This window comes from Triturus cristatus, chromosome 7 (assembly GCF_964204655.1).
Source record: "Triturus cristatus chromosome 7, aTriCri1.1, whole genome shotgun sequence".
NCBI classification, from domain to species: domain Eukaryota; kingdom Metazoa; phylum Chordata; class Amphibia; order Caudata; family Salamandridae; genus Triturus; species Triturus cristatus.
In genome coordinates, this window is record NC_140590.1 from 1,535,394,832 (window position 1) to 1,535,539,010 (window position 144,179).

Genomic DNA, 144,179 nt, shown 5'->3' on the forward strand with positions numbered 1-144,179 from the left:
TATTTCTTGCACAGTATTGTGCAATGTCGTTAGCGTATCTATTTCCAACTGTCACAAAATCGTCTCCTACTCCATGGGCAGCACATTTCACAACTGCTAGTTCTTTAGGCAGCTGTATCGCCTCAAGCAATTTCCCAATCACTTCAGCATTCTTTATTGGAGTCCCACTCGACGTCAAGAAACCTCTTTGTAGCCAAAGTTGGCCAAAATCATGCACAACTCCAAATCCATACTGACTATCAGTCATCACAGTCGTTCTCAAATCTTTCCCAATTTCACAAGCTTTTGTCAATGCAATTATTTCAGCAACTTGCGCAGATTTCACTCCTTTCAATGATGATGCTTCCATTACTTCTGAAACCTTACACACTGCATATGCTGCACACAGCACACCCTCATCATTCCTCAGGCATGATCCATCCACAAACAACACATGATCACTCTCATGCAAGGGAAGATCCGTTATGTCTGGTCTCGGTTTTGTACAGTAATCAAGCACATCCAAACAATTGTGATCATCTTCTGTTTTCACACCCACATTTTCAATATCCGGCAACAATGTCGCTGGATTCACATTCACACATCTCTCAAGAGTCACATTTGATGCTCCCAGAATGACTTTTTCATATTTGGTCAACCGACTATGTGACATGTACTGAGTTCTGCTTCTTGTCAAAAGAATTGCCACATTATGAGGTACGAATACCCTTACAGGATATCCCATTATAATTCCCTCACTCTGTTCTAGGCTTCTGCATGTTGCAGCCACAGATTTCAGACAACCTGGTAAACCCACAGCTACAGGGTCAAGTGTCGATGAGAAGTACGCAATAGGCCTTCTCAGTAATCCATGTTTCTGAATTAACACTGAAAGTGCACATCCATTTCTCTCACTGCAGTACAATTCAAACTCCTTTTCATAATCAGGCATACCCAAAGCAGGGGCTTCACACATTCTGCTTTTCAACTCTTCGAATGCTGCCATTTGTTCTCCATCTAGTTCCAATGGGTCTGTCATCTCACTTTTAGTCAGCTTAATCAGTGGCTTTGCTATCAGCGAAAAATTAATTTTCCACTGACGACAATAAACCACCATTCCCAGGAACATTCTCACTTCCCTCTGGGTCTTTGGGGCTTTCATTTCCCTGATAATTTTGATCCTGTCATCAGTCACTTTTCTCAGACCTTTCTCAATATTGTGTCCAAGATAATGCACCTCTTTCTTGCAGAACTGCAATTTGGCTGGAGATACTTTTAACCCTCCATCTGCCAAATGATTCAGTAAAGCTATAGTATCTACTTCACAAGCTTCACGTGTCTTTGATGCCACAAGTAGGTCATCGATATACTGCACTAATACTGAGTTTTCAGGCATGATCAAACTCTCCAATGACTTTTTCAATAACTGATTGAATATTGAAGGACTCTCTGTATACCCCTGTGGGATACGACACCATGCTAAAATACGCTGGCCAAATCTAAATGCAAAAATCGGCTGGCTGTCATGATGCAATGGAATTGAAAAGAAAGCATGACACAAATCAATCACTGTATACCACTCAGCATCATGTGGAATCTGATACAAAATCACTGATGGATTTGGCACAATAGGACAACATGCCACCACAATTTGATTAACTTTTCTCAAATCCTGTACGATCCTGAATTTCCCATTAGGCTTCTTTAGCCCCATTATCGGTGAATTACACGGACTACTCAGTAGTTCTCTCAGAACTCCCTGCTGAATCATTTTCTCAATTATAGGAGTTATTCCCTCAATTATTTCTGGTGTCATTTTGTACTGAGGAATGTTAGGATAAGTAATTCCCTCTTTCACTGAATTTTTCACAGGATCTACATTATTCTTCAATCCCACATCCTCTCCAGTAAAATCCCAAACTGTCCTTTTCACTGTGTCTCTCAGCTCTTGAGGCAAATCCTCTGGATCAAACACAGCATATGCACCAATTAACTCACTTTCTCTATTTTCTAGAGTCACTCGGTACAAAACATCCTCATCTGGTGTTTCAAAAGCTATTCCATCTGGTGTACAAAAAATTGTACAGTTCATCTTACACAGTAGATCCCTACCTAACAGGTTCACTGGACTTGTGTCACAGACGATAAATCTGTGCATGTCTGAGAATTTCCCTATTTGTACTCTTACTGGTTCAGTAAGACGTGTTCTGATTTGTGTATTTGCTACACCAACTACTTGGATTGCTTCATCCGAGAGAGGAAGATTTCTAATATCTGTTGACCTGACAGTTGATCTTGTCGCACCTGTGTCTACTAAAAAAGTAACACCTTCTTCATTTATTTTCCCATCGACAAATGGTCCTGTCTGGTCTATTTCTAGAGTTGCACCAAGTATGCATTCTTCCTCCTCTCTTCGGCACCGTCAATAATCACCCTCAGTACTGTTGTACCTGGTTAGAACGCCTTGGTTTGTTTACCTGCTCATCATTGTAGAATCCCGAATCCGGATTATACTTTTGTGCTCCTCTATTCTGCGGCAAGGGCGGTTTTGGCTCTTGACTCTGCTGTCTCACAACTTTCTGCTGTTGCTGCTGTTGATTTTTCCCCTCGTTCTGCACCTGTTGATTCAAGGAGTTTCCCTCATTATTCACTAATGGTGGATTAGTACATTCTGATCTCCAATGTCCCAGTTGGCCACAGTTGTGACATGGGAACTTCTTTTTTGCTTCCTCAAGATTCCCCTTTCCTTTCCCTGCATACCTAGGTCTATTCCCTGCATTATTTCCTGGATTATTCGCCTGTTCCACCAACTGTGCTTCCTGTCTTTCCGCAACTTTCACCTGTGCCCACATTGCTTTCTCTTTCAGCTTTCTTTGTTTTGCTTCAATCTCATCACTGAAGTATTTTGCATGTCTCAGAATCTCATCTATTTTCTTACTCTGCCAATCCACAGTATGCTCACGAATTCTTTCACTAATCTCAGGTCTCAGGCCATATACAAATCTGTATACAAAATGACTAAAATCCTTGTCACCCAGGTGTTCATCTCCACTGAATTGTTTAAATGCCAGTATCAGCCTCTCGTAAAAAGCATGAACTGATTCTTTTGCTTCCTGATGTGTTCGATCTATTTTAACCCAGTCTGTTTCTTTTGGAGGTACTTTATTTTTCAGGTATACAATCACCTGTTCATACTTTCTCATTACTTCTGGATCTGGTGCTCCTGTTCTCTGATCTCTTGGATATTCCTCAGTAGGCCAACTCACAACTATTTTACACTCAGCCCACAAGTCTGCTGGAACAATTATATCAAACAGACTATTCAGGTCAATCCACAGCACTTTTGACAATTTCACAAACCTATCTACCTGCCTGTACCACTCGACGGGCTTTTCTCTCAATCGAGGGAAATCATTCGTAAATGACAAAATATCCTGTCTGGTCCATGGAACATGTACATATCCTCCTCCAGGTATTTCTCTCATAGGATAAGTATCCACTGGTTTTTCCTTTTCTCTCACAGGAAATGCTGAATAAGTTCTATCCCCTGATTCTTCTCTCTTTTTGTACCATCTATCCTTCCACTTTTCAACATCACCCCATTTTCGCAATAAAGCGATCATCTCTTTAATCTGTCCTGTTCTACCAGTGCCATTCAAATTTTCTATATCCTTGTCTGTGAAATCCATCCTATAAGACTTCTGCAAAACTTTCACTTTATCAATGTCAACTCCATAGTCATTTGCTATTGCTCTTAATCTGTCATGTGTATTTCTCGCTCTCCAGGTAATATTTTTACACATGAATAATAATTCACCATCATGATGATTTTTTAGAATTTCTGTTGGAACTGTCCCTGCAACAGGCTCTTCTAATTCTACACGTAATCTAGCAACATCAATTGCTTGTGAATCTTTATCCCTCTTTTGAAGAACTTTCATCCATTCATTCAAATCCTCAGCTGTTATTTCAGTAGATTTTCTCACTGGAACCACTTTCTTCTGCGGTTCTAAAATTGGCATCCCTGAACAACTAGCTTCACCAGCATCCAGTCCTGAATTTGACTCCTCTAATTCTTCATTACAGGTGTTATGTCTGAATTTTCCTGCCCTTTTTCCTGAATCTCCTGAAGGACCAGCCAAACTTGTCAATCTATTCCCAACATATGGAATGACCAGACCATTCTCACCCTTCCTCTGCTTATCAAAAACAGGCATAACCGGACCTATGGTTACTGGTACCGTAACAGCATCTAGATTTTTTGTCAGTTCCTTGATCTTTTCAGTCAACTCCGATGTAGTTCTGGCTAATTCTCTCGTATTTTCGCCACTTCTTCTATTTTCTCTCTCCCTGAAAGGATTACCACTTCTTAACTCAGGTGTCACATTTTCTGTCTCAATGATACGATGCGTATCTCTTATCGGAGAAACAATTGGTGTACTCTCTTCTGGTTCCGGTCTATATGGAGGTGGTCTTTTGTAAATCATATCATTTAAAACCTCATCCTCATATTCATTAACTCCATATCTTCTCACTTCTGCCTCAGGAACCCTTTCTGTTCCCTCTTCAACTGTTCTCACAGGATATAATCCCTCTGACATACTAGCATCTCGCCATCTTGTCATTCGATCATGATGAGTTTCACGACCATGTCTCCTCCCAAACATATACCTATAGTTGCCTCCAGACCTCTGTTTCTCTCGCTCATGTACTTCCTCTTCCCATTCCACTAAAGCCTCGAATTGTGTCGGCCTTGGTCTTGGGTCAAGACATAACATCTTTTCCCGTAAATTTTTCAACACGGCCAGATTAAATGAACCATGTTCTGGAAATGCTAAAACTCCATCTTCTTTGGTATACCTAACCCAATTCTCCAACCATATACAGGTATGATACCCATATCTCGCAGCCATGATGGATGCAGGCGTTTTCGATGGAGGTAACAATTCACCCTCTCTCGTTTTAACATCTTTATCCTTGTCGAACCAATTTTTAATCTTTCTGAACAAAGATTTTTTCTTTTTCTCCTCTTGGTAATACATTTTAACGCTTACCAAAACTTTCTAATCCCTTCTGTAATACAACTACACAATATAATTTTTCAACCAATAACAACGCGACTCACACTAACGCACCAATCTTGGAACGTTACGTCACTAAATAGCTCCACCAATCCTTGCGCAGCTCACACCAACGCACCAATCTCAGCGCGAGCACTATTCTGATCTAATATCCAATGAGAGCGCGGTCTGTTTGACGTCAGCAGTCGCTGCAGTTTCTCGCTCCTGTCTCCTGTCTGTCGTCTACCCCTCCTTTACAAAATTTCTCAGTAGACTTCGTGTCAAATTTCTACAAAATCTATTAGTTACAACATATAAACATCTCCATTGTCTGCTTCGCTAACCAAAGAATAATAAAGAAATCTATTTCACAAGAAACCTCTCGTTGACACAGTAGCACATCCCTCTACTCTGCCCTTCTAACATACATTCATTAACTGTTTCCTCTAGGACTTGTCCAAAGAGTCTTACAATCAATTAAATGTATAAACATTCACGCACATTCATACAAGAAAATATAGTACATTCACACAGAATCCTGCTTTTCCCGAGAACAGCGAACAATCTGCTCCACTACAGAATTATAACACACACTAAAGTTTCTCAAACAAGCTCAGAGAATACCTATTACTTCTCCCGCGATAAGCTTTAACGGCGAACCTTACGGATCCCTGGGACTTAAAACCAGAGTTTCATAGATAACCTTCACTACCATACGCACTCCTCATATACCAGAAATATCTCTAATAGTAACATATAACAATGTCACTGATTCCGAACCCAGACAATGTGAATTTTCCTGCATACATACAGGACCAACAATCCCGTCTTTCCCGAGAGCAGCATATACTTCCCTCTGCCCTACTACGGAACTGCTACTAGCTCCCAAGTTCCAGAAGCACTACATATAACTCAACATTACGACTCCAACATATAGTATTAGTACATATACCAACATCAATCAATAATCAATAATCAATAAGCTAATGTACAAGCAATCTAATCAGATCAAGACAATCATCAATAACCATCCTCTGCTACCAGGAACTTGATGCAGATTGGGGTGTATATAATCTCCCCACTTCCACAGATAGAGTAATTTCACAGTTATACGCACATACACTCACCATACACTAGGGCCCATTTCACTAACATACACTCAAATACTCTACTAACATTGAACCTGTGGAAAGAAAACTCCTAAACTTAAACCCCACACCTACACCGAGGTCAATAAGACCTAGCTATTGCAATTGTCATGATCTAAACAATCTATACATCAATAATCAAATAGAGTACTCAATAATTGACAAGAAATAATCACCAACACCGTATTAAAGTTATGATTCTTTATCTAAAGTTAGTCAAAAGAAATTAATCAGAATAAATCATTTTCTCATAATTACCTATTCTAGCTAAATGTCAGAATGGGTCATCAGGACAAGTCTCTCGGTAGAAATCTCCCAAGTCACCGTCCTTACAGCATCGATCCTCACCAACGCAGGTTTGGGAAGAAACTAAAACCGCAATGGAATGGAACCCTCTCTGGTCTAATATATTTATAATAATTCAAACAAAGGAAAGAAACATTTAATTTTCTCTTCATCCGCCGAACCGCTGAGCAGAGCGAGAAGGAAAGGATGTAGCATCGCTACATTTTGAAAAATCTCCGCTCAGAAAAAGTCACAAAAATAAAAAGACAGAACAGGAACTAAATCTACAAATGTTTCTTCTCAACTTCCACATATTTCCTCTGGTGAGCTTAGAGTTTAGAGTCTTTCTTTAAAGCTCCTTTGTTTTCCAAGGCTGCCAAGGCTGCTGTCCAGTGCATCTGGAAACATGCCCAGATCTGCTGCTGTCCTCACGGAAAGTTTTAACCAGGCAAGGACTGTGGACAGATGACTCGCGTCCATATTCAGCAAGGCCTTTTCCATCACAAATTCTCACTCGAAACCAGGCTTCAAAAGTCAGCCATCTTTTTAGTAGGCCACAATAGGCCACAATAGACCATCTTAATTAAAAGAGACAAAACAACGTTACCACAGCATAATGATTAAACAGTGTTAACCCCACTAATACCCTTATGTGTATGCAATTATCTAGCTTTAGCAACACAGAAAAGCATTAATTCAAAAGCGTTTCGTGCTTAAAAATAAACAGCACTCAGCAACGTTTATTTAATAAAACATGCACATTGTCAATAACAACATATAAGCGTTTCCCTCGTGTTGGTTTTTCTCTTGTTAATACATACGTATTGATTAATAAAAAAAAACATTTACACAAAACAAATAATTAATAATTAAAATTAGTACTTTTATTTTTACCACGTTTAGACAACTGAAGCTTCAAAACCCAATCAATTTTTCAACAGAAAACTCTGCTCCAGCATTCTTACCAATTGGTATAAATATTTTGCCCCTGACTTATGTTTTAAAGCGCTCCAATACCTTCGGGCCTGGGGGGCGTGGCTTGACGTCCAATGGAGTCGGCGGGCCGCGGGTGAGGCTCTCCGGCGGATTCCAGAGCTACCATGCTTCCTACCCGACTTGTGGCACATCAATGACGGACTTGTAACCGTGAACATCGGCGGATTGTGTTGTTATCTTCGCCGCATTTCAAACACTGCAGCAAGTACTTTTTTCTTTAATAACTTTGTTTCCTGTCGGTCGCGTTTCTCACGGCCGCCATTTTGGGATATTTACCGCGATCGCGTTTTACCTCAAAGGGCACATGCTTGATTCAATTTATGGCTCCTATTGTTCTCAGGACTATTTTTTTTCATTTTTTTTTCCTATTCTATGCCTAGTTCTTCTTTATTGAACTACGTTTTATGCTGCATAAGGATCTTACATATTTATTGCATGCCCTGAAGTGCTGAGGTTTGGCAGCCATTTTGAGTGGTTTACTCGAATTCCTTAGTAACCACATTGCCTTATTCGGTATAGGGTGGACTAAACCTTCGCTCCCTCTGCCAAGTGTTCCTTGTATTGGTCACTGCACAGAACTGCGGCATTGTTTGAAATTTTTGGCACTTCAGGATTATTCAACGTTGCTGTCACTGCTGCTGAGGATTATGTGACTCTTGTGTTTGAGCGGCCATTTTGAGGGCTCCACCACTTCTCCTCAGAGAATACTTCTTTACACCTTTTGGAAGTTCGTTGGAGGGACTTTTATTTTTGTGCTTCTTTTCTTTTAATGGGCAGAATAAAACCGACTCGTCCTTCATCTTCCAGGCAGCACGTTTTTATAAAAAACTCTAAAATTTTCACAGAATTTGCCAAGTTTGAAAACTCTTCACAATCTAAATTTCAGAGTCCTGAGGCAATTATGGATCTTCCTTCCGGTGCCCCTGGGAAATCTATTTCTAAACGCCTCAAAAAAGACCCTCCCTCACCGCCTAAATCAACATCACCTGTTTCTATGGAGCTTTTACTTGAAGAGATTAGGGCCCTCCGACCCTTCATGGAAGAAACTAACCACAAGTTGCAAACTCTCACAGATAATTGGTCTCAAATGGACCTGAGGGTTTCCGCAGTTGAAAACACTGTTGCATCCTTAAAAGAATCTTGCACTACAGTCTCTCAACTTAACTCCCAGGTATGCGCGCTCCAGAAGCAGGTTGAGGATCTTGAATATCGTAATAGACGGAACAACCTGCGTATATACGGCTTGGGAGAGGGTCTTGAAGGATTGGACCCGATCGCCTTCTTCATATCCTTTCTTCCCAAGCTCCTTCATTTGCCTGATGGAACTGCTCTCAACATCCAAAGAGCTCACAGGTTGGGTCGTCCGCCATCCAATTTGTCTTCTTCACAAAGACAACGAGGAGTCATTCTATATTTTTTGGAGTACACTGATTTGCTGAAAGTTCTTTCTGCAGCTAAAGCTTCCCCAAGACTTATGTGGTCAGGCTCAGCTATATTCTTTGCGCAGGACTATGCTAAAGCAACTGCAAATAGGCGCAAAGCCTTCCTGGGCATGAGAGCTGATCTGCGTTCAATGGGGGCTCATTATGGCCTCTTTCACCCTTGCCTTTTTAAGGTCACCTATAACAATAGAACTACGACATATGAAGATCCGGCAAGGCTACAGAGCTTCATTAAATCTTGCAGAAGGACTGATATGAACCTTTCCGGTCCCTCGACTTCTTCTATCACATGATAACAATTTTATTTTCACAGGTCCATCAGTCTTCGTTGTTCTTCTCCTGATATTTTGATCTTTGCGATTAGATTCTTTATAGATATTTCATACGTTACACTTGTTGCTTTGTTGGAATTGTGTTATTCGCTTAACTTTGTTTATCCTCCCCGATGCTGTCTTTGTTAAATATTTGATTGATTGTTTGTTCAAGTCCTCTCCTTTCTCGTTTAACTTACATTCTTTTATTTGTCGCCTTCACAGATGTTGCATTCCCTTATAGTGGTGTCTCCGTGATCCTCCGTTTGGCTGTTCCCGGACTCGTGTCCTCTCCAAGTGGTTTCATCCCCCCTCTCGTGTATTTTTGAGTCTTCCCCTTGTAGGTATGTTACCTTTTTGTCGTATTGTTGACTTGTTGGTTGCAGCCTTATATGTTTTTTGTTTTCCTATATTGCTTTGCATTTCTGCCTTTGTTGGTGTCTTTGGTGTCTCCTCTCTTTTTTATTTTATAACTCCTGTTGATATTATGGTCGTCACAATTGTTATTCTTCTTAATTCTTTGATCTTTTCTTGCTTATCTACTTGTTTTTTTCCTTCCTATCTATGCTTCTTCCTCTCCTATTCTTTTTATGACGCTCTTGACATCATTACCTTATTTCACTCCTTTGCGCATCTATTTTTCTCACTTTCCTATCTTTTTCTCACATTTGTTATAACCATCTACATGAATTGGATTTGCATCTGACAATTTTAGTGCATTTTCTATATTGTTAATGTCATTAAAGTTGATTTCATGGAACGTTAAGGGTTTAAATTCTCCCATCAAGAGCCAGAGAGTTTTGACTCACTTGACTAAATTAAACACTGATATTGTTTTTTTGCAGGAAACTCATCTAACAGCCCCAGAGTCATTAAAGTTAAAAAGAGGATGGGTAGGGGAGACTTTCTTTTCCCCAGGGGATGGGAGACGGAATGGATTAGCAATATTGTGCCATAAATCGCTTTCATGTTCATTTATATCCCAAGAGTCTGATACAGATGGTAGATGGGTGAATGTTAAATTATCCTTGAAGGGGGTTCCTGTCTCTCTTTTAAATGTTTATGCCCCTACAGGCGGCGTTCCCTCTTTTTGGCCCATTTTTGCTAAACAGATTACGCAATGCATGCAAGATAATTTTATTTTAGCTGGTGACTGCAATCAAATTTTTGATCCGTTTCTTGATAGGAACCAGAGAATCTCATTTGTACCTAACAAATCTCACAAGTCTTTTGTGCAGGCTATTTCTCAACATAAACTTCTAGATGCCTGGCGTCTGTGTAATCCGACTTCCAGAGAGTACACTTTTTATTCCCCTTCCCATCACACTCAGTCAAGAATTGATTATATATTTGTCTCACACAATATCTCGCAAACTCTTACACATGCTGAAATTGGCCCTATTCTACTATCAGACCACGCCCCAGTTTCAATTGGCCTAGATATTCTTCCACCGGTTACTGGCCCCAGAAGGTGGCGTTTTAACAATGCCCTCCTTCTAGATCCGAAATTTACTACCTCCTTTACTGCATTTTCTAATGAGTTTTTTTAATTAAATCAAACTCCTTCTATGCCACAAGCCACGATATGGGATGCTTTTAAGGCTTCAGCAAGGGATTTCATAATAAGATTTGTTGCCTCCAAACGGAGAATCTCTCGTAATATCACAACAGATCTCCTCCAGGATATCAAGCATTTGGAACATACTTACTACACTTCAACTTCGAAAGATTGCCTTACAGCCCTCATTCAGACCAAATTACAATTTAATAAAAAGTCAACGGAGGATGCTTCTTTATATTTGTTAAAATCTAGTGCGAAATATTATGCGGGTAAGAATAAAGCTGGGAAAATACTAGCCAATTATTTAAAAATTAAACACAATAAGTTAAATATAGAATCTATTTATGATGATTAGTCAGTTCTAAAATTCAAGGATGCAGAGATTTGGAATGAGTTCTCCCTGTTTTACAAATCATTATATTCCTCTGAGGCACAACCCCCTTTGGCTTCCCTTTCTAACTTTTTCTCCGACATACAGAAACCCTCGCATAGTATAGCTGATCTATCTTCCTTAGAGCTTGATTTAACCTTTCAAGAATTACTAACAGCATTGCAACATCTTAAAAAGGATAAAGCCCCTGGACCAAATGGTTTCACCGTAGAATTTTATCAACATTTCTCTAAACTTTTAATGCCTACACTATATTCCCTTTTCACTTCCTTCGCCACGTTGGGTAGTTCCTCTGGCTCCTTTTCTGAAGCACATATATGCCTTATCCCTAAACCAGGTAGAGATTCTAAATATTGTAAGAACTACAGGCCCATATCCTTGGTCAATATCGATTATAAAATCCTCGCTAAAGCGTTGGCCATCCGATTAGACTCCTACTTACCTGATTTACTAGGAAAAGAGCAATCTGGATTTGTTAAGGGTAGATTCATTTCTGATAATATAAGACTCCTTTTTAATGTTCTTTCTAAATCCCATCGTTTAAATTAATCCCTGGCGGCGATAGCATTAGACGCCGAAAAGGCGTTTGATAGAGTTGAGTGGACTTACTTGTTCCACACGCTTCATTGGTTTTGGCTTTGGTCCTAAATTTGTATCCCTAATCTCGCTCCTCTATTCTAATCCTCGGGCGGCGGTTTACGCCAATGGTTTGGTCTCTACATTTTTCGACTTGCAGAGAGGTGTCCGCCAGGGATGCCCTCTTTCCCCTTTTCTTTTCAACCTGGCATTGGAACCTTTCCTTTCTAAATTGCGCCAAAACCCAAATATACACGGCTTTGTAACTCCCAATTCTCATGTTAAACTTGCGGCTTATGCCGATGACATTTTGCTTTTCCTATCAAAACCAAATGACTCAATTCCTGCCTTTCTGGCGGAGGTACACGCTTATTCTCTTATTTCTGGATACAAATTGAACGAAGACAAATGTGAAATCTTACCCTTAAATAAATTCACGTTTAAGTCGGATTTTAGTGCTTCCAACTTCACTTGGAGCCCTAATAATATTAAATACTTAGGTCTACACGTCACCGCTTCAATTTCTGATAAAATAGCTTTGTGTATGAATAAATGCATACAAAAACTTTCGGATCTCACTACTAAATGGCATCCTCTCTATCTGTCGTGGTGGGGCCGTCTAGACCCATTATACTTTATACTATTTCTAATATTCCAGTATCTATCCCCATTAAATTTTTAAAGAAAATTAACTCAACCCTCTCTTCGTTCTTATGGAATAAAAAGAAATCTCGAATGTCACTACTCAAATTAGTATGACCTAAAGCAGAAGGGGGGGTCAATTTTCCTGATTTCCAGTCGTATCATAAAGCATTTCTTTTACGTCAAGCTTCACTTTGGTTGTTAAGTCCCACAGATGATTGTCCTCTATGGACTACAATAGAGCGTCTTTTTTTATCCCCCTTTTCCTTTTCCGAATACCTTTCTTTCTCACGCAAGCCACAGGCTTTAACTACTCCCATAATTAAATCAAACTCCTTCTATGCCACAAGCCACGATATGGGATGCTTTTAAGGCTTCAGCAAGGGATTTCATAATAAGATTTGTTGCCTCCAAACGGAGAATCTCTCGTAATATCACAACAGATCTCCTCCAGGATATCAAGCATTTGGAACATACTTACTACACTTCAACTTCGAAAGATTGCCTTACAGCCCTCATTTAGACCAAATTACAATTTAATAAAAAGTCAACGGAGGATGCTTCTTTATATTTGTTAAAATCTAGTGCGAAATATTATGCGGGTAAGAATAAAGCTGGGAAAATACTAGCCAATTATTTAAAAATTAAACACAATAAGTTAAATATAGAATCTATTTATGATGATTAGTCAGTTCTAAAATTCAAGGATGCAGAGATTTGGAATGAGTTCTCCCTGTTTTACAAATCATTATATTCCTCTGAGGCACAACCCCCTTTGGCTTCCCTTTCTAACTTTTTCTCCGACATACAGAAACCCTCGCATAGTATAGCTGATCTATCTTCCTTAGAGCTTGATTTAACCTTTCAAGAATTACTAACAGCATTGCAACATCTTAAAAAGGATAAAGCCCCTGGACCAAATGGTTTCACCGTAGAATTTTATCAACATTTCTCTAAACTTTTAATGCCTACACTATATTCCCTTTTCACTTCCTTCGCCACGTTGGGTAGTTCCTCTGGCTCCTTTTCTGAAGCACATATATGCCTTATCCCTAAACCAGGTAGAGATTCTAAATATTGTAAGAACTACAGGCCCATATCCTTGGTCAATATTGATTATAAAATCCTCGCTAAAGCGTTGGCCATCCGACTCCTACTTACCTGATTTACTAGGAAAAGAGCAATCTGGATTTGTTAAGGGTAGATTCATTTCTGATAATATAAGACTCCTTTTTAATGTTCTTTCTAAATCCCATCGTTTAAATTAATCCCTGGCGGCGATAGCATTAGACGCCGAAAAGGCGTTTGATAGAGTTGAGTGGACTTACTTGTTCCACACGCTTCATTGGTTTGGCTTTGGTCCTAAATTTGTATCCCTAATCTCGCTCCTCTATTCTAATCCTCGGGCGGCGGTTTACGCCAATGGTTTGGTCTCTACATTTTTCGACTTGCAGAGAGGTGTCCGCCAGGGATGCCCTCTTTCCCCTTTTCTTTTCAACCTGGCATTGGAACCTTTCCTTTCTAAATTGCGCCAAAACCCAAATATACACGGCTTTGTAACTCCCAATTCTCATGTTAAACTTGCGGCTTATGCCGATGACATTTTGCTTTTCCTATCAAAACCAAATGACTCAATTCCTGCCTTTCTGGCGGAGGTACACGCTTATTCTCTTATTTCTGGATACAAATTGAACGAAGACAAATGTGAAATCTTACCCTTAAATAAATTCACGTTTAAGTCGGATTTTAGTGCTTCCAACTTCACTTGGAGCCCTAATAATATTAAATACTTAGGTCTACACGTCACCGCTTCAATTTCTGATAAAATAGCTTTGTGTATGAATAAATGCATACAAAAACTTTCGGATCTCACTACTAAATGGCATCCTCTCTATCTGTCGTGGTGGGGCCGTCTAGACCCATTATACTTTATACTATTTCTAATATTCCAGTATCTATCCCCATTAAATTTTTAAAGAAAATTAACTCAACCCTCTCTTCGTTCTTATGGAATAAAAAGAAATCTCGAATGTCACTACTCAAATTAGTATGACCTAAAGCAGAAGGGGGGGTCAATTTTCCTGATTTCCAGTCGTATCATAAAGCATTTCTTTTACGTCAAGCTTCACTTTGGTTGTTAAGTCCCACAGATGATTGTCCTCTATGGACTACAATAGAGCGTCTTTTTTTATCCCCCTTTTCCTTTTCCGAATACCTTTCTTTCTCACGCAAGCCACAGGCTTTAACTACTCCCATAATTAAATCAAACTCCTTCTATGCCACAAGCCACGATATGGGATGCTTTTAAGGCTTCAGCAAGGGATTTCATAATAAGATTTGTTGCCTCCAAACGGAGAATCTCTCCTAATATCACAACAGATCTCCTCCAGGATATCAAGCATTTGGAACATACTTACTACACTTCAACTTCGAAAGATTGCCTTACAGCCCTCATTTAGACCAAATTACAATTTAATAAAAAGTCAACGGAGGATGCTTCTTTATATTTGTTAAAATCTAGTGCGAAATATTATGCGGGTAAGAATAAAGCTGGGAAAATACTAGCCAATTATTTAAAAATTAAACACAATAAATTAAATATAGAATCTATTTATGATGATTAGTCAGTTCTAAAATTCAAGGATGCAGAGATTTGGAATGAGTTCTCCCTGTTTTACAAATCATTATATTCCTCTGAGGCACAACCCCCTTTGGCTTCCCTTTCTAACTTTTTCTCCGACATACAGAAACCCTCGCATAGTATAGCTGATCTATCTTCCTTAGAGCTTGATTTAACCTTTCAAGAATTACTAACAGCATTGCAACATCTTAAAAAGGATAAAGCCCCTGGACCAAATGGTTTCACCGTAGAATTTTATCAACATTTCTCTAAACTTTTAATGCCTACACTATATTCCCTTTTCACTTCCTTCGCCACGTTGGGTAGTTCCTCTGGCTCCTTTTCTGAAGCACATATATGCCTTATCCCTAAACCAGGTAGAGATTCTAAATATTGTAAGAACTACAGGCCCATATCCTTGGTCAATATTGATTATAAAATCCTCGCTAAAGCGTTGGCCATCCGACTCCTACTTACCTGATTTACTAGGAAAAGAGCAATCTGGATTTGTTAAGGGTAGATTCATTTCTGATAATATAAGACTCCTTTTTAATGTTCTTTCTAAATCCCATCGTTTAAATTAATCCCTGGCGGCGATAGCATTAGACGCCGAAAAGGCGTTTGATAGAGTTGAGTGGACTTACTTGTTCCACACGCTTCATTGGTTTGGCTTTGGTCCTAAATTTGTATCCCTAATCTCGCTCCTCTATTCTAATCCTCGGGCGGCGGTTTACGCCAATGGTTTGGTCTCTACATTTTTCGACTTGCAGAGAGGTGTCCGCCAGGGATGCCCTCTTTCCCCTTTTCTTTTCAACCTGGCATTGGAACCTTTCCTTTCTAAATTGCGCCAAAACCCAAATATACACGGCTTTGTAACTCCCAATTCTCATGTTAAACTTGCGGCTTATGCCGATGACATTTTGCTTTTCCTATCAAAACCAAATGACTCAATTCCTGCCTTTCTGGCGGAGGTACACGCTTATTCTCTTATTTCTGGATACAAATTGAACGAAGACAAATGTGAAATCTTACCCTTAAATAAATTCACGTTTAAGTCGGATTTTAGTGCTTCCAACTTCACTTGGAGCCCTAATAATATTAAATACTTAGGTCTACACGTCACCGCTTCAATTTCTGATAAAGTAGCTTTGTGTATGAATAAATGCATACAAAAACTTTCGGATCTCACTACTAAATGGCATCCTCTCTATCTGTCGTGGTGGGGCCGTCTAGACCCATTATACTTTATACTATTTCTAATATTCCAGTATCTATCCCCATTAAATTTTTAAAGAAAATTAACTCAACCCTCTCTTCGTTCTTATGGGATAAAAAGAAATCTCGAATGTCACTACTCAAATTAGTATGACCTAAAGCAGAAGGGGGGGTCAATTTTCCTGATTTCCAGTCGTATCATAAAGCATTTCTTTTACGTCAAGCTTCACTTTGGTTGTTAAGTCCCACAGATGATTGTCCTCTATGGACTACAATAGAGCGTCTTTTTTTATCCCCCTTCTCCTTTTCCGAATACCTTTCTTTCTCACGCAAGCCACAGGCTTTAACTACTCCCATAATTAAATTGACCTCCAAATTTCTGGACACTGCACTTGCTTCCGCACCTAATACTATTCACTCCTTTCTCAATTCAACAATTTGTCAGAACAAATTTCTGACTATTCAGAATAGGCCATTCTACTGGAAAAGTTGGCGACAGAGGGGTTTGATTTGGATTCATCAGTTATTTTATGACTCGGATTTCCTGTCATTTCCTTCACTTAGACAGTTGTTTAGCTTGCCGCACACATTCATTCATAAATACAATTTACTTAAGAAAGCAGTGATGGATAAATACACCCAGATTTCTGCTAATCCTATTGTTTCCATCACATCTGAGCCCTCCTTACATCTTCACACTATGCTAAAAACCATTCCTAAGGCCTCCGTTATATACAGTTACTTACAAAATATAGGTAACCCTAGGCAGAAATCCAAAATAGAAGAAGCTTGGGAAAAAGACCTAGGACAGTCTTGGTCAGTATCTTTATGGAACAAAATATGGGTTAAGATATGTAAATCCTCTAGAGCAGCTAACATAGTTCAAACGTTATTTTTTGTTTATAATAGACTGTTATTCACACCAAGTGTTTTAGGCAAACGATTTACGAATGTACCAGATGCTTGTTGGACATGTTCTTCTCCAAGCGCAGATTTATTACATATGTTATTCCTCTGCCCGGCTGTACATGATTTTTGGATGCAAGTGTGGTCCCAAATTAATTTAATTTTTGGAACTGATATTTCTTTCTCCAACTTCCATGTTTTCTTAGGCAGTCTTTCCTTCTGTTGGGAGAAAGTTTCATTTAATGTTAAAATTATTGATTTATTGCTTGCGGTGGCTTTCCAGCAAATTACGGTTAACTGGAAAGACTTCACAAAAATTTCTTGCAAAGCATGGTGGTATGCTGTTTGTCATAATCACAGATTAGATACCTCTTTTGTCTATCCTTTAAATCTGGCACCGAAGCGTCTGGAATTGTGGTCTCCTGTTACATTGTACTTAGATAAATGTGCCAGACGTCATTCCCACCTGAAACCATCCCAGCAAGAAGTTCCTAAACCCCCCTGATTCCCTTTTACGTTCCTTGTTTATTTGCTATCACGTATCTATTTTTTCTTGTTTTTCTTCTTCTCTATTCTTTCCCAGTCTGATGCTTCATGTATTTTGCTATGCTTTACATGATTGTAATTGTCAATCCAATTCATATGTTCTTTTCTATTGTAATATGTTATATTGAGTTGATTTAACCTAATAACTGAGAATTATATATTGACACCTTTGGCTTTTACCAATAAAGTTTCCTTTTGAACTGTAATACCTTCGGGTCTGGCTAGCGCTATATAAAACTCCTAAATAAATCAATCAAATATTTTAATGTCATAAGCACTGCTTTTGGAGTGCAAGTTATGTTTTGGATGGGTGTTGCATGAGTTATGGACTGAAAAACTAACCATAACGTGAATTTTTTTCTCTATTAGAGACCACAAAGTTCTATGGGAGTTCAACTTCAATATATTGATCCTCTCCCTTGGCCCTCGATGAACGCACACAAAACTTGACATGCCAAACCCAAATCAGATTACCTTTCTTTTGGAAAGTTTCATACAGATTTGGTAAAGATTGCTAAAGTGACTATTAAAACAAAATATGTCTTTTTAAGGGAAACTCTGACATAATCATAAATACAGAGGCACTACTGTTGCCTCTGTAATACATATAGTTTACTTGAATTCAGAGAGATTCACATAGATAATTTTTATGAAGAATTATTATTTAAAAAATCCGAAATGTGTGTGCATAATATATAGTGTTGGAGGCAACAGGTACTTGGACATTGTTCAAACACTATACCTGTTTGTTTCCCTTTCCAGTGAGTGGTGCTGTTTGGAATTGCAGCATGGATAAGGGCGGAGTTCATGAGAGGTGATTACAGTATTAATTTGAACTTAACAGAAAAGAACAGACTTCTAACTCACTGAAACTGCCAGGCCCTGCTGTACCTGCTCTCTCAACTTTACATGTCGTGTTCTGCCTTTTTCATTGTGACTTCCTGGCCAGACCAAAGACATTGCCTGAGTCTCATAAGTTGGGTTCTGCAAGAAATTCCATTCTTGTGAAATATAGTATTGTATTTCGTAAAGGCAGGCAAGATGTGAATTTGTGGTTAAGGGTGTGGTTCAGGACACATTGCATGTTGTTAAATTAATTAGTCAGTCAGCTTTTTATATATTACAATAAAATAATCCCTGTTTACATATACATATAAATGTATTTTACAGATAAGCAGAAAGAAATATATAATGCACACTTGCAGCATGTTAAACACGGGCAGTTACATAGAAACAAGTTGCAGGAGGGACCAACGTTGTCCTTAAATACTGAGGTGTGATAAGGTGAGGAGCTCTGCAGGTCACTGCTGCTCCTGGGTTGATTGTAACCAATGAATACTTATTGCCCACTTGACCAGGTATTAACAGAGAGTGTAAACCATTATTAACTGTTGTTAATTGACCTCCACTCAATTATGGTCTTGGGCCAAAGAGGAGGGCGCATGTAGAGGGAAAGGGCTACTAACAGCTGTTATTGACTAAAAGCATGTAGGGAATGAATTTATTAGCACACAATATTTTAATTCACATTTTCACATCACATTTGCCGTGTGACGTTCATGCCAAATATTTGTATGGTGCAGCTAATGCTTTGGCTTAAGGAGAAGGACAGACTCCAGGCTCGGGTCTGGCTTGGCTCTCCTATTAATCTCCAGACTTGCCCACCTATACTACGGTTATACCACTCCTCGCCTTGTGAATTTTGAACTGTTGTTCTATCGATGTCCAGATACACTCACGGTACCTCCACATAAACACAAAGGTGAAACTATAGTCCACACATGAAGTACCTACTTACTCAACAAACGAGAATGTGGTTTAGGACTCAAAAGGTATATGGCAAGTACTACATAAGTAACAGTACAATACACACAGCCTACAGATTGGCTATTTGAAGAAGTTGGTCTGTCTCATCTTTTTGTATCTGATACCAGGATAGATCTGTTGCATCTGTATTCTCGCCCTCTCCTTGTGTAATCACTCTTTCATGCACTATGTTGCTATTGTAACACATGCTAATGTACTAAAAGCAAATTAGTATTAAAGGCTGAGATTTATTGCCTATTAAAAAAATTGCATTTAGTATTGCCTTTTTCGATCCTGCTTTTCAGAAGCGCTCTTCTTTGGGCCCTATTCTACAGGTCATTTCACCGCCACCTAAGGCCTCATTTTCTGACTTAACCCCTGACTCGGGATCCCCGGCGCCACAATGTGACCCTATAGATATAGTGCCTATTTCATTTGAGTCTGAAACCCACTCTCCCAATCCCTACCGCTCGGCAGACACCTCCCTTGCGGATCCATCACACAATTCCATTGCAAAGACTACTAAGCAAAAACAGGCAAACAATAGGCCTAGCGGCTTGAAGGTAACATCAAAACCTACTCGGACAGTATCAATCAAAAAAAGGAGAAAGGATGGCCACTCGGACGCGGTCAAAACCAAGCCCCAACCCATACGGTCGCCTATACGCATTAGGCCTCCAACTTCTTCAACGCAGCCACCTATTTCTCCCTATTCCAACCTACTTTCCGACATAGAGCATTTGGTAAGATCTTTACTCTTACCTTTAACAGAGAGAGTCAAGAATATTGAATCACAGCTAGCATCCTTAGAAGTAACGCATGCTTCTCTCTTAGACTCAAACATTGCATTGAACTCTCACTTAAGTAAAAACCCCTTGGCCACACATTCTCCCCCCCTCACCCAAATGACATCCCAGCCCAACGCACCAACTTACATACAGAATCCCCAAGCTCCCCTTCCTATCCCAGTGACTCAATCCACTCTCAAAGGAGCATCCAGAGAAGACCACAATCAGATTTCCGTAGCACCCCAGTGCATTACCCTCAATAGGCCGTCGTCCCCAGTCCACAAGTTAGATAAAAGCTCATATATCGACTTGCCCCCAGAAGCGGCACCCTATGTAGTCTCTCTTATTGGTGTCCCAGCTCTCGCGCAGGGCAAAACGGAGAGCCACCAGGAACTCAAGAATAAAGTAGTATACTGGTTGACACAGAACAGACCGCTCCCCCCTGAAATCAACGGCGAAATCCTACATGTTAGGAGATTGAAATGGCTGGGCCCCAGACCTAAGGACAAACAGGGAGATGTTATTATTATTAACTTTCGTGACCGTAGAGCGTAGAGCGGCACCTTATATAGTGGACTGGTATTCCCCAGGTAGGGGCTCTGGAATTCTAACGGTCGATCTAAGCTACTTTTACCCTCGTTCCCTTCTGTTAAATCCCATATCTGCTTTTTCTCTACTAAGGGCTATTCCTGCGACATCCCACCGCACTATTTCCACCTTTAACAGATACGCTCCCCTCTCGGGACTGAACGATCAGGATTGACTTCCCCACCCTGGTCCCATGTATGACAATAGATCCGTCACGAGCAATCTGTCATCCCCCTTAGTATTAGATAATCTCAACACCACGACTTATTCTCCCTCTGGCATTTCTCCGGGGCGGAATTCATTTTCTGCCACTGTTCCTTACTTACCACTTTTAGAGTCCCCGTCGACAGTCCCCATCACTAATCCCCCTCCTTCCTATTTGACTCATAGCGACTTTTCTCTTCCGACTAATTCCCTGCATTCCCCAGAAACTGCTACGGTCGCAACAGATTTGTTATCCGGTATCCCCTGCACGATCGAGCCCACTCAGGGGGATGGCCTGCTGTCTTGGAACGTGGCAGGTCTCCTCGACAAGCTGTCCAACCCTGCCTGGACTCAAATCGTATCCCGATACAGCATTATCTGCCTCCAGGAAACCTGGACCCCTACTGAGCTTCACCTCCTAGGTTATCAGACCTTTCACACCCCAGCTTCTCCCAGCCCTCATGGCAGATATAAGGGAGGGCTTACGACCTATATTTCTGTTGAAACCAGATTAACACCAACCTTTACCACAGGGTCCCCCTATTATCAGTTAATCAGTCTGACCGGCGGTTCTATTCATAACGCCGTCCTGGTCAATTTCTATAATAATATTCCTAATGCCCACCTGGCCACGGTGCTTAACGGTTTAAAATGCGACCTATTAAATAAAGAGTCCCAAATTAATTCCGATACTTTAATCATCTTGGTAGGTGATTTCAATTGTTCGCTTTGTCTTCAGAATCTCAGTGGTGCCTGTGGCCGGATGACCGAAATGGATGATTCCCCCAATCACTTTTGCCACACTAAATTGGGGGATCTGCTAAATGGATTATTATGTCATTTTAATTTATCCTTTGTTAATGACTTATGTTCCCCCCCCAAATCCTTCAAACCTACTTACATTGGGAGAGGTTGTCACACCACGATTGACTACACATTTATTTCTTCAAGGTACTCTGGCCTGGTTACTAATTGGGAGACCCTTGATATTCCTATCAGTGATCACTATCCTATCGAGGTCACTTTAAAGTTAACCTTGAATACCAATGGCACAGCCAGGCAGAACACTAGTTACTCTCCTCCCTTGCAGTTGGGCACCACCACGGGTCTCTCCCTTAAATGGGACAAAGTAGTCCCCCCTATTTTTCTTAAAAGGCTGGTCACCAACACCTATGACCATTTTCAAATTTGTCTGACACCGGCGGAAAACCCACAGTTAATATCTAGTTCCTTTTCCGCAATTCTGATAGAAATTAAATCTCTCCTGGCGCGTTCCCCGAAGAAACCTGTTCCCTCCCCCCACGGCTGGTTTGATAGGGACTGCTCCAAAGCTCTACGTCTGTTGAAAGCAGCTCTGAAATCCAACCCTAGAAACCGCCAAGAGATCCAGCATGCCAGACACATTTACCGTACTAAGCGCCAGGCAAGGAAAAAGCAGCTGAAGCTGATGGCTTGGGCAGCCTTGGTGGAGGCCTCCGAAAAGAGAGACAATACTGCCTTCTGGAGGGCAGTCAATGCCCCCTTCTTTGGATCCTCTCAGCCCTCGACCTTGGATTTAGCCATCACTCCTGAAACCTGGGTCACTCACTTTAGTTCCTTATATAATCCCACCAATCTGGAATACTTACCTTTTGAGACTGATTCTGTTTCCAATTCCTCCCCTGACTCTACTTTTCCCACTTCGTTCCCTTTAAATATTATTTTTGACCACGCTGAGATTCTTACGGCGTTGAAAGATAGCCCCTCTGGGAAAGCCCCAGGCCCAGACTGTGTCCCTATAGACGTTTTCAAGTCACACCTTGATTTATGGGCCCCTCTGCTCACTAACGCACTGAATTCTATGAACATCACTGGTTTTATTTCCACCTGGCCAGAGGCTATTGTCGTCCCGATTTTTAAAAAAGGCGGGAGGGATAACCCCGCCAATTATCGCCCCATTTCACTCCTAGACTCCCTCATGAAGGTAGCCGGGCGAATTATTTTAAACAGATTACACGACTGGCTTAGTACCCAAGATATTATTTCGGACACACAATACGGTTTTAGACATGGCAAAGGAACCATCGAACAGAGCTTAAACTTATCCCTCATAATAGCCAAATATACCCAGGCGAAAAAAAGAAATCTTTTTATAACTTTTGTTGACCTCAGTTCAGCATTCGATTGTGTTGACCATGGACAGTTATGGGATTCCCTTACTGAGATTGGCTTAGATCCAACTATAATTTTATTCATCAAAGAGTTGTATAGGGACGCCTCGGCTCGCGTGAGGTATGGAATCAATGGAGAATGCTCAGATAGATTTGTCATTAGACGAGGTGTTAGACAGGGTTGCATCTTAGCTCCTTTACTTTTTACGCTTTATATCAACTCTGTCAGTCACCACCTCTCTAGAATTTTCCATGATTACCCCACAATTAATGGTAAACCGATCCCTATCTTGCTTTACGCCGACGATGCGGCAATTATGTCCCAGACCCCCATGGGGCTTCAGAGGGCTGTCACTGAATTCACTGAATTCATGTCGACGAGAGGCTTAAAAGTCAACACCTCCAAAACCTACACTATGTCCTGCGGTCAAGGGATTGGAAAAAAGCCATGCACCATTTTCTTGAATGGTAATAAACTAACCAACGTCGACAGTTTTGCTTACCTGGGCATCACATTCAATAAGAGGGGCTCCTGGAGAGCCGCGGCTCAAGCCAGAGGCTTAGCAATGTCCAAAGCAATAGGCGCACTTACAAATTTTTCAAAAAAACTAGGCGGTCGCCCAATACATCCCTTACTCCAGATCTATCGCGCGAAGTGTGTCTCAACCGCCACTTATGGCTCTGGGATCTGGGGGATCGAACCGGCCGAACAAATTCAGCGCCTTGAGAACGCTTTTCTACGCTACCTCTTGGCTGTCCCGCCTGGTACCTCTACTCATATGGTGCACAGTGAACTGGGCCTTACTCATATTGTAGATACCATTCACTCCTCTCCCCTAATCCTATGGCACAAAGTCTGGATTAATGAGGAAACCCCTTTCAATAGGGAAATCATTATGGACTGCCTAAAACTGACAGAGGTCAGAAACATCAAATGGTTAAATTATGTTAAAAGGCTGTCCAACGACATCGGGCATCCGGAATTCTTTGAGGAACCATCTACCCTAACTCATATATCCAGAGCTGAGCTAAAGCGACTCGTTTTAAATCATTTGTATCATAAACGCTGGCTCCTGGATATACAGAAGTCTACTATTGTTGAATATCAAAATTCGATCACCGTCACTGGCATTCAGCAATATCTATTATTAGAACCATCTCCATTCACCCGTATGCTTCTGACCCGTTTTCGTACCAACACGTTTTTTAGACTCCTAACTTTCCCTAACCCAAACTGTTGGCTCACTGACCTTCAAAAATGCCCTTGTGATGGCCTTTCGCCCCAATCCAATATCCATTGTATTCTTTTTAGCAGATTTTATCAACTGCCAAGGTCCACTTTTTTAAAACCATTGCTGAAATCCTGGGGTATACGTTCATATAAATTGGCATACCTTAAATTGAAAACCTTAGATACCCCCCTAGCCCTGGCAGCCATGTCATCATACTTGAAATTGACGTTGAGGCTGAGATTATCAATGCAATTTTAACCAGCCTCTCACTTTGTTGCCTGACTGTATCTATTTTATTTTTTTAATCCCCGTGATTTTAATCATGTTATTAACTATGTGCTATTCTTGTTGTATTACCGATTTTACATGTATGTACTTTTTTGATATTGTTGTTACATATCGAATAAAGTTCAGTATCTATCTATCTATCTATTGCCTTTTTCTCCATTCCCTTTTTTTCAACCAATCAGACCTCCTGTGAAAGCAGTTTTAGCTGGTCTGGGTGGCATTTTTTCCAATTTACTTTGCAGTTTAACAGTGTGCAATAGTGCATTTATACATGTATTTAACAGTGTCTGCCCCTGATACTTTTACGTGCATATTTCTCTAGAGGTTGTGAAACAGAATAATGTATAATAAGAATATAAGATAGAATAGTGAGCGAATATCGAAAACGTTACAATGTATAAAAGAGCGAATGAGTAAAAAAGCATGGGTTCGAGCATTACTGATAAGTCAGAAAGATAGCAAGAGAGGTTTAAAATGAGTGCACAGTGTGAGCCCACAGATGGCCCTCAATAGGACATACACCTATAAATTTGAACGTGTGCGACACCAAGGTAACACGGGTGGTGGGTGGATTCTGTGCCATATGTGTGATCCGAAACACAGTTGTGTCATGTCTAACCCTTCATATTCAGTGTTTCTTGGCGGATAGCACTGCTCTCCAAAGTCTGAGCCTCTTAGTTTGTGAATTTAATTTAATTTTATTGCATAAGTTAATAAAAACCATTGCATAACAATAAAACACACAATGAAAACAGCCGTGATAATGAGTTACAAATGTGCGTTAGCTAAAATCTGCAAATAAATTAAAACAACTTCAATTGCTTTCATGTCCAATTAAAAAGTTTTTACCTAAAGCATTGCAGCCGGCCCTGGCATCAAAGTTCGAGAAAGGCAACATGACTTCAGGTTATGTGCAAAAAGGTGTGCACTGTTCATCGGACCGAGCCATGGAAACAGTATGGTCCTCACCCTTTAACAGCACATGTTTTGCCCATGGTCCCAATTCTCTAGTAAAGTGCAAGTGCTCTGTGTGATTAAGTGGCCTAAAAATTTAGAATTCATGTTAGCAACACCCCCTTACTCGATGAGTCGGTCCCCTGTTTTCTATCCCATTAGTTCTCCGGCTCTGAGGCCCTCACCCTCACCCTTTAGCAGCACCAAGTTTGCCCATAGATCCAGTTCTCTAGTAAAGTGCATTTGCACTGTGCAGTTAAGTGGCCTAAAAACTTAAAGTTCATGTTAGCAGCATCCCCTTGCTCGATGGATCGGCCCCCAAAAACAGTCAGTTTTCCAGTTCTTCCTCCATTACCCTTTGGCAGTGCCTATTTTGTCCTTAGTCCAAATTCATTGAAAAAAGTGCTTGTGCCTTGTACCATCATGGAGCCTAAAGCAGACTTTTAATGAGTGAGGTAGTTGGTAGTGTCTAATCGCTGATGTTCCTGATCAGAAGGTAAGTACATCCTGTCAGAATGCTATAGGCTCTATCCACGGCATGTCTTTGCTTAAATAAAGACATGACCATGTGATTTCGTTTTGGTTAGGCAAAATGACCAACCCCTGGTAACAGTTTCAAGTAATCCAGTATCAGCTTTTGCACTTTATGTGGGTGTTGAAGGGTGCCAGGACTGGGCTGGAGAGCATCCCTGAGAGTTTATGTAAATCTCCCACAGGAAACCAAGATGGAGGGGTCCTTTTGTGTGGAAACATATCTCCAAGGCCTCTAGGCAGGTGCTTGCTCCTTCCCTCAGATATGGTTCCCTAAGTAGGATTCACAAGAGATGTAGCCATGATTCCTGTTTGTAGTTACAGAGCCTACAGGCTCCTCCGGATTTTTGGTTAGCCAAAGCCCGGTTGAAATCCGAAATCGGTAGGGCCAACAGTCGCATGTACATAATCTCTCTTCTGGTTTTAGAGTTGAGAGAAGCTGAGAGATAAGGTTGAGGTTTGGTTACCAAATATGAGGCATTTAAAGGGGCCAGGAATGGAGAAGATTTTAATGAGGCCTAGTCTTGCTGAAAAGAGGCTAATTGCACTTGTCTGTTGCTGGTCTTTTTCCAGGTTACATAGGGGATACAAGAACGGACAAGTGGGTGTTGTATTGCCTTTGAGTAGGAAAGGTGGGTATTTCTGTGGCCGAGTGAGTTCTAGCTCTATGCCCCATTCGTCAAAAATTGAAGCCTCATTCAAGATGGCTTCTCTGGTTGCTGTTGAGTCCTAGCTAGTGATTGTGGATTCTGATGTCTTTGTCTCTGGGATATAGGCACATTTTACCGAGGTAAGATCAGTTGTGGTAAGGTGTTTCAAGGCTGGTATATGTTGGAATAATTGTAGAAGATTCCCTCTGTTTAAGTTATCCAGAGGACCATTTGAGACGTAATGGGGAATAAATGCTAATCACGCTCTTAGGTGGTCTGCCCCCTTCCGTCCCGCTCCATTTAAGCAGTATTGTGTTAATTCTCCTGGTTGCTGGGAAGGGGGTCCAAGGCATTCTCTTGCTGGTGAACCTCTTTGTTTGATGGTTACGGGGGCCGTGGCCCTATGCACTTGCTTGTAGTTATTCCTCACCTGGTTGTATTGTGGGGATCTGCAACTATTCCCCCTTATCTCCATGTCCTCCATAGCCGAATTGTACTGAAGGGTAAGGGTAATCACTCGTTTGTCCTCAGGGGTTGGACCCTGTGGAATGGTTCTGGTGGGTACCCTGGTATTCGTGATCCTGCTAATCTGGTTTTCCTGCATCCGACCGTTATTCCTCCCAAGGTCGACAGTGCTGTCCTTCAGATTTACGTGTATCAGATCGCTGTACATCAGAAAAAGGATACAATTAGTCACTAAGCAAGTAAACATCCTAAACGTTTGTTGTGAACCAACCCCATTACAATAAGAGAGAAACCAAACATGAGGAACATGTAGAGAGAACATAAGTGTTAAAAGGCTGTTTGAGTGAGTGTTGTGGATCTTGTAGAGGAGGAGAACTGGGGAGTGCTGGTGGTGAGGATTCTATAAGATACAACCAGGCAGTTTGAATTAGAGACAGGGCCTGTGATGATTGTTGGTGCTGAGTACTGGCACAAACTGGAGCCTTCTTGTTCCACCTGTTTAATTTTTGAATCCCCTGAGCAAGACTCATGCTCGATTACCTGTTCTGCACTGGGCCATATAGTGTCCTGTATGCAAGGGGGGCCAGCAACAGGGCATGTGAGTTACCATGTACTTGATTAATTATGGTTTGCATAGTTAGTTAGCGCCTTTTTTTTCTCTTAGCTCAGAAGACTGTTGCGTTGTCAAGTTGCAGGCCCCTGTGTGTTCTTATGCTAAGTTATTTCCCTTGCAGTTACTACTTTCTTTGAGACTCTAGTTGAAACTTGGCAAAAATGTAATTGTCTTTCTTTGTTGTTTAAGAGGGTCTGCTGTGAGGTTTAATCCTGTTAGCACCGGGTGCCTCTTTTGTAGGCGCATTTAAAAAAAAAGAATTACTATTCTAACTCCAGTGAGTGCAACAGTAGGGAAAGTGTTGGTTAGCGGAGGCATACAAATTACTATTCCTACTCCAGTGATAGCAGAGGGGTAAAAATTAATATTCCCACTGAAGTTAATACAAAATTAAAAACAAACAAAATATCAACTACAATGCAAAAAGTGTTAAAAACAAAAAAAGAAAATATATATAAAATTAATAAAAATTACAAAAGATAAAAACATATTATAACGGTAAACAAATCTAAAAAATTAACTGCTAACATTATTTTATAAAAATGTAAAAAATAATTTTCAAAAACATAACAACATTTAATAGAAATTAATTATAATCAAAAACATTAAGGTGCCAATTCCGATCCAGCAAAATAAATTTGCGTACGACTCGTATCCGTATATTTTCACGTACGAATCGTACAAGTACCGTACAAACTGTGAAGTACGATTCGTACGTGAAAAATACATACGAATTGCATCTGGAAAATGGTCCGAGAGGGAGCCGTAAATTTTTACGTCCGAATAGCGTCGGGAAAAGTGTCCGATAGGGAGCTGGACATTTTTACGAGCAAATTGTAAAACAGAAGTCAGAGCGTGCAAGTACGATCCATACCGCCCATCCGAATACACAACCGCATGTAAAAGGCCCCGTACGGAGCGAACGCTGTAGCACACATGTACACAGGTAAACTTGTGTCCGGATACGAGTCGTACAGCCCCCCTCCCCCCGCATATGTCAGCACCGTACCCCCCCTCCGCACCATACCCCAAGACCGTACCCCAGCCCCCGCACCTGTACGTGCCTGTTAGAAAGGATAGACGGACCGGGAGGGTCGGCCGGGGTCAGGAGGAGAGGTCTCCGGGGAGAGCCGTCTCCAGCGATCGTACAGACAAGTAACTTCCCCCCCACAGACAGATACCACACACGGATAAGGTTCAGTGTTCTTTATAAGCACTTCTTAAGGTACGGTTGAATGGTACAAGGAGGTCTGGACTCAGGGGTCCCCTCGATTCAAGTCTCTCAAAGCAGGGTAAGGGGTAGCGGGACAGTCTGTCTACCAGTCAGGTAGGTTGGATGAGATGATGATTAGCTCACAATCCTCGAGCTTAGTTGGTACGGGCCGCGGCAGCGCCAGCAGGTCCCGGAAAGATGGTCGATGTACGGTCCGCGGCAGCGCCAGCAGGTCCCGGTGAGGATGGTCGTTACAACGGGCCGCGGCAGCGCCAGCAGGTCCCGGAGAGATGGTCGATGTACGGTCCGCGGCAGCGCCAGCAGGTCCCGGTGAGGATGGTCGTTACAACGGGCCGCGGCAGCGCCAGCAGGTCCCGACGAGGATGGATGTTGTAGAAGGCCGCGGCAGCGCCAGCAGGCAGGACGATGGTTCACAAGAGCGGGCTACGGCAGCGCCAGTAGTCCGTCAAGGCTGAGTTCTCTCGGTGTCTCTCGACTCCAGGATACAACTGCCTTCCTGCTCCGGAGTTGCCCCAGTTATAGGGCAGGCGCCCTTTGATGTCCGGACCCTCGCACTTGGAGGTCGGAGGGCCCGGGATGAAGGTGTCCAGACACCCAGCAGGGGGTGGAGCCAGCGCCTGGGGGGGCTGGAGGCGATCGGCACCTGGCGGGGGAAGAGCTCTTGACACTTCGTCCTCCTATTGACCTGCCAAGTGGTCCGCTCACCTCCCGGGTGGATGGTGGTGCCGGGATGTCGGGGCCGGCCAGGCCCGGGGTTAGGGTCGGGGCGAGGCCATGTGGCCTCGTGGTGCAGGGCCCAAGATGGCGGCTTGAACCGGCCGGGGGAGCCGGTGGGGCTGGGCCCCGTGATGAGTAGAGGTCCGAGGGCAGAAGATCCGTCGGGAGACGGGGTACAGGTGCTTTTCGTGGATTATGCCTGGTGGGCCGGAGCTCGGGCCCTGTCATGCGGGGAGGGAGCAAGCCCTTCGTGTGGCCTGTCCAACATGCGTCCCCCCCAGCTGAAGGCGGGGAGAGTCACCCATCTCCTTGGGGACTCTCTTCGTCGAGGCGGAAAAAGCGGGACAGGCCATCCGCGTTGGCGTGGTCTTGACCTGGTCGGTGCTCTACAGTGAAGTCCATTCCCTGCAGGGAAATGGACCAGCGCAAGAGTTTTGGGTTCTCCCCCCGCATCTGCATCAGCCACTGCAGGGGTCGATGGTCGGTCTGTACCCGGAAGTGGGTACCGAAGAGATAGGGCCGGAGCTTTTTGAGGGCCCACACCACTGCGAAGGCCTCCCTCTCGATGGTGCTCCAGCGCTGTTCTCGGGCCAGGAGACGTCGACTGATGAAGGCCACCGGCTGGTCATGACCTTCGGGGTTTAACTGAGAAAGGACGGCTCCGATGCCGTGGTCGGAGGCATCGGTCTGTACCACGAATTCCCGACCGTAATCGGGGGCCTGGAGCACAGGGGCGGTGCACAGGGCGGCCTTCAGCTTCTCGAAGGCCGCTTGACAATCGGGGGTCCAGTTAATCCGCTTCGGTTGGTTCTTGGACGTGAGACCCGTGAGGGGCCCCACGATGCTGCCGTAGTCCTTCACGAACCGCCGGTAGTAGCCGGTGAGCCCCAAGAAGGCTCGGACCTCGGTCTGGGTGACGGGGGGCTGCCAGGACTGGATGGCAGCAATCTTAAGTTGTAGCGGGGCCACCAGCCCGCTTCCCACTTGGTGCCCAAGGTAGGTCACAGACCCTTGGCCAATTTGGCACTTGCCGGCCTTAATTGTGAGGCCGGCCCGCTGGAGGGCCTGCAGGACCTCTTGGAGGTGACGGAGGTGGTCGGGCCAGTGGCGGCTGTATACAGCGATATCGTCCAGGTAGGCAGCGCTGAACTCTTCGAGCCCCGCCAAGACCTGGTTCACGAGGCGTTGAAACGTGGCGGGGGCATTCTTCATGCCGAAGGGCATGACCTTGAATTGGTAGTGGCCATCGGGGGTAGAGAAGGCTGACCGTTCCTGAGCCCTGGGGGTGAGGCCGATCTGCCAGTAGCCCGCTGTTAGGTCGAAGATACTGAGGTAGCGGGCGGCCCCCAGCCGGTCGATCAGCTCGTCTGCTCGGGGGATCGGATGAGCGTCGGTCCGGGTGACAGCGTTCAAGCCCCGGTAGTCGACGCAGAATCTCAGTTCAGGTGCGGTGCCGGGTGCAGCGGCTTTGGGGACCAATACAACCGGACTGGCCCAGGGACTGTCCGAGGGCTCGATGACCCCGATTGTGAGCATCTTGGCCACCTCCTCCTGTATGCAGGCCCGTACCCGATCTGGTACGCGGTAGGCCCGGTGTCGGACAGGGGGACTGTCCCCGGTGTCCACGTCGTGCAAACACCAAGGGGTGACCCCGGGGGTGAGGGAGAACAGGGTAGCGAACTGCAGCAGGAGGTTCCGGCAGCCCTGGCGTTGCTCCGAAGTGAGGGCGTCAGAGAGCCGGACCCCGTCCACGGAGCCGTCATTCTCCCGAGTCTTCAGAAGATCCGGGAGGGGTTCGGAGTCTTCCTCTGCCCCACTGTCCGTAGCCATCAGGAGGCTGAGTTCTGAGCGCACAAAGTGTGGTTTGAGTCGGTTGGTGTGGAGGACCCGAAGGGGGTTCCGGGAGGTCCCCAGGTCGATGAGGTAAGTGACGGGGCTTTTGCGCTCGACCACTTTGAAGGGCCCCGTCCACTTATCTTGCAAGGCACATGGTTCGGTGGGGGACATCACCCATACTTGTTGTCCAGGCTCGAACTCAACGGAGGAGGCATTGTGATCATACCACTTCTTCATGTCCTCCTGGCTGGCCTCGAGGTTCGCCTTGGCCATCTCTCTGAAGCGCCGGGTCTGATTGCGTAGGGCCAGGAGGTATTTGAAGACGTCTGGAGGGGTCTTTAGGGGGGCCATCTCCCAACCTTCTTTTACTAGGCTGAGGGGCCCTCGCAGAGGGGGCCCGTACAGGAGTTCGAAAGGGCTAAAACTGAGGGACTTCTGGGGAACTTTGCGGTAGGCGAAGAGGAGGCACGGGTGTAGTACATCCCACTGGCGACGGAGGGGCTCTTCCAATCCCCCAATCATCCCCTTGAGGGTGCGGTTAAAACGCTCCACTAGTCCGTTCCCTTGGGGGTGATAGGGGGTCGTGAATCTGTAGGTGACCCCGCATTGTTGCCAGAGGGACTTCATGTATTTGGATATAAAGTTCGTGCCTCGGTCGCTGACGACTTCTCGGGGGAAGCCTACCCGGGAGAAGATCCCCATTAGGGCCCGGCCAACCACCGGAGCTGTCACGGTCCGTAGGGGCACCGCCTCGGGGTAGCGGGTGGCATGGTCCACCAGTACTAAGATGAACCTGTGTCCTTGTGCCGTGCGGGGGTCCAGAGGCCCCACGATGTCTATCCCCACCCTCTCGAACGGGGTGGTGACCACCGGGAAGGGTTGCAGAGGGGCTTTCAGCTTCCGACCACTCTTCCCGCTGGCTTGGCATGTGGGGCAAGATCGGCAGTGGTTCAGGACGTCGTTCCTCATCTTCGGCCAGAAAAAGTGGGTCACTAGGCGGCTGTACGTTTTATCTTGGCCCAGGTGTCCAGCCAGGGGGACATCGTGGGCCAGGTTGAGCAGAAAGTCTCTGAAGCGGAGAGGTACCACCAGTACTCGACCGGCCCCCAGCTCGGCGATTCTTTGCTCGCTGTATAGCAGGTCGTTATCCCAGTAGACCCAGTGAGTTCCGGTGGAGTCCCCTGCGTTCTGGGCGCTGGCTTGTTGGCGGAGTCCCTCGAGGGAGGGACAGGTCTTTTGTTCCTGGCGGAACTGTGCTTGGGTTGGCCCCCCCTCTTGACGCCACTGAGCCAGGTCAGGAAGGTCCTGGGGTTGCGCGTCCCCTTCGGCCGTCGGGTCTGGGAGGCTGGCCTCGTCGTTGTCTTCTACTGGGGCGACTGGGGGCGGAGGTGCTGGCCACTCTGGTTCTTCTGATCGAGGGACGGCATGGGCGGCCATGGACCGGGTGGTTATGCAGGCCCAGTCCGGGAGGCCCAGCATCCCCAGGTGCTCTCTTCTCTCAACGGTGGCCCACGGGGAACTCTCGAGGTCATTCCCCAGGAGGCAGTCCACGGGGGCATCGTCCCGGACCGTCACCTTCAACAGGCCGGAGACCCCTCCCCATTCGAATGGAACGCAGGCCATTTGACACATACTTTCAGAGTTGTCTGCCGAGCGGACGGGGCAGAGAATGTTCGGCAGGATCTGCTCGGGCTTCACCAGGTGACAGCGGACGGCCGTCACACTGGCGCCTGTGTCACGCAAGGCCTCGGCTCGCTGTCCATTAATGGTCACCCACTGACCGTATTTCCTGGTGTTAGCGGGTAGGGGAGCCCGCGGGACCATGTCTCTTCCCCCTAAGCACGCCAGGACCATGGCGGCCGGTTCCCACTCTTGCTGGGCCGGCTCATACTCCTCTGGTTCCTCCAATGATCGCTCTTCCCCCAGGGCGGCGGCAGCTACCTGGCGGGGCTTGGGTGTTTGGTTCTGCGGGCAGCTCGGGTCATTGGCGTAGTGGCCGACTCGTTGGCATCGGTGGCACGTGACGTTGGCTCGGACCCCAGGACGCCACGGGGGGTTGCCCCGACCGGCCGGAGCCGGGGTGCTGGCCACGGGTGTTGCGGGCAAGGCGTCTCTCCCTCGCCCCTGGCCCCCTCCTCCTCCCCGAGGACGGTGCTGGCCTTGGTTGTTTCTGTTCTGTTCGTGTGGCCCCCTCCGGCCCACTCGGGTGCTTTCCCATCGGTCAGCTTCGGCGGCGAGCTGCCGGGGGTCAGTCAGCTTACTGTCGAGGAGGTGCTGCCTGAGCTCGACGAAGCAGTTGTTCGACAGGTGCTCCCATACCATCAGGTTAAAGAGTTGTTCGTAGGTGGTGACCTGGCTCCCCTTTATCCACCCCTCGAAGGCACGGCTGAAATAGTTCACGTATTCTACCCAAGTTGTACCTGGGATCCGGGTGCAATCTCTGAACCTCTGGCGGTACATCTCGGGTGTGAGGCCGTAGCGGGTGAGGAGGGCAGCCTTCATGTGGTCGTAGGACGACATTTGGTGATCTGGGAGCTGCAGTAGGGCATCGCGCCCCTCGTTGATAAACCTCCCCCAGAGTCCGGCTCCCCAATCACTCCGGTCGATCCGGTGGGAGGTCATGGCGATCTCGTAGGCTTTAAACCACTGTTGTATGTCGTCTTCTCGGACATACTCGCGGACAACATCCTTGGGGATGTGGACTTTTTTCTCGATTGGCCCCGGGGTGTGTGGTCGCTCAGGCACCCCCAGTTCTTTATTCTGTTTCCGAAGTTCTATTTCCGCCAGTTTGCGCTCGTGCTCGAGCGTTATTTTTTTTTCCTCCAGCTCTCTCTGTCTCTGCTTCTCTTCTCGTTCATCTCGGAGCCGCATGTGCTCGAGGTTGAGTTTCTGTTCAGCTAACTTGAGTTCCCCATCCATCTTGAGTCGTGCCATTTCCAACTCGTGCAATCTGGTTCTTTCTCTTTCTCGGATCTCCTCCTGCGAGAGGCCCGTTCCCCACTCCTCGGGAGCCGTGGCGTTCCCCTCTGGTGTGATGCTGCTTTGGTCGGAGGGTCCGGCGACCCCAGTTTCTGTCCACGACTCTAGGGCGTGCTTTAGATCATCTTTGGTACTCAGGCCGGTGGTAGCAATGCCAAGTTCTATGCAGAATTGTCTCAGTTCGCGGTGGTTGTATTCTTCTAATTTATCCATTTGGAATTTCTCGGTGGAGTTGCTATCTTTGGCTGACATCGTGTTGTTGTCGTGGGGTGAGCTACTCTCTGTACGATTACGCGTTGATTCGGATCGCGCCGCTGGCCACCAATGTTAGAAAGGATAGACGAACCGGGAGGGTCGGCCGGGGTCAGGAGGAGAGGTCTCCGGGGAGAGCCGTCTCCAGCGATCGTACAGACAAGTAACTTCCCCCCCACAGACAGATACCACACACGGATAAGGTTCAGTGTTCTTTATAAGCACTTCTTAAGGTACGGTTGAATGGTACAAGGAGGTCTGGACTCAGGGGTCCCCTCGATTCAAGTCTCTCAAAGCAGGGTAAGGGGTAGCGGGACAGTCTGTCTACCAGTCAGGTAGGTTGGATGAGATGATGATTAGCTCACAATCCTCGAGCTTAGTTGGTACGGGCCGCGGCAGCGCCAGCAGGTCCCGGAAAGATGGTCGATGTACGGTCCGCGGCAGCGCCAGCAGGTCCCGGTGAGGATGGTCGTTACAACGGGCCGCGGCAGCGCCAGCAGGTCCCGGAGAGATGGTCGATGTACGGTCCGCGGCAGCGCCAGCAGGTCCCGGTGAGGATGGTCGTTACAACGGGCCGCGGCAGCGCCAGCAGGTCCCGACGAGGATGGATGTTGTAGAAGGCCGCGGCAGCGCCAGCAGGCAGGACGATGGTTCACAAGAGCGGGCTACGGCAGCGCCAGTAGTCCGTCAAGGCTGAGTTCTCTCGGTGTCTCTCGACTCCAGGATACAACTGCCTTCCTGCTCCGGAGTTGCCCCAGTTATAGGGCAGGCGCCCTTTGATGTCCGGACCCTCGCACTTGGAGGTCGGAGGGCCCGGGATGAAGGTGTCCAGACACCCAGCAGGGGGTGGAGCCAGCGCCTGGGGGGGCTGGAGGCGATCGGCACCTGGCGGGGGAAGAGCTCTTGACACTTCGTCCTCCTATTGACCTGCCAAGTGGTCCGCTCACCTCCCGGGTGGATGGTGGTGCCGGGATGTCGGGGCCGGCCAGGCCCGGGGTTAGGGTCGGGGCGAGGCCATGCGGCCTCGTGGTGCAGGGCCCAAGATGGCGGCTTGAACCGGCCGGGGGAGCCGGTGGGGCTGGGCCCCGTGATGAGTAGAGGTCCGAGGGCAGAAGATCCGTCGGGAGACGGGGTACAGGTGCTTTTCGTGGATTATGCCTGGTGGGCCGGAGCTCGGGCCCTGTCGTGCGGGGAGGGAGCAAGCCCTTCGTGTGGCCTGTCCAACAGTGCCGCACGCCAGGCCCGTCTCCCAGCCCCGTACCTGTACGCACCGTATCCCAACACCGTACCCCAGCCCCTAACCTGTACGCACCGTACCCCAACACCGTAGCCCAGCCCGCACCTGTACGCACCGTACCCCAACTCCATAGCACAGCCCCGCACCTGTATGCACCGTACCCCAGGCCCGTACCCCAGCCCCCCCACCTGTACGCGCCGCACCCTAGGCACGTACCCCAGCCCCGCACCTGTACGCACCGTACCCCAGGACCGTACCCCAGCCCCCCACCTGTACGCGCCGCACCCCAGGCCCGTCTCCCAGCCCCGCACCTGTACGCACCGTACCCCAGGCCCGTACCCCAGCCCCCCACCTGTACACGCCGCACCTCAGGCCCGTACCCCAGCCCCGCACCTGTACGCACCGTACCCCAACACCATACCCCAGTCCCCCACCTGTACGCGCCGCACCCCAGGCCCGTCTCCCAGCCCCGCAACTGTACGCACCGTACCCCAGGCCCGTACCCCAGCCCCGCACCTGTACGCACCGTACACCAACACCATACTCCAGCCCCCCACATGTACGCGCCGCACCCCAGGCCCGTACACCAGCCCCGCACCTGTACGCACCGTACCCCAACACCGTACCCCAGCCCCCCACCTGTACGCGCTGCACCCCAGGCCTGTCTCCCAGCTCCGCACCTGTACGCACCATACCCCAGGCCCGTACCCCAGCCCCCACCTGTACGCGCTGCACCCGAGGCACATACCCCAGCCCCGCACCTGTACGCACCGTACCCCAGGACCGTACCCCAGCCCTGCACCTGTACGCACCATACACCAACACTGTACTCTAGCCCCCCACATGTACGCGCCGCACCCCAGGCCCGTACCCCAGCCCCGCACCTGTACGCACCATACCCCAACACCGTACCCCAGCCCCCCACCTGTACGCACCGTACCCCAGGACCGTACCCCAGCCCTGCACCTGTACGCACCATACACCAACACCGTACTCCAGCCCCCTACATGCACGCGCCGCACCCCAGGCTCGTACCCCAGCCCCGTACCTGTACGCACCGTACCCCAACACCGTAGCCCAGCCCCGCACCTGTACGCGCCGTACCCCAACACCGTACCCCAGCCCCCCACCTGTACGTGCCGCACCCCAGGCCCGTACCCCAGCCCCGAACCTGTACGCACCGTACCCCAACAACGTACCTGTTGGACTTGGCCCTTCTGGCAGGTTCACCCCTGAACTTTTTGCTTTTATTGGTGACCTGGTGGTAGTGATTTTTGGTTTCTGCGCACTTTCCCTGTGTCCCAGAGTAAAGTGCGTACGCCCTCTGAGTGCATGTGGTGGGATAGGCATGCCCTCCCGTAGGAATGCATGGGGAATGTATGGGTCCCTGGTAGTTCCTGATGCGTGGGGTGTGCAGGCTCGAGTTTGGTATGTGCGGACTCGTGTGATCGAATGCTTCCCAATGATATATAATGCGTGATTATGTCATGTGCGGAAGTGCCACTTCTAGGAGTTGGCATATTAGTGTAAAGTGTGTCTGGCGTGTGATTGGCTGGAGCTGGCTGGTGAGCCTGGCTCCAGCAGTCTGGTTGGGTCTGCCCCAGTGGTGAGTGTGAGATTAGCATGCTGATGGCTGGGGAGGAGTGCACCTTGGACCTGAATAGGGCAGGGCTTTCCCCACACAATGCTGGCTCTGCCCCCTGTGGTGCGACTGACGACCCTAGCCCTGCCAGTGAATAGAGTGAGGGGCTGAGCACATCAAGGGTGCTCCCCAACCAGCTGCGACTGGTTTTTCCCCTCACCCTGAACCCAGAACAAAGGGAAAAGGTGTATAAAAATAGGGCTGCGTCCCCACAGAGTTGTTCTCTGCCAGGATCCTGCCTGAGGGGGCTGCTGCTGTTGCTGGGCCAGAGGACCGCCACTTGGACTACCTCCCTGCCTGGAGGCCCAGTGAGCTGGCTCTGGGCCCAGCCTTGCCCCCTGCCTACCTTCCTAAAAACTTTGCCAGGACTTTGTGGCTGGACTTGCTCCAAGCGCCTGGAAGCGCTTTTATTTCACTTATAGCGCTAGGAGCGCTCTATTTGTGGCCCCAGCAGCGCTGAGCTGCAATATTTAGCGAGGGAACCCCGGCGTGGGATTCCCCGCTTTTCTGCCGTGTTCTAAAGTGGGTGTTCCCGCATTGTGGCGCTTGGTGGCGGGTGCCTACCCCGCGTTTATGTGCTTTTGAGCGGGAGCCCACCCCGCCTTTTGGTGCGCTTGCGGGTGCCTACCCCGCTTATTTAATTATTTTCCTACGGCGGGTGCCCACCCCGCCGTATATTGCTTATGACGAGGGAGCCTACCCCTCTGACTGCCGAAGTTTAGAGTCACCGCCGCGGCCGGGTAGAGCCGGAAGCCAGGCGGCTGCGGGGGAGACGTGGGCGGGGCTTGGCCCAGCCCAGGAAGTCCCGGCTCCGAGAAAGACCGCAAGGTCATAGGAGGTCCCTGTGCCCGGATCCCCGGCGACGAAGGAAGTCCCGCAGCCCCAGAGAAGCCAGGTGGGAGCCTACCCCGCCCTGGCAGACGCCCCACACGCCGCCAGCAAAGGGAGCGAGGCAGCGCGACGTGGCTGCCCGACCTCGGTGACAGCCGGCGCCAGAGACCAGGACCGAGCGGAAGACAGCGCGGGAGTCCCAGGTGAGTGGGACTCCTCGTGGTGGCTGACTCTGCCCCTGTTCTCCGGTGGGGGCAGTGGTAGTTGTAGAGCGCTACCGCGCTCTAACGTACGAGGGCATTAGCCCGGCCCAGAGCCCTGTAAGGCTCCCCTGTTCGGCACCCCCATTTGTTCTAGAGCCCGAGTGAGGCTCCACCTGCGGGGGCATTTCTGTTGTGCCGGAGCAAGGCACCAGGGTATTCCAAGTGTCGGGCGGCCCCGGAGGGCAGCGGGCCGCCCCAACGTTGATGGGACCAATAATTCTTCTAGAGCTGGTACGCTCCAACTACGGGTGCATTACTCTCTTGAGTCCCTGCGCAGGACTCTAACGTTTTGGGTGACATCCTTGTTCTCGAGCCCACGAGGCTCCACGGGGGCATACTAGTTCAGAGCCCAGCGAGGCTCCAACGTAGGCCATAATTGTTCTAAGGGCCCAGAGGTGCCCAGGCCTCGGTCCCTACAGCTGCCCAGCACTTAGTGGGCAGCTGCCACGTTTAGGTTGTGCCCCTGTGCGCATTGGCCTGCGCAGTTTGCGCAGTCTTGCCCTGACTTTGCTGGACACAGGACGTCCTAGCCCCGACAAGGCCAGTTGGCCTAGGGACTGCCACAGATAGTGGTTAATGTGAGTTTTGCGCTATTGTTCCTAACCTGCACCTCTGAATGTGTTTTTATGCGTCATGTGCCTTGTTCTTACACCGCTGAATGTCTTCTATGCATCATGTGTTTTCCTTCCCTACACCTCTGAATGTGTTGTGATGCATCATGTGTAATGTGCGTTTACCCCTACAGGTATTGTGATACTTAGGTGGTTGTTTTCTCCTAGTACAGGTGGTGCTAGTGAGGGCCTGGTTCCCTGCGCGATATTTTCCTAAGGTGTTTAGGGTTGCGTAGGTGGTACTTACCTGTTACCAGTAGTTACTGGTTGTGTGCTACATTTGCTATTTTGTACTACAGTATTATTCCTACGTTCTAAGTGCTATTTCTACAAAGTGCTAATTTCTGACAGTGGTCCATGTAGCCCTGTCCCCTGTACATATAATCCCTTGTAAACTCTGCCCGTGCCTGTTGGCACATTGTAAAGTGTGTGTTTTTATCTAATGTGTTTTGGTAATACAAAGGCTATTTTTATATAATACCTTGTGTGGAGTTTCTTTTGTGGTGGGCCTTGGGTGTTGTTGCTGGGTGCGCGCGCAAACGCTTTACACATTGCCTCCGGGATAAGCCTGACTGCTCGTGCCAAGCTACCAAGGGGTGAGCAGGGGTTATCTTTGGCGTGCAACTCCCCAGCCCTGACTAGAGTGGTGGTTTCTGCCTGGCTTTGGCGCAAGCCCTAGCCAACCAGAAATCGCCATTTCTAACAGTACCCCAGCACCCTCACCAAGCATCGCGTATGTACGGACCTTACCTACGCGAAAAAGACTCGTACAGAACCAGGACACTGTAAAACAGCACAAGGAGGGTCAATTCGACTCGCACAACACCACAAAACACGTCTACATGACAAAATACATCTCAATGACTGACCTGGCACATCCAAACAGGCAAACAGAAGCCCTAAATCACAACCACCTCTTATAACACACCCACCAAAATTTCAAACACAGCCACACCCACAAATGGACCAATAAAAAGGGCCCACACACACAACCCATGAGCCTTTGCAACAGACCCAATGCTGACAGACCCCACAGACAAACAACTGCACCTTACTTACACCTTAACTACACCTTAACTTACACACCTTCACACAACCTCCTTCACAAACACCCCCTCTTCACATTCACACACACACCGTCACATTCACACCCACACACCCACAACCATCCACACCCTCACCCCACACCATGCCCACAGACAAGAATACAAAGTTCACAAGGGCGGAGCTGGACCTCCTTGTCAACGAAGTCATCAGAGTCGAGCCACAGCTGTTTGGAACATTGGTCAGACAGACCAGCATAGCCCAAAAAACTAGCCTGTGGCAGAGGATCGTAGATAAGGTGAATGCTGTTGTGCCCATCCGAAAGACCAGGCATGAATGCCAAGCCAGGTGGTACGATCTGCGCAGGGCAGTCAAGAGGAAAATGAACGAGGAATACTCCCAGAGTAACATCACTGGAGGTGGGCTGCCCCGCAGACCCGTACATTACCATCCCTGGGAGGAGAAGGTGATGGCCATGCTTCCGCCAGTGGGAGTACACGGAGTCGAAGGAGTCGCAGAGCCTGGTGAGTACACAAACAACTCACGTAACATGGAGGAATGGCATCCACACCACAAATACACCAAATGCACGCAACTTCCCCCAAGCCCTCACCGCACACAACCACACTCAAAAACCACGCTCATGCCACTAACGTCTCCATGCCCCATTCACAAATAAAGGCAATGCCATGTCCCAGGCCACACCAACCACAAACCCAAGACTGGATGTCCGGGATGCTGGGAGGGTGGGGCTCACACAACACATTGTGCAACTCAGAAGCAGACACCAATGCCCTCAGCCCATATGGCCTAGGTACATACCCATGCACCATGCCCAATGCACAGGGACTGGCAAAGTACTGACAAGGTAGCTGACACTTGGCCCTGCTGTAGGCAGCACAAGGCCCTCCTGTGACCACTGTACACTTAAACACCAACTCCACAAGCTCAGATATCTAGCACAGGAACTCACACTCACTGTCATGCCAGCATGCACCATGAGGGGACAGACACATCACCTGGGAGACCCAATGACAAATCACACTACACCCAACAGCAGGCCCGGTCACACACACACCCTCACACAAGCACACACCCCCGGGGCAGGCAACAGATTTACCCACACTCACAATGGACATGTGACACAACAAGACCAATCCATAGCCAAATAAGCATCCTAGCCAAAATTCTACTGGTCAAACAATCAGGAGAACATATCAATCTGTCCCCCGCAACATACCCATCCCCAAGTGTACATAGAGAGGAATGCCAGGCACATCCAACTACCTGGAGGAACTATGACAACAAGAATATGTATGAAACATGGATGTGGCATGAAACAGCATTAACATTGTCTCTCTCTCACACACAGGGCAACGTCATCGACCTCCCCACAACAATGGGGGGGAACAATCACAGTCCCAGGCTCAGCATGAAGATGATCCCACCGGCAGCGACGACTCTCACCACTCCATGGATGACCCCGACCAACCTGGCCCCACTGGTGCCCAAGCCCCTGCAGCACCTGCGTCTGGTACATCTGTGCCAACCCCCACCCCCATTCCTGCCACATCCCAGGAGACACCCAGGAGCCCTGCTCTCACCGAACAACAGAGCCAGTCTGACCAGGAGGGACAAGGTTCTCCGGGCACCCAGGAGGAGGCAGACAACCCCGCAAATGCCATCCCTCAGGGGTCCCGTAGACCCAATGTGCCCACAACGGCAGGCCAGGCTTGTGTGGGCAGGGGTGGTGGGAGTGGAGGCAGGCGGAGGCAAGAACCTGACCAGCTACCTGAGGGAACCGGTATGTCACACATACGCCACATCCTGGACACATACCGGCGTGACACCAGGGGCATCAGCCAGGTAGTGTCGAGCCTCACAGAGATGAAGGGGACCCTCGACGAGATGAAGAACCTGCAGGCCGAGCAACATGCCTGTCAACAACAACACCAAGGACTGATGGAGGCAAGACTGGCTGAGCTCCTGGCGGTGCAAACGGACATGAGCCGTTCACTCCGTCGGATCGCCAACAACATGGGCAACCCTCCCTGTGCCACCAGGCGAAGACCACCACCAGCCACAGGGAGGGAGGAGGAGGAGGATTCGTCCGACGGAGCATCACAGACATCATCAAGGCCTGCATCTGAGGGTCCCCCCAGGAAGGTGGGTCGTCCACAGAAAAGACCGTGAGAGTCACATCTCCCAGGTCACCTGGCCTGGCACCTGGTCCTCTGGCGTAACAGCAGCACCTCATCCAATGACATTCTCTGCCACATGGACTTGCTGGTCACAGTCTGACCAATGATGACCAACACTGTGGTCTGGACTCTGATGACTTCCAAAGCAAAGGATACCATCTCCCCCTGTGAACTTTGGATTCTATGCACCCGGTAGAGCACCTTAGTTTATCTACCAAAAGACTTACCCCACCATAAATAAAAACTTTATTTTGTCATGAGATTTTGCTGTCATTTTACATCAGTCCACAACATATGTGTGTGTAAATGTCAAACTATGCCTGAGTGTTGAACTAACTCCACCCATCCATACCCTGGGATCTGAGTCTGGTACAGGACACACATGGGTCACAATGTATCATTCAATGCAGACATGGAGCACAATACTCACCTGTGATGGCCTCAAGCTGCTGAGGGGGGGCTTGCAATACTGTGCGGACAGACCTATTTGTAAGAGTATCGTTAAGGCGTAGAGGTCTTGCCTCATTCGGAGGTTCCCGGGGAGGGAGTCCCAGGTATGTGTACCCAGGTGCGAGAACTATGTCCTGCATGCTGGAGTACGGTGGATCTGAAGAATGGTGGCCAGGTCAAGGTTGGATGCACGGAGATGGCACTACGGGGTCTCGGATGACAGTGGTACAAGGTTGGTTTTGGGTCGGGGTAGTGGCCTGCCTCCTGAGTGTGGGTGGGGAGTCTGAAGGTCATCCTGCAGCACACAGTGATCCATTGCAGCTATCTCTGCTGGACGGTGATGTGGCTGGGGCGCGGGATGTTGCAGCTGAGGTGTGCAGATGCAGCCTGGATGTGGACAAGTTTCCCGGGAATTAGGATGTGGCTGCTCCGTAGAGGGCAGGGCAGTATTTGACACGGATGTTGTGGTGGACCTGGGGGATGGTCCGTCTTTCCTTGGAGGGGATCTATCTGGGGATCATGTGCATAATTTAGAGGGTGTTGCAGTCTGAGGCACAGATGCTGGTGATTACCATGGCAATTGTGAGCAAGCCATCCATGATGCACACCATCTTGTGTGCGTGGACACTGGGTGCTTGTGCAGGGCTTTTGCGGGTGGGACACAAGCAGTTGACCCAGCTGTAAGGGGACAATCCGCAGATATTGACCTCAGTCCTGTACAAGTCCTGCCTCAGGTGGCTGATGTTCTGCCATTCATCAATGGATCTCATGCAATCTTGAATATTGGAACTGGCAATGTCTGCGTCCTTGGTGAGGGTGAGGAGCACCTGGCTGTCAATGGTATACGAGTTGATGATGAGGTCGTGTGCGCATGTGATGGTGGAGAGGGGGGTCCTGGACACATTGTAGATTGACACGCTGAGAGATGATACCTGTGCCTTGTGCCTGACGACGACACCATACTCATGCAGAAGCCTTGAGTCCCACTCCCATGGCCTTGCTGGGGTACAGAGCCAGTGGGGAGTAGGAGGGACATGACCTGGTTTGCGTGACAGGGCCTGGAAGGCGTGGCAGCGCTGTGTAGGCAGTCGGAGTTGCACACTCATCATGCAAAGGTGTTGTGTGTGCGCTTAGTGTATGCCTGAGAGCAGGCGGGAGATTTGTGGATGGACATTGCTTGGAGGGTGTCTGCAACATCAGACTGTAGTGTGATGTGGGTCATGCAAGGACCTGAGGGTCGTGCAATGTGCACGTTGCATGTGCAGATGGTCCAGCCTTTGGCACCGCGTGGCTGCAACTGTGGCACAGACAAGCTGATAACAGACAAAAGAATGGGTTGAGGGAGGAAGGGAGGAGCATCTTTGATGTGTGTGTGTTGTCAAATCCGGAAACTTCGTGTGCCCTTGCTGCAGGGTCAGCAACAGCAGGCGGCATGTCCTGGAAACTATGCCACAAGTTCCACCCAAAGACTAGGATGTCAGAAAGGACCACTGCAACAGGTGTATGTAAAGGAAGGAGTGTCCGGTTTTCCATGGCACACCCAGAGACAAAGGATGCACAATCACCAAAGATGACTGACACCGGATCATGAAACTGAAGGGCGAGCTGCGCACAGGAAACACACCCTCAGCAGGTGTTGACGGCCCGTTGTGTGGACCAACATGCCAAAACACATACACAGCCATGGACTCCATGCACAATAGAGAATCAAATACATGAAGAACAGCATGCAGGTTGCTAATCTACACATAGACTCATATGCACAATCTTTGACAACTATGCCAGAGATGCCGCATGCACAGTGGCAAGAGACCTGCATTGACAGAGATGAGGCACCTTGGAGGGTGAGGAACACCTTTATTACTCAGCCTCACACCTATGGAAATGCATCAATATGAACAGACAGACAGGTCTTTTGGATGAACATGTGGGACCTACACTGGACACCCCCTTCGCACCACAGATGCTATAAATCCATTGGACTGGCACACAAGTGAAGGGGGTGAGCCAAACATCCCCTGCTGCACACGGAGAGGCTGCAATTCCCCATTGAGCCTCTTATGGGGATGTCCTACACTATGTCCACCCGTAGCATCCCGTATGTTTCATAGGGAAGTTTTACACACATTGATGCCTTCATCACAATCCACAATCCCATTACAGATGACTGTCACGAAGTGTGACTATCAATTCATGTAAGTCATGCTACATGTCATGTGCCCCATGGTGAGTCAACATGTATGCATAGTGACAAAACCTGCACAGGAGCAGTGCCCACACATTCAAAACAACTACCACACCCAAAATGACTTGCTGCAATCCTTACCCAAAGGAGACATCTCACCATGTCCGTGCATGTAACGCTGATTCAGCACAGGTTGCAATACTCATGAGGAATAGCAGGATCACAACGATGCCACGAGCAGACAGCATGCGCATCTACCTGGGGATGACAGACACACAATAAGCCAGGAAAAAGATATTCATCCGCATGCATGGTCATGTACTCTACATGAATAAGGTTGACACCATGCTAGTTGAAAACTGAGTGTGTCAGCTAAAATGTGTGGAATGACATCATCACTCGAGTGACACATCAGAACACACCTCTAAGTCACTTAGCATACAGTCAGCTGGACACACACATTGCAACACATGCCACACAAGGCTCCAAGCGTGCACACTCAGACCCAGGGACTCACCATTATGAGAAGAAGTTGCGTATGAGCTGACTCCGGATGTCCTCCTCCTCCTCATCCTCCTCAATTGCCTTGTGACCAAGGCCTTCTTCCTCCACGGGTGGATGTTCCTGCTCATCGGGATCCAGGATGAGTGGCACAGCTTTCTCCACTGCCATGTTGTGCAGCATGCAGCACACGAGGAAGATTTTGCAGACCTTCACCGGTGCATATGGGAGGGACCCGCCTGTCTTGTGGAGGCACCAGAATCGGCTCTTCAGGAGGCCAAACGTCCTCTCAATCACTCGCCTGGTCTGCCCATGGGCGTTGTTGTAACGGTGATCTGCAGCTGTTCTGGGGTTGCGGAGAGGCGTCACCAGCCATGGCATGTTGGGATAGCCAGAGTCCCCTACATGGAAACATCATGTAAAGAAGTGGGTCAGGAGAGGCCGTAACATACAAAGATACCGCTAAATACAGGACAAACAGAGTATACCCACCAACAAGACATGCTCGTTCGTTGTGCAGCTGCAGCATAATTTCTGGCACCCTTCTACGCCTCATGATGTAGGCATCGTGTGCTGACCCTGGAAAACGTGCACAGACATGGGAAATCAGCATGTTAGCAAGACACACCACAAGGGCATTGATGGAGTGATAATGTTTTCGGTTTCGATAGGCTACCTCCTGTGCCTGTGGTGGTACCAAAGCCACATGTGTCCCATCAATGGACCCAATTACATGGGGCATCCCTCCCAGGGCATAGAACTCACCCTTGATATCTGTCAACTGCTCAGGATTTGGAAAATGGATGAAATCATCCAGGTGCTCCAACATAGCTTCTAAAACATCATGCAGGACACGGCTGAACATGGTCTGGGACATGCCACCCACATCAGCTATGGTGAAATGAAAGGTACCGGTGGCAAAAAAATGTAGGGCTGCCATCACCTTCATCTTGGGTGTCAGCGCAGTAGGATACCTGTGTCGCGGTTGGAGGTGTTGTTCAAGCTTTGCAGTCAAGTCCTCAATCAACTGTTGCGAAAAGCGGTAACGTCTTAGGCAGTCACGTTCCCTCATGGCAGCCAAGTCTGGCATTGGTCGGGGGAGAGGCGGTGCCCTGCAGAGAATTGGAAGGAAGAACGAAGAGTGAGTACCTAACGACATCAATGTTAATGAACTGAGCACATGCTCAACTGCTAATACACATCAGCGAAATACAGAGTCAGGTCTGTGCTACACATCCAGGACGCGTATGGCAGCCAGGTGATACTCCTACGAAAAGCCAGCTACACCCGTTGATAGTCACGTTCTACATGACATGGCCCGGAACTAGCTGTGGGCCAGTGTAAGTGAACAGCCAGAGACATCACAGGAGTGACATACATCCACAAATCGGCATTGGAAGGATGTCATCTCATACAGACTGCTGGCGGCAAGCTAGACGCACAGGTCACAAGTCATTGGAAATGTACAGATCACACACATGGCAATGAAGGGGTACACGTGAAACACGAAAACACAGACATGGATACGGCGCAGATATGTCCTCATGTCATAAAATCATCTTTGAAGCATCCAGACACACGTAACGTGTGAATCCACATGTGGCATGGTGTGCGTATATGTGTGCCATGCCCATCTACACAGACTCATGTTGGATGCAGCAACAGCAGATGCATTTGACGGAACAACACCAGCAAGCTCATGGGAACACATGACACACACAGGACATAGTCACATCGGGGCACGCTGTTATTTAGATGTCAGGTGTTAGTGTCCCTGTCCCTGGCATCAGGGGACATTTGCGGGTGTTGGTGACTGTGCCATACCAGTGATGCAGTGCCTGACACGTTTGTACTACATGCACACATGTGCATTGTGGGAAGGGGAAGTGTGCCACATACTGCCCCATCACACATGACATGTGTACACAGGTCATCACACATCTATTGTGCTAAAACATGAGGAGACATGTGCCACATCACTGCCTGACACACCTAGGCCCTGCACATGTAGGACTGGAATGAATATGACTTGATGTACAGCCGTGCACGAGTCTGACACCTCCATTCCATTTGTGTGTGCCTCCTATCACCTGTGTAAGCTGTGAAGGGCACCGTACACAGGCTCTGAGGGGGTGTGAACGGTCCGTATCATCACACTGTTGTTCCCGCCTGTTAGAAAGGGTAGACGGACCGGGAGGGTCGGCCGGGGTCAGGAGGAGAGGTCTCCAGGGAGAGCCGTCTCCAGCGATCGTACAGACAAGTAACTTCCCCCCCACAGACAGATACCACACACGGATAAGGTTCAGGGTTCTTTATAAGCACTTCTTAGGGTACGGTTGAATGGTACAAGGAGGTCTGGACTCAGGGGTCCCCTCGATTCAAGTCTCTCAAAGCAGGGTAAGGGGTAGCGGGACAGTCTGTCTACCAGTCAGGTAGTTTGGATGAGATGATGATTAGCTCACAATCCTCGAGCTTAGTTGGTACGGGCCGCGGCAGCGCCAGCAGGTCCGGTGGAGATGGTCGGTACACGGTCCGCGGCAGCGCCAGCAGGTCCCAGTGGAGATGGTCGAGGTACGGTCCGCGGCAGCGCCAGCAGGTCCCAGTGGAGATGGTCGAGGTACGGTCCGCGGCAGCGCCAGCAGGTCCCGGTGAGGATGGTCGTTACAACGGGCCGCGGCAGCGCCAGCAGGTCCCGACGAGAATGGATGTTGTAGAAGGCCGCGGCAGCGCCAGCAGGCAGGACGATGGTTCACAAGAGCGGGCTACGGCAGCGCCAGTAGTCCGTCAAGGCTGAGTTCTCTCGGTGTCTCTCGACTCCAGGATACAACTGCCTTCCTGCTCCGGAGTTGCCCCAGTTATAGGGCAGCCGCCCTTTGATGTCCGGACCCTCGCACTTGGAGGTCGGAGGGCCCGGGATGAAGGTGTCCAGACACTCAGCAGGGGGTGGAGCCAGCGCCTGGGGGAGCTGGAGGCGATCGGCACCTGGCGGGGGAAGAGCTCTTGACACTTCGTCCTCCCATTGACCTGCCAAGTGGTCCGCTCACCTCCCGGGTGGATGGTGGTGCCGGGATGTCGGGGCCGGCCAGGCCCGGGGTTAGGGTCGGGGCTAGGCCACGCGGCCTCGTGGTGCAGGGCCCAAGATGGCGGCTTGAACCGGCCGGGGGAGCCGGTGGGGCTGGGCCCCATGATGAGTAGAGGTCCGAGGGCAGAAGATCCGTCGTGAGACGGGGTACAGGTGCTTTTCGTGGGTTATGCCTGGTGGGCCGGAGCTCGGCCCCTGTCGTGCGGGGAGGGAGCAAGCCCTTCGTGTGGCCTGTCCAACATGCGTCCCCCCCAGCTGAAGGCGGGGAGAGTCACCCATCTCCTTGGGGACTCTCTTCGTCGAGGCGGAAAAAGCGGGACAGGCCATCCGCGTTGGCGTGGTCTTGGCCTGGTCGGTGCTCCACAGTGAAGTCCATTCCCTGCAGGGAAATGGACCAGCGCAAGAGTTTTGGGTTCTCCCCCCGCATCTGCATCAGCCACTGCAGGGGTCAATGGTCGGTTTGTACCCGGAAATGGGTACCGAAGAGATAGGGCCGGAGCTTTTTGAGGGCCCACACCACTGCGAAGGCCTCCCTCTCGATGGTGCTCCAGCGCTGTTCTCGGGCCAGGAGACGTCGACTGATGAAGGCCACCGGCTGGTCATGACCTTCGGGGTTTAACTGAGAAAGGACGGCTCCGATGCCGTGGTCGGAGGCGTCGGTCTGTACCACGAATTCCCGACTGTAATCGGGGGCCTGGAGCACAGGGGCGGTGCACAGGGCGGCCTTCAGCTTCTCGAAGGCAGCTTGACAATCGGGGGTCCAGTTAATCCGCTTTGGTTGGTTCTTGGACGTGAGACCCGTGAGGGGCCCCACGATGCTGCCGTAGTCCTTTACGAACCTCCGGTAGTAGCCGGTGAGCCCCAAGAAGGCTCGGACCTCGGTCTGGGTGACGGGGGGCTGCCAGGACTGGATGGCAGCAATCTTAAGTTGTAGCGGGGCCACCAGCCCGCTTCCCACTTGGTGCCCAAGGTAGGTCACAGACCCTTGGCCAATTTGGCACTTGCCGGCCTTAATTGTGAGGCCGGCCCGCTGGAGGGCCTGTAGGACCTCTTGGAGGTGACGGAGGTGGTCGGGCCAGTGGCGGCTGTATACAGCGATATCGTCCAGGTAGGCAGCGCTGAACTCTTCGAGCCCCGCCAAGACCTGGTTCACGAGGCGTTGAAACGTGGCGGGGGCATTCTTCATGCCGAAGGGCATGACCTTGAATTGGTAGTGGCCATCGGGGGTAGAGAAGGCTGACCGTTCCTGAGCCCTGGGTGTGAGGCCGATCTGCCAGTAGCCCGCTGTTAGGTCGAAGATACTGAGGTAGCGGGCGGCCCCCAGCCGGTCGATCAGCTCGTCTGCTCGGGGGATCGGATGAGCGTCGGTCCGGGTGACAGCGTTCAAGCCCCGGTAGTCGACGCAGAATCTCAGTTCAGGTGCGGTGCCGGGGGCAGCGGCTTTGGGGACCAATACAACCGGACTGGCCCAGGGACTGTCCGAGGGCTCGATGACCCCGATTGTGAGCATCTTGGCCACCTCCTCCTGTATGCAGGCCCGTACCCGATCTGGTACGCGGTAGGCCCGGTGTCGGACAGGGGGACTGTCCCCGGTGTCCACGTCGTGCAAACACCAAGGGGTGACCCCGGGGGTGAGGGAGAACAGGGTAGCAAACTGCAGCAGGAGGTTCCGGCAGCCCTGGCGTTGCTCCGAAGTGAGGGTGTCAGAGAGCCGGACCCCGTCCACTGAGCCGTCATTCTCCTGAGTCTTCAGAAGATCCGGGAGGGGTTCGGAGTCCTCCTCTGCCCCACTGTCCGTAGCCATCAGGAGGCTGAGTTCTGAGCGCACAAAGTGTGGTTTGAGTCGGTTGGTGTGGAGGACCCGAAGGGGGTTCCGGGAGGTCCCCAGGTCGATGAGGTAAGTGACGGGGCTTTTGCGCTCGACCACTTTGAAGGGCCCCGTCCACTTATCTTGCAAGGCACATGGTTCGGTGGGGGACATCACCCATACTTGTTGTCCAGGCTCGAACTCAACGGAGGAGGCATTGTGATCATACCACTTCTTCATGTCCTCCTGGCTGGCCTCGAGGTTCGCCTTGGCCATCTCTCTGAAGCGCCGGGTCTGGTTGCGTAGGGCCAGGAGGTATTTGAAGACGTCTGGAGGGGTCTTTAGGGGGGCCATCTCCCAACCTTCTTTTACTAGGCTGAGGGGCCCTCGCACAGGGTGCCCGTACAGGAGTTCGAAAGGGCTAAAACCGAGGGACTTCTGGGGAACTTCTCGGTAAGCGAAGAGGAGGCACGGGAGTAGTACATCCCACTGGCGACGGAGGGGCTCTTCCAATCCCCCAATCATCCCCTTGAGGGTGCGGTTAAAACGCTCCACTAGTCCGTTCCCTTGGGGGTGATAGGGGGTCGTGAATCTGTAGAGGTGACCCCGCATTGTTGCCAGAGGGACTTCATGTATTTGGATATAAAGTTCGTGCCTCGGTCGCTGACGACTTCTCGGGGGAAGCCTACCCGGGAGAAGATCCCCATTAGGGCCCGGCCAACCACCGGAGCTGTCACGGTCCGTAGGGGCACCGCCTCGGGGTAGCGGGTGGCATGGTCCACCAGTACTAAGATGAACCTGTGTCCTTGTGCCGTGCGGGGGTCCAGAGGCCCCACGATGTCTATCCCCACCCTTTCGAACGGGGTGGTGACCACAGGGAAGGGTTGCAGAGGGGCTTTCAGCTTCCGACCACTCTTCCCGCTGGCTTGGCATGTGGGGCAAGATCGGCAGTGGTTCAGGACGTCGTTCCTCATTTTCGGCCAGAAAAAGTGGGTCACTAGGCGGCTGTACGTTTTATCCTGGCCCAGGTGTCCAGCCAGGGGGACATCGTGGGCCAGGTTGAGCAGAAAGTCTCTGAAGCGGAGAGGTACCACCAGTACTCGACCGGCCCCCAGCTCGGCGATTCTTTGCTCGCTGTATAGCAGGTCGTTATCCCAGTAGACCCAGTGAGTTCCGGTGGGGTCCCCTGTGTTCTGGGCGCTGGCTTGTTGGCGGAGTCCCTCGAGGGAGGGACAGGTCTTTTGTTCCTGGCGGAACTGTTCTTGGGTGGGCCCCCCTTCTTGACGCCACTGAGCCAGGTCAGGAAGGTCCTGGGGTTGCGCGTCCCCTTCGGTCGTCGAGTCTGGGAGGCTGGCCTCGTCGTTGTCTTCTACTGGGGCGACTGGGGGCGGGGGTGCTGGCCATTCTGGTTCTTCTGATCGAGGGACGGCACGGGCGGCCATGGACTGGGTGGTTATGCAGGCCCAGTCCGGGAGGCCCAGCATCCCCAGGTGCTCTCTTCTCTCAACGGTGGCCCACGGGGAACTCTCGAGGTCATTCCCCAGGAGGCAGTCCACGGGGGCATCGTCCCGGACCGTCACCTTCAACAGGCCGGAGACCCCTCCCCATTCGAATGGGACGCAGGCCATTTGACACATACTTTCAGAGTTGTCTGCCGAGCGGATGGGGCAGAGAATGTTCGGCAGGATCTGCTCGGGCTTCACCAGGTGACAGCGGACGGCCGTCACACTGGCGCCTGTGTCACGCAAGGCCTCGGCTCGTTGTCCATTAATGGTCACCCACTGACCGTATTTCCTGGTGTTAGCGGGTAGGGGAGCCCGCGGGACCATGTCTCTTCCCCCTAAGCACGCCAGGACCATGGCGGCCGGTTCCCACTCTTGCTGGGCCGGCTCATACTCCTCTGGTTCCTCCAATGATCGCTCTTCCCCCAGGGCGGCGGCAGCTACCTGGCGGGGCTTGGGTGTTTGGTTCTGCGGGCAGCTCGGGTCATTGGCGTAGTGGCTGACTCGCTGGCATCGGTGGCACGTGACGTTGGCTCGGACCCCAGGACGCCACGAGGGGTTGCCCCGACCGGCCGGAGCCGGGGTGCTGGCCACGGGTGTTGTGGGCAAGGCGTCTCTCCCTCGCCCCTGGCCCCCTCCTCCTCCCCGAGGACGGTGCTGGCCTTGGTTGTTTCTGTTCTGTTCGTGTGGCCCCCTCCGGCCCACTCGGGTGCTTTCCCATCGGTCAGCTTCGGCGGCGAGCTGCCGGGGGTCAGTCAGCTTACTGTCGAGGAGGTGCTGCCTGAGCTCGACGAAGCAGTTGTTTGACAGGTGCTCCCATACCATCAGGTTAAAGAGTTGTTCGTAGGTGGTGACCTGGCTCCCCTTTATCCAACCCTCGAAGGCACGGCTGAAATAGTTCACGTATTCTACCCAAGTTGTACCTGGGATCCGGGTGCAATCTCTGAACCTCTGGCGGTACATCTCGGGTGTGAGGCCGTAGCGGGTGAGGAGGGCAGCCTTCATGTGGTCGTAGGACGACATTTGGTGATCTGGGAGCTGCAGTAGGGCATCGCGACCCTCGTTGATAAACCTCCCCCAAAGTCCGGCTCCCCAATCACTCCGGTCGATCCGGTGGGAGGTCATGGCGATCTCGTAGGCTTTAAACCACTGTTGTATGTCGTCTTCTCGGACATACTCGCGGACAACATCCTTGGGGATGTGGACTTTTTTCTCGATTGGCCCCGGGGTGTGTGGTCGCTCAGGCACCCCCAGTTCCTTATTCTGTTTCCGAAGTTCTATTTCCGCCAGTTTGCGCTCGTGCTCGAGCGTTATTTTTTTCTCCTCCAGCTCTCTCTGTCTCTGCTTCTCTTCTCGTTCATCTCGGAGCCGCATGTGCTCGAGGTTGAGTTTCTGTTCAGCTAACTGGAGTTCCCCATCCATCTTGAGTCGTGCCATTTCCAACTCGTGCAATCTGGTTCTTTCTCTTTCTCGGATCTCCTCCTGCGAGAGGCCCGTTCCCCGCTCCTCGGGAGCCGTGGCGTTCCCCTCTGGTGTGATGCTGCTTTGGTCGGAGGGTCCGGCGACCCCAGTTTCTGTCCACGACTCTAGGGTGTGTTTTAGATCATCTTTGGTACTCAGGCCGGTGGTAGCAATGCCAAGTTCTATGCAGAATTGTCTCAGTTCGCGGTGGTTGTATTCTTCTATTTTATCCATTTGGAATTTCTCGGTGGAGTTGCTATCTTTGGCTGACATTGTTTTTTTGTCGTGGGGTGAGCTACTCTCTGTACGATTACGCGTTGATTCGGATCGCGCCGCTGGCCACCAATGTTAGAAAGGGTAGACGGACCGGGAGGGTCGGCCGGGGTCAGGAGGAGAGGTCTCCAGGGAGAGCCGTCTCCAGCGATCGTACAGACAAGTAACTTCCCCCCCACAGACAGATACCACACACGGATAAGGTTCAGGGTTCTTTATAAGCACTTCTTAGGGTACGGTTGAATGGTACAAGGAGGTCTGGACTCAGGGGTCCCCTCGATTCAAGTCTCTCAAAGCAGGGTAAGGGGTAGCGGGACAGTCTGTCTACCAGTCAGGTAGTTTGGATGAGATGATGATTAGCTCACAATCCTCGAGCTTAGTTGGTACGGGCCGCGGCAGCGCCAGCAGGTCCGGTGGAGATGGTCGGTACACGGTCCGCGGCAGCGCCAGCAGGTCCCAGTGGAGATGGTCGAGGTACGGTCCGCGGCAGCGCCAGCAGGTCCCAGTGGAGATGGTCGAGGTACGGTCCGCGGCAGCGCCAGCAGGTCCCGGTGAGGATGGTCGTTACAACGGGCCGCGGCAGCGCCAGCAGGTCCCGACGAGGATGGATGTTGTAGAAGGCCGCGGCAGCGCCAGCAGGCAGGACGATGGTTCACAAGAGCGGGCTACGGCAGCGCCAGTAGTCCGTCAAGGCTGAGTTCTCTCGGTGTCTCTCGACTCCAGGATACAACTGCCTTCCTGCTCCGGAGTTGCCCCAGTTATAGGGCAGCCGCCCTTTGATGTCCGGACCCTCGCACTTGGAGGTCGGAGGGCCCGGGATGAAGGTGTCCAGACACTCAGCAGGGGGTGGAGCCAGCGCCTGGGGGAGCTGGAGGCGATCGGCACCTGGCGGGGGAAGAGCTCTTGACACTTCGTCCTCCCATTGACCTGCCAAGTGGTCCGCTCACCTCCCGGGTGGATGGTGGTGCCGGGATGTCGGGGCCGGCCAGGCCCGGGGTTAGGGTTGGGGCTAGGCCACGCGGCCTCGTGGTGCAGGGCCCAAGATGGCGGCTTGAACCGGCCGGGGGAGCCGGGCCCCGTGATGAGTAGAGGTCCGAGGGCAGAAGATCCGTCGTGAGACGGGGTACAGGTGCTTTTCGTGGGTTATGCCTGGTGGGCCGGAGCTCGGCCCCTGTCGTGCGGGGAGGGAGCAAGCCCTTCGTGTGGCCTGTCCAACACCGCCGGAGTACGGGTGTGTGTACGGACCGTACACACGTACGTGTACGACCACTGTGCACACGTACGTTTACGCCCTGGTAGTCCACGTACGTGTACACACTGGTCGTACACGTACGTTTATGCCCTGGTAGTACACGTACGTGTACACACTGGTCGTACACGTACGTGTACACACTGGTCGTCCAAGTACCTGGACTACCAGGGCGTCCACGTACGTGTACACCCTGGTAGTCCACGTACGTGTTCACACTGGTAGTACACGTACGTGTACACACTGGTCGTACACGTACGTGGACTACCAGGGCGTCCACGTACGTGGATGCCCTGGTAGTCCACGTAAGTGTACACACTGGTAGTACACGTATGTGTACACACTGGTCGTACACGTACGTGGACTACCAGGGCGTCCACGTACGTGCATGCCCTGGTAGTCCACGTACGTTTACACACCGGTCGTACACGTACGTGGACTACCAGGGCGTCCACGTACATGAACGCCCTGGTAGTCCACGTACGTGCACACACTGGTAGTACACGTACGTGTACACACTGGTCGTACACGTACGTGAACTACGCTATGTGCAACTGGTGCAGTAGGAGTACGTGTGAAATGCACCGTACCTGTGTGTGGATAGCTAAATTACGTAGAGACACATGAGGGACAAGTATTGGGGCCTAAATGCATGCTGGTTGTCATGGATACCGATTTTCAAGTTCAAATTTTCGATCATGTGGCCTGGAAAAGGCAGTTGGCAACTAAATACAATGTTGCAAAGTGGTTGTTGACTGTACATCATGCTCAAATTTTGAACCATGCAAAGGCCCTCACTGGGGTATGTTTAAAGGGATTGGAGGAAACGTAGGATGCAAATGAGACTGACCATTCACTCTGTACTCCTGTAAATGAAACAGCCCAGCAAGGCAGATATAAGTTAGCCAGAATCCATGAGAGGGCACTTGCCTGCACTACTTTACACTCGACACCACTGCTGCTGCTTGTGATTCCTCTGGGACCATGTCAGGGACTGTGGAGAAGGCCCAGCCTTTCAGCCATGAGGAGAATGAGGCATTGCTGGATGTCATCCTCCCACAGTACACCAGCCTGTATGGGAGACCAGGTGAGCAGGTGAGTGCTGACTCCACTAGCTTTGACAGTGCCCCGTTTTTGTGACTGTCACTTCTGGCATTGTGTCCAGGTGTGACAGACATGCAATGGATTTTGGCATGGGTCCCGGGGGGGGGGGGTGGCTTATGTCTCCCATGCAGAGCATGATGTAGTTCCTGTGTGCACTCCTCACTTGCATTGTGCTTACTGTGACATTCACTGCATAGTGCATGGCACATTCAGCCTACCCAATCATGATGCTGAATTTTGTCCAATTGTCCTGAGCTGATTCCCTGGCCCCCCCGGTGTGACAGATGACTGTACCCACAGATGTGTGTGAGTTGAGTGGAGCTGTGCTGAGTGTCCATATGATGTGTACGCCCCCTGGACATTGATGTGTGTGAATGTTCCTTGTCATGTGGGTGAGTGTCTATGTGGAGTGTTGCACCCCAGCTGCATGGAGGAGGCAACAGCTCCACCCATCTGAGGGGTTTAAGTATGTCGTGCAGAGTGTCTGACTTGCTGAGCTAGCACCACACCTGTGACACCCCACAGGCAAGTGGCACATGTGCAGAGTGAGGTTTGTATCCGCTGTTGCCAATGGCAGGTGATTGATCTGTGCCAGTGTGTGTCTGTGTACTCTGCTGAGGTTGCGTCTGTGGCCTGCGGCATGTGACTGCTTGGAGGTGCTGTCCATTAGCCTGGCGTTGCATGTGATGCACAGCATGTGCCATGATCATGGAGTGTGTTGCACCCCTCATGCCACCTGTGTACTTTCAATGCCATGTCCTGCTTTGGGGCTTCCACATAGGCTAATGTCCCTATGAGAAAGGTGCAATTGGTTGGCAGCATAATATGCCCTGTTCTAAAGATCAAAGATGTTCAAATGTGTGTCTCTGTGACATGGAGCAGGTGTAGTGATGTTGTCTCACTTTGTCATCCTCACAGGTAACTGCCTACGCCAAGGGGGAGATATGGAAGCAGGCCGTCAGGGCCGTGAGATCTGTGGAGGGTCGCAGTCGGCGCCTCACCCAGGTGCGGAAACGCTGGCAGGACATCCGATGCTGGACCCGGAGGATCGCCCGCTGGCAGCTCAAGGACTCACCTCCACACAAGCACGGCGGGGGCCGACGACTGACCCAACAGATGAAGCGTGTCCTGGCGGTGGTCTTCCCTGACTTGGATAGGCGGTTACAGGAGTTGCAGCAGCAGGAAGGGGTTAGGTACATGTGTGTTTGTTGTGTGTCACCAGCTTTTGGAAGTGCTCAGTTGCCTGGATACCCAGCGAGCGTTAATTTGTGCAGTGCATATCCTGTTCCCCATAGTCAAACGGTGCTGTTCCTCCTCCCTTCCCCTATATGACATGTGTTCCCTGGTCTGTGTGTAATCACTATTGCACATGGTCATCTAGGCTGCCAGTTAATCCAAGTGCACATTGCTTTCTGCATCATGTGGGGGGTGGTCTGAGACATGTGTTGTTACCTTGCCTGTGCCCTGTCCTGTACAGTCATTTGGGTGTCCATGTTAGGTGGCACTGATGCTGAGTCTCAACATAGGAGTGTGAGTTTTCAAATGAACAGACTTGCAGCATGCATTAACAATGTTGTGGCCTCAGATATGATGTGCATGAGTGGGAGATATGCATAGTGCAGGGACGGTAGCTCAGGTTACAGTCAGATAATTCCAGGACAATGGAGCTCTGTTCCCACTACAGTCCCCTAAGACACCCTTGCCTCTGAATCATGTGTGTCATCCAACACTGTGCCCATTCTCTGTGTGTTCAGCATAGTTTGGCCTCTGTGGCATAGTTCCCTGCCCTCATTTGTATTTCTCTGAAGTGTGCTACATGTGCCCATTGTACATGCTGACCCCATTTAGCTTGCGCATCCTCACACTGGGCAGTGCCTGTGTGTCTATGTACAACTATCTGTTGATGGTTGTTGGTCACAAATATGTGTTGGCAGCCTCACGAGGTGATGTGGAGTACATTTAGGAATTTGTGATGCACATTGGAGTAAACACAGATTAAGAGGTGTCACTTCTTGATCTGTCTCAATCACATTGTCTCAGGTATGGGGGGTTTGTGCGGGCAAGGCGTACATGTCCAAACCTTATGTCTCCTTGCCGTGTCTGACCTGTGTGTGATAGTTGTCTGGACAGACACTCAACATGCAGTGACCCAGTCAGGTTTTGCTGGGTTTAATGTTTGTGATTTGCAGCATGTGTCAAAAATGGAAATACATGGCTCATGCTCATCCATTTTTGCCACCAGTGTGTGGTCGAGATGCAATGTAGTTTGGTTTGTGTGTGCTGACATCTGTGTGGGCATTCTTGCTTGCCATGAGGGTGTCTCCTCAGTGCAGGTGCTCCTTATCCAGACACATTGCAGGCCCATTAGCTAATGCATTGTCCTGTGTTTGGACATGTGTGCCACTCCACATGACAGGCAGCGGGTCAGATGTGTTGCCAACTGTGTCATCATGGTACGGATGGCCATGTGACAGGTGGCATGATTCAAGTGTTCAGTCAAGAAGTATAGTACCTTGGCCCTGACTACACTTGTCAGCATGTATGCTTTTTTCCTATGCTTCTTTTTGCTAGTTGGTTGTGAGGGACAATATTGTGCCTGCATGACAGATGTCTCCCAGGGAAGTGCAAAAGAAAGTACTTTTACACTTTCCGTGGACACGCAGGCACATTTCACTGGAAGGCACAGTTTGATTACCAGTTGTCTTCGGAATATACATATCCATGTTCGCACAGTGTGTTTGCATGTGTGTAAGTCCTTGGTTGTTGCTGATATGAACTTACGAGTGTCAAGCCATCCAGACCACCGTGGGGCCATGGATATGTACTTACTTCTACACCATTTATTATTTACTGTGGCTTTTTAGAAATCGGCAGCCAGCTCATACAATGACTGTGTAAAAGTATTTTTGTGTGCACATCATTGTGTGACTTCAGTCATGCAGGCAGATGTGTCTTCTGTTCACAAAGTGGCACATTCACACATTCTAAACATGTACATTGTGTAAAGTGTTGTGAGTCCCATGGGTTTGCAATGTTTTTGGCTATGGTTTCCTAAGTACTCGCAGGTCTCAGAGTGTGGGGACACCTTCAGTATTGAGGTGTGTTATTTGGCCTTGGGTGCACCAATACTGTTTCGGTCACAGTGAACAAGAGGTAGCATGGATTAATATTCTTGCTGTGCTCAACTGTCCCCAGACACTAGCTTCTCAGTATAATTCAATATCAAGTTATTTGCTGTTGTGTCATGATCTCCATTGTTTCCAAGTGTCATGGTGGGTCAACCAACTGGGGAATGCAGGGTTACATATGTGCGGACTATTCTAGTTGTTACTCATGATGCATTTCCTGATATGCACTGTGACATTTTAATTGTGACTCATGTGTCTGTTGTATACAGGTGACTGATTATGTTCTGTCTCTTCACCTTGCCCACAGCATCATCGGAGGACACCGAGGGAGACACCTGCACGGATGTGGAGGAGGGATCCAGCACCGCTGCCACCACTGCTGCGGAGTCTGCGGGAGCAAGTGGCACGGAGGGCGAGGGGAGTCAGGCGGAGGACCTGTCTAGTGACTACACTGACTACGACGCAGACGGGTCCGATGCTGAACTCCTCGAGGGGGCGGAGGCTGCTACAACACCTGGCAGCAGCACTGCATCTGTCACCGCCCCCTCCATTCCCATCACTGCACTCCCAGTTGCTCCGGTCCCTTCTGTCTGTGCTAGGCAACACCGTGTCTCCTTCGTGCCAGGCACCGCACCCCCTGCCCCTGTCCCCCCTGCTGCCCTCACTGCAGAGACTGTGGACATTCTGCGACAGTTGCAGGTTGGACAGACATCGCTGCTGAATGTCCTCCATAGCCAGAGCCGAATGATGACGCAGATGGTGTCGTACATGGAGGGCATGTCATCAGCGATGTCTGACCAACGGATGTTGCTGAGGTCCATGGACTCTTCACTGACGGCAGCAGTGAGTCTCCTGCAGCGCTTCGTCCCCCCCTACCCCTGCACCATCCACACTTCCCACTTCCATACCTGTCCCAAGCACACACAGACATTCACAAGCACGCACCCCACCAGACACAGCCAGCACACCACCACGTAAGGGCAAGCGCACTCCTCCTGGCACACACACTCAGGGGGATGAGGGCACACCCACTGGGTCTGGGGCACACAGGCATACACGCAGCCACAGTCCGAGGCCGCATGTCGCACTAACCAGTCCCTCCAAAGGCACTCCCCTCCGCTCCCCTACCACACCTCCAGAGAAAGAGGCCTACTTGGCTGTGCTGGGCCTCAGCCCCTCTGTCTCTCCAGCCCGCAAACGGGAACGGCACTCCACGGGTAGGGGAGTTGAGCCCCCCACCCTGTCCCCCCCCTCCCCCAGTAGCGCTGCACCCCATCACTCTGACCCCCCCCCCTCCTTTGAGGCTGTGTTGTTTTCGGGTGAAGGGGAGACGCTTGACGAACTGGCAGCAGTGTGCAGCGCCGAGCTGACCTCCACCTTTGGAGCTGCCCCACGCCCTGTGGTGGAGGCGTCCGTCCCTGCACCCACCACACCTACCCTTCCACCTCCTGTCCCTGCGGTGCCTGGTCCTTCCCCACATGATGCCCCCCCCCCCCAGTCGAGGAACCTGCGGGTTCTAATGTGCAGGCAAGGTAGGGGAGACGCGTGGCCATGTGTCCCCCCCCCCCAAGGACTTCATATCTGGACTGGCTATGTGCCTTTGTTAATAGTGTCGCTAACTACTTTTTATTTCATTGCTGAATAAAGCATTTTATTTTCCGTTTGAACACATTTGCCTTTCAGGTATTGATGTGGGTGCTGATGGTCCCAGAGTTGGGGTGGTGGTAATGTGTTATGTGTCAGGATAAAGTTGTCGTCTGATGCTAATGGGGTGGGCCAAGGTATCTGCCTGCCATCACAATGTCTCTGCAAGGTATATTTGGTCGTGTGTGCTATTTGTGTTTGGAGACATTGTCCCAAGGACTGTTCCTTCCTCTGTGGCACCTGACATCTACCCTGCAGGAAGTAGCACTTTTGTAGTGCTGACCTGTGTCTAAATTTCCTTTGTTGGTGACGGATCCCTTCAACTATGGCCATGCCTGCTCAGCAATGTCTCCGGCTGCATCCTCTGTGCCATCCTTGCTAGTCACTGTACTTGTGTATTGAGTATGTTGTCATGCCTTAATGGCGACAATCAGCATTTTCAATACTATGCATGTGTGTTATCCCAGCCTAGCACACATTCGGTACTTGTTCTGCAGGGTATTTGAGCACCTGCCTGACAATTGTGAGCATTGTATCTGTGGAAAGTCCACCCTATTCCTTCCATGAGACGCAACATCTTGGTGGCTGTCCCGGCACCTGTACATTCCTATCAGTCCTGGGATGTGCGTGACAGTGTGTGTTCCCTTTGGCTCTCTTAGTGTAGTGGGCATTGACATGAGTATACAGTCTTGTGGCATGATCTCTGTGTGTGTATTGTGCTGCATCCGCCAGGGGTGGGTATGCATGTGTCATTTGTCCTCACACCCACATGTGTGGTGTCATGCAGTGGGGGATGGACATCCATCCTCATGGTAGTAGGACACTGCTGTCATAGATGTGTTGTTATGAAACTATCAACATAGTTGAACATTAGGGATGCGTACATACACCCATGGAGTTGTGCTCATCTGATCATGATGTACACACACCCATGACTCTGTCCACTGCAGGGAGTGATATGCACCCACCCTTCATATGTCTGTCCACTGCTGGGAGTCCTCTGCACCCACCCCTCATATATCTGGGCACTGTTGGGAGTCCCCTGCACCCACCCCTCATATATCTGGGCACTGCTGGGAGTCCTCTGCACCCACCCCTCATATGTCTCTGTCCACAGCTGGGAGTCCTCTGCACCCACCCCTCATATATCTGGGCACTGCTGGGAGTCCCCTGCACCCACCCCTCATATGTCTGTCCACTGCTGGGAGTCCTCTGCACCCCCCCCTCATGTCTCTGTCCACTGCTGGGAGTCCCCTGCACCCACCCCTCATATGTCTCTGTCCACTGCTGGGAGTGATATGCACCCACCCCTCATATGTCTGTCCACTGCTGGGAGTCCCCTGCACCCACCCCTCATATATCTGGGCACTGCTGGGAGTCCTCTGCACCCACCCCTCATATGTGTCTGTCCACTGCTGGGAGTCCTCTGCACCAACCCCTCATATATCTGGGCACTGCTGGGAGTCCCCTGCACCCATCCCTCATATGTCTGTCCACTGCTGGGAGTCCCCTGCACCCACCCCTCATATGTCTGTCCACTGCTGGGAGTCCTCTGCACCCACCCCTCATATATCTGGGCACTGCTGGGAGTCCTCTGCACCCACCCCTCATGTCTCTGTCCACTGCTGGGAGTCCTCTGCACCCACCCCTCACATGTCTCTGTCCACTGCTGGGAGTGATATGCACCCACCCCTCATATGTCTGTCCACTGCTGGGAGTCCCCTGCACCCACCCCTCATATATCTGGGCACTGCTGGCAGTCCCCTGCACCCATCCCTCATATATCTGGGCACTGCTGGAGTTCTCTGCACCCACCCCTCATATGTCTGTCCACTGCTGGGAGTCCTCTGCACCCACCCCTCATATGTCTGTCCACTGCTGGGAGTCATCTGCACCCACCCCTCACATGTCTCTGTCCAATGCTGGGAGTGATATGCACCCAACCCTCACATGTCTATGTCCACTGCTGGGACTCCTTGGCAGACACCCACCCACCCACCCTTGGTGCTGTACACTGCTGTCCTGGCCATGTACACACCCCAATATGCAGGTTATATGCTGCACCAGGCCGTAAGCCAACATTCATGGCGTGTGTATGCCTTGTATCACTAATGTACTGGTGCCCTAGAGGTACGGGTGATGCGGTCCGTACCCAAGAGGGCGTGGGTACGGCGCGTACCACGCATACCCCTACATCACCACTCCAATGGTGGTACGGGCCGTACCCACGCTCTGAGGGCGCGGGTACGGCCCGTACCACGCGTACCCCTACATCACCACTCCAATGGTGGTACGGGCCGTACCCACGCTCTGAGGGCGTGGGTACGACGCGTACCACGCGTACCCCTACATCACCACTCCAATGGTGGTACGGGCCGTACCCACGCTCTGAGGGCGTGGTTACGGGCCGTACCACCATTGTAGTGGTGACGGGTACGCGTACGCGGGGATTGGTGGACATGCCCCCCGAAGTGACCAGACCCTGGAGGTAATGTTAGGACAGTATATGAAGAGGGTTGTGAAAGAGAAGAGGAGCAAGAACCGTGAGCTGGCTCAGAGGACTGGCGGAGGCCCTCCCATCCCACCAAAAACATTCACTGCATGGGAGGAGAAGGTGCTTGCCATACTGCATTCAGAGAGTCTCACAGGAATACCTGGGGAGTGCAGGTTGGTAAGTACAAACAAATGACTACCACCACACTGCTATGTACTGGCTTGCACAACTACAAAGCTACACCTCCTAGGCCCAATTCCATTCATGTGCACCACACACTCCCCAACACATGTCTCACAGATCCAACATTCACTCCCTCACATTCACCCCAAACGTAGCTAGCAACATCACCATGGGGGCATGTGTACAGGCAGCCAGCACTACAACTCCCACCAGGCCCCCTTGTCCCACAGCTCAGCAACATGGAGCACTCCCACCACCCCACCCAGAGGCATGTGTCAGCCAATACATTGCCCTCATCAAACTATCAGGCAGGTAGCCATCCTCCCAGGGAGGGCTGTTTGTGGGTGGGAGGCTTGTACTACTACTCCCACCATGCACCCTCGTCCCCCAGCCCATCAAGATGGAGAACTCCCTCCCAACCAGATGCATGTGTCAGTCATTGCACTGTCCACTTCAAACTAACAGGTAGGTAGACATATTATGCTTTCTTGGCCCACCCCTGAGCAGGATGTAAGCCTCCACCACACACACACACACACAGATGTGTCAAAAGAACAAAGCCAAATGTGAAAACATAACAAGTAAGTAGCCAGTACGTGCACCCAGCCAGTCTTCTCAAAAAGCATGGTGCCATATGACAACCCCAGCCCTCTCATTGCACAAATATACACACCGATCCCATTGCCACTCACAGTGTGCACACAGCTAAGCAAATGAAACTGTCACAGCAACCAAAGTGTGACACACCAATTCACATGTAGAAGAAAGTCTGGGCACAATCATGCACAGCACTGAATGCCATGTGTAAGTGCCATGGGGCCAGAGCAGCAAGGACAATATGAAAACAAAGAAAGCATGGTCGATGGTACAAATTAAGATATGCACATGACAAGACAAAGGTATGCAGGAGATGACAATGGCCAGTTCATGCTCAGATGTAACGTCTGCCAGGGCAGAGTAATCAACAAAGAGGCTTCACAGAAATTCTTTGTGGCGCTAGTCCCTAGATGGCAACATGTCCCTGTAATCACAAAATATGCACGTGGTGCATGGTAGGTTCTGACACCTCACACCATGGACAAGTAATGCATGTACCTCAGCATCATGTCAGGAGGCACATACAAACAATGTGATGATTAGTCAACTGTGTGGTGTACAAACAGTGAATGATACACAGCTAACACAAAGCTTGCGGGGTGCACTACAATGACCATTTCCCATCTGACCCACAGGTGATCAGGAACTGACTGCAGAGGGCATCACCAGCAACCTGCAGAGCCAGTCTTCCCCCCCGGAACATGGACTCTTGGATGTTGACTCCCAAGATTCAGAGGACGAGGAGCTCTGAGCCGGCCCATCTGGTGTGCCAGGGCACAACCAGTCCCAGGACCCCATCGTCCCCCCACCACAGCTGTAGCAACACCAACCTCTCTGCAGACCCCTGCTGTTACGGTCTGTGCGTCCTCCACCACCACCAACATCACCACCACCAGTGCTGCCTGCAACACTCCACTGTCCCAGAGGATGACCACACCACCCCACCGACTGAGAAGGGCAGGGAGAGGATGCTGGTGCCACAGTGGTAAGGCAACAGGTCTGTGGCAGCAGGGCAGATGGGAGGGGAAGGGTCACCCTCAGACAAGCAGAGCCTGGGAACGAATCCCTGGACCACATAAACAGAGTCCTTGGGGCATATGAATGGGCCCAGGGACAAACGGGCCCGTCAGAACAAATTGTGGACCTCTTGGGCCAGCTAGTAGCAGTACTGAGGGACAGGCCTGCGCTACAAACAAAACCTCCACCTCCCCCTGCAGGGTCGCAGGATGACAGTTCACCATCCTCCCCTGTGGCCAAAGAGAGGGGTGAGTCCTCAGACCCCACTGGCCCTAAAGCAGAGGCCCCCCCTGCCAAGCGACGAAGGGGCCGTCCCAAGAAATCCCTGGGAGTAACCCATGGCAAAGCACCTGCCAAACGTCAGACACGGAGCCAGCCCTGATGGCAACCCTCTTCACCACTGCATTGACTTTTTGGACTGTCTTTCCCCACACTGCCTTGTGAATGGCATCTATCTGTTGGACTGGGTCACCACATCAATGTGGTGACTACTCGATTCTCTCATTTACCATAACTGTCAACTCACTGCTCCACTAATTACCTCAATGTAAATGTTCACCCCCTCACACGTCACCATTGTAAATAAATACTCCTTACACACATGTTGTTATTTCTGCTCCATCTTTATTCCAGGATGTGCAGTCTTCACCATGATTACAATGTACCAGGAGTATGGAATCTATGTAGGGAAGGAGAGGTTGAAGGGACCAAAGAAAACACAACAGAACAACATTCACTAGTCTGGATGTGGCATCACAGACATCACACAACACTTACCATCATAATCCAAAATGCACACATCACAATGGGCAACAAGTGCCAACATACACATCCTATATATGTACCAAAATAACCTGTCCCAGAAACATTGTCAGCCACCACTGAGTCAACAACCGGCTGCATTCACAAATCTCACATACACCTTCACAACAACAGCAACATCATCAGACAATGGGTCCGTTGTACATTGTCACTCACCTTCAAGTGAAGTAGCAGTTGATGAGTCATTGATGCAGGTCAACACCTTCCTCCTCTCCACTGTCCTCGTCACTGGACACGGGTTGGTTTGCAGGCTTACGGATGCGCATACGGATACGCATACGGAATGACGTCGGCCCAGTGACACCCCCCTGCCCATCCGGGATGCGGACACGATCCCGGTAAGCTCCCCTTCAGTTGCCATAAAAGAACCCGGGGACATGACTTTACCATCGACGGGGTCCGGTTACAGAGGGATTGTACAGGTACCGAGCGGGTGCCTAGCTTTGCTGGCATGAGTAGAGTCTGGCGACTACACGACAATACAGATAAGTTATTTGTTTAAACAGTGGGATCACTAATGTGACTTCCCACGTTTCTTTTCTCTCTCCGTTTTCTCCCCACAGGGTGTGCCTACTAGCCACCACCCCCCTCCCGAGATCCATGGAGTGATTAATGAACACTCCACATGTAAGAGAGCTTACTTACCCGTTCAGGTATATCTATGTGCTTTCAACCACCTGCCACACTACACAAGGCGAGTTCTTGAAAGTCACGTCAGCGTGTGTGATATTGATGCACCCATACCACTCAACGCCCGAGGAGGCGTGCAGGTTTAATAGCGCTATACAAATTCGGTACCATCACATTAAATGTGGAATCTGTCACCACCACGATCTTTAATGTGAATACTATGTGCACAACCATATCTCACTATACCACACCATAGCTACGTGAGATTTAGCTACTGTGCACATTGAGAAGAGCATGAGTGCACGAGAAAGTTTGAAACAGCATACGCCTTGTGACTGCATGACTTTTAATATTTGTGTATGTCTTTGTGTGTCTGTTTTTACCTTTCAGATAACTGCAGGGTTCCTACAAAGATCAGGTTCCCTCAGGAACAGCAGGTTTTCAATCTTTTTTCGTGTTTTTTTTCACATTTATGATCCCCAGGTCAGGGTGAGCCTTTGCGCGCTCATACCGCCGGGGTCTATGCACTGGACCTGAAGAATGCCTAGCAAGTCGCAACATACAGGCAGAAACATGTTGACCAACCACAGTGAGACATAGATCACCCACAGTGAGACTTAGCTGAGACATCTATCCAGCATCAAAATCGCTCACTTCATTTTTTAACCGTGCCTGGTTGGCCAACGAATAAAATTATTTTTGGACACAACCCAGACACTTTTTTACTCACTTCACCTTCACTAGCACATAGAAAAACCCACAACAACGAACGAGCTCCGCAGTAATTCTGGCGTCGAAGCACACCGGGGAGGTACTCGACCTTCCTGGTGGGGTCCGATGATGAAGCATGTCACCAACTAGGTTGGTGAGTGAGGGCTTTCTAAAGAATCACATTTGATTCTTCTTGCTTGCTCTTCTCTTAAAAAAGCACACTCTGTTGTTGTTTTGACTATTTAATCTGGGGGACCAAGAGTGCTCCTTATATACAAAGAATCCCTCTCTCTCTCTCGTCGTTTGATGACATGTCAATGCAATACATCATGAGATGGGCACAGCATCTCCCGTTTTGACTGACACAACGCCAACAATGACTGTTATCACGATTGAGTTACAGAGTAGCTTACATGTGGGGACACCTTCAGCTACACTAATCATACACTTGTCAACTTACACACAGCAAGTACCTCCAAAAAAACCTCGGACTATGAGAATGCACATAGGGATATGGCCACATGTAGCATGGGCTCGCCTGGGAGTATATCATCCAGCATGTGTGTAAAAATGCAACACTACTGTCTCATACCTAGCTGCTGTACCTGACACACCTTCAGGCATCAGTTGAACATGGCACACATCAACACACAATACCCACAGGCTGAGCGTAAATGATGAGTGTGTTCATGATCAAACATAAGAGGACAGGCAAATCTGCACATTCTTCATGAAGACAAACATTACTGTGATTTTCACTGCACTTTAAACATTGACATGTGTATACATTGGAGAGTCCATAACAACACTGTCCTGTGTACAGGCCCATCAATATCACAAGTGACATGTGAGGGAGTACATGACAATGTACAAAACCACATACACAAACATGGCATGTGGGGTAAATGCAACATTGGCATTGTGTGCACAATGATGTGCCATCAACCATGTGGCCACTGTGCACTGTTCATGACTGCCAGAGGGCCATTGACACAGCATGATGTGTCCATTGGAGCTGTCCAAGTAATCTGCCACCCAAATCCTAGTCACCCATGTCACTGTATGGCACCCAAATTGCAGTAGCTACCGCCTGGCACCAGCGGTGTGTCACCGCCATGGGCCATGACACAATCGCGGTAGTGATAGGTACATATGTATTGCAAAATGGCAGCTGGCATGCTCCGCCACCCAAATCCCGGTCACCCATGTCACTGTATGGCACCCAAATCGCGGTAGCTACCGCCTGGCACCAGTGGTGTGTCACCGCCATGGACCATGACTCAATTGCGATAGTGATTGGTACATATGTATCGCAAAATGGCAGCTGGCATGCTCCGCCACCCAAATCCCGGACACCCGTGTCAATGTATGGCACCCAAATCATGGTAGCTACCGCCTGGTGTGTCACCGCCATGGACCATGCCCTTACAGCCAATGGGAACCGCAATTGTGGTAGCATGATGCAATTTTGAAAATCGCGGTAGGCGTGCTCCGCCACCGCGGAGCCGGTCATTGGATGCAATTGAAAGATGCACCACTGCGGTAGCGCCCGCCTGGCCCCTGCGGTGTGTCACCGCCATGGACCATGCCCTTACAGCCAATGGGAACCGCAATTGCGGTAGCATGGTGCAATTTTGAAAATCGCAGTTGGCGTGCTCCGCCACCATGGAGCCGGTCATTGGATGCAATTGAAAGATGCAACACTGCGGTTGCGCCCGCCTGGCCCCAGCGGTGAGTCAGCACCATGGACCATGCCCTTACAGCCAATGGGAACCGCAATTGCAGTAGCATGATGTAATTTTGAATCGCGGTAGGAGTGCTCCGCCACCGTGTAGTCAGTCATTGGATGCATTTGAAAAAGGCAGACCTGGAACACCAATTGCAGCACTGAAACGACCCCAGGGGGCTATATTTGGGTGGGAGAGAGCCCCACATTTTCACTGCTCCCAGAGCCTGCTGCCTGAGACCCCTCACCTGCTGCTGCCTCCAGGGACTGCTGCCTGAGACCCCTCACCTGCTGCAGCCTCCAGGGGACTGCTGCCTGAGACCCCTCGTCTGATGCTGCCACTGCGGCTGTCTCATGTCCACAGTGATGGCGAGGACTGAGAAGATCCGGGGCCAGTCCCTTCACCAGCGAGGAGCTGGAGGTCCTGGTGGACGAGGTGCTCACACAGTATCCAAGGCTCTATGGTGCCCCAAATGTCATGGTAAGTCTTCAACAGTGTGAGTGAGAGTGCAGGGTGGGCACACATGTAGTTGATCTGATGCAGTATGTGCCTGAGAGTGTGGGGTTGTGTCATGCACTGCCTAACATGCTGTCTCTAGGGGTAAGGTGGGTGTACCCTATTCCACACGTTTCCCTGCCTGCACATCAAGATTGGGGGGACATGTATTGTCTTGTCATCCATACAGTGACGCAGCAAGTTGGTAATGCAGGAGTCAGGACAGTGATTGCTTATGTGAATGGCTCTGTGGGTCCCTGTTGTCCATCTCAGTGTGAGCCCACCTGGCCTGCACAGTCACCGCCCAAAATGACAAGGACACATCACTGAATGTACAGGGTGTTACATGTGTCTTTTCCCATTACACTCCATCAATGACCCATCTCAGCCCTGTAGATTGCACATGACAGTCCTTGTGAGAAGGGTGTGGGCTTGTGAGACCATGCCCCTCAATGTGACATCCATGACACAGTGAGCTATTCACATGGCAAGGACATTGAGGGCTGCTCAGTGTTGGACACAGTGAGTCTACCCCCAAACACATGTTGATATATGATGTATGTCTTGCTCTACCTAGTAATGGACAGTAGATGTGGGCAGACTGCACATGGCTTTCTGTGCTGGCATCCTGCATGTGTGTGAGATGGGCAGGTAATGTGTCTCCCTCACACCTGCATGCATTTATGTGTCGTTCTCCCTTGAAGATGTACCATATGAGATGCATTTTTGTCTCTGAAAGACATATCTGTGGATTTGCGATGAGTCAGTATCATGCTACTGTACTGAGAGATTTTGGTACATAACACTGTGTCACTGATGTTTTCCACCTCTTGTCTCCCATGCCTGCAGCTCAAAGTACATCAGCATAAAGCCGTGTGGAGGGCCATCACAAGCAAGGTGCGGGCTCTGGGTGTCTCCAACAGATGGAGCACCCACTGTCACAAGAGGTGGGATGACATCTGCCGGCTGGCAAAGAACGTGGCGGAGATGACACTGGGGCTGCTCCTTCGGACTGGCAGGTTGGCAAGGCGCAGCATGACACCACTAATGGGCCGCATCTTGGCCGTGACACAGCCTAAGCTGGATGCACGTTTGAAGGAGCATCAGCAGAAAACTAAGGGTGAGTATTCTGGGAAGGGTGACTTTGGCTGTGAGTGGCTGCATGTGTACCCAGCCTGTGCCAGCGCTGGGCTATGTGATGTTGGTAGTGTGATGCAGTGGCTTGTAGTGGCCTCTGTGCTGGATGCAGCTGTCATGCATTTGCCCTACCTGTACTTCCTAATGTAATTTGAGTACTGTACATTTCTATAGCATTCTGATTTGTGGGCTTCAGGTATCGTCTGCATTGGGGTAGTCTGGGAAATCCCATGGAAGGGAACGGCAGTGTGCCCAATCTGAGTTTGCTTTCATCAATGCGTGCATTGCCTGACCCCAGATTTGTGAGGCTTAGACATCTGACACCAATGTACAACAGTAGTTGTGCCCCAAAGTACAACATGGTGGATGGCATGGGCTCATGGCCTTTGTGGAATGTCATGTTGTAGTCTGTATCTGTGTTGTCCCTTCCTGCTCCATCCAGATCTGACAGGGGCAACATTTTGTAGGGTTCATCCTTGCCCCCATCAGGGCCCTAGGTGTGCTCAGAGCTATTTGTGTGTCTGGTTGAACGGAGACACCAGCAGGATGTTGTGCTGTGTGATCATCACATGGCTCACTTATGCCTGGATTTCTTGTTTACACGCACTGTTCGAGTCAAAAAGTTGAGTTTGCACAATGTTGTTGCACAGGGTGGTGTGCAACATTTAGATTTAGTCATCTTCAGTGATGCTTTGCTTGCATATGTTTGTTCTGTTGCTGCCACTGACCTGACCCTACATCTCTCTCTCTCATGCAGCATCTCCCGTGGTCACGGAGGGACAGGGGACGGACACCAGTGGTGAGGCATCAAGCACAACAGCTGCACAGGAGCACATTGACACAGATGTGACCAGCGCCTCGGAGGGGGACAGGAGTCTGCTGGAGTAATCACAGCCAGAGGCGCAAAGCTCAACGTCATCTGATACCAGCGGTAAACCATCCATGCTTGCGGGCACAGGGAACGGGGACTCTGCCTCCTCTTCCACCACACAGCGAACAGTGCCCACCCTCCCAGGCAATTCCTCTAGTGATGCCCGTGTTTGCCCCAGTAAGAAGGGAAGAGCGTCCTTCACCCCAGGCACCCCTGCCCCTGTCCCCCCTGCTGCCATCAGTGCTGAATCTGTGGACCTTTTGCGCCAGCTGTGTGTGGGCCAGACAGCACTCCTCAATGCCTTCATAGACCACGACAGAACATTGGCACAGGTGGTTGCTTTCTTGGAGGGCATACATTCAGACGTGGGTGGGCTGCACCGGTCTGTCCAGTCTTTGTCCTCCGCAGTGACGGCAGCCCTTCAACTGGCACAATCTCGGAGTCCAGCTCCAGTCCCTTTGTCCACCCCCTTGCCAGTGGCCATGTCTGACGATAGTGACCACGCTCCACAGACATCAAGGTCACGATACAGCACACGCAGCACACAGCAGCAGCCCAAGCGGTCAAGGGTGCAGACACCATCCCCACAGAATACTAAAGCCACCCCAGAGCGCAAAGACAAAAGCCCGTCAGGCGACACCAAGGGCCAAAAAGCCAAGAAGCAGACCTCAGGGTCACATACCTCTGAGGCATCCCCAGCCAAGGACTCTCCTGTCCGAAAAGCATCTCGAAAAGACAAGCAGACAGTTTCCGTGCCCACTGAGACGGTGGTGCCTGCCAAGAGTACACATAAGAAGGGCTCAAGGGCAGATTCACCCACTACCTTGACTCCCATTCCAAGCCCAGTGAATCAGGGAAAGGAGGGCACTGTAGGGGGAACACCTGGTAAACAGGGGGTGGAGGGGCAAAGGCAAGGCCAGGCGAAGCGTACCGCTGGATCCAGCACTTCCCCAGAGGGAGGGCCAGTGTCTGCACCTGATGAAGCTTTGGTGGTGTGTGTGCCTGTTGTGTCCACACTACTTCCCATTACACCTAAGACAGGGAAGCCATTTAGAGTCCCCAAGAAGTGGAAAGGCACCCCTCCATAATCTCCCACCCACACTGTGTCTCACGGCAGCATGACTCCACCTCCACATGCCACTACACCACCTGGTCCAAGCAGCCCTCCGGCTTCCAAAGCACTGATTCCTCTGGCTCAGCTGGGCCTCTCTCTCCCTGGTCAGGTCTTCCAACTGTCCCCGACACACAGCCAGCTCCCAGTCCGACTGCTAGCCAATTCTGAGTGGTAGTCACCCTCACACACCTGTCACTCCCACAGCGGTGCCTACACTGCCCATTGTTACCACCCTGACTGTGTTGCTGACCATGGCAGGGTACAGTCGCACACATTCCCTGTGCAGCTTCTCATGGACTCACTCTGCACTTTGTGCTGGCCACTGGCCTTGTCGTTCACTGCTGTGTGCCCCTTGCCTGTGCAGCTTCTCATGGACTCACTCTGTACTTTGTGCTGGCCGCTGGCCTTGTCGTTCACTGCTGTGTGCCCCTTGCCTGAGCAGCTTCTCATGGACTCACTCTGAACTTTGTCCTGCCCACTGGCCTTGTCGTTCACAGCTGTGTGCCCCTTGCCTGTGCAGCTTCTCATGCACTCACTCTGAACTTTGTGCTGGCCACTGGCCTTGTCGTTCACTGCTGTGTGCCCCTTGCCTGTGCAGCTTCTCATGGAAATACTCTGCACTTTGTTTTGGCCACTGGCCTTGTTGCTCCTTGCTGTGTTTAACTATTCCCTGTGCAGCTTCTCATGGACATACTCTGCACCTTGGACTTGCCACTGGCCTTGCTGTTTTCCCCTTGCCTGTGCAGCTTCTCATGGACATACTCTGCACCTTGGACTGGCCACTGGCCTTGCTGTTTTCCCCTTGCCTGTGCAGCTTCTCATGGAGATACTCTGCACCTTGGACTGGCCACTGGCCTTGTTGTTTTCCCCTTGCCTGTGCAGCTTCTCATGGACATACTCGGCATTTTGTGCTTGTCACTGGCCTTGCTCTTGTCTAATATTGGTGCCTATCTGTGCAATATGTGAATCAAGACAGTTGCTCTTGTTGTCTGTTTTGTCAGTGTCCTTACTGAATAAAGTTGTTTCTGTGTGTATATGATTTACTGTGCCACATGCTCTGTGTGCCACTTCAACATTGCCAATGGCTTGTCTCACTTTTTCTAGTTTTTAAATGGGTGACAGGGACTTCAGTTCTTCCTGACTCTGATACTTGTGGGTGCGATGATGTTGGTTTTAGATGAAATACCGTTATCATTTACATTCTCTGTTTCTGTTAGTTCTATTGTACACATGTCAGGTTTGGGGGCACTGCCAGCACATAGTGGGATTCTACCCACAGGATTTCAGACAGGCTGTCCAGGGTCATCATGTAAGTGTGTTCTTACTTTATGTGTGCCCAGCAGTGTAGGTGTATAGTCATCTTCTGATGGTCAGTCATCCGAGTCACTTGGCTTGCTTTCAATGTGTGCACTTGTGTGGTCAAGAAGTGTGCAGTGTGAAGGGGGTGAATTTGTTGTGAGTGTTGATGTGTGTGTGCCCCTGCAATGTCAACTACACACATGTCACCCAGGAGTCGAGTGCCTGTTTGTGTGATTGTTCAGCCCTGTGATTGTGTGCACATGTGTGTTGTATGTTGTGCACTGTGCAGTGTGTTTGCAGTTCTGGCTGACTTCTACGTGTTATTGTTGTCAATTGTGAGTATGCAGAGTATGTGACTGATAAGTCAGTTTTGTGTTTTGTTGCTCAGCCATGTGTGTTGATGCTGTTTGTGATCACTGTGCATACCTGCTCAGTCACACTGACATTTTGGGTGTGTTTTCTCATGCATTGCTGTCACTTGGGGCTTTTTTGGCTCCATTGTGGCATGTGGTGTGTGGTGTCATACCATCCCCTATCTCTGCTTCAGATGCCTAGCCATTATGAGTCTGTACTCCCTCTATTTGTGTATGGTACACTCCTGCCATATCCACTACTGACGTGCACACCACTTCACTTTCATGTCAGCTGTCCCCTTGGGTTATCTGTGTGTGTGCCTCCCCATCACTTCATTTGTAACACTGTGCTTTGTGGTGCAGATCTTTGCCCAGGAGCAATGTGCCACTCAGGACATTTTCCCAATTGGTAATATGTGATTTTCTTGTACTGTTTAGCAGTCATGGTTGCTCATATGCAGTTCAACTGTTTGTGCTGCCCAGTCCTCTGTTCATGTTTTCCACTTTGGTGTACCAGACTTGTGCATCTGTGGGTGTTGGGTTAGGTGTATGTGTGTATGCTAAGGTACTGCTTGACTTCCAGAGTGTGATTTTGTCAGTGTGCTGTTTCGATTGTTGTTGTGGGTGTTCATGGTGTGTCACTCATAGCTGTGTGGGACTGGTATGTTTTGTGTGCACACACTGCTTGTTGTGCATGCAGTGCTGTGAGGGTATGTTGCCTTGTACTTGCCTGGTGTGCATCCCCTGATGTCCTGCTGTGTTTGCTATGTGATTTATTGGCATGTGCATCTGTTGTGTGTTTGATGTGGCTGTGTTGTTTTGTGATGGTGCACTTCTTGTCTGTGTTGTGGCATGTTGTCTGTGCATTTCTCCTGACTGATGAGGTTGTGCACTCCTTTTCTGTCTGTGCTCCCATTGCCTATCCGCAGTTTGGCTACACAGGTCATGTCTGGTCTTGTTGTGGTTCTGTGTGTGTTTTTGTGAGTTATGTGTTTGGCAGTTGTTTTGTGCAGACATTGGTTCTGGCATCCATGAGTGTTTGTGTGATGTTTGTGGATACCCCCAGGGAGTGTGATTGTTTGTCTGTGTATTGACTGGACATTGTTGGCACCCTTCTGTGTGTCTGACACTAGTGTTGTGTGCTGCAGGTGTGAGGGGGGTATGTGTGAAGAATCTTACTTGTGTTTGGCAGTCATGGAGTGTGTTAATGTGCCCTGTGTGTTGTGCTGCTGACATACTCCTGTCAAGTAGTTGTATACATATGTGTGGCTGTTCAGTTTGACTTCAGGGCCTTCCTTTCATCCCTGTGTCTATACATGGGTTGCCTTGCTGTCTCTCTGAGTTGTTTCACTGAGGTGACTGTGGTTTGACTTCACTCACTGTGCCAGCCATGTGTGATTTGATGGGGTGAGGGTGTTGTTCTCTGTTCCTTGTCTTGCATGTGATGTACACATGCTTGGTGGTTATCTCCTTGGCCTTCCATTTGTGTGCACATCACTTTAGCTTTCCTATATGCTGTGCTCCATCATTGCTGCTGGCATGTGGTCTGTGTATGTGGCTTTGTGTCAGTGTGTGGTATGTCTGTGTGACTTGGCAGACTGTGTGTCCAGTGAAGTGATTGTTCATTATCTCTGTGTGTTCATTTTGTGCTTGGACTCAGTTTTCTTGCCATGTGTGTGGTGTTGTGGTGGTGTGTGGGTTGCCCAGGGCCTGTGCTTCTGTGCTGTGTGTTCCTCTGCAGCCACTCCTGCTGTGGCTGTCTCCCTAGTTGTTTGGTGTGTGGTGCAGCCTAGCTTGTTGTTGTGCATGGGAGAGCACAGTAGGGGCACATGGCATGTCCCTTCATATTAGGGTGGGGGGCTAGTGTGTGGAGTGCGGATGTGTGGCCCTGTGTTCTTTGTGCACTGCTAATGCATGTCGCTGCCCTGCCTTCTGCATTGTGCGCATCTTTTCCCTTGTCTTCACCGCTGCTGTGACGTGACTAGGACATTACTTCAAGATCGTGGAAATGGGTGACCTGGATGCGGAGAGGTGAGCTGGTGCCAGGTAGGACATGTGTGGGTTCACTTGTGGATGTGTTCCTGTCCCCACGAGGGTGTCTGGTGTGGACAGGGACCCTGTATCAGCCCATGAGTTGTGTGTTGTGGTTGTGTGCGGGATTGTGTTCTTGTGTACCTGCGGCGTCGTCCGCGACGGTCCATGAGTTGCTGGTGATGTATCAGGTACAGCACCGGGACGACGTGTAGAGCTGGATCCATTGCGGTCGGGACCGGGACTCTGGTTTCGTGCTCCGCAGTCATGCTTCCGCCATCTCGGGTTGCCACCGCCTGCCATACTAATAGGCCCCTATATTTTTGCAAACGATATTACTGACTTCGATATTTTCAAAAACAATATTTCTTACCTTAAAGTCGATATTCTTAACCACGATATTCTTGCTGTTGTTGTCGATATTTGTGTATGTCGATATTTAAAACTCGATATTCCATCTGTGCACCGTAGCAATCGACTGAATTAAGATGATCTGGAGCTCCATTTTTTGTGATTTCCAGAGAAAAGCTTTGGCTATTGTGTCCTGCTTAAACGCTGAATATTCCCAATTTGAAGTTACTGAGCTTGCCAAGCTGGCTATCCCACTGCCACCTTCGTGGGAGTAGTGCGGAGAATTGAGAATACTTGCTGCACTCTTAATTAGTGGGGTTTGGGCCAAAGAGGCTTCCATTTGTTCGTCTACCTGAGTTTCTAGCGATGCTAAAAACTTGTCTGATAGGGTTCCCTGCTCAAGGTCTAGTGTGCTATGCTGCCTTCGCGCCTTAAGTGGAGATTGTATCTCCAGGGATGTTGGAGCATTTGACTGAATCTCGGTTCCCTGAGGAGGGTAAATTGTATTGATTTGCATTATTGTTGTGAAACAATTATTTTGAGAGATCCTCCCACTTGGATCGCGGTCTTGACAGAGTGTGAGGTGGGAGTTTACATGCCTGAGTTTACCCCCGTAGGCTCGGCGGGCTCTGGGCTCGTAAAAGGCGACCTGTTTAAGGAAAGTAAACGCCTTGTAATTCCATTTAGGCTTTTCACGAGGTGGGGCGGTGGCTCACGGTTTGTGTGATTTTTTTAAAAGTAGCTTTGAATTCGATGGATAGGGGTGAGACAGCATGATATTAGATCCTTTCCTTTGTAGGGCTGCACCTCAAATGAGTTCCGGGTTCCATCGCTGGGTTATTGTGTGGTTGCGGTTGGGTAGCACCCGCAGACTCAGGTCCATGCTATCCCGCCTCCCTTTACATTTTCCTTCAAATTCTGGGCTCAGCTGCTGACTCTCTCAGTACGGGCTGGGGCTCTTATTGAAGTGGTCTATCTCTCTCTTTCTGGCTGGGTTTCTGGTCAGATTTCTCTTTTTGACCATGCTATAAACTGTGCTGCTGTGCCAAGAACGAAGTGTCGCTCATGATGAAGCAACATGTAATGCGCCCAGCTACTCCGAGGAGGGTCTGGGTGCCAAGCACAGGTCAAAGTAAATCTGGTTGTAATATTCCTGGACAAAAGCCCAGGTTTTTAGCTGACAATTCAGACGTGATAATTCCTGAATCGGACTACAAAAATTGGAACTTCAAGGTAGCCAAAAATCATTGTATTAAACCCAACTTGTTACCCAAGTTGAATTTAATGTGACTTTTAGGTAAAAGGTAACTTTAAAAAGCTACCAATCTGTTGGCCACAGTTTTCCAGTGGCCATCTACAGATGTCATGAGACAGCCTTACACCCTCCTGAGGACACATGTAAACAACTCCCAGGAAAGTAGACGATAGAGGCCTGCCGTTAGAAGAGGGGTTACCTCTCCCTGGCAGGAAGTAACAGAGGGTGTGACCGCAATAGGCGACCTTCAAAGGGGAAGCCACATTTGTAAGGCAAATGGTGGACAAACATGAGAAGGGCTGCTCTTTGGTAAGTGTAAAGCGGTACAAAAGGGGGTGGTGATGGACGGAGCATCAGAACCAATCAAACACTCACACCCAGTCAACAGATCTGGGTTTGATCCATCACCCTTCTTTAGCCCACTCTGACACCCCAGTTCAGACATGGCCATATGCAAATCAGTCTGACCCTGTGCCTCATGGGAACAGTCCAGCCCGAACTGCCAAGCCATGCCTTCCCTGGACCGGAAACAAGCTTCCTAGGACCGGTTTCTGGCATTTCAGCCGTCTTCAGCCAGGCTTGCTTGAATCCAGTGGCAAAGTGAGCAAGGGACTCACGTCTGAGCATACCCTGCCAACTTATGGCGAACAAAGCGGTACAAAAGGGGGTGGTGATGGAGGGAGCATCAGAACCAATCAAACACTCACACCCAGTCAACAGATCTGGGTTTGATCCATCACCGTTCTTTAGCCCACTCTGCCATCCCAGTTCAGACATGGCCATATGCAAATCAGTCTGACCCTGTGCCTCATGGGAACAGTCCAGCCCGAACTGCCAAGCCATGCCTTCCCTGGACCGGAAACAAGCTTCCTTGGACCGGTTTCTGGCATTTCAGCCGTCTTCAGCCAGGCTTGCTTGAATCCAGTGGCAAAGTGAGCAAGGGACTCACGTCTGAGCATACCCTGCCAACTTATGGCGAACAAAGCGGTACAAAAGGGGGTGGTGATGGACGGAGCGTCAGAACCAATCAAACACTCACACCCAGTCAACAGATCTGGGTTTGATCCATCACCGTTCTTTAGCCCACTCTGCCACCCCAGTTCAGACAACCCAGATCTGTGGACTGGGTGTGAGTGTTTGATTGGTTCTGATGCTCCGTCCATCACCACCCCCTTTTGTACCGCTTTGGTAAGTGTAGACAGGTTGGTGTCAGAGACAGAGAGGGAGATCCGGTTGCCAAATCGTTTTTCCTGTGGGCATGTAACCCTCGGGTAGCCACACTTCTAAGATGGGGTTTCAAGCTCCACATACCAGAGGGGTTCTGCCATCTCGGGAGTGTGCAGAATGTTGCACTCTGGTATAGCCAGATGCCACACATTGCAGGAAGTTGTCATCAGGTTGTCATCAGGTGGGAGGGGCCCTGGTAGTCAATAGCTAGTAGTCACCCCATACCCCAAAGGCAAATTATGGGCAGTAAAGTGACACCCTGGCACTCAGACCTCAGAGCATATCGGTACTGGAGAGAAGACCAAAGAAGGACTGTCCTGCTTTTCCCTGGACCTGGCAAAAAGAGGATACACCAAAGACTGGACCACACTTGCTGCCCCTGGGCTAGCAAAAAGAGGAATGTGCGTGCGGTGTCCTGCTCAAGGAAAAGAAATTCCATGAGCACCTAATAGAAGAGGTGAACTAGAAGAGTCAGTTGGCTAACTTCCTGTTTCAACTCCAGGGCCACAAAAGCTGAGAGAACTGCCTTGACAAAGGTGGTAGCCACAACTGCTTGTTCACCATAGACTGCGGAAGCACAGCCTGGGAGACAGAACCTTGATACTCAAAGGTTGCACTTGAGTCTGCTGGACCTGAGAGAGTCATCAAAGTGTAGTTTGGTTTCCCAAGACAGACAATAGCAGCTGTTAAAGGAAACTGCTGTTTTGCTGTGAATGGAAACCAGTGGTCAATTAGCAACAGTTTTTGGGCTGGACTTCATGGACATCGACCACTGTGGTCAAAGTTGTTCCATCTTGTTCCTGGACCAAGGGGTGACCCGAGGAAGACTCACATCAACCGGATCAGCATCCTGTAACCCTTACATAAGGACCACTTCTTTGATGCCTGTTGTGATTCTCCCATAGCGCCTGGAACTGGACTGGATACTGCAAAATCACTGTCCTGTTAAGCCTTATTGGCTCCTGTGACTTGCTCCCTGCTAGATTTGGTCGCCCCAAGCTAGCCGGAGTACCCAAACACAACTTTATAAAAAGTTTTCAAAGTAACAGCTAACTGCGGTAGTTGCCAATGCTTGTCTGCATTTTGAGTAAAAAGCAGTGATTTACTATTTACTTAAAAATTCATACCCCATATCCATATGATGGATTTTGTTCATTTTGGTGTCTAAAAATCACAAACGTAAGACCTATTTTTATCAACTGTTGTTGGATTTCCTCTGTATCGTGTTACTTTCTTATTCAATCGTTATGGAGGGTCCACAAGAACGTTTCTCACGTAAATATGGCACTGAGAAAAGTGTGATGGGAAATGGGTGCTGAAGGACCATATCGAAGAGAGGTAAGGGAAGCAGAATGTAGGGGGTGTTAAGCAGTAGTGTAGTAAGGGTCCCTCATACAAAGAAAAGAATCAGCCCCTATCCCCTGGTTTAGTATTATGAAACAACTACTAACTGGGGTAAAGTAAGTGAGTTCCTCACTTTTGAGACTGGTGTCACTGCACCTGCTGCACTGTTGATAACTACCCCTCTGGCCCCGTTGCTATTGTGATTACTTTTGCAAACGTTTTGGAGCCATGTTGGTTTTGTACATTCCCTGGTGTTTCTTTCAGACAGGGGGCGCTATGAACGATTTCAGCTAGGCCATTCCAGCGGACAACGATGCACGAGGCTGCAGGTTTGACCACAGGGGTAATGACTCATCAGTCGGAAGGAAATTAAGGCTTCATTTCCATTGGGGAAAATGATGCAAAATGAATCTGTAAGAGATGCGGAGTACCACTGATAGCAGAGTCGAAGAATGCAGTCACTCGTTTCAGAACATAAGCTTCAAAAACCAACTGAGCAACAGTGGTGTAAGAGTCTCATGTGCCCCAGTGTAAGCAAAAAAGACAGGCTCGTTTACCTTCCAAGTTGGTATTAAAAGATGTCCAGAGCTCGCATTCAGGGGGCCGTGCTAGCAGCTGAAAACCGGTGCAACTATAGTACGCGCACAACGTAACACTCCCTCCTCCCCACTTCTGATCCCTTTCCTGCCCCCACCGGGCCCAATAACTTTAGGAATCAGGTTATAGTGTCCAAGGCGTAGACTTTTATTCATATCAAATCAGGTGACTCACCACAAACCATTACAAGAGTAACGTATTCTATTTAGATAAATATCATTAATTCACAGCATCAAACTCTAGCGACATTAACATGTCAAAGGCAGAAAGTCAATTAGGCATGACATTACATTTGAACTTCCGCTTGGCCTTACACTAGAATTAAAACTTGGCCAACTCGGCCAACCCACTCAGCTGCGCACATTGTGCCAGCAGGCCCCAGCGTGCTACGGCAAACAGTTGTATCTTACGAGCGAAAAGCATTGTACTTGGATATATCATTATTCACAACTTCAGATTTTTGCGACATCCACATATTAAATTTGGCCGACTCGGCCGACCCACTCAGCTGCGCACATTGTGCCGGGAGGCCCCAACGCGCTACAGCCAACAGTTCATTACTTGAAAGCCAGGGCACCGCAAAGCTTGAATTTGCCCGACTCAGTCCGCTGTGCACATTGTGCCGGCAGGCCCCAACGCGCTGCAAACAGTTCATTACTTGAAATCCAGGGCACCGCATAGCGCACCGGCCCTCCGGGGTACCTGAACACAGGCAGCCTCCCCAAAATATCACTCAGTCCATAAGTTGCGGGTTAGGGCAGTAGAGTCCAGGACCACCGGCAGGTCAGTCCCCTCCCTGCCTAACCTTTGCACCCTTCCATCCTACCCCCTCCTGGGGTCCATCCAGTCGCTGATCCTCTATTGCCGTGCATGCCCCTTTGCTGTTATCTGTCAGCGCTCCGCCTTGCTCTTCTGCCGGGTGGGTGGGTGGTTTTAGACGCTCCTGCGGCTTCCCAGGGATCCAAGGAGACAAAGAGGACAAGATCCCTGGGACAACGCCTGAAATAACTTTGTAATTAGTTTCAGTTTCTTTTACGTGTAGGAGACGCCCCCTCAATGATTTCATTTCTACCAGCCCCCCGGAAGAGGAGGCTCGGCTCCGTGGCGCGACTAAGGGCGCCCCTCCCCTAGGCGTGGGGGGCGCCTACTCATAGTACGCGCACAACGTAACACTCCCTCCTCCCCCACTTCTGATCCCTTTCCTGCCCCCACCAGGCCCAATATCTTTAGGAATCAGGTTACACTGTCCAAGGCGTAGACTTTTATTCATATCAAATCAGGTGACTCACCACAAACCATTACAAGAGTAACGTATTCTATTTAGATAAATATAATTAATTCACAGCATCAAACTCTAGCGACATTAACATGTCAAAGGCAGAAAGTCAATTAGGCATGACATTACATTTGAACTTCCGCTTGGCCTTACACTAGAATTAAAACTTGGCCAACTCTGCCACCCACTCAGCTGCGCACATTGTGCCAGCAGGCCCCAGCGTGCTACGGCAAACAGTTGTATCTTACGAGCGAAAAGCATTGTACTGAGGAAATATGAATTTTTATGGTCAATTGTGTCCCCTATCTTAGACCCCAACGGCTCCATGTACATGCTACAAGTACATGTATGTTCCCTCCAGTTCCAGCTATGAAGACGCAAATACATGTGCGTCCAACGTTAACATGTCCTCTTTCGTATCTGCCATGAATGGGCCGGATATTCCATTCCTAAGTATGATTGGCCACCGACTTTATATGGTACACTTTTTCACGTTTTACAGTTCAGGCGAGTAGGCCCTGAATTCTGCCATCAAGCCTTTTCCTGCTTCTGCCTCTGAAATGCTCCAGCCTGGACCTGCATCTGTATCCATGAACTTTGTCTTACTCCCTGCGTGGCTAACGGTGCCTGACGCGGCCTGTTGCCTGCCAAAAAACTGTATTCAGCCTTCAAGTTATCTGCTCCGTTCCTCATCCAATGCATTCCTGTCTAAATAGCTTAGGTAAACATCCCTCTAGCTGCAGAGCAAAGGGCCCGGCCTTACTGTCTCCGTGCAAGTAATTCATAGCCCCTGTTACCATGGAAGATTCCTGCCCCCTCGCATCTCATGTAGACACCTAGACGCTTGTACACGCACTAACAGTCAGTATAGAATAGGATTTGTCCGCGAAGACCTTTTCTTCCAGATAATATAGTTCCCTAAACACAAGATATTAGATATGATTTAGGACTAGGTTGTCCTGACACCCCAGACTTCTGTCTCCACATGTAGGGCTAAATGTCAAGTTCCCTTCACCCTCTAGTTGCACGTCAATCACACGTCATGCGGCTGCGCGCGCATCTCTGCCAAATATTTCTGCTGACACTGCAGGATTCTCTTATGGATCCACCCACTTGTGACATCATTTTAAATGACGTTTCTAGTATACGCCTATTTTCATTACGTATGTGTATTCTTATCTGTATTATCAGCTATTACGCCCCCTGCATCTGTCTTAATGTAATGCTTTTCATATATATATGATTACTTGTCAATAATGCATTGCCTATCCCTTCCTGAACCTTCGTGGTGATGGAATATGATTGCCTGGTTCGAACCATAATTCCTTTGTAAGGAATAAAGTCCTTTTCAGAACCTCTAATACCACGGATTCTGCCTCTTATTTTGACTGAGTTATTCTTACTAGACTTTACCGCATAAAAAATAGTACAGGTAATTTAAATATTTACCACATAAATTGGCGCCCGAACAGGGACACTTTCTCATCTCACGCGCCGGAGGTGCGTTGCAGGCCCGGTCCCCTGCCACAGCTGAACGGACAAAAACGCGTACCCGCAGGATTTCCTGTATCTCCCTCCGGCCAAGCGGGGGTGACTGAGGCTGCGATCAACACCCAGACGAGGCGGTGAGAAGTGCGAAGTATCCCGACTAGAGCCTAGCTGAGAGAGCAAGATCCGAGGTATACAGAGGCCCACCAGGTTCCGAAGTTCCGAGTCGAGTTGAGTCCAGTCGAGTCCAGTCCGGTCCAGTTCAGTTCAGTTCCGAGGCCTTCCGTTCCGTGCTACCCGGTGAGTACCGTTGCTGGGGAGGCGTTTAGACGTGCACATTAATTTGTGCCGGTCATGACGGGTTTGGGTACACAAATCCGGTCTGCACTGTTTTAGCAGTGTATCTGTACTGTTTAGCAGTATATCTAGTATGTTCATGTATATAATTCAGTATTATCTAGTATTAGTATTATGTCCGTGACTAGTTTTCTTCTAATTATCATTGTTCGTTAAATGTTAAATGTTAAATGTTTTAATAGGTTTTAAAATTGTGGTATGAATGAGTGTTCATTATTGTGTTTATCGTATTAATTGTGTTCAAGTCCAGTTTGAGTAAGAATCAAGTAGCAAGGTTTAAAGATGCCGTTCTTTTCAAAATTAAGACAGATCAAAACTAGAAAAGGAGTACTCGAAGAAGCTGTTCCCATTCCACCTAGGGACACTCCAGGGTACTTTATGTATCATAAACATGGCCTAGATGCCATATTATATCTTGACTTATGGGTGGACTACACCAAGGATCTAGCAGAAAGTCAGAGGTGGCCCGCAGCTGGGACATGGGATGCAGATTGCATCATGAGAGTAGAAGAAGAATTATGGAAAAAGAAAGCCAGACAGTCACAGAAAGATGCCATTGAACTATGGCGTAAAGAATCGCATAGGCGCACAGAGAAAGCGCTCAGACAGGAAGAGAAAAGTAGGGAGAACTCTAATAAAGCCCGAGAAAACGTATTAGTTGAGGAAGGTATCCGAGTAAAAACAGAACAAATAAACAGACAACGGAACACTCTTATGAATGGTATGCATCCTCTTTTGGCCGAAGGTTTACCTAAGGCCACCCCGGAAATACCGAAAGATTTGACACCCCCATTACTCCCGATTAAAACACATCCCAAGACCGCAAAAGATATTTTCCTTTCCTCCTATTTAGACGATGTAGCTCCCGAATATGTTAATGATCCACCACACACGCCACCTGTCGATGGTGCTCAACCCCGAGATCATCCGCCCCCACCTCCGCAACAACAAACTCCTCCGCACAATCCAACAGGTCCATCTGTTTCCACCGCTTTCCCTGCATCCACAGTTTCTACCTTACATCCCACAAATCCTTTCGTGCCTAGCGCCTCAGAAGGTGCGACAGGAGGTGCGACAGCAATTTTTGCCACGCCACCGTCACGAAGTAAATCGTCTCTTAGAGATTTAGCAAACCAACGTACACCCCAAATAGCAACGTCCGACATGTTTAAGGAACATCTTGTGGATTGTAGATATGATCCAGTGCCCGGTAAAAATGACAGAATGCTGCTATCATCACTACGTATACGACGAGCTTCACTATATTTAACGACACTACCAGGAATCATTAGTCATCTAGACAATATATATCGCTTTGTCCAAACAGGGCAAGGCCCTGAAAGTATTGACGAAGCCATGGATTACCAAAAAGTGGATATACAGAGATTACTGTTACGCTTCTTTATAAACTGCTTGATCAGAGACAAAGACAGGCCTGGGGTAGATCAGGATGAAATGCAAGTACTTACCAGATGGGGTCAGAATATATCAGAGGGAAAACATGATAAACAGACGTGTATAGTAGCTATGTGCCGAAAGATCCGCAAAGAAATAGAACGAATACATAAAGCCAGAATGGAGGCAGACAAAACTGAATCAGAGGGAGAGGAGGAGGAAGAATCAGAAATGCCCACAGGACAATAAGAAACGATAGCTTATGTAGGTAGGGGAAGACCTTGTAACAATACCAGATACTTTACTGATCCGATACGTCCGATACGTCCAGAATGTAACAGACATTTTCAAGCCCCTATGCTAAATACGAAGTCCCCTGAACACTTACTCCAGGCTGCTGATAAATTACTCCGAGACCGAAGGGGGTATCACATGCTCGATTCTATGGATGAACAAGAATTAGCCAGGTCAGCAGTACAATGGGCTGACAGTTCTGAAAAATACAGTGATGATGCGCTAGCACACACGTTTTTGAATCTTACCCCAGACGAACAGCGTTTAGCTGGTATATACATGATACAACACCTCCTTATATTATATAGAAGCCAACACTCCGATCCTGGTGCCCTACCTGATATACTGATAGAATTACTCACGAACAAATGGAGAGGTTCAGGTACTGATTTAATTAAAGAAATTCTAGAGTATCGACACCAGTACATTGTCTTCGTATGCCCAGAACATGTTTCAGTTCCCCCCAAGGAAAGAAAAACGTATCACATAGACAGACAGAATCCCTTACGCGAAGTGCACCCAGTCAGAGGTGATGACAATACTTTTAAACGCGTGTTTGTATACACGCCCATAACTAAAATTGAACTATTAGAAATGAAGAAAGTAGTACCTAGCCATGACAAGGACCCAGCAGGTTTCCACCGTGAGATAAAAGACATGTTACTCATGGGAGAGTATACATACCCTGACATTATGAAAATATTAAAAGTCTTATTACCTGCCGGTATTTACGAGAAACTCAAAGAAAAGGAATGGGAGGTGGGAGACCAAAAGATAGATTGGACAGCATTAGAAAACGAAGAAAAGGCCCGAGCTGCAGGTTCAGGGCTTGGGGAAAAGACTACAGCATTACCAGGATTATTAGTGCAGGTACTACCACGTTTATTGACTACGAAAAAGGAAGACTGGGGTGCAATTTCAGCCTGTAAGCAAAAACAAGATGAAGATACTAGTGATTTCTATTCCCGATTTGAAAAATGTTTTGGTATTAATAGTGGCATAAAAGCAAGTAGTGAGTCGTATCCACATCTGTTTGTGACAAAATTAGTTGAAAATTCCTTGCCCCAAGTTAAGAGTAGAGTACTGAAATTCGAGAGTACTTGGCAAGGTAACACACCGTCTCAGATGTTACAAATGTTACAATATCATCACAACAGAATTAGGGAAGAACAAGAACACGAACAAAGACGTATGAAAGACACGAAAATGAAAATGCTTGTTGCCCAGTCAGTTCCAGCTGACGGTCATAAAAAGGGTATGACACAGTCCAATGATTCAGCGGGTCCTGTTAGAGGGACATGCAACTATTGTAAACAGCCAGGTCATTATATACACGATTGCGCAGTTCTAAAACATAATATCTCTACGGGTATAACGAAGGAGAGACCACGTCCGCCTAGACAGGATCAGATCCAGCAACAAGTACCTCAGAGTATACAGCCTATGCCAGCTGTACAACAGACCGCACCACAACAACAACAACAGCCACAGCCTATTGCTGCAACACAAAACACGACACAACAGATGTACCAGTATGCACAAAATGACTACCCAGAGTATCAGCGCTACACATGAAATAGCCTAGAGAGGGAAGTTGGCCTACCCCTTATCGAGGTTCCCGTAGATCAAGAGGGTCCTTATGTACAGAGTCAAGTATTAGGGAAAGACCGAAAGTTTCTACTCGATACAGGGGCAAGCAGAACCACTATCAGTCACAGCGAAGTCCCAGGGGCACCCCTCTCAGGCTCACAAAATATTTCCCTTGGTTTTTCAGGAAAGCCCACTATTAACGAAGTATCGCAACCACTTACATTCACAGTTGGTCCATTGACACGGACTACAGATCTATTGCTTACGAAATCATGTCCAGAAAACTTGTTAGGTATAAAAACATTGAAAGCTCTAGGAGCTATAATATGCTGTTCTCCGGACGGAGTACGACTATTTTTGCGTGACTTTAAAGGTCACTACGTGTCTAGAGACATGGATCACCGGTTACAGAATCTACCTGCACATTTATGGGCGCAAGGCCCCACTGATGTAGGTTGTATGCACATTACACCATATCGAGTCACACTCAAAACAGGAGTAGTACTACCACGAATGCGACAATACAAATTACCACCAGATGCTGTAGTGGCTTTGCTGCAAATCATTGACGAGCTCATTGCACAAGGAGTGGTTGTAGAAACCGACTCCAATATATGTAATTCTCCGATTATTCCGATTCTTAAACGAACTGATCCAAAAGCACCCCCAGTATATCGATTAGTTATTGATCTGCGAGAATTAAACAAATGCATTGTACCACAATACCCCGTGGTCCCGGATATTTCTTCATTACTGACAGCTATTGATTCAGAAGCAACGTTCTTTACTGTAATTGACCTCAAGAACGCCTTCTTCAGCGTCCCAATCGATCCGGAAAGCCAATATTTGTTCGGATTCAGTTTAAATGGACGAAGTTTTAAATTCGCACGCGCACCTCAAGGATTTACAGAAAGTCCTAGCATCTACAGCCAAGCACTGAAAAGACAACTCGACAGTATCCACATGCCTGCTAACACTGCACTGCTTCAGTATGTCGATGATCTGCTGATCACCGCCCGAAGCGAACCTGAATGTGAAAAAGCTTCACTGACGGTTTTACATTTTTTAGCCGACAAGGGGCACAAAGTGTCCCCTTCGAAGTTGCAATTCTGTGTCCAGCAAGTTGTGTACCTTGGGCACTTGCTGTCCAAGGGGGGAAGACAGCTTACACCCGACCGCATCCAGTTAATTGTTAACATGCCGCCACCCAGGACACAAAAGGAGGTGCGGGCATTCATAGGCCTCACTTCGTATTGCAGGCAGTGGATCCCTCAATATGCATTTCTAGCAAAACCACTCATTCAGTTGACAACACAGGAGGCAGCGACATCGACTGTCCTCCCTTGGAATCCAGAACATACACAAGCTTTTGAAGACTTAAAGAAAGCTTTATGCCAAGCACCTGTTTTAGCGACACCATGTTACAGTAAGCCTTTTACACTCTTTGTTACAGAACGTGAAGGTACTGCTTTGTCAGTACTCACGCAGGAACAAGCAGGATCACACAAGCCATGCGCTTATTTTTCTAGTACATTAGATCCCGTAGCTCAGGCTCTTCCTGCGTGCCTGAAATCAGTCGCAGCAACAGCTTTAGCAATCAGACAAAGCGATGCCATAGTGTTAGGACATCAATTGACAGTACAAGTACCACACGCAGTAGAGGTTCTCTTGAACCGGACCCAAACACAACACTTGACTATAGCAAGACTGACAGGTTATGAATTGACATTGTTCCAGCCACACATAGAAATCAGACGTTGTAGTACATTAAACCCTGCCACACTTTTGCCTTTAAGTGGAACAGACCCACTGGCACATGATTGTATTGAAGTTATTACTATTACGACGAAACCCAGACAAGACTTGACAGATATTCCACTATCAGATCAAACCTGACATTGTATGTAGATGGTTCATGCATGAGAACAAATACAGGAGAGTTAGTGGCCGCTTATGCAGTCACAACAGACACTGAAGTTATTGAAACAAATTGTATCGATACCTTGTCAGCTCAAGCAGCAGAGCTCATCGCTCTGACACAAGCCTGTATTCAAGCCAAAAATAAGAAAGTCAACATATACACAGATTCCCGTTATGCATTCGGAGTCGTCCATGACTTCGGCGTGCTTTGGCGAGAGAGAGGTTACTTAACTTCTCACGGTGCCCACATCCAGCACGGTCCCCTTATTCAAGCTCTGTTAGATGCAATACATCTGCCGACTGCAATATCGATTATGAAGTGTAAAGCCCATACAAAAGTGACTGACATTATTTCTCAGGGTAACGACCTAGCTGACAGAACAGCTAAACAGACTGCTCAGAATCAGATTCATATAACTGACACGACAAAGGCAATAGTTCCGACGCCGACACACTGCATGACAGTTAAGGATCCCGCTCTTGATGTAATTGACATACAGACACACGCTACACCAGAAGAAATAAAGAGATGGACTGAATTAGGAGGGATCCAAACGGATCAAGGATGGATGACGAAGGGAAAATATATATGGTTTCTCCCCGACTCAATGGTTCAAGTCATCATTAACACAATACATAGTCCAGCGCATCTAGGAGAGAAAGCTATGCTAGACAGTATTCAACACATTTGGTTCAATAAACACTTGCGAGCAGTAGCTAAACAGAAAGTACGTACCTGCATGATTTGTTGTCAGTTCAATCCAGGAAAAGGCGTACCTGTAGAACAGGGTGGATTTCAACCCCCCGATCACCCTTTTGAAGTCCTCCAGATGGATTATATCCAGATGGAACGATGTCGAGGATTCAAATATGTCCTCGTAGTTGTATGCGCTCTTTCCCGGTGGACAGAGGCGTATCCCGTCTCAGATTACACTGCCCCGACTACTGCTAAACAGTTAGTTCGAGAATTCTTCCCACGGTATGGTTTGCCCCGTATCCTGTACTCAGATAATGGCCAGCCATTCTCATCCGAGTTAATGAAGCACATTTCACTCTTGTTAGGCTATCAATGGAAATTCCACTGTGTCCGACATCCCGAGGCAGCAGGTCTCGTGGAACGTCATAATCAGACCCTGAAAATACGACTTGCAAAAATCTGTAGAGAAAAAGGTGTCGACTGGATAGTAGCCTTACCAGTTGCACTCTTTTACATGAGAATGGTAGCACATTCTCGAACAGGGCTATCCCCGTATGAGGTGATCTTCGGTAGGCCACCAAATATGTGGGGGACGCCTATACCTCGTAAGATCACTGATGTTGATTGTAATATGCTGACAGATTACCTGGCTTCCTTGATGTCTGCACTACAATCTTGTCGTTCACAGGTAGCTGCAGCTTTTCCCGATAACACTGAGGTGAAGCCTCATGAAGTGGTTCCAGGTGACCTGGTACTGGTGAGGAACTTCGACAGGAGGAGTCCGTTGGAGCCTCGCTGGCAACAACCGAAACTCGTTTTACTGACCACGAGGACAGCCGTGAAGATAGAGGGCCGCAAAGGGTGGTTGCACTCGAGTCATATCAAGAAATTTCATGGACTACCATCGGATTTAAACGTCCAGCCCTGCATTCTCTCACTGACTGACTCAAAACTTCCCTTGGTTGAAAAGACAGAAAAAGAGAACTATAAACTGAAACTAAGGTCTAGCAAGTCAGACAATTCGATTGTTTAAGTCCTCTCCAAGGTGAATCGGTTGAATTAAGTCTTTGACATGCATCCTCTAGACCGAATGAGAGAGAAAAATAGACAGAAACAGCTCAAGAAACATGCATACTGTAAATCACTTCATAGTCACTGTATAGTGACATTGTTGATTATGTTTTTTCTAAGTCTTATTATTATTACTGTAAGTATGCTGTTACATATGTACTATCCTATTTTCAAGCGTGCTTACAATGCTACTGCCGAACATTCTTTTAGCGAATTACCTCCGCATGAGTTGTCCTATAGATTTGCGCTGCGCAACAACACATTCATTAGTATGTTACATCATTCTCATCAGACCAGCAATGCTACAAATTGTTGGATATGTGGCCGACTCCCTCCCTATCAGAAATACAGGGGAGTTCTGCCCCTCTTTCCGTATCCATTCACACACAATGGCTCCTGTGGAGCATGGTTTAGTTTGATTAATTCCCTAGATTCAAATTCAGTAGTTTATCAAGACAACTGGGTATGGGGAAACCTGAACCTAGTTTTACTTAAAGTCTGCTACCCTAACAAGGAGGGACTTCCCAAAAGAACAGGAACTGATCTAGAAAATGAAGTATATGGATTAGGTAACTTTACACTTAACCTCATGATCCTGAATGTTGAATCCGAAGCTACACCAATCTTGCCCGCTATGTCAGTATTTCCAGTTAGAGGCGAATTATGTGTAAGAAAGAATGGTTCAATACACATGGGCCATAGTAAATGTACCACTGTAATAGAATTCAGTGATAAAGGCAAGTCTACATTTAGAGCTTCTCGTCACTCCTACTTCATCTGTGGTCACACCGCATACATACGCCTACCCCTAGATTGGGATGGTACCTGTTACATTGCATTCCTTCTGCCACCTGTTTTCCTAGCACCTCCTGATTATCACAGAAATACCAATCTAGTACACCATAGACCCCAGAGAGATATCCCGATTGTTGACTACACCGAAACAGCATGGGAACAATATACAGACTTCAATAAAGGTCTCTTTCCTTACATAGGTGTTGTCTCAAATAGTAAACTGATACGCAGATTAACTAGAACCCTTGAAGCAGTAGTGAATGAAACTACCTCTGCCCTAGGCAACTTAACAGAGGAGCAGTCTGCGATGCGGATTGTTGTTCTCCAAAATCGCCTTGTCCTTGACGTCATCCTAGCAGATAGGGGCGGAGCTTGTAGGGTCATCGGATCAAGTTGCTGTGTTTTCATCCCAGAAAACGCGCCATCCGTATATAAAGCCATAACTCGTCTTCACAAGATTGCAAACCAGATACATCAGAATGCAGGCACCTGGACATGGTCCGGTTGGTTCCGGAGCGTGTTGTCAGCCTGGGGATGGAAAGTCCTATCCTTCCTAGGTATTGGCCTTCTCATAGTATTCAGTTGCTGCCTATGTTTACAATGTGGACCAGCGATTTGTGGCCTGTGTGCCACATCGTGTATTCCACGTTCAAGTTTTCATTCAAGATCCCGGAAGAAGAAAGAAGAACAAATGATGTTACATGAACAGATTGATGGATTCCTGAAGATCGATATTTCCTGAGGGTCCGTAGGGGACAAGGAGGGAATGAGGAAATATGAATTTTTATGGTCAATTGTGTCCCCTATCTTAGACCCCAACGGCTCCATGTACATGCTACAAGTACATGTATGTTCCCTCCAGTTCCAGCTATGAAGACGCAAATACATGTGCGTCCAACGTTAACATGTCCTCTTTCGTATCTGCCATGAATGGGCCGGATATTCCATTCCTAAGTATGATTGGCCACCGACTTTATATGGTACACTTTTTCACGTTTTACAGTTCAGGCGAGTAGGCCCTGAATTCTGCCATCAAGCCTTTTCCTGCTTCTGCCTCTGAAATGCTCCAGCCTGGACCTGCATCTGTATCCATGAACTTTGTCTTACTCCCTGCGTGGCTAACGGTGCCTGACGCGGCCTGTTGCCTGCCAAAAAACTGTATTCAGCCTTCAAGTTATCTGCTCCGTTCCTCATCCAATGCATTCCTGTCTAAATAGCTTAGGTAAACATCCCTCTAGCTGCAGAGCAAAGGGCCCGGCCTTACTGTCTCCGTGCAAGTAATTCATAGCCCCTGTTACCATGGAAGATTCCTGCTCCCTCGCATCTCATGTAGACACCTAGACGCTTGTACACGCACTAACAGTCAGTATAGAATAGGATTTGTCCGCGAAGACCTTTTCTTCCAGATAATATAGTTCCCTAAACACAAGATATTAGATATGATTTAGGACTAGGTTGTCCTGACACCCCAGACTTCTGTCTCCACATGTAGGGCTAAATGTCAAGTTCCCTTCACCCTCTAGCTGCACGTCAATCACACGTCATGCGGCTGCGCGCGCATCTCTGCCAAATATTTCTGCTGACACTGCAGGATTCTCTTATGGATCCACCCACTTGTGACATCATTTTAAATGACGTTTCTAGTATACGCCTATTTTCATTACGTATGTGTATTCTTATCTGTATTATCAGCTATTACGCCCCCTGCATCTGTCTTAATGTAATGCTTTTCATATATATATGATTACTTGTCAATAATGCATTGCCTATCCCTTCCTGAACCTTCGTGGTGATGGAATATGATTGCCTGGTTCGAACCATAATTCCTTTGTAAGGAATAAAGTCCTTTTCAGAACCTCTAATACCACGGATTCTGCCTCTTATTTTGACTGAGTTATTCTTACTAGACTTTACCGCATAAAAAATAGTACAGGTAATTTAAATATTTACCACAGTACTTGGATATATCATTATTCACAGCTTCAGATTTTTGCGACATCCACATATCAAATTTGGCCGACTCGGGAGGAGGAGCCAAGATGGCGACCGGGACGGCGGCGTAGACTCCCGGCTCCGTGAACCTCCGCATCCCGCACGGATATCCTGCACGAGATCCTTAACCTGTGCTACGCGGTTGTGTTTCTGAAGGAGAGAGGCACCCGACTGTGTGACTCCGAGGTTTCTGGCTGCGGTATCGCCGGAGAAATGTGCATTTGAACTTTGCGGCCTGTGCGGCCCTGGAGCCGGGACCTCGAGTGGACGCCGTGGCCGGGTGGCAGTTCAACAACAGCGGCCTGTTGTGACTGGGTGGAGTCGGTCCACCGGAGCGGTGCCAAACTCGGCCTACATTTCGTCGTGGTCGTCTCTACTGTCATGCGTAGCGGACCGAGTGCATGCCCGGGGGTGCAATTCTCAGACCCTCCGGTGGCTGCCCCTGCCTTTGATGGTGAGCTGCCCGGCCGCCGCCCGTATCCTGCCCTGATCATTGCGGGCCGCCCCCGAATTTTTACGGGAGCTGGTCCGTAGTGGGGACGACTGTTGCCCGTGACCACGCAACGGATAACTTTTCGCCTGCCCCCGGAACCCGGTCACCAGCGACGTGGACATCGAGACGCTTGTCCCAGGGTCCCGGCCCCGGTGAGGGTCGGGCATACTTGGCGGCCATCTTGTTGCAATGAAGCCTACCATCCTGTCCGCTGGGCCGCAGCGGGATTGTGAGAGTGCGACTTTCGGGAGTGTGGCGGCGCGATCGCAGAGAGCTGTGCTGGGGTACGGCGACCTCCTCGAGGCCCTTGGTGCTCTTCACTCCTCCTTGATTCATGGTGTCGGGGTCTTGGGGAGTAAGCTCGACGGTGTGGCGTCGGCGTTGGGGCAGTGGCGGCCCGCCTGTCCGCACGTACACAGGGACTACCCACACTGCGCACAGGAGGACACTTTGGCGGCCACCCCTGAGGTTAGTGCACAGCTGGACACTCCGGCCAGTATGCTACAGTGTGTTCGTCCAGCTGAGGACCTGATCTGCCCCGGAGGCACTAGACCTGAGTGGGATGTGGTAGCCTCGTCCCGTACGTGCCCTCCTGCGACCCAGAGACAACTCCAGCAACTATTGTCTGCTTTGGCTGCTTCTGCCTTCCTGGACCTGGAGTGCAGTGCATATCCTTGTGCAGCACTGGGAAGCCTGTTTCTCCACGCTGCGGACTGTGTTGATGCTCAGAGACTTCCACCCCACCTGTGTGCGTCGCTTCTCGGACGTTTTTGGACAATCCTCTACCTTGGAACATCGGATATGGTGCTGGGTCGAGGGGTAGGCATGGGCAGACTCCCAAAGAGTGGTCAGGGATGAGGCTGATCCTTAAGGAGTGGTCATCTAGTGGACGGGCGGGCTCAGGGGTTGCGTGCTCTCCTGGCATAGCTAATAGCATAATAGGTGCATAATGCTCCCCATTTTTCTTTGAGAAGATAGATTTTGTGCCGTTTATTGTTCACTTTGGGGGAAACTTACCGTGCGGGAGGGAGAAGCCGGGGGTATGTTTTGAAGGCCCTCCTCCAGTTTATTAATACTTTCTCTACCCCCCCCGTCTGGTGGGGTTCTTTTCCTACTTCTTTATCCCTATTCTCCTATATTTCGGGTCTGGTTCCAGGGCGACAGGCACACTGCTGGGGGGGGGGCCGTACTCATCTGCAGAGGTGCAGGGTGGGGGGTTGGGGGAGGGGATTCTTTAGTCTTTTATCTCTTTTTCCATGGCCTCCTTTTTCTTCTCTGATTCTTTTTGTTTTTCTTTTCTGGGATCAGCGTGATACACCTCCTTTGCTATGACTCGTTGCCGCTCCGTGTGTACCGCAATTTCCGGGGCGCTCTCCGGGAGTTCTGGCGTAGGACTGCAGGCGCAACTGCTTATGATATTTTTCCCCATCCTGATGTTCTTGTGTTTGCGCCATTGACCTAATGGATTGCTGTAAATCGCTTACGTTTATTACTCTGCATATCGGTAATTGCTGTTTGAAAATTGTTTGGCACCTGATCCTTCTGCCTTGTTTCATTATAAAATGAAAACCTTTTTCTCCTGGTGCCCTACCTACTTTGTTCACGGTAGTAGCATTACGATTCTGCTCCCCGAAGTGCGGCCTGTGTTTACACTTGCCTGTTTTTGCTCTGATTGCTTAGCGGCCGGCCCCGGGGGGTTGTAGGCCCATACTTGTTCTTGATAGAACTGTCAATAAAGGTTTTCAAAAAAAAAAAATTTGGCCGACTCGGCCGACCCACTCAGCTGCGCACATTGTGCCGGGAGGCCCCAACGCGCTACAACCAACTGTTCATTACTTGAAAGCCAGGGCACCGCAAAGCTTGAATTTGCCCGACTCAGTCCGCTGTGCACATTGTGCCGGCAGGCCCCAACGCGCTGCAAACAGTTCATTACTTGAAATCCAGGGCACCGCATAGCGCACCGGCCCTCCTGGGTACCTGAACACAGGCAGCCTCCCCAAAATATCACTCTGTCCATAAGTTGCGGGTTAGGGCAGTAGAGTCCAGGACCACCGGCAGGTCAGTCCCCTCCCTGCCTACCCTTTGCACACTTCCATCCTACCCCCTCCTGGGGTCCATCCAGTCGCTGATCCTCTATTGCCGTGCATGCCCCTTTGCTGTTATCTGTCAGCGCTCTGCCACAGGATGAGAAGTTCCCTGGCGCCCTCGCCCTCCCCCCCCCGGCGCTGACTGTGCTACCTAATAGCTCAGTATATTTTGGATAAGATTTCCCCACCCTTTCAGCTGACCAGCTGCAGCAGAACCCGACGGAACAAACCCTTTTCTTATCTGCAGGTAGTTGTGCTGATTTGGGGCCAGCGTGCACCGTTTATGATAACCCCTGCGACTTGCGGTATTAATTCCGACCACTATATTAACGGTGCCGGCAAGTATTGTGTAAACATGAACATGACTGCAAAACTCAGGAAATGGAATGTCGTCCCGGAGCCGAACTCTAATGCTCACTACCCCATAGGAAACCATTATGAGAAAAGCCGTGCGTTGAAGATATTTCTGTTGATTTACAGCTTCCCCCTGCTTTCTGAGGTTGCTCCCAATGTGTTGGATCTTGTAAATATACGGATACAACCCGGGACAAAACTGGCCACCCATGGGTGTTACTGCTGGTGTACTTATGATATTGTATCGGATAAGGTGTAATTCTAGTGCACCGTAGATGAAACCTGTGAAGACGTTACCTTATCACCACCCATACAAAGGGGGTCCAAGGTGTCAGGCCTTTTACCAGGTTAAAATATTGGACTTGGATATATATAACACTATTCCTAGTAACAAACTGTATTGACATCCACCTGTGAACGGCAGTCAGGAAATTAGGCACGATATTGCATTTGAACTTCCGCTTGGCCTTGTATTAGTGAGCTGTGCACCTTATGGCAGCCGGCCCCAATGCGCTACCGCAAAAAGTTTAGGACTTGCAATTTGGGCGCTTGACCATACCTTGAATTAGTATTTGGCCGACTCGACCATTGTTCCAACAGGATTTAACGCTCCAAAGTCAACAGTTCATTACTCGCCATCTAGGGCGCGTAGCCTTACATTTGAACTTGGGCGACTTAACCGACCCACTCCGCTGCGCACATTGTGCTAGCCGGCACCAACGGCCTCCGGTGAACAGTTTACTACTTGCAATTCAGGGCATGTGGCCAGAGAGGCTGGACCTGCTGTGTACTCCAACTGAAACACGACCTCCTGTAAATGACTCAGCTTATGTTGTGCTAAATTATTTTTGAGCCTGGCACGACTAGAGTGTTTAATTGAACTGGTGACACGTATTCAGTCCCTTCCACTTATTGCTTCTATTTAACCCAAGTGCTTATCAATTTTTATGCAAAATGAGTGCCAAACAATACGAAAATTGTGTTGCCCTTGTTGAAGGCAAGCTGTGGAGGTTGTCTATATAATTAACTATTCCGGCCCCCTCAACTGCACTCAGTGTGCCAGCAGGCCCTACTACGCTGTGCTTACTGCATCTATTTAACCCAAGCAATTATGAATTGTTATTGAAAGAAAGTACCGACCAATAAGCAAAAAATGATGTTGCCCTTGTTGGAGGTAAGCGGTAATTGACGGATTTATGATTCATTTACCGCGGCCCACTCAGCTGTGCACATTGTGCCAGCATGCCCGACGCGCTGCAGCAACCATTTTGGTACAGCAACCATTTCTTATGCATTCGTATTAGGTTGTTCCTGCTACTGCGCTTACGTGCCGCCACTATGGCTAGTAGGGTGGCACTGAACGTTGTCTTAACTGCCCTTGACGAAAGGAATATAGTCTGTTCAACATGGACAGGGGCCGATTGTCCCAACTTTGGGAGGAAGGTGTTCGTCATGAGACCACTGCCTCGAGAAGGATTGCGCCCTGGCTCTGTAGCTCTATATACTCATGAGAAGGATCATGTGTTTAGCTGCAAGCGTGGGTATGGAGGCTGGTACCAAACTGACCCAGGCGAGTTAAGCCGGACCTACTCACTCTGGAGAAAATTGACCCTCATTGCCACTGGTAGGAGTAATGTGACCGAACATTTTGCAAGAAAATGCCAGTAACAAAACCGCGGGTGTTATTGCTGCCAGGGCGCTTATTCCCTGCAAGTTGTATTAACTCTGCAAGCAAAACTTTGCTGGATCTACCTTCAAAGTACTGTCTTATCACTGGTTACTTAAAGGGGGCAGACCCTACACTCTAGTCCTGTCCCCGCCCATGTGCATTGTCTGATCACTGGTTACTTAAAAGGGGGCAGACCCTACACCCTAGTCTTGTCCCCACACATGTGAACAAGAACTTAAGTCAAATTAGCCAGAATGCTAATAGTGTTTCCGCCTTATTCTGGTGCAAGGAAAGGGAACGGCAAGACTCTGCAAAGGCCAGGCTATATTTACCTGTGAGCCCAATTGCCTCTAATATACAAACCAATCACCACAGGGAGCACAAAATTCCTTCCCGTCCATGCCGGTACAGCCATTGTGGTTATCCTGACGTTCCTGCCAGGCGCCGTTTAGAGCGTATACTGCTGTGATGTCTTCGCAGTGCACCTCCCACGATCATGTAAGGGAAGAGAATAACCAGCTATTAATGCTTGGTGTACTTCCGCCTTCATTAAACAAAATAAAATGCATTTGTTTTTCCTGCGACTGAGGAGGCTAGCCCTCATGATTACCCACATATAATATATACCCAACCTTAACATTGGTGTTCTCATTAAGTGCAGCGTCTTAAACCCTGTACTCCCAAAAACTAACTTGGCGGGTCTGGCTGTAACATCACCTATAGTTAATTGTGTCCATGTAATCCTAAAATTTCCTTACTGTAAAATATTTCTGACAGAGTTGAAGTGTATTACGCCGTTATGCGTCCGTCTTGATGCATTAGATTTTCACTGCAACACTGTATGTAATGCCCTGCCTAATCCCAGGCTGTGCCAGCATGTTAGCGAATCCAACATAATAAAATGCGAACTATAATTACAAGATTCATTGACATTGACCAACTGCGGGAGTACCAGTTTAGCAACTATGTTAATTTAAAGGGTATTGATTAAAAGCTTCTAGAGATGCATAGGAGCTGCCAACAAGGTCCCCAGCAGACACTGGCAATCCAGACTGATGGAAAGGAGCTATATTAGGAGTATGATAGGTAGGCCACATAAGCCCGGTGACATTATGCACATGGTACATTATTAACGGAGGCCCCCTTATCTTACCGGCCCCATAACAACCTTATTACCAGTGTTGTGCATGCACCCTGCACATCCTGTCGGCCCCAGATGAAAGCCAAGTCGCTGTCACACTGCTGCATGCACCACTGGTCCGCCCACCATTTGTACAGCTATCGTACCGTTATCTGAATCCCCCGTTGCAAACCAAACAATCAGCCTAAGAATTGGTTGCAGGTTCTTATTTTGTGTATTTTTTTTTTTTATGATGATGAAGTATGCCGCTACTAGAATGGGTGATGGTTATATATAAAAAGTGGCTTTCTCCTCTCCCACCTCTAAGTGTGGTGGTGTTATTTACATGGGAGGATACTATTTGAGTTAAGATTATTTCAGTGGGGGTTTGTATCCTCTTTCCTTTCAGGATCTCTCTACCCTCTTGGGGTTCTGGAGTATCCCTCCAGACCCTATTTGTTAAAAGCTCTTTCTTTTCCACCATGTTGCATCAGCCGGGCACTCTGTGTATGGCTAGCACTTGGAAAAAACTGTGGATGTCCAGTTTTTGTATCAATGGCTCTGCATTAAAGAGCTCAGGGTGTAATAGGTGACGAAAATATGTGATTCTCGCAGATTACATTTCTGATAAAATCAAACTCTGGGTTGGTTCGAACCACCAACCTTTCGGTTAATAGCTGAACGCGCCAACCGATTGCGCCACAGGGATGACTCTTGGACAAGTGACGAGAGGGTAATCTATAGGGGGATTGATAGATGAGTAATCTGAAGGGGCCTGAAAAGTATCAGACAGATGTGCGTGACTGGCAAATTGTTCTTGAGTTTGGAAGTAGGGAAGGTAGTGGTCAGTCCGCGACAGGCCAGACATATGCACAGTGGTGAGCGCGACCATGAAAGGGGGGGGGGGGGGGGGGGGGGTCTATGAATGCCACAGGGATGTTCACTGCAAAAGGAACTGAATAAAACAATACCAGAAACAATATTTTCATCCTACTGTTTGAAACCTACAATGAAAAAGCTATACCATAATAACAGTAACAGCCAGATACCAACTGCACACTGCATGAAAGCAGTAGGTGTTCCTGGCAGAGTTACTTTTTAATGCGTCGATAGCGGAGTATCCTGATGTGTGAATGCATTCAGAGATTATACAATTAACTGCAAACTCTCTGGGAACAACTGGTTCGATGCTACTTCACTGTGCCATAAATACACCCGCAGCATCATTTCCTCTCGACCCTGCTGCTTGGAAGCCCGCAGCCCCCCCTCACTGCTCTTTATGTTGTGGAGACGCAATGAGTGCACGAATCACATTGTCGAGCTAGAAGCAAACCAGAAATTCAACTGTCACTGCCGTCTAACTGCACTAAAAGTTATCGAAAAATGTTTATTATCTGCACCCTTCAGGCAGGGCACGGCCGTGCTCAGCTAGACGACAATGACTTCCATCTACACTTTTTTACCAAAAGCTTCCGGGAATGAGTAGGCGCCCCCCCACGCCTAGGGGAGGGGCGCCCTTAGTCGCGCCACGGACAACGCGGCAGCCTCAAAACCCATTTCGCTTCCCGCACCTCAAAGCGGCCTCGGTACCTCCTTAAAATCAAAAGAAAATGACATTAGAGAGATTAAAATTAAATAAATGCAAATTCCCGTAAGTGGAATCGAACCCTAGTACTTGGATTATGACTTGTGAAATACTTAACTGCAAACCTCCGTCATTTATGAACGCTACGCCAAGGCCTCCTTGAATCCACCGCGCCACACTTCGCCCTTTCAGACGCTCCTGCGGCTTCCCAGGGATCCAAGCAGTGGCGGCTGGTGACATTTGAAAGTGGTGGGCGTAAAGTTATCACAGTACTGCACTGAGGCGAGCGATCCTAAACAACCTACGGGGGGATCGTGGGTCCTCCCCCGAGAAAATTTTGAAAAGATTGTGAATAAATGTAGCATTTTCAAGCAAATATGAGGAAGCAGGAAGGTTAATAATGCAATACACCCAGCTTATTACATTATCTAACCAATGCATTTGTATGTTAAACTGGTACCAATAAGGCAACATCTTTGCAGAGACTGTTAGTATGTAAAAATTTCAAAATAATAAAGTATTAGATAATATACTTCATTACGCTGCAGACTTTTTTTTGCTCCATAATTTCGTTAACACTGCGGCGTAATTTTTTCCTCCACTGCTGCATAATTCCAGGGCCCAAAGCAGGTAGAACACTACTGTTGAAACAAGGCCAATGGAGGTCCCAAAGGGTGAGGTGGACTGGCCTCAATGGTCCTGTGACCTCAGTGACGGAGTCACTGCCGCTCTAGGATGTGCTGCTTAATAGGCCTGCCCGCAAGACAGGAGGCGAACTTCGGAATGGATTGTGGTGGACAGGCCTTCAAGGTTAACCCACACTTGCCTCCGCTAGGGTCTAGGATCCACCTGCAGGTGCTAAGACACCAGGGCTTCTAAGGTCTAGCAAGGCCTTCTCAGGTCTAGCATGGGAATGTGCTCCCTCAGGAGAGTGGACTGGTCATGAAGGCTGAAACTGGTTCGCCAGTTCCAAATTCAGCAGCTCTGGCCGTAGTGCCACATCCTCTCCCACACTGAACATGTTACTGCCCCACTGAGAAAAACTCACACTTCCTTCAGCTCAGCTACAACCCAATTGTGCCCCGCTATAAACACCTGGATGCGACTCAATTCAAATTATGCACTAGACGACAGTAATATGCTGCCGGGGAAAAAAAGTAACAACATCCTGGAAAAAGCAAACACTCAAAGGAAATGCAAAATTAGGTAAAGTATGTGAAATGCAAGCAGGTACAATAAACAACATGGTTACCTTAAAGCTTTTACACTCATTCAGAAATCAGTGAGTGATTTTGCCTGAAAAGTCAAGGACATGGCTACAGGGCCTAGAAGGTACCGGTTTGTGTCCATTGCGTATATCCTTACAAAACGTAAGAAGTATGGTTTAAAAAGACCACTTCCATGAACACATAGGTGCGGTACACATTTTGTTTTCCAATCCACCCATCAACCAGGTATTGCAGTACCTCTAGGAATGGTGCACTTCCCCACCCAGGGAAAACAATGATGGTCAAAAAAGAGACAAGAAAACAAAGCAGAGTGGCGCTAATGAATTTGGGTGTGAATAAAATCAATCTAACCTATTTGTGACCACTCTGTATTGTTTTATTTAGATATTTTTCATATATTGAACATTTTATTTCTCTCTGTCCTGAGGCTGCACTTTGGAATAGAATGATATGTCAAGCAAAAGTGTTTTTCTGTTTTTGGATCCATTTCACAGGGGAACAAATAAACGAAAGTAGAGGAAAAAAGAGGGTAAGAGTTTCAGAAAGACAGAAAGAGAGGGAAGAAGAGGAAGAAAGAGAGGGACGTTTGTCGCACCCACCTGTCTTTCTCCAAACTGCCCTCTCCCTGGGTCATTAAGAGAACCTTTCCCCGCCTGTGCTCTGCTTTGGTCCGACACCCCCCTCTCCCGAGGAGACCACCACAAAGAGGCCACTGAGTCTGCGGACATCCATCCATGCAGCGTTAACAATTGGATATCAGTGGGTGTGGGCATGCGGATTACAGAGCAGGGGTCCCCTGCCTTCTGAGCAGCGAGAGCTACCGCTGGACTAGGACACCTATTGCGAGCTCCTGTCTCAAATATATGGCTTTGGTAACACCGAAGGGCAAGCCGCGGGAACACGGACCTTCGAGCACTCAGTCTTGCTGTACTCAGTGCACAGCATTGATGGCAGAGAGCTGTATTGGGTAAGATTCATCAGGGTGGCTCTCAATGACCAGTTCGGCCTCTGTACTCCGGTTTACATCGAACCTGTGCGGTTCGGGTGTCTCGCCTGGGTTTATGGCCTCCTGATCATGCGATGACACCACTCACTACGAGAGCCAGGCCCTCCAAGACCTTCAGAATCTGCCCAATAGCCTTACAGTCCATCAGTTGATGTCCAGAAAGTGGCCCAGTCTTTATACTCAAGATGAAGAACGGGCAGAGGCAGGCTTCACAGGGCTCTACAAGGAACTATATCACTGCAGTCTCCCCAGTACTGGTAAGAATACCTTTGAGACAAACCTGAAACACTAATGAATCAATGAAGAGATTGCTCTAGGAAGGAAATTACCTTTGAAGGAGAAAAGAAAGGAGAGAAAGAAAAAAATAAACCAAGAAAGAAAAAGGGGAGCAAGGAAAGAAGGAATGAGAAGCATCAGAGCAGGAGAAGTGGACACTGTCCTCGACTTCTCTGGGCAAAAAGTTAAAAACAGAGTCCTTTTCCATGTCTGTTCACCCGCCCGTCCTCTGACGGCCACAAACGCCAAGCCTCATCTATAAACCGTTGCTATTTTTGCCGTCCTGAGGCGCGTTTTATCACAGAAATAACCCCAGTGAAAGAATCAAAACACAACTCGCACTACACCACAGTGCAAACAAAGTACTTTAAAAATAAAAAGAGGGAATGCAGAGCGCACACCCCGTGTGCTCTTCAACACCCACCCAACACCATACACATCGAGCACCACACAACAGTTGTGGGCGGCGGGCATGACTGAGGAGGAGGGGGGGTACGCGCGGGGAGGGGGGTGGGTGGGGGTTTAATTTAATGATAAAACTTACCAGGCATCTCCTCCAGTCCCGAGTTGCATCACGTCCCCTCTGCAACGTGGTGGACCGCCGTGGAACAAACTTCTCCCAGCTCTTTCTTTTGCCGCTCAACAGGAAATACCAACTGCCAAATCAGGAGACTGGATGCGACGGGGAGCCGGGCAGCTGGCATTTGATAGGGCATGGGGCGACTTTACGAAAAACACGTCACCGCCCGAGCAGGAGCCTATCTCCAGACTCCTGCACTACACTAGGCATGCGCAGCATGCCTAATGCTTTGTTAATGTGAGTGAGGGGCTTTGCTCCTCTCTCACATGCGCAGACAGTCCATCTTCTAGACTCCTGCTATCGGCTGCGTGCGCAGTGCCTTGACACATGCGCACTTTCACCCCTGAAGCACAGGCCGGCCCGGAAATGTAAACAGACGAATTGTAAAAGCTGTCAATTCGTCTGCTTACATTCCTGTTGGCCGAACTGCAGTGAGCAGTTTCTTTTGTAGGGCGCTGCCCCAGCGCCCCTAATGGACCATCCGCCACTGGATCCAAGGAGAGGAGGAGACAAAGAGGACGAGATCCCTGGGACAACGCCTTAAATAACTTCATAATTAGTTTCAGTTTCTTTTACGTGTAGGAGACGCCCCCTCAATGATTTCATTTCTACCAGCCCCCCCCCCCTCCCCCGAAGAGGAGGCTCGGCGGCTCCGTGGTGCGACTAAGGGCGCCCCTCCCCTAGGCGTGGGGGGCGCCTACTCATTCCTACTGCACCATTAATAGCATCAACACTATTTACAGGTCTCAGAGTTGCTCATTCTGCCTGTCTTTCCTCTCTCCTCTCAAGCTCTCTCGTCTCTTTCCTTTGAGTCTCTTTCCTCCATTTTTCATCCCATTCCACTCGGGCCCACTTCACAAGTAGGGCACAGCAGACTCGCGGTGGATTATGACTTGTGAAATACTTAACTGCAAACCTCCGTCATTTATGAACGCTACGCCAAGGCCTCCTTGAATCCACCGCGCCACACTTCGCCCTTTCAGACGCTCCTGCGGCTTCCCAGGGATCCAAGCAGTGGTGGCTGGTGACATTTGAAAGTGGTGGGCGTAAAGTTATCACAGTACTGCACTGAGGCGAGCGAGCGTAGCGAGCGAGCCTAAACAACCTACCCCGAGAAAATTTTGAAAAGATTGTGAATAAATGTAGCATTTTCAAGCAAATATGAGGAAGCAGGAAGGTTAATAATGCAATACACCCAGCTTATTACATTATCTAACCAATGCATTTGTATGTTAAACTGGTACCAATAAGGCAACATCTTTGCAGAGACTGTTAGTATGTAAAAATGTCAAAATAATAAAGTATTAGATAATATACTTCATTACGCTGCAGACTTTTTTTTGCTCCATAATTTCGTTAACACTGCGGCGTAATTTTTTCCTCCACTGCTGCATAATTCCAGGGCCCAAAGCAGGTAGCACACTACTGCTGAAACAAGGCCAATGGAGGTCCCAAAGGGTGAGATGGACTGGCCTCAATGGTCCTGTGACCTCAGTGACGGAGTCACTGCCGCTCTAGGATGTGCTGCTTAATAGGCCTGCCCGCAAGACAGGAGGCGAACTTCGGAATGGATTGTGGTGGACAGGCCTTCAAGGTTAACCCACACTTGCCTCCGCTAGGGTCTGGGATCCACCTGCAGGTGCTAAGACACCAGGGCTTCTAAGGTCTAGCAAGGCCTTCTCAGGTCTAGCATGGGAATGTGCTCCCTCAGTAGAGTGGTCTGGTGGACTGGTCATGAAGGCTGAAACTGGTTCGCCAGTTCCAAATTCAGCAGCTCTGGCCGTAGTGCCACATCCTCTCCCACACTGAACACGTTACTGCCCCACTGAGAAAAACTCACACTTCCTTCAGCTCAGCTACAACCCAATTGTGCCCCGCTATAAACACCTGGATGCGACTCAATTCAAATTATGCACTAGACGACAGTAATATGCTGCAGGGAAAAAAAAGTAACAACATCCTGGAAAAAGCAAACACTCAAAGGGAATGCAAAATTAGGTACAGTATGTGAAATGCAAGCAGGTACAATAAACAACATGGTTACCTTAAAGCTTTTACACTCATTCAGAAATCAGTGAGTGATTTTACCTGAAAAGTCAAGGACATGGCTACAGGGCCTAGAAGGTACCGGTTTGTGTCCATTGCGTATATCCTTACAAAACGTAAGAAGTATGGTTTAAAAAGACCACTTCAATGAACACATAGGTGCGGTACACATTTTGTTTTCCAATCCACCCATCAACCAGGTATTGCAGTACCTCTAGGAATGGTGCACTTCCCCACCCAGGGAAAACAATGATGGTCAAAAAAGAGACAAGAAAACAAAGCAGAGTGGCGCTAATGAATTTGGGTGTGAATAAAATCAATCTAACCTATTTGTGACCACTCTGTATTGCTTTATTTAGATATTTTTCATATATTGAACATTTTATTTCTCTCTGTCCTGAGGCTGCACTTTGGAATAGAATGATATGTCAAGCAAAAGTGTTTTTCTGTTTTTAGATCCATTTCACAGGGGAACAAATAAACGAAAGTAGAGGAAAAAAGAGGGTAAGAGTTTCAGAAAGACAGAAAGAGAGGGAAGAAGAGGAAGAAAGAGAGGGACGTTTGTCGCACCCACCTGTCTTTCTCCAAACTGCCCTCTCCCTGGGTCATTAAGAGAACCTTTCCCCGCCTGTGCTCTGCTTTGGTCCGACACCCCTCTCTCCCGAGGAGACCACCACAAAGAGGCCACTGAGTCTGCGGACATCCATCTATGCAGCGTTAACAATTGGATATCAGTGGGTGTGGGCATGCGGATTACAGAGCAGGGGTCCCCTGCCTTCTGAGCAGCGAGAGCTACCGCTGGACTAGGACACCTATTGCGAGCTCCTGCCTCAAATATATGGCTTTGGTAACACCGAAGGGCAAGCCGCGGGAACACGGACCTTCGAGCACTCAGTCTTGCTGTACTCAGTGCACAGCATTGATGGCAGAGAGCTGTATTGGGTAAGATTCATCAGGGTGGCTCTCAATGACCAGTTCGGCCTCTGTACTCCGGTTTACATCGAACCTGTGCGGTTCGGGTGTCTCGCCTGGGTTTATGGCCTCCTGATCATGCGATGACACCACTCACTACGAGAGCCAGGCCCTCCAAGACCTTCAGAATCTGCCCAATAGCCTTACAGTCCATCAGTTGATGTCCAGAAAGTGGCCCAGTCTTTATACTCAAGATGAAGAACGGGCAGAGGCAGGCTTCACAGGGCTCTACAAGGAACTATATCACTGCAGTCTCCCCAGTACTGGTAAGAATACCTTTGAGACAAACCTGAAACACTAATGAATCAATGAAGAGATTGCTCTAGGAAGGAAATTACCTTTGAAGGAGAAAAGAAAGGAGAGAAAGAAAAAAATAAACCAAGAAAGAAAAAGGGGAGCAAGGAAAGAAGAAATGAGAAGCATCAGAGCAGGAGAAGTGGACACTGTCCTCGACTTCTCTGGGCAAAAAGTTAAAAACAGAGTCCTTTTCCATGTCTGTTCACCCGCCCGTCCTCTGACGGCCACAAACGCCAAGCCTCATCTATAAACCGTTGCTATTTTTGCCGTCCTGAGGCGCGTTTTATCACAGAAATAACCCCAGTGAAAGAATCAAAACACAACTCGCACTACACCACAGTGCAAACAAAGGAGGAGGGGGGGGGTACGCGCGGGGAGGGGGGTGGGTGGGGGTTTAATTTAATGATAAAACTTACCAGGCATCTCCTCCAGTCCCGAGTTGCATCACGTCCCCTCTGCAACGTGGTGGACCGCCGTGGAACAAACTTCTCCCAGCTCTTTCTTTTGCCGCTCAACAGGAAATACAAACTGCCAAATCAGGAGACTGGATGCGACGGGGGGCCGGGCGGCTGGCATTTGATAGGGCATGGGGCGACTTTACGAAAAACACGTCACCGCCCGAGCAGGAGCCTATCTCCAGACTCCTGCACTACACTAGGCATGCGCAGCATGCCTAATGCTTTGTTAATGTGAGTGAGGGGCTTTGCTCCTCTCTCGCATGCGCAGACAGTCCATCTTCTAGACTCCTGCTATCGGCTGCATGCGCAGTGCCTTGACACATGCGCACTTTCACCCCTGAAGCACAGGCCGGCCTGGAAATGTAAACAGACGAATTGTAAAAGCTGTCAATTCGTCTGCTTACATTCCTGTTGGCCGAACTGCAGTGAGCAGTTTCTTTTGTAGGGCGCTGCCCCAGCGCCCGTAATGGACCATCCGCCACTGGATCCAAGGAGAGGAGGAGACAAAGAGGACGAGATCCCTGGGACAACGCCTTAAATAACTTCGTAATTAGTTTCAGTTTCTTTTACGTGTAGGAGACGCCCCCTCAATGATTTCATTTCTACCAGCCAACCCCCCCCCCGAAGAGGAGGCTCGGCGGCTCCGTGGCGCGACTAAGGGCGCCCCTCCCCTAGGCGTGGGGGGCGCCTACTCATTCCTACTGCACCATTAATAGCATCAACACTATTTACAGGTCTCAGAGTTGCTCATTCTGCCTGTCTTTCCTCTCTCCTCTCAAGCTCTCTCGTCTCTTTCCTTTGAGTCTCTTTCCTCCATTTCTCATCCCATTCCACTCGGGCCCACTTCACAAGTAGGGCACAGCAGATTCCCGGGTGAGGTGGTACTACGCCAGATGTTGTTTCTGCCGTCAGTGTAACTTCACCTGGATTTCCAGGTGTGAGAACACTGGGCCAGTTGTTACCAGTCAGTAAAATCTCAAGGAACAGAGAGCAAGCCGAGCCAGAACTCAGCCCCTACCTGACCCCCCCCCCCCCCCTCCAGCTGCAGAAGGGAGCTCAGAACGGTCGGCCACCAGCCCATAGGCTCGCCTTCCCCATTATATCGTCCCAAGATCCTGCCTTTTACCCCCACTCCGCACTGGCCCATAACGTTCCATTTACCACCTACTTATGGGAACGGTACTCCACATGGAATATGGAATTCTGTGCCAAATTTTACCCAGTAAAACTGGATCCACATGGTTATTCCCCGTCCCTCCATAATCACCGGTTTTATGAATGAAAATACTGGAAAGACTTTTTCCCGACAACACAGTATACCTGAACAGAAATGTGCATTGCTTGTAATCAAGGCCTCTGCTTCTCTAACCCCCTTTTCTTATTCATCCTTATGTCCGTCCTCCCTTTCTCACCTTTTCTTACCTTTTCCTCTCCTCAGTTTGCTCTCCCTCTAACTTTCCTCTTCCTCTCTTCCCCACTCTTCCCCATTCTCCCATTTGTCTTACCTTTCTCTCCCCAGCCCCTATTTAATCTCCGAGTCATTCTGCCCCCCCCCATCTTCCTTTCACATCCATATTTTTTCACTTACCTCTCATTCTTTTGCTTGTCTTCCTCCCAGTCTCTCCAAGACACTTATTTCTGCCCTCTTGTTTTCCTCTGCCTTTGCACTTTTGGTTGTTCCTTTCTCCTTTGTCACTCTGGCCATATATCTTTCACTCTTCTCGCACTTTTTAATCTCCCTATTACCTTTCATATTATCATGTTTTCCTCCCTTTCCTGTCTGTTCTTCATTTCTCCCTTATTCTTTCATCCTTCCTTTTTCTCCTCCTTCTTTTCACCTTTATAGCTACTTCTCTTTCTCTCTTTGCACGTTGTATGTCCCTCCTCCTTCTGTCTATAGACTGAATCTCCCCACTCATGTTTTCTTTCCTCTCCATATCTTCTTCCTTTCCCAGCCTCTCACTTTCTATCTTTTTAGTTTTTCATTAACTTTCTCATTTCTTCCACACTCGCTTCTCTTTCAATTCTCTTTTCTATCTTCTTTAGTTGTCTCTCTTCCATACTATGGATTTGCTCTGCCATACTGCTTATACCACATAGCCCCTGTTGTCCCCGTTGTTACCCGGGGAAGTGCAAAGTGAGATCCAGGACCGTGACAGGCTCTCATAAAAATTAAATAGAGTGGGTCTATTGAATAAACTGTAGGGTGTGCTGCACTACACTCTCTGGGTCCTTCACACCTTTGGGCCCTACTGCAGCACTGATAGCTAAGCCATGCCAGGATGAAGGTGAAGGAAAGGGGTGGACAATCAAATCAAAGTTGGGAATAGACCAGTGTTCGCAGGTTTTCCAGGTCCATGAATTAGTAATTGATCCAGTCCAGATTTCTGAACCTGCAGTCCCTGTAATGCGATTATAAATGTAGTCCTTCAGGAGAAAATAAATCTGAGAAAAAACACTGGACTGAATGAGCTTTTAAGGAAGGACTTGTAAAGCTTGAAAGCTGAGGAGTGAGAACTCCATGAGGAAGGGATGATAAGGGCTCCCAGATGAAGCAATGATTGAGTCACCAGAGTGACTTGCTAGGCTCTCTTAATAGATTGATAGAGGGGGCTCAGTGCTTTGAGTGCAGCAGGCACAGCACCAGCAATGCACAAAGAACAGTGTCAAGACAGCTCTCTTCTGGGCCCCCTTTTCCTGTCTTCGCAGCTCCCTTCAGCATAATACCCGTAGACTAGCTGAAGAAAAATAAATGGTAGAAGTCTTAAAGATGGTTATTGGCCGACCTCCAGGTGAGATGCAGGGGCGTGTGGAATGCTGGAGGACTAGGACGCCAGCAGAACCAAGAGGAGGAGGCTGAGGACCATAGGGATGACAGTAAGGAGCAGAAGGACCACATTTTGGAGGGCCAAGAGTAGTACAGCCTGGTCCACATGAAGAACCAGAAGAAAGAGGGTCAGGACTGGACCAGGAGGTGACTGGTTTCCATAAGTGGATGATTAATAGAAGGGTCTGGAAGGTACCAGGAAGAGGAAGAATGTCAGGAAGAAATGGAGGCCCAAGACCACTAAGCAGGAGTACATGGGCCAGGAATGCTAGCACAAGCAAGAGAACTTGCACAAACAGTGGGAGAAAAACCAGTAGGACTACAAAAATGGCGACCAGCAATATGAGGAAAACTAAGGGGAGTACTAAGAAAAAAAGGATTACCACTATGATGAGAACCAAGTGAGTACCAGCATTGTTATAACAGGGTATTGTAACAGGAGTCAGACGTATTGATGATGCAGATTCTGAAGCCCTCTGGCCCATTAAGGGCAATTTCCCCTTCTGCAATTCTCTGAGGTAAACAAAAAAGTGATGAATGGAATGCTTGAATTAATCTCAGCCACCTGACTACAGAGCCCCAATCAGGGTGAAACCGGTCTTGGGTTGCCTGTGTTACGGTTCAGGGAGGACCTGGCCTTGCAGTTAGGGCTGGACTGTTACTATTGGAGCAGGGTCAAGACTGATTTGCATTTGGCTGGTACAAACTGAGGTTGCATGGTGTGCAAAATAATGACGGCCTTGGATGCGACCTGAGTAATTACTAGTGGCTGAGATTAATTCCAGCATTTTTGCATACATCGGCACTTCTGAGGAACAGCATTTAGTAGCGGTGACAGCGGCACTGTGCATGGTCTGCCATCACACATCATTCACTAGTCCTTGCCAAATGGGCCTGGGGTTGACGTAGACAGCGTGGCTGCTTATATCTGACTAGTGGAATCTGAAATCGGGATGTTGGAGCCTTACATCTGACGGGAAGATTCATAGGCCTTGCCAGTGGGGCCTTATATCATGTTGCTGGGTCGAGAAGTCTGGCATGAGGGTGCTCAGGTGTTCAACATGTGGGTGGGTCCTAATGCCTGGCAGGAGGGAACTGAGGATCCATAGGTGAGAGGAAAAGCCCTGCTATTTGGAGCAGAGGTCAAGCTGGAGGTTTTGAGGTCTGGCTTGTGAGTGGGTGGCAAGAACTAGTTTGTTTGATGAGCGTTGACATTGTACTAGTAGGTCTTTCATCAGGATGGTGGGTTCTGAGGTTTGAATGATAGTTTTCAAGTAGTACTTCACTGATGAGACATAACTAGGCCAAAACCAATCTGGAGTTCCTTCCTTTGTGTGAAGGACTTGGCAGTTCACACTGGACTGTTCATATTTGAGTTGGACAACAACTGTTTTGCACATGGTTGGACTCTGTCTGCAATGACATAATGGGTAAAAGAGATGGGCACTAATGCGGGCATGAGATATTTTTATTGGCTGAGCCATTGGCAAGCAGTCGATCCATCACTTTTCTGCTTTCCTTGTTATGTCCTGAGGCCTGGATTGTGTGTTATTAGACTTTTTGTCCTGGGATCTGGCATGTGTTGCATTAGGCCTAACTGGTATGCCCTGATGTGTGGCGTGGACTGGCCCATGACTGAAGAAGCTCGACCAGTGGGTGTAAGGTTCTGGCTGGAGGGTGGCAAAGTCTGGTAGGAAAGCCATGCTTTCTGGCTGGTTTGTCACCAGATCTAACTGGTTTGTTCGGAGGGCTGAGGTATGTCTTTAGGCCTGGCTACTGAATGCCAATAACTGGCTGTTGAGCAGTGATTTAGGACTTCTAAATCACAACACTTGGCAGGTCTGAGCACAGGTTGAGTGGTATCTGGTGGTGGGAGTGGAGAGCAAGCTGGCATGTGCCAAGCTTTGGGTGGTGCACTAAGAATTGTGGCTGGTTGGTCTTGAACTCACATTTGTGGTACCTGGTGGGTTCCAATTTTAGAATTGTAGGCATTGATAAGTGGCTGATGGGTATTGTCATATTGCTGGTGGCTGCCGAGGTTCTTATGATAGAAGCAACATAACAGCAATGGGAGCTGAAGTCTGGCTTATCTGCACTGAGGTGGGTTATGCTGTCTTAGTGATGACTCTTGAGGTGTGGGTAGTGGCTTTTAAGTTTTATCTGATGGGTCCCGTTGTCTTGCTAGTATGTCCTTGGGCACGGTGCAGTGTCCTGAGGTCTGGTCTGGCTAGGGTATCTTGGTGTGGATTGTGATGTTAAACCTTTGGGTTTTAATTTCAGAGTGGTAGGTTCAGAAGTCAGGCTTCTGAGTTCTTATGTGAGTCTTGTCACGCATGCCTTCAAAGCCCTCCACAACGCCGGACCTGCACCTTTCCTTCTACACTCCCACCAGATATCTCCGCTCTGCCCAACTGGCCCTGGCCACCGTCCCTCGGATCCACAAGACCACGGCTGGAGGAAGATCCTTCTCCTACCTCGCTGCCAAGACTTGGAACTCCCTGCCTCTGCACCTCAGGCAATCTCCATTGCTGCTGCAAATAATGAAGGACCTCAAGACCTGGCTCTTAGACTGAACCACGGATCTTGTACCCCACCACCCTGCACCTTGAGATCTCACGTGTGAATAGTCACGCGTTATAAGACTCTGATTGAGTGAGTCTTGTGGATCCTGACGCTTGATTTGGGTGTCCTGAGGCCTAGTCTGATTGTACTGAAGAATTACACGTCATACTCTCTGGTAGCAAGGTCTGGCTGGTGGATGATGAGGGCTTGTTAAAATGTGTACTGTGGTCTGTCTGATGAGCTAAAAGGTGTGGTTGCTGGATGATGATTCTGACTCATGGATGCAAGTCTAGCGACTATTTTCAAGGTCTGGCTGGTGAGTTCTGATATCTTAACATGAGGAGCTATCAAGATCAAGCTGATTTTGATGCCAGGCTGGTGGCTTTTAATTTCAGACTGGTGGAACCTGAGGTCTGACTGGTATGTCCTGTGACCTGGCATGTGTGTCTGGAGAGCCTCGCTTTTGTGTCATGAAGCCAGGCTTCTGTGTCTTAAGATGTTACTGGTGGGGGGAGTGGTACTGTTGTTGGATGTAGACGTCTGGCTGGTGGGTTGAGATATCTGTCACATAGGTAGTGAAATCTAGCTGCTAGCTGGTGAGGGCTGTCTCATTGCTGATGATGTCTGACTGCTGGTTGCAAGGCCAGATTGAAGGGCTGAGCACAGATCTGACTGGTATGTCCTGTGACCTCGTTTGTGTGCCTGGAGGCCTGTCTTGAGTACCTTGAGGCCTTGCTTGTGTATCTTAAAACTAGGCTTGTGTGTCCAGAGAAGTGCCTTGTGATTGTAGAGGTCCGAGCTGTGGCTGGAGATGTCCGGCAGGTTATTGGTAAAATGTGGCTAGTGGGTGGTATCACACATAGAAAAAGGTGATGGGGCCTCCTTCCGAGACCCACGGGCCAAGCACAAACTACTGGATCCAACTTAGATGGTTGAGCCCTTTTACTTCTGATGTCCTGGGGCCTATCCTACTATGGGCTCTGAGTATCTGGGCCAAGTGTCCCTTTATCATTTGAATCAGTGGTATCGCGGGTCGAGTAATCCAAGGCTTCTTGAGTAGGAGGTAGGTGTAGGGCGAACACAGGTTCACAACTCAAAATACATTCAGCAACCCCAATAACATGTCCAGCAACCACAATAATCATACCTGCTCAGTCAAATACTTGCTTTTAGTTAAAAGGGAGTATTTTGCTAATTTCACCTACTTCCAGTGACTACCTTTCGGAGGTCGCTAAGGAAACACTGGTTGGGATTGTAGGTACAGGACCCGGGTAGGTAGAGTCGGGTCCTAAGGAAACACTGGTTGGGATTGTAGGTACAGGACCCGGGTAGGTAAAGTCGGGTCCATTCCTAGGTTTTGATCAATTTCGGTTAGGCCTCTCTGCTGGTTGAGGATGCTCTCCCATATGAAAATCAGTCTGAATGGGTGTTCCTATCTGTAGGGGACGCCTCTAGCTTTTAAGAATTCTGTGATTAGGCAGAAACTCACATCGCTTCTGCAAGGAGAGCATCAACAGATCTTGGAAAGTTTCTAACATATGTACTTCAAACTTGATCTTACCTTGGTTTCTCTCAGTTGCCACAGTGGTGGCCGGCATGACTCGCTGGTGGCAAGGTGGGGGCAGGCACGGGGGCAGAAGGGGGGTTGCGCAATGCCCCTGCACTGCAGCGTTGTGATTGGTTTTTACCGTCCTGGTTCGAGCATCCTTGGGGGCCTGGGCATGTTCTCCACGCAGGCTGTAATGCAGCCTGCATGGAGAACGGAGAAAGTGCACATGACTGTTTTGGGCGGGCAGGCCAAACAGTCATGTGCAATTAGGAGTGGGCAAACCACTCCTCCCCTACCCTGCTAAGAGAGCAGAGCAGTTCCGCCTCCGCTCGCAAAGGAAACATAAAATGATAATAACTCAAATGTATTATAATTTTATATTTCCTTTACTTTGCACTGCACAAAAGCAGTGGGGCAACGCTACTCCGCCATAGTGGAGGAGCCGCCACTGAGTTTCCATAATATACTCCTTTTGGAAAGGCATGTCAGAATATCAGATACATAGTTTTCCCTGGTGGGACAAGAGATAACTTGATCTGTACGGTGAAGAAGACTGTCTCTTTCATCGATGCTAGGGAGTATATGCTCAAAGAGCCCTTTAGCATAGCCCTCTAACATCCCCCTCCACCGACTGGGGTGCTTCTTTAGTTCTGATATTCTGTTGCAGGGAGTGGTTTTCCTTGTCCTCAATGTGGGCCTGCATATTCTCCATTCGATCATTGAGGATGAGTTCTTGCTTCAAAAACGAAACTTCTTCTTCTCTAGCATCACCCTGCCCATCTGTGTTTTGACCCTGTTGCCAGTCTCCCACATATCTTTTCTGATCTCAGTTCCTCCTTCAGGGTGGAAAAGTCCTCTCGCAAGCCCCAGAAAAGGTCCTTCATGAATCCCACTGTCAGTGGGGCCTGTGCTGTGACTGTTGATTGGCCCATGTGGGCATCTCGGACAGGGACGAGGGTGCTGCAGGTTTTGCGTTTCTTGTTTAGCGCCTTGGAATTTTGAAAGTATGACCTTAATGGTAGACTCTTTTCTCCTTCTGCCAGATGCCATGCTTAGCTGAGTGTATTCACTTGTGCGTGGGGATTCTAGTTGGTGGCATACCAAGGATCCAACAACCCCCTAGTGCACCGGCTGTCCTGTGGCGAGGCGCTATCTGGACCTCCTCCCCAGGGGCTCATGCCAGGTCCTGGTCTGCGGGCATTTTAAAAAGATCGCTTTCTTGCCTGGGGCCTCTGCACAGCCCCCTCCATGTTGATGGCATTAGGAGGCCTCCGCTGCCTTCTACCATGCAGTGTGCCACTCTCAGAGCATTACCTCCCAGTCAGTCTTGCTTACTTCTGCTGCAGTCTGGGGCTTCTCCTCCACCGCACTCCACGAGAGCGTAGGGCTGCTGAACTGCTGGCTTGCCTAGTGGGTGTGTGCTGGGTCAGGGTTAATTCCACCACAGCCCCGCAGCGCCACGGAGTAGGAGCAGGTGCTGCAGACTCTGGAGTGTCTTCCTGCTACTTAGCGGCTCCCTGGAGCCCAATTGGAGCACCATGTGGCAGTAAGGCTCCGCTCTCTAGCATCTGGTGTCAGCCGACTGCCTATGCTCCAGCTCCAAGCTGTCAGGCTGCTCCCCTACTATGGACTAGTTGGGCAGTGTGAGCATCCAATCTTGAGCTGATTTCAGCCTCATAATGGGTTGCAAGCAGTGCCTATTTTTAGCTGGCCTCTCCACCATTGTATCCAATTAAGCAGGGGGACCCCAACAGACAGATAGAGGGCCGGAACAGCGGGGTATAGAGATCAAAGTAAATCAAGAACAGAATCCAGCCCTCGTATATATATAAAGGGCCTACAACCTAGGTCCCATAGTCAAACAACACTAGTAAAGAGCTGAAACCACAATCTGGTGTGCACAAAATGTTAAACAAAAAACAAAAGATTAAGCATAGTAGCTGGATACGAAAATATAAATTTCTGGTTTATTTGATTCTTTTTTTTGCTTATATATACACATTACATAGTTTGTGACATTGACTGTTTTTTGTACTTTTTGTTTAATAAAAAACATTTGGTGAAGTTCAATAATATGAAGAAAACAATACATAGTATTGATATATCAAGAAATAACAACATGTCCCACTCAACATTCAACTCATACATACCCACAATCATTCATCACAACTCAATGATCATAAAACAATTGGAATGGTGAGATTCCAATGAGAACAGATATATCATACACATGAGTAACAAACAAATAAAATACACAGGTGCCAGGAGTACAAACGCCAGATGAAAAACAAACAGATGGAAGATACAGATGTCAGGAGTACAAGCGCCAACGCGCGTTTCGGTGTACGACCCAGACAGGGGTCACACCTTCATCAGGGCGCAGAAAAATAAGTAGAGGGGGACATGAGCGATACCTAGGTTTAATCAAAGGAAAAATATATGAGAATTATGTATATACATCAATCATTAACACACATTACATAAAAATTCCACTTATCAGATACAAAACATAATCAGTGAGGATCAGCTCAAAAATAGTGTACATAAATTGATATCATAATATTATCTAGGGTCCGGTCGGTACCCCAAGCGAGCAGTTTTAGAACAGTACCTCCAAACAAACATAAATCAATCATTCATAAAACACAATTACAAATTTCTAGTGAAAAGCGGATAATGGAAGGGTGAAAAATAGGAAGAAAAATAATAATGAAGAGACTAATTTGTGATGCACAACCAGTAAATTCATAGCATTAATATCAGAAACAACACATATACGGTAGACAAGGGCGGTCTTACGTGTTTTGATTGGAACGTGCCCTCAATAGTCTAAGTTAAGGGATACATCAATCATGAGAGGGAGTTCCTCGAATCACTAGCTCTTCTCAGGACCAGGTTATCTGTGAGGGGCAGAAAGCAACAACGGCCGTTGAAGGTAACAAATTAGTTTTTACAGAGTTTTAAGGGGGGACTGATCGGACCAGCGGTATGTCAATCGGAGTAACCTACCAATCGGATGCTTTCTGAACGATGTATTTACATAACCACAAGGTGGGTCATATCATATAAGTTTGGATAGCAGACGTGGACTACAGCTCCCATAGAGAATATTCGCTCTTCCATCTGTTTGTTTTTCATCTGGCGTTTGTACTCCTGGCACCTGTGTCTGTTCTCATTGGAATCTCACCATTCCAATTGTTTTATGATCATTGAGTTGTGATGAATGATTGTGGGTATGTATGAGTTGAATGTTGAGTGGGACATGTTGTTATTTCTTGATATATCAATACTATGTATTGTTTTCTTCATATTATTGAACTTCACCAAATGTTTTTTATTAAACAAAAAGTACAAAAAACAGTCAATGTCACAAACTATGTAATGTGTATATATAAGCAAAAAAAAGAATCAAATAAACCAGAAATTTATATTTTCGTATCCAGCTACTATGCTTAATCTTTTGTTTTTTGTTTAACATTTTGTGCACACCAGATTGTGGTTTCAGCTCTTTACTAGTGTTGTTTGACTATGGGACCTAGGTTGTAGGCCCTTTATATATATACGAGGGCTGGATTCTGTTCTTGATTTACTTTGCTCTCCACCATTGTAGTCACAATCCCAACCAGCATCTCCTGAGCAACCTCCTGAGCATCACTGGAAGAGGATGGAATCAGCACAAACAATTCTTGAAGTCCCCAGGAGATGTAATAGCAGCTGAAAGACAAGCAGTACTTGCTACAATAGTGGGGACCGGTGATCAATAGGTCAGCCAAAAGTGGCATGATGTGATGTCTATCCTGTGAGTACGACAAGCACACGGAAGTGGACTGCCTAAAGCAAAAGTACACATGGCGGGGGGCTCTACACACGTTTAGAAGATGAGTTTGTACTTCTCCCAGTGGTGGGAGGAGTACAAACTTGGCCTGTTGACCCTCTGGTGTCCAAGTCAGGAGTAGGACATATTTGGTTTCTTAATGACTGTTGAATGGTCCTCTTGTGGGGAATAGGGGGTAGCATCCAGCAGCCCTCTCACCTTGTCTGAATGCTCCCTAAGCAAGGAGAGTGGTGAATAGGGGCAAGGACATGCCCACATTGCAATGAAACTCACACACTCGCAAGTGAGACTACACATTGGCTATGGGTACTCTCAAGATACTGAGTATTAAGGTCAAAGGCCTTAATGCCCCGGATAATCGGTGGGTGATGTAATTTCTTAGAAACTCAGGCAGTCAGATATATCGCTTAAAGGAAACTCACTTACATAACAAGGACTGGCACAGACTGCATACCAAGTGGTTCCTCCAGCAGTACTTTTCCTCAGATCTTAAAAGGAAGGCAGGAATGGCGATCCTCTTAGCACCCACATTCAAGGGGAGTGTGAATACCATTGTCACGGATATCAGCTGGAGGGTGCTAGCTTTGAGCATATCCTTCTGAGACTATATGTTTACAGTGGCCTCTGTTTATGCTCCTAACACTAATCACTAATCAAGAACAGTTCTTGAACGGCAATAACACACATTTTTCAGTCAACTTATTGGAATATTTTCACTTAAGGGGACAGATATACATATAGAGACAAACAGGTGGGGGGAGGATCTTGCCACAGGTGCGGACCTGGCTCCAGGAGGTGACATTGTTTGACAGGTGACAACATTTACACCCCTATTCACATGGCTACACACACTACTCAGCAGCTCACAAAACCTATGCAAGACTTGATCATTTCTTAGGATCTCTGTGCTACTGAACTTGCTTGACGAAGTTGAGATAAGAGCTTCGGCATTGTCCAATCATGCTCCAATTTGGACCACCCTGCACACCCCACAACCACCTAAATGGCAAACAGGTGTCCTGAAAGACGCACTCCTCTCTAGCGAGCAGAACAAGATTGCCATTGGAGAAGCTATAGCTCACTTCCTCAAAGTAAATTACATAGACAGAACTATAGGTCACTATACAGAGCCTTTTCTTCTTTAGTGGCATCCAATAATACAGACTGAATAGCCAAGCACACCCAGTTGGATGACTCAGTTCAGAGACTGGAAGGGGAGCAGAAAAAAAATGGGGCTCCAAATATGTGGTATGCCTTGCAAGCCATGTGCTTGCAATTAAAAATGTTAGACACAGAGAGGGCTGAGTATGCACTCCTTAGATTAAAGCAGAAATACTACAAGGGGGGTAACAAAGCTGGTAGGATAGCAACAACTGACATATCCTCCATTGATTGGAGACTACGGCACTATACACTAGGGCCAGTGAGATTAGACAAGCATTCTCTGACTTCTACACCTCCCTAAATGCAGATGAAGAGCCTCGAGAATTGGATATAGCTTTTTGCAGCTCTCAATATCTTGGCTTGGCAAAATATATCAACTACAGGAAACAAGATATTGAGAGCTGCAAACTATAAAATAATGGAATTTCTCGCTCACTGGATGGTATACTACACCCCAGAAGCGTTAAATAAAATGTATCCAGGGATGTAAAATAGCTGTTTTCGTTGTGGTACCTTATCGGAAGGGGGATGGCGGCATATTTTTTTCTCTTGCCCTAAGTCGATAATATTTTGGGAGAAAATATTTGAATATTTTAGCAGGGTGATTAAAAAAACCTACAAACCTATAGTAGAAGCTGTTCTGTTTGGGATAACTAGTAGGGAAGCTGATAGAGCGCCACGTTATTCGGAAAATTGTAGGGGTGCATCATATTCACTGTTAGTCCGCACCCACATATTAATCGAAATGGTTTTAAGGTGTGACTTAGAAATGTATTATTCAGATCTGCTTATGATAGTATGATCAGACATGTAACCATGCTTTTCATGAAGAGAAATGATATAGTTCACTGCAAATGTATTTTAGTTAACGCATAATGATTGGTTTCCATGTAATGCAGTGTATTAGGTTTAAACATGCGTCATATTAAAGTCTGTACATGTAGTTTGCTTTTTCATATATAAAGTGTAACGAAGTTAATGCTTGTAATGTGATTTTAGAAGAGTAGGTTTAAAAATGTAAGGGCCTGATCTCGTATACGTTTAAAGAGAAAGGACTGTTCATTTCTAATGTTAGCTAAATGCTGTAGGCCAAAATGATTTCCCTTGGTAAGGCTTTGGGTTTCAGGATGTTAGAAAATCTTAGAGAAGTGGAAAGTTTCTCGTTCTCATGTTTCTATTGCAGGTGCAAGGACACTTAGCTCGTTAAGAGAGACTAGGCCTTTGTTTTAGGAGTTAGGATGTGACGGGAAGCCAATATGGGAGTACACCTGAATTTAAGGATGATACTTTCGGCAGAGCAGGTGCCTGGGACCCGAGGTCAAGATAACCGTCGCTGGATGGGATACAAGTTTCACTGGAAAAGTACTGGAAGAGGACCTGGCTGAAGAGGTGTGTCGGAGGGCGTGTTCTATGTTTTTGGGATTTTTAATTAGGGACAGTGCCCCGAGGGTTGAGTAGTTGAGGCTTAGATAGGAAGCTAGAAGGAGCATCTTAGAGGGAGCTCTGACTAAGTGAGTACACTTCTATGGAAGTCTTCACTTCTGACACCTTTTACTCTCTTGCCTGGAAGGGGAAATGCTAAGTAGGGATGTCACCTTAGAGATAGAGTAGGGATAGTCTAACTGATTTTCTTTCAAGCTAATGACTTCCAATGTAGAGACTGAAGTAATTTTCGTATTCCTGCTGTTACTGGAATTGATTATTCTTCTTATCCTGAGTCGGATGAGGCTCCTGCGTAGGATTTCTTTTGTATTAGTGCCCATTTATTTTCTTCACCTTGTACTGAGGTGTTTGTATGTGCAGTTATTCTTGGTTGTAATAAATTCCCAAAATTAACATTCTGAGTCAGTGGTCTTTTCCGAGAGTAAAGTAGATTATTGCTATATGTTAAAATGTTACTTTCTCCCCTCTACACTATTTAGCAGATAAAAAGATCCTGGCGACCTGAGAGGATTCTTGGTGATGGTAAGGTAGATAAGAATCCGGCGTCATCAGTTGGTAGCAGAGTAGGATGGTTATCTCTGATAGTGAGGGGAGATCTAGATCAGGATAAGAGACTCTAGAGGCCCATAGAATTCGAGGGATGGTGACCCATCGGATGGTGAGTGGCAGACGACGGCAGTTGATGGAGTTTGATGGAAAGTAGTGGTGCGGCAGAAAGCAGCAGTTCATGGAGGAGTGAGTATGAATAGGGTGATGTACTTTGTAGATTGCGGTGTTAATTTGATTGTGTGATGTCTTGGGGAGTTTGTATGAGAGTTGAGTGATTGTGAGATTCGGCTGTGAGCGCGTGTAGCCTGGGAATTCTTAGACTCGACGAGTAGTCTGGGAAGTTGTGGTGTAGAAGACACCCAAGGTAGATTTTGTTGACAATTGTAAGGGAATAGTGAGACGTCATCGATTACCCAGACCGAGATAGGGGGAGCGAATGTGTGAATAACCAACGCTGGTCATGGGTTGTTGTATATGGAACATTGAGCGTTTAAAGCCTATCAGTTGAGGCAATTGTCCGGACGTTTCGTGGACAGACAGTTGCCAGGCTTGAGGTCAACAATTTTGAGAGACTGTCGTAGGCAGTCGGAGAAGTGATTGTCCGGTCGTTTGTGGACAGATAATTGCTTCAGAGTGTGAATGGGACGAATGCAAGAGTGAGACGCGAATTGTGAAGGAGGGGAACTGCTGCGAGCGGAGGAAGTGTGACGTCAGAAGGTGTCGCGCTGCGATAGGTCGGTTGGTGTGAGTCGCACTGCTATTGGTGGATTGACATCAGGAAGTGAACGAAAACATTGTGCGCGATCGAAAACGTGTTCATCCTGAAATGTTTTAAGGTTTTCCGAGAATTATGTAGAGGTGACGAACAGGTGGTTACTCGAGGGGGAGAAGAAGCCCCTCTCGAGGATACTCCAGCGCATTATATGGCAAAGAATGTGGGATTGCATGCTATAATTTGGCTTGAAAATTGGCATAAAATGACTTATGGCGAGGGAGAACTGACTTTCCCACGATATGGTAGTTTCAGGTTGGAGGGGTTGTATCAGTTGAAATCTGTAATGTCTTCGTTGCGACCTCTGCCGAGACCAACTCAGTTCGAGGCATTACATGCATGGATCAGAGCAGTGTATGATAGGAAGAGAGACAAACGTCAAGAAAGAGTGAAGAAGTCAATCAGGGCATTTCAGGATGCGAGATGGGATGCGCTAGAGAAGAGGAGGAGAGTAGAAACGATTGAGGGAGATAGATTGTACCAGCTACTAGACAAAACAGATGGTGTGAAGGCAAGGAGTGTAGACAAGGACGATAGTGATACGGATGACAGCTTGGTAGTGAGGTTGTTGTCCGAAAGACCACCTCCATTCAATCCAGATTCCTATGAAGGGAAGTCAGCTCTAGTAGAAGGGACTAGTGGATTACAGTCTCAGTCAGAGGGGAGAGTAGTAGGAAAAATCTCGACAGGAACTGAGGACATGAAATTTCAGTCCGTAGCGAGCACAGAGGTTGGGAGAGGTGTGAGGTTACCGGATGCATTAAAAGTACCGGTTACCATTGGACCCATTGTTTCAGTCTATGATCCAGACCAAGAGAGAGTTGGTGGTCTAGCACAGTCAGCTACGGGATCAAGGAGTGTGGTTGAGGGAAACGGAACAGCGAGCGGGATGGAGCAGACTCCGAGACCTATAGAATGGAGTACGCCATTGCCAGCCACCGCAGACTCCTCTAGGGGACAGGTGGATGCGAGACCAATAAGACCAAGGTCTTTGGCCGAGTCAAGATCAGACTTGAGAATGTGGGTACCGCCTGCAAGGAATCAGTGTGAGAGAACCGTAGAGAGTGAGGAGCAAGGTAATTCAGGAAACCGACCAGTCTCTAGGAATATGACAGAAGAGAATAGATCTTGAGAACAGAACTGCGAGTACGACGAACGGAATGGTGCAGGTTGTCGAGAAATATTGAAAGGTGCCCTGAAAGGGAGGATGTTAGATGTAGTGAGATTGAAAGCAGAAGTAGACGAAATAATACATGGGAATTTGCCTCTTGAAAGGATATACATGTATGAACAAGATGAGTTACTTTTTGTAGCGAAGGATGTGACTCGCAAGGTAAGAACGGCACATGAGAAACTGACAGAGTTGGCCAAAAAGTATGAGTTGGATTTGTCTAAAACAAAGTCATTACAGGGGAACCATAGGTTGCAATATGGTGACCAAGAACTGGAAGAGAAAAGGGTCATGGAGTTGAGGACCCATATCAAAGATTTGATTATAGCAATGCATGCATGGATCATGCTTGATAAATGGGAGGAAAGGTGGTCCAAGAAGAAGAGCTCCAAAAAGATGGTAGCAGAGACGCCGCCTCCAGGTGGAGGGACGATACGCATAGGGAATTTCCCTTTACAGGAGGTACACAATGGAGGGTACGTGCATGTGCCTTGGAGTAGGGGTGATTTGGCTGCATTTACGAACGATTTCCCTCGGTTGAGGGAGAAGCCTGTAGAATGGTACAAGCAGGTTGATCGCTTTGTCAAGATCTCAAATGTGTTGTGGATTGATTTGAACACGTTGTTTGACATTGTGGTTCCAGGGGACTTATCGTCTGCATTTAAAATTGCTGGTGAATGGCTGACTTCAGAGCCCGAAAGAAATCCTATCTCGAACGGTCCGTCACCCATAGTCATGAAGAAGTTTGAGCAAGTGATTACGTGGTTAAAATCGAAAATTTCGCCTCAGGATATTGATTGGGTTAAGATAGATCAGACAGTCCAAGAACCAAAAGAAACGGTACATGAGTACTATGAAAGTCTCCTGCAGGCCTTCAAACAGTACAGCGGATTAGATGCCTTAGATACAAAAGACATGGGACAGTTTGTTTCGAAGTTTGTGCTGGGATTGAACCCAGAGGTTAGTCTTATGATACAGCAACATCTGATTTGCTGGCAGAACAAGCCGGTGGATGAGATTCTGCGGTATGCCAGATACTGCAGTGATGAGATAGATTCGAAGCACAGGAAGTTGAAAGACAAATTGATGCTTGTTCAGATGCAAACGGCTCAAGTTCAGCCTAGCGGAGGGACGTAAGGAAGGAGGCAGGGAAATAACCAAGGAGGAAATCAGAATGTCCAAGGTCAGGGAAGACCAAAGCCAGTTGACCCTAAGACAGGAATGGATGTGGCGAAATTGAAAAAGACCACTGCGTGTCATCTTTGTCACCAGATGGGACATTGGAAATGCAAGTGTCCCTTGAACCCAATCAATCAAGTGCAGCAAGAAGTAGAGATAGCTCAGGTACCTGTACCTGAAGCAGTCCCTACAGTGACTAGACCAAGGTCGATGAAAGGGGGGACTAGTAGTCCGCAGGTACAAGTTCCCCAGCCACCAATATGTTCAGCAGGGAGCTCAGACTTATCAACAGATGCCCTTGTTCGAAGGGTATGAGGAGTTCAGCCCAGACGCGTTGGCATGACGGTGCCTGAGAGGGGAGGAGGACTGCACACTTGGAGCAGTCTTGGAGGTAGACCAGAGGGGACCATTTGTAGAATCAGACGTTGATGGTCACCCTTCCACCTTTTTGGTTGACACTGGTGCTACCCGGTCTACTGTGAGATCCGCAGTAGTCCCTAACCTACCCCTCTCGGGACAATCGATCCAAGTTGTTGGAGTAGCAAACAAGAAAATGACCAGTCCATTGACAGAGCCAATTCCTGTGAGAATAGGAACTTTCCAAGATCGACACCAGTTCGTGGTGTGTGATTCGAGTCCCGTTTGCCTGTTAGGAAGAGATCTGTTGTGCAAACTGAATTGCACCATCTACTGCACACCAAAGGGAGTTGAAGTACAGACAAAGGATGATGATGCGACCTTTAAAGTTGTTAATCAGCACTTGTGCATAGAAATGTACCCGGCGCTGACAGTGGAGGAACTTCCACTTGACTTGAGGGATTCTTTGTCACCCGAGGTGTGGGACTTCACCGGAGAAGAGATTGGGTTGGTCAAAGGTGTAGAGCCAGTGAAGATTCAGGTCAAACAGAACGAAGAATTCCCTAGGACGCCCCAGTACAATTTATCACCCGAGACTATTGCAGGAATCAAACCTGTAATCGAGTTTATGATCAAGCAGGGAATTCTGAAGGAGATCATGGGTAGCCCATGTAATTCACCTATCATAGGACTACAGAAACCGAGTGGGAAATTCAGGATCGTGCAAGACCTGCGAAAGGTCAACACGATAGTTGTTCCATGCTGTCCGGTGGTACCGAATCCATCTGTGATTCTTTTTCAGATCCCGTGTGAAGCTGAGTGGTTTACAGTGATTGATCTGTGTCAAGCATTCTTCTCGATCCCACTCCATGAGGAGAGCCAATTTCTTTTTGCTTTCCAGCTAGAAAACCGTGTGTTAACGTGGTGTCGTATTCCCCAGGGGTACACAGAGAGTCCATCGATCTTTAACCAGATCTTGAAGAAGAATCTTGAGATTCGTGTATTGCCACAGCACTCTGTTCTGGTGCAAAACATCGATGACTTGCTCATCACCTCAGAAACAGAAGACGCTTGCAGGATTGATACCATTGCTTTACTGAATCATTTGGCAGAGAATGGACACAAGGTGTCCCCAAATAAATTGCAGTACTGTCTGAGTGAAGTGCAGTATTTGGGTCACAGGATTGAGAAGGGCAAGAGGAAGGTGTCACCGGATCGCATTGAGGCAATCATGAACATGCCTGTGTCTACCACCCAGAGAGAAGTCAGAATGTTCTTGGGGATGGTTGGCTACTGTCGCCAATGGATTCCCAACTTCTCCTTTGAAGCAAAGCCTTTACAGAGGCTGACACACAAGGATGTGAGTGATCCGGTACCATGGGACAAAGACTGCTTAATGTCGTTTTTAAGGCTGAGAGAGGCTATGTGTAGCGCTCCAGCTTTGGGAATGCCTGATTACAACAAGGCTTTCTCGTTGTTCTATTGCGAGAGAGAAGGTTGTGCATTGTCAGTTTTGACTCAGAGTCATGGAGGTGTCCGTAGAGCAGTTGCCTACTTTTGAGCTACATTAGATCCAGTAGCTTCTGCGTTGCCCAGATGTCTTAAATCCGTTGCTGCAACAGGTGTCAGTATTGAGAGGTGTGAGAGTATTGTCATGGGACACCCACTTACAGTTTATGTACCACATTCTGTTGAACTGTTGATGACAAGGACCAAAACACAGCACCTCACAAATAACAGATTAACACGCTATGAGCAAGTTATACTTGCCGCAGAAAATGTGACGTTGAAGAGGTGTTCTGTTTTGAATCCGGCAACATTGATGCCTATTCCAAATGCAGATGGTGAAGATTGTGAGGACCATGATTGTCTCGATGTGACTGAACTATGCACCAAACCGAGACCAGACATTGTTGATGAACCGCTCCCTGACCCTGATGAAACTTTCTTTGTAGACGGTTCATGCTTAAGGGACAATGTATGTCGATTAAGAGCAGCGTTTGCTGTATGTACCATCACTGGAGTTGTTGAAGCTGCTTGTTTAGAGGGAGTACACTTCGCACAGGTAGCTGAAATCATTGCTTTGACCCGTGCCTGTTTGGCTGCTGATCAGATTTGGATAACGATTTACACTGACAGTCAGTACGGGATTGGTGTGGTTCATGACTGCGGACAGCTATGGTCACAGAGAGGATTCATGACATCTTCAGGTTCGCCCATCAGAAATGGGGAATATGTGAGACAATTGTTGGAGGCATTACAGTGTCCCAAGGAAATTGCGGTTGTCAAATGTTCTGCTCACAGTAGGGGGATTTTGTTTCACTGGGCAATAACTATGCAGACGAGGTCGCCCGTTTCTGTGCAGAACAAGGATGCATATTTACAGGAGGTTATACTGGAGAAAGCCAAGAAAGAACCGAGCTCAGCATGATGTTAGCCATGGCAGACACTTGGGAGGAACTTGCAGGATGAGGTTACCGACCAAGAACGAGATGGCTGGATAAGATCAGGATGTGAGAAAGGAGATGTGGATGTGTGGGTCTCGAGTGATGGTCGAGCTGTGTTGCCGGAAAGTCTGCTAAGCCTGATGCAAAGATTGATACATGGTGCAGTACATCTTGGCAGAGATGCAATGGTGCGAGTGTCTAGACAGACATGGTACAATCCAAAGTTTTGTTCAGTAACTGAAGCTATATGTCAGAGGTGTGTCACGTGCCAACAGATGAATGCAGGAAAGAAGACTGACGTAACTTTGAGTAATATTGGGAGGTCCTGAAGGGCCTTTCAATAGAATGCAGTTGGATTTCATTGAGATGCCAAAGAGTAATGGATTGAGGTACATCTTAGTTGTGGTGTGTGTCTTTTCAAGTTGGATGGAGGCTTACCCAACACGTAGGTGTGACACACTCACTGTAGCTAAACTGTTGTTGAGGGAGCTCATCCCGAGGTTCGGTTTTCCGACCTCTTTGGAGTGGGATAGAGGGACACACTTCCACAGCGAGATCATGAAGTTGCTCTGTGCTGCCCTGAATGTGGATCAGAGGTTACATTGCAGCTACTGACCAGAGGCTACTGGTATTGTGGAACAGGTTAATGGAACTTTGAAAGCACGAATGGCAAAGGTGTGCTCTTCGACATATCTGAAATGGCCTGATGCACTGGCCTTGGTCCTCATGAGCCTTCGTAGTGTTCCAGATAGAAGAACGGGGTTGTCACCTCACGAGATCCTGATGAGGAGGGCAATGCGATTACCAGCAATACCTGCTACTGCTCTCATTAGCATCACTGATGACTTAATTCTCGACTACTGTAAGGGACTGGCTGACGTAGTCCATTCTGTGTCTCAGCAGGTACAAGCAGCAACTGTTCCAGCCGCAAGTGACCTGTGCCATGACCTGTGCCCGGGAGATTGGGTGCTTGTTCGCAAACATGTGAGAAAAAGTTGCCTGAATATCCGTTGGCGTGGCCAGTATCAGGTAATACTGGTCACGAAAACGGCAGTGAAGTGTGGAGGGTTGCCGAACTGGGTCCATGCCTCCCATGCCCGCAGAGTTCCAGCACCCTTGGAAGAAACAGCCCTTCTCGTAAATGAAAATCCAGCTGAGGTGGCAGGGCCATCTGAGAGGGCAAGTCAAGCTGTGAGGGTTGCTGACGCAGTTGGTTGTGCACTTGATCGAGCTGAACGGGGTGGTGTCAATCAAAGCCCCGAATTTGACTCGGACAGAGGAAGCATTGCTGGTGGTGGAGTAGAGTCAAATTCAGCCGAATAAGGAAGTAGTGCACAGGGTACCCAGAGGGAGAGCAGAAGTGCCACGAGAGCAGAAGAGGTTTGGCCCGTGAGCCGGAGACGGCTGAACCTGAGGTTGGCACCTGAAAGAGATCTTGCCCCAGTTTCTGAAACGTCTGAATCTGAACAGAGTGACAAAGTGGAAACTCGAGGTGGTCTGAGAAGATCTCGAAGAACAAGGGTGTTGTGTCAAAGATACGCCTCACCGGAGTGGACATACGCTGTGACTGATGCCAGGAGTGGTGAGCTCGGGAAGGCTGAAGTCCTTGACACTGGTCAGCGAATTACCGAATGTGAAAGTGGATGTGTTGCTGTTGGTTCCGGGAGTGGAGATCGAAGGAATACTGACTCTCACTAATCTGAATCCTCCACGTCTAAGCAAGATTCGTGAACTAATTCTGGAGAAGCTGGTATTTCCAACCTTCAGTTATGTACCTCCGCATCAGGAATTAGTGTGGCTTTGTCTTGAACTTTTGCAGCATGTTTTAGAGATTGTGGGAGCTGATCTTATTTTGGACTAAAGGTGAACTTTGTTGTAAATAAAAGTCTAAAAGAAGATAACCTAGGCCCGAGTGGAAGAAAAATAAACGTAGGGGTTTTCCGTCAAAACGACGAAAGAGGGCTAGGGAAGTCTTTTTGTGGACTGTGTAAATAAGGAACTGAAAATTGCAAGGGGATTTCCAGCTCCTGAAGTATTGTTTGAACTGGTTAGCAAACGACATCCGGAAGAGAAAAGAGACTCTTAATTGTTGTTGCTGAACCCAAGAACTTTGAGAACTTTGCAGGATCATGGATGCTAGAAATACTCATCGTAGATCTAAATTAGTAGTAGGTATACTTATAGGGTTAGTGATAGTCTCTATAATCGTAATAGTTGTAGCTTTATATATCGTTTCACATGAGCAGGAAGCAGGGGTACAGGGATCACCTACACCTACCACTTCTAGCAAAAAGGAGGTCACTATAGGAGCTAAAAGAGCTATATCAATCGAAGAGAGTCATAGATTTCACATAGATTTGTCTAGAAGTGATTTTAAACTTAATGCGTATGCGAAGCTGCTATATGAATATGTGGATGCGATGGATGCGAAAGACTGTTACGTGTGCATGCAGCTACCTGCTTCAGTGGATGAGGGTATCAGATATCATCATCTTCCACTGACGTATGGAATTTCTTGTAGCTTGTTGCTCAGTAACTTCTATGACAGAGGTCAGTTTGAGTATTTCTTTTCCAATTATGATGCATGCATTCCTGAGGTTCCAGCTTACAAGCATTTGAATAAGTACGATAATTTACAAGTCAGAAGACAGACTCTGGAAGTATTTCATACCGTCCTTGGAACTAGATACGGCTTATGCTCATCGGCACAACTTGACCTGTTCATTGTCAGATGTAGAGAAGAAATGTATAGATCAAGTAGAAGATAGATGTAGGAAACTAACACAAACACGAGATACAGGAGATAGTCCAGTAGATTGGACTGATGAGGAAAGATTACACAGATCAAAAGAAAGTTATGGTCCCACAGCGTTGGACAAGGAACAGAGGGGGAAGCTATGTGTGAGACGTTATCAGACTTACTATGAAAAGGTTCCGGTAGGGCAGAGTACGTGTGACCATGTTTTCACCATGGAAGATTCTGCTAAGAACTTCCTGCAAAGCTCAGTGCAAGTGATTCCAACTGTTTATTATGTGTGTGGAAAGAATGCCTATGTCAGGTTGCCTGCGAATTGGTGTGGTACATGTTATTTGGGAATTATCTTTCCGAAAATCTACCATGCAGAAGATTTGGAGCTTTTGGAGACTGGACAGCATTTGCGAGCAAGGAGAGACGCGAGTGCAGGAATTGTGATTGGAGACATCTTTGGGGCATTGATACCGAGCATGGCTGTGGTCTTGAATGATGTGAAGATCAGGAGATTGGCGACTGTGGTTGATGAGTTGTCAATGAATACAGCGAAGTCATTGATACTTGTGGATGGAGAGATGTTATCGATAAGGACAATGGTTTTGCAGAACCGCCTTGCTTTAGACGTGTTATTAGCGAAAGAGGGCGGAGTCTGTAAATTATTGAAAATTCAGGAATGTTGTACGTATATTCCAGACAACAGCAAATATCTGGAGAGATATATAGACAACATTAAAACGATCCATCATGAGATAGAGGTTCTGACAAACGTGGGTGTGTGGGAAAAGATCACTAAAGGAGTTGGTCGATTGGGAAGTTGGTTCGACAATTTGGGAAAAGGGTTCCTTGGCTTTGTGCTAAAACCCTTTATCATTGTTGTGGTTTGTGTGGTTTGCTTGTGGGGATTCATCAGAGCTTATAAGTGGTACAGAGAAGCTCTCAGAGCGAGTGAGATGCAAATGGCCAAACTGCAGGACAGTCAATATCAGAACCTTAAGAATAGAGAGAGACTCCAACGGGGTGGATGGCAACAAGTACTGTTTAGGTCGGTTCTTTCTCCAAGGGAGTTGTGAAATGGTGTGATGACATTTGTCATCAAAGGGGGGAACTGATAGAGCGCCACGTTATTCAGAAAATTGTAGGGGTGCATCATATTCACTGTTAGTCCGCACCCACATAATAATTAAAATGGTATTAAGGTGTGACTTAGAAATGTATTACTCAGATCTGCTTATAATAGTATGATCAGACATGCAACCATGCTTTTCATGAAGAGAAATGTTATACTTCACTGCAAATGTATTTTAGTTAACTCATAATGATTGTTTTCCATGTAATGCAGTGTATTAGGTTTAAACGTGCATCATATTAAAGTCTGCACATGTAGTTTGCTTTTTCATATAAGTTAATGCTTGTCATGTGATTTTAGAAGAGTAGGTTTAAAAATGTAAGGGCCTGATCTCGTATACGTATAAAGAGAAAGGCCTGTTCATTTCTTATGTTAGCTAAATGCTGTAGGCCAAAATGATTTCCCTTGGTAAGGCTTTGGGTTTCAGGATGTTAGAAAATCTTAGAGAAGTGGAAAGTTTCTCGTTCGCATGTTTCTGTTACAGGCGCAAGGACACTTAGCTCGTTAAGAGAGACTATGCCTTTGTTTTAGGAGTTAGGATGAGACGGGAAGCCAATATGGGAGTACACCGGAATTTAAGGATGATACTTTCGGCAGAGCAGGTGCCTGGGACCCAAGGTCAAGATAACCGTCGCTGGATGGGATACAAGTTTCACTGGAAAAGTACTGAAAGAGGAACTGGCTGAAGAGGTGTGTCGGAGGGCGTGTTCTATGTTTTTGGATTTTTAATTAGGGACAGTGCCCCGAGGGTTGAGTAGTTGAGGCTTAGATGGAAAGCTAGAAGGAGCATCTTAGAGCGAGCTCTGACTAAGTGAGTGCACTTCTAAGGAAGTCTTCACTTCTGACACCTTTTACTCTCTTGCATGGAAGGGAAAATGCTAAGTAGGGATGCCACCTTAGAGCTAGAGTAGGGATAGTCTAACTGATTTTCTTTCAAGCTAATGACTTCCAATGTAGAGACTGGAGTAATTTTCATATTCCTGATGTTACTGGAATTGATTATTCTTCTTATCCTGAGTCGGATGAGGCTCCTGCGTAGGATTTCTTTTGTATTAGTGCCCATTTATTTTCTTCACCTTGTACTGAGGTGTTTGTATGTGCAGTTATTCTTGGTTGTAATAAATTCCCAAAATTAACATTCTGAGTCAGTGGTCCTTTCCGAGAGTAAAGTAGATTATTGCTATATGTTAAAATTTGACTTTCTCCCCTCTACACTATTTACCAGATAGAAAGATCCTGGCGACCTGAGAGGATTCTTGGTGATGGTAAGGTAGATAAGAATCCGGCGTCATCAAAGCTATACTTTTGAAAACTGAGGTCCATTTCCTTGCTATTTTAATGTTGGTTGCTCGTTCGTTAATTTTACAAAACTGGAGATCATTGGAAGTACCTTTGTTTGAGAAATGGCTTATGAATATGAAACATACAAAGTTTTTGAAAGAAGCTTATGCTAAATGGGTGGGGGCAATTAAGAAATGTTCGCGGATTTGGGAATATTTTGTTGACTGTTAATTTGATGATGGATTTTGTTGTATATGTTTTTCTAATTAATGAACAAAAATTAGTATTTGGGATCAATTTCGCTGTATTTGTCAAGTGCGAGTATTGTATGATTCCTGATAGCTCTGCTCAATAAAAAAAGTTTTAAAAAGAGAGAATTGGAAATAGCAGCACTGCTGAATAATATCCCCCTTCCGAAACTTCTGGACTCCCGGTGAGTGCATTTGGGAAGCCCAGTGAGGTGGAAGAAGTTATCTCAGCTATCTTGAGACTCAAACTCCAAAAATCCCCAGGAACGGATGAATTTTTGGTCCTGGTTTACAAAACGTTTCGCAGAGATATAGTGCTTGTCCTTACAAAAATGTTTAATGAAGATGGGAACACCGAGAAAGTTACTATTACAATGCAGGAGGCGGTCATTACAGTCCTACCTAAACCAGGGAAGGGCGTGCAACTTTGCTCTTCTTATTGTCTAATTTCATTGCTCAGTATTGATGCTAAACTGCTAACAGGTGTTGTGAGAAGTTGGCCTGGTATATGATGTTCACTAGTTAAAGTGACCACCTTGTACCATGCCAAGCAACCCTTATGGTGTGGTTGTAAGTCAACCTTCTCGGACCAGCTACCCTAGTGGTAGCGTAGGCTAAGCAGTCTTTCAGGCTAAACTCGTTTAGGCATGTGAAGCAAGCTGTTTTACCATATGTAACCCCCTTTTATACCAATGAAAGGACACCACACAGATATATATTCAAAATATATATGTATTTATTACTCAAAGTATCCCCTAGACTCTTTATGAGCACAGGAGCACAAATCGTTAAACAAGAAAGTATCACAATATACAGAAGTTGCACTTTATATGGATAGGCCCTGGTGGCCGCTCAAACCATATACTAAAATAGTGGTATAAGTACCACGAACAGGAAAGGGAAAAGGCCTAGGGCCTCTAGAATCGCTGGGCCTACAAGGAGCTAACTTCAGTTAGTGACCAGGAGGTCCACGGGTCGCGTGTGCAGTGAGGAAAGTTACACGCGGGCTCCCATAGGTTTTCAATGGGTGCGTAAATGTTCAAAAGTTACTGCTAGAAGGGTCTTCTGGATGGACTACGAACTTAAGACTTCAAACCTAGACATTAGAGATGTTACTCTACACTTGTGCACCAGAGTGCCAGCTTTACCTCACCCACAGGAAGCGGGTGCTTAGGTCTCGAAGTGCGTCGGGTTTCGTCTATCTGTTCAATGGAGCCTGATGACAAAGATGCTGCAGGCGGTCGGTCCAGAAGAGATGCGGTGGATCCAAGGATGGATCGGAAGTGTAGAAGACCTGAAAGCAGAGGGGACAGTGTTCACAGTCACTAGCCAGTGACCGGCGTGGCACCTGGTAGGTACCAGGCGATGTCGGGTGCAAACAGGTGAAGAGGTGTAGCTTGTCTCTGCAGCCACGTGGTCCCTGAAGGTCGACGACGTCCAGGAGTCGGTTCACGAGCTGTCCCATGCAGGCTCTCGCTGTCGGCGACTCAGAAGAAGCAAACAAGCCTTGGCAAAAGCAGGAGTCGCAGGAATCGAGAAAAGCTGTTAGCTCTGACCAACAAGGTCAGAGGGGCTGCTCCTTTGGAGGGAAGCAGGGGCCAGTCTGGAGCAACCAGACCAGCGTCGTAGTTTTCAAAAAGGTTCACCAAGATGGCCACTAGCCAACGGGCCAGGGACCGGGCAGGCGCGTCGAGTCGCAAAGTGCAGAGGGGCCCCACGCAGATCGTGGAGATGCTGGAGGGCTCACCTTTGGTGCAGATGCTGCTCGGATGTTGGGCTTCTCAGGACCCAAAGCACAACTCGGAGGGAGCCTCTGTTGTCGCGCTTGCAGCTTGTCGAGTGTCTTCCAAGATGGCTGGCTCCACGTGTCTCGGTGCCTCCACGGGTTCCCTCTTTGCAGGGACTGTGGATCGGGCTGTGAGAGGTCTGGAGGTCCAGTTCTTGTCAGTCTCTGGGTTCGGGCTCCGGCCAGAGGCGGCGGCAAAGCAGACGTCGATTTGTTGGATGGTGCTTGCGTTAGCAAGATGGTCACTCCCTGACCATAGGGGAGATTTCCTTCAGTCTTCTGTGCAGCAGAACGTCGAAGTTCTCGTTTTCTTCTTAGTGTTAAGTTGATTCCAGGATGTCTGAAGTCTTAGGACACAACTCCTACCTTTAAGCGGATTCTAGGGGCCGGACTACCTGCTAGGTCCCTCCCTAAGGGTGGGATCAGGAAGGGGGGGGTTACACCCCCAATCCTTTGTCCAGCTCGCCCCAGGTCTGGGGCTGGTGTGCCCCAGGACCGGTTTGAACTGGCATATGCACCGAGGCTCCTTGTGAGCCTCAGGCATGTCTGATTCTATTCAAGCCCTACCTGACCAATACACAAAATCCTGTCTGGGGTGGTGCTCGCACCTCCCCTGGCAGGAAACCCTTTGTCCACGTCTCCCAAGCTGGAAGGACTCCCAGCAGCAGGAGGGCAGACTTGTGTCTGTGGTGGCAGCGTCCATTTTGTGGAGCTGAGGCTATGTCTGATTTTACCCGGGTTTCAGGTTCTGTACATGTCGTGTCCCTCTAGGAGGGTGGAATGCTAACCCCGTCGCCAGAATTGGCGAGGGGTTAGTATTCCAATTCGTATGACACCTTACTCGACATGTTTTGATAAAGCCAAACCAATGATAGCATTTAACCGCGAGGTTCATAATGCACTTAAGAGTATATGGTATGGCGATATCTGGAAACGGTAGAAGGAAGTTGTTCCGACTACTGCAGACAGGCTCAGCTCATGCCAGAGCACCATCTCACATGAAACCAAGCACTCTGCCTTCAGGATTCTTAAGGCCTGCCATAGTAGTGACTTATAGGTTAACATGTGTTCCGTTTAAGGTTAGGTATAGGCATACTACACCTAAGTAAGAGGTGGATACACCAACTTACCCCAGCTGAGTGATCAGCCAGTTGTGTCAAATTGGAAGGCCAGACCAGGGGTGGCATAATACATGCTGCAGCCCCTGGGAGGCCTAGGGTACACCTATGCCCTGGGTACCTAGGGTACACTGTACAGGGTCCAATAAGGTGATCCTTACCAATTGTGTATGTACCTAGGGTACATGGAGTCCATTTTAAAGAGAGAGCAGACAGACTGAGATCCTGAATGGCAGGATCTCAGGCCAACTAAGTCGAAAAACCAGCTAGACACTAGGCAAAAAGTTGGGGGTAACCATAGTCAGATATCCACCTTCCTACACAACCCCCCCCCCCCCCCCCAACGAAGGGAGATAAGGCTGTCCTTGACCAGGTAAGCCTATATTGCCCAAGTGGCCATATAAGAAAGAACCAGCACTGGCACGGTTACCCCCTGTCTCATGGTCCACTAAGCAATCCCTCACCCTAAAGGTATCATAGGGTCTCCACCATAGGGAATCTCTACCTTTGGTGTGTCTTTGCAAAGTAAAAGGCTGGTGTTGAGATGGAGTACTGAAGTGAGTGTCCTCAAAGTGAGGCCTCGGCTTCCTCCAATCATCCTCCACCATGGATGCCTTTCTTTCTTTAACTGAGTTGCACTGTGCTCTCAGGGTCAGCCTCTGGCTACCTAAAGCTGGAGGCTGGGTCCCTTTTGTGGGCTTACTGGAGGGACAGGTCAGGTTTGGGGCCCTAAGGTCCCATGTTTGCCTGTGCCCAACAGAATCCCTCTGGGGGAGGTCCCTAACTACCTGTAAAGGGGATCCCTCAGGAATGTGTTTACCCATCACCTGGCTAGGGCTACTAGCCAGGCAATCCTCATTCTTTTGATGGGGGGGTTCTTGTGGACAGGGGCCCTCTTGGGGGCCACTGGCCTCCCTGACTTCTGCAGCCCTGAGCTGACTGAGGCAGGGTAGAGAGAGGCAGGCTACCTGCACCAGAATGGGTCCCACCTTGGAAAGGTCCACTGACATCAGAGGCTCTGCCAGGCTAGGCCTGGCTACCTCTGGGGCAGTTCTTTCACAAGGGGTGGGGTCAGATCCCTGGGGAGGCTGACCTTTTCCTAATGTCTGGGGAGAGGGAGACTTTTCTTCCTCCCCACTACTCTCTGTTTGTGTGGAGTGATCCATAGTTTCAGGCTTCACTACACCTATGTCAGTCTGAGTATGGACTGAGACCATTACAGTCCTGCCAACCTTTTCAGGGGGGCCACTCAGTTTGGGTTTGAGCTGTGACTGTCACAGCTCTGCCAGTCTCTACAGGGAAGTCTGTCTTTGCCTGGGCTGTGGCTACCACTGCCCTTCCAACCTTTTCAGGGAGGAAATCTACTTGGACAGGGGTTGTGGCTGGCACAACCCCACTACCCTTTTGTGAAAGGCCTACCATTTTAGAATGGGTGTCTTGTTCAACTCCAGCCCAAGCTGAGAGTTCTAAGTCATTCCCCAGTAAGCAGTCTACAGGCAAGGTTGGGGACACTGCCACCCTTTTAGGGCCAGTGACACCTCCCCAGCTGAGACATACCTCTGCCATGGGATGACTGTTCTGTTTGCCATCAATGTTAGTTATCTGGTAGGAGAAACCAGGCAAAAGCTGCTCAGAGGGAACTAGCCTATGGGCCACCATAGTGATGCTAGCTCCAGTGTCTCTGTAGGCCTCAGCTTTTCTACCATTGATGTAGGGCTCCTGTCTGTACCTACCCAAAGTGTTGGGACAGGCAGTGAAAGTGGTAAACCCCATGCCACCATCACAGACAAGAGTAGTTGCTGTAGGGGAATTGGCTAAGCCAGGGTCCCCTTGTGTTCCCCAAGAAAACCCACCCAAATTTTTGTGGGCACTCCCACCACCTGGGGGATTACTGCTGACAGTAATAGGTGGTGTGACAGGAGTAACTGGAGGAACAGTTTTGTTTTTAGCCTTTGGGCAACTGCTGTCAGTTTTCCAATGCCCAGGAATTTTACATTCATGGCAGTAAGGCTTTTTAACTGTGGTAGAGGAGGGAGCTTGGGACCCACCACCCTGTGTGGAGTTTTGGGGCCCTGAGGAAGATTTCTCTTTTGTTTTATCCCCACCGTTCTCTTGAGGCTTGGTGGTATCTTTCTTTTGGTCACCACCCTGAATTTTAGGCCTAATCCTGGTCCTGACCCATTTATCTGCCCTCTTTCCCAATTCTTGGGGAGAGGTCAAATCTGAGTCTACCAGGTGTTGATGGAGAAGCTGGTTTTGACAGTTACTTAAAATCTGTTCTCTCATCATCAAATTGTACAATCCTGTATAATCTGAAACCTTACTTCCCAGCAACCAACCCTCCAAAGCCTTAGTGGCACATTCCACATATTCAGACCAGTCCTGAGTCTGTGCCTTCTGGGTATCTCTGAACATTAACCTGTACTGCTCAGTGGTTAAGCCTAACCCATCAACCAGGACACTCTTCAGGGCTCAGTAGTTTCTGACATCCTCCTCTCTAACAGTGAGGAGTCTATCTCTGCCTCTACCTTCAAAGGAGAGCCATAAGATTGCTGCCCACTGGTCCTCAGGAACCTGCTGTACTTTGCAGGCTCTCTCAAGAGCAGTCATCCACTTGTGGATATCATCCCCACTTTTGTAGGGGGGCACAACATTGGATAGGTTCCTATTATCAAAGACCCTATCTTTGTCCCTCTGGACAATGCTGCCACCAGTGGGTATAGACCCACTCTCTCTAGGTTGCCTAGCCTTGTTCAGTTCCTCTTCCATCAGGGCTACTTCTAGCTCCTGTTTCCTGATTCTCAGCTGAGCTTCCTGCATTCTGGCCTCATGCTCCCTCCTCTGAGGGCTGGTCATCCTTCTTCTGGACTGACCCTGAGAGCCTCTAGAGGCATGAGAAGCATTAGAGTCACCTGAGTGATTCCTCTGTCTCCCAAACCCCTGGTTAAGTCCACTGGAGAAATTCGATGGGGGGAACCCATTGTCATTCCCAAATAGTCTTAAGTTAGCTGTGCCAAGTATAACACTGGGCGCTGGGCTATTTCTCCCATCAGAATTACTACTACTATCAGACTCATCCCCTTTGTCATTCTTGTCCCTATGCTGATCCTCATCATCTGTAGTCTGATTCTCACCTAAGGGGCGACTGTTAGGAAGGGGTGCTTCAGTAGCATCTTCAGAAGGAGGGCCTCCTGTTCCAGTCCCTAAGGGGCCTAACTGGGAGGCTTTCTTGAGAGCTCTCTGATCTTCATCAGTTTGCAAGAGTTCTCTGAGTTCAGCAGAGGTAGGGTTCCTGGGCTGTTTAAGGCCCCTGGAATTAGCCAACTGCCTGAGCTCATTCTGGTTTAGGGTAGCAAAGATGGATGGTGCCCTCTGGGGTTCACTCTCGACAGAGATGGGTACGTTGGACCCCTCTGCCCCAGCCATTGCTCTTAAGTGTGGGTGGAAGTGTTGCAACTACCTACACTTGGGTTTTCCTACTAAACCTATCTAGTAGTTGTAGTCAGGGTGTGCTACTCCCTTTGCTCTACAACAACTAAGTTCAGTAGAACTTAAGTATATACCTAACTTGTTTTATATGTACTTAAAGGTACCTGTATGATCTTTCAATTGGTAACAAAGAGATTACAGAGGTAAAACAACAGCAAGCTCAAATCCCAACCGCTGCTCACCAATGTGAGAAGTTGGCCTGGTATATGATGTTCACTAGTTAAAGTGACCACCTTGTACCATGCCAAGCAACCCTTATGGTGTGGTTGTAAGTCAACCTTCTCGGACCAGCTGCCCTAGTGGTAGCGTAGGCTAAGCAGTCTTTCAGGCTAAACTCGTTTAGGCATGTGAAGCAAGCTGTTTTACCATATGTAACCCCCTTTTATACCAATGAAAGGACACCACACAGATATATATTCAAAATATATATGTATTTATTACTCAAAGTATCCCCTAGACTCTTTATGAGCACAGGAGCACAAATCGTTAAACAAGAAAGTATCACAATATACAGAAGTTGCACTTTATATGGATAGGCCCTGGTGGCCGCTCAAACCATATACTAAAATAGTGGTATAAGTACCACGAACAGGAAAGGGAAAAGGCCTAGGGCCTCTAGAATCGCTGGGCCTACAAGGAGCTAACTTCAGTTAGTGACCAGGAGGTCCACGGGTCGCGTGTGCAGTGAGGAAAGTTATACGCGGGCTCCCATAGGTTTTCAATGGGTGCGTAAATGTTCAAAAGTTACTGCTAGAAGGGTCTTCTGGATGGACTACGAACTTAAGACTTCAAACCTAGACATTAGAGATGTTACTCTACACTTGTGCACCGGAGTGCCAGCTTTACCTCACCCACAGGAAGCGGGTGCATAGGTCTCGAAGTGCGTCGGGTTTCGTCTATCTGTTCAATGGAGCCTGATGACAAAGATGCTGCAGGCGGTCGGTCCAGAAGAGATGCGGTGGATCCAAGGATGGATCGGAAGTGTAGAAGACCTGAAAGCAGAGGGGACAGTGTTCACAGTCACTAGCCAGTGACCGGCGTGGCACCAGGTAGGTACCAGGTGATGTCGGGTGTAAACAGGTGAAGAGGTGTAGCTTGTCTCTGCAGCCACGTGGTCCCTGAAGGTCGACGACGTCCAGGAGTCGGTTCACGAGCTGTCCCACGCAGGCTCTCGCTGTCGGCGGTGTCGGCGACTCAGAAGAAGCAAACAAGCCTTGGCAAAAGCAGGAGTCGCAGGAATCGAGGAAAGCTGTTAGCTCTGACCAGCAAGGTCAGAGGGGCTGCTCCTTTGGAGGGAAGCAGGGGCCAGTCTGGAGCAACCAGACCAGCATCGTAGTTTTCAAAAAGGTTTGCCAAGATGGCCACTAGCCAACGGGCCAGGGACCGGGCAGGCGCGTCAAGTTGCAAAGTGCAGAGGGGCCCCACGCAGATCGTGGAGATGCTGGAGGGCTCACGTTTGGTGCAGATGCTGCTCGGATGTTGGGCTTCTCAGGACCCAAAGCACAACTCGGAGGGAGCCTCTGTTGTCGCGCTTGCAGCTTGTCGAGTGTCTTCCAAGATGGCTGGCTCCACGTGTCTCGGTGCCTCCACGGGTTCCCTCTTTGCAGGGACTGTGGATCGGGCTGTGAGAGGTCTGGAGGTCCAGTTCTTGTCGGTCTCTGGGCTCGGGCTCCGGCGGGAGGCGGCGGCAAAGCAGACGTCGATTCGCTGGATGGTGCTTGCGTTAGCAAGATGGTCACTCCCTGACCATAGGGGAGATTTCCTTCAGTCTTCTGTGCAGCAGAACGTCGAAGTTCTCGTTTTCTTCTTAGTGTTAAGTTGATTCCAGGATGTCTGAAGTCTTAGGACACAGCTCCTACCTTTAAGCGGATTCTAGGGGCCGGACTACCTGCTAGGTCCCTCCCTAAGGGTGGGACCAGGAAGGGGGTGGTTACATCCCCAATCCTTTGTCCAGCTCGCCCCAGGTCTGGGGCTGGTGTGCTCCAGGACCGGTTTGAACTGGCATATGCACCGAGGCTCCTTGTGAGCCTCAGGCATGTCTGATTCTATTCAAGCCCTACCTGACCAATACACAAAATCCTGTCTGGGGTGGTGCTCGCACCTCCCCTGGCAGGAAACCCTTTGTCCACGTCTCCCAAGCTGGAAGGACTCCCAGCAGCAGGAGGGCAGACTTGTGTCTGTGGTGGCAGCGTCCATTTTGTGGAGCTGAGGCTATGTCTGATTTTACCCGGGTTTCAGGTTCTGTACATGTCGTGTCCCTCTAGGAGGGTGGAATGCTAACCCCGTCGCCAGAATTGGCGAGGGGTTAGTATTCCAATTCGTATGACACCTTACTCGACATGTTTTGATAAAGCCAAACCAAAGATAGCATTTAACCGCGAGGTTCATAATGCACTTAAGAGTATATGGTATGGCGATATCTGGAAACGGTAGAAGGAAGTTGTTCCGACTACTGCAGACAGGCTCAGCTCATGCCAGAGCACCATCTCACATGAAACCAAGCACTCTGCCTTCAGGATTGTTAAGGCCTGCCATAGGAGTGACTTCTAGGTTAACATATGTTCCATTTAAGGTTAGGTATAGGCATACTACACCTAAGTAAGAGGTGGATACACCAACTTACCCCAGCTGAGTGATCAGCCAGTTGTGTCAAATTGGAAGGCCAGACCAGGGGTGGCATAATACATGCTGCAGCCCCTGGGAGGCCTAGGGTACACCTATGCCCTGGGTACCTAGGGTACACTGTACAGGGTCCAATAAGGTGATCCTTACCAATTGTGTATGTACCTAGGGTACATGGAGTCCATTTTAAAGAGAGAGCAGACAGGCTGAGATCCTGAATGGCAGGATCTCAGGCCAACTAAGTCAAAACACCAGCTAGACACTAGGCAAAAAGTTGGGGGTAACCATAGTCAGATATCCACCTTCCTACAGGTGTCCTGGCTCCTCACTAAATGGTGGGGGAGAGGGGGTATGTGATTCATTGTAAAGCCAGATCAGTCTGGCTTTATCCCAGACCGCACCTCTGCAGACAACACCAAATGGATCCTCAATTATATTGATAAAGTTGGTCAGGCAGGCAAGGGGGTAGTCGACTATTGGTTGATGCCATGTGGGCATTTGACCGGGTTCACTGGCCCTCCCTCAGAGCAGTATTACTCAAAATAAGGTTGGCTCCTAGATTCATCTCTTGGGCCTTCTGTTGCTATAAAGATCCCCGGGCCATACTTAGGGGAAACAGCTCACTGGCCTCCCAGATACAAATAAGGAGGGGTACAAGGCAGGGATGGCCACTGTCTCCTCTTTTCTTGGTACTATATGTGCAACCCTCCACTATAGCAAACAGGAGAAATAAGGAGATCACAGAGTGACACTGGGTCAAACAGAGTACAAACTCAGTCTTTATGTGGGTGATGTTTTTACTGTCCCTGGCTAATCCTGAGGTTTCCCTCCCAGAGGTATTCTCCAAGCTCTACCACTTCTCAGAGGTCTCAGGCTTTAAAGTAAATACCCATATATCCCAGCAGATGGGACTAGCTCTCCTGTTGGAGATGTGAAGGTGGCTACAATCACAGCTCCTACTCCCATGAGCGAATGACAGCATGTACTGTCTACAGTTCCACATAACCCTCATCGGGCATAGAACAGCCAAGGAAAATTATGACAGATTGGTCCATCAACCCAAATCGGATTTCCAGGCTTGGCATGGCACAGAACTATTGTGACTTGGTCGCAGTGCTGGGGTCAAGATTACATCTTTCCCTTACTGCAAAAAGAACAATTGATGGACAGAATGTTGAACGATGTCAAACTTTCACCCCAGTACAGAGATCTGGGCCTAAATCCATTGTTTTTTTGCTCCACATGCCATTCCAGTTAAAACTAAGCCATATGCAAAACAATCTCGACCCTGATCCCCGAACTGCCAGGCTAGGTCTACCCTGGACCGGAAGCAAGCATCTTGGGATTGGTTTCGGGGTTTCACCCCTCTTCAGCCAGGATAGGTTGACTCCAGTGGCAGGGAGAGCAAAGGACCCACGTC